The sequence below is a fragment of the Aulonocara sp. 'chitande type north' Nkhata Bay genome, linkage group LG4 (genome assembly GCF_057382095.1).
Source record: "Aulonocara sp. 'chitande type north' Nkhata Bay isolate Kocher_YH1m ecotype deep benthic linkage group LG4, A_spYH_male_GT1.1, whole genome shotgun sequence".
Taxonomy (NCBI): Eukaryota; Metazoa; Chordata; class Actinopteri; order Cichliformes; family Cichlidae; genus Aulonocara; species Aulonocara sp. 'chitande type north' Nkhata Bay.
This window is the reverse complement of record NC_141347.1, coordinates 20,706,821-20,813,034: the sequence shown is the minus strand read 5'-3', so window position 1 is coordinate 20,813,034 and position 106,214 is coordinate 20,706,821. Positions and strand designations below refer to the sequence as shown.

At 41.3% G+C, this 106,214-nt stretch overlaps 5 protein-coding genes across 12 annotated transcripts; 2 read left to right on the top strand and 3 right to left on the bottom strand.

Moving 5' to 3' along the window:
* The first annotated feature begins 2,642 nt into the window (after positions 1-2,642).
* On the top strand, positions 2,643-4,677 carry LOC147332472 (uncharacterized). 2 transcript variants are annotated; one of them, XM_086290601.1, is made up of 4 exons: positions 2,643-2,750; positions 2,848-3,171; positions 3,604-3,740; positions 3,959-4,677. In XM_086290601.1, exons 1-4 carry the CDS (start codon positions 2,672-2,674, stop codon positions 4,043-4,045), a joined length of 627 nt encoding a protein of 208 aa, XP_086146727.1. In that variant the 5' UTR covers positions 2,643-2,671; the 3' UTR covers positions 4,046-4,677. The 2 variants fall into 2 exon arrangements, with proteins under 2 accessions (XP_086146727.1, XP_086146728.1); XM_086290602.1 differs by having other exon boundaries at positions 2,643-2,735; positions 3,959-4,676.
* An 8,604-nt stretch (positions 4,678-13,281) lies between these two features.
* LOC147332468 (neuronal-specific septin-3-like) lies at positions 13,282-94,465 on the top strand. 6 transcript variants are annotated; one of them, XM_086289043.1, is made up of 12 exons: positions 13,282-13,578; positions 24,725-24,787; positions 45,547-46,263; positions 83,419-83,628; positions 88,093-88,221; positions 88,334-88,415; positions 88,704-88,841; positions 90,177-90,294; positions 90,797-90,892; positions 90,997-91,093; positions 91,755-91,806; positions 93,121-94,465. In XM_086289043.1, the coding sequence occupies exons 1-12, from the start codon at positions 13,557-13,559 to the stop codon at positions 93,260-93,262; spliced, it is 1,866 nt and encodes a 621-aa protein (XP_086145169.1). In that variant the 5' UTR covers positions 13,282-13,556; the 3' UTR covers positions 93,263-94,465. The 6 variants fall into 6 exon arrangements, with proteins under 6 accessions (XP_086145169.1, XP_086145172.1, XP_086145170.1 ...); XM_086289046.1 differs by lacking the exons at positions 13,282-13,578; positions 24,725-24,787 and adding an exon at positions 29,257-29,379; XM_086289044.1 differs by lacking the exons at positions 13,282-13,578; positions 24,725-24,787 and adding an exon at positions 35,926-36,230.
* LOC147332471 (uncharacterized) lies at positions 51,786-56,312 on the bottom strand. Its single transcript, XM_086289048.1, has 2 exons — positions 55,794-56,312; positions 51,786-54,885 (listed from the first exon to the last, which is right to left on the bottom strand). Exon 2 carries the CDS (start codon positions 54,882-54,884, stop codon positions 53,403-53,405), a length of 1,482 nt encoding a protein of 493 aa, XP_086145174.1. The 5' UTR covers position 54,885; positions 55,794-56,312; the 3' UTR covers positions 51,786-53,402.
* On the bottom strand, positions 56,587-61,785 carry LOC147332470 (uncharacterized). 2 transcript variants are annotated; one of them, XM_086289049.1, is made up of 2 exons: positions 61,723-61,785; positions 56,587-60,848 (listed from the first exon to the last, which is right to left on the bottom strand). In XM_086289049.1, exon 2 carries the CDS (start codon positions 60,845-60,847, stop codon positions 59,405-59,407), a length of 1,443 nt encoding a protein of 480 aa, XP_086145175.1. In that variant the 5' UTR covers position 60,848; positions 61,723-61,785; the 3' UTR covers positions 56,587-59,404. The 2 variants fall into 2 exon arrangements, with proteins under 2 accessions (XP_086145175.1, XP_086145176.1); XM_086289050.1 differs by lacking the exon at positions 61,723-61,785 and adding an exon at positions 61,032-61,606.
* On the bottom strand, positions 62,382-69,879 carry LOC147332469 (uncharacterized). The gene is made up of 3 exons (XM_086289051.1): positions 69,844-69,879; positions 65,971-66,128; positions 62,382-65,079 (listed from the first exon to the last, which is right to left on the bottom strand). Exon 3 carries the CDS (start codon positions 65,073-65,075, stop codon positions 64,383-64,385), a length of 693 nt encoding a protein of 230 aa, XP_086145177.1. The 5' UTR covers positions 65,076-65,079; positions 65,971-66,128; positions 69,844-69,879; the 3' UTR covers positions 62,382-64,382.
* Positions 94,466-106,214: the final 11,749 nt, after the last annotated feature.

Sequence of the window (106,214 nt, the reverse complement as noted above, 5' to 3'; positions counted from 1 at the left end):
ACTTTCTACATTGTAGATACATACTGAAGGCATAAAGTTTATGCATAAGTTCAGTAAGGAAACACAAGGACTCATTTTAGGACAGATCGAGATTGGGCCTTTTGGGGTAGTGGCTCAAAAAAGAAAAGAAAAGGAAGGAAAAGAAAAGAAAAGAAAAACTTAGCTTGGTTTTTATGATTTAGAGGTAACTTTAAAAAAACACAAAACAGCCAAAGATGTTCCTGTTCAGATGGACATTTGATTTAATTATGTATCTGACCCTGTGTTGTTCACGAATCTGTTTCATTGTTGAGATGTATTTCTTTTTTCTTTTAGAGTCAGTCCCTGTCTTTTAAAGTTGCTTGCTTTTCTAATAAAACATGAAATTCTTGTTATTTTTGTTTAAAATCGTTTATCAGGAATTCAAACAAAGACGCAGGGGAAACCTGACCAAAGCAGACTTGAGGGACAAAAATAATTGCAGTGGCGTTTTTACCATTAACTCATTCTTTATGATACCCATGAAGTCATCCGTGGATATGAATGTGTGCAGTTCTTAAATCTCCCTGCTTATTAAACAAAAGAAACATTTGTGGATTTCTATCTGGGTGGAAGTTTTTTGCAGAGGTTTTAACAGGGTTGTCTCCATGGCTCGTAAAAGTTCAGCTTTCAGACTCGTTTTAATCACTTGTTCTTGCTTTTGCACTCACGAAGACATAATCACATGTGGATTTGGAGAGACTTTGTCTGTATCTGGAGCCTGAGTAGCAGAAGAAAAGCATTCCCAGTAAATACATCTGGGAATACACCCATGAAAGTAACCTCAGTGAACACGTGCCAGCAACCCGTGAGAACAGTCAATCTTACCTGTCATACCACCCTGTGATAATCGGCCTTAAACTGACAAAAAGAAAAAGACTTGAAAACCACTGTTTGGACAGCAGCTTTGGTAATATTTTGATAATATTATTATGTAATATTAGCAATAAATTCTTACTTTTTATGAATACAGAAGTCTTAATTAAAGTCTTGTAGAGCTTTTGAGTCTTTTGCACTAACTGTGACACTCCCCTTTAGGCTGTGAAGTCAGAGCCAGCAGCTACTTGTCTCCCATCAAGGACCAGAGGTTGATCCACAATGTGCACGTGCAAAGCAAGCAGAAAAAAACCTGCTTGCATCTCAGCTTGAAAAGCTTAAGCCTTTGTTGACGGGACACCCTGTGGATCTCAGTAGGGTCAAAGACAAGCCTGCTTCCTGTGACTATAGCAACTGCAGCCACAAGATGGTAGTAAAGTAAAGGCTGATTGCAAGCAGGCAGGGAGTTTATGACAGACTGATGAAAGAGGATGCTTCCACCAGGCAAGCACTAGTGAAATCTGAAGCACACATTAATTGTTTTTCCTGGAGTGGATTTCCCAATGAATTCATCTCAAGGTCAGACTGTGCAATGCTCAGAGAAACTGCAAAGAAAGCAAGCACTAACAGTAGCATGACCTGTGTTAAATGGTTGCCAGGGTCTCTTCTATGTAAAATGAACGTGACAGCATGGCTCAGGTTTGCAAAGTTGCATCTTTAACAAAGCATGTTGTTGAAGGGGTGATGACTTGGGTTTGGTTGTTCTGAGTCAACCATGAACTCTTCTGTATACTAAAGTATTCTAGAGTCAAATGTGAGGCCATGTGTCTGACTGTTAAGGCTCGTCTGAAATGATATCATGCAGTAGGAAGAATGTAAAGCAGAATGACTTAAAAAGAAAACAGTGCTACTGGAATGAGCCAGTAAGAGTTCAGACCTCAAGCTTATCAAAATGCTTAGTGGGAAATTCAGACTGCTGTACATAAACAAATGTCTACAAACCTCAGTGAACTGAAGCTACACTGCAAAAAACAGTGGGCCAAAATCCCTCCACAACAATGTGCAATACTGATACAGTCATACAGGAAACAATTAATTCAAGTTAGTGTTTTAAAAGGTGGCTTGATGAGCTGCTGAATTGTGCAGTGAGCTTAGTTCCTGCTAAGTACTCAGAGGGCTGTGAAAACTTCGCAAGATAAACATCAGTCTGCAGTAGTCTGTGGTTAACACCAAATATCTGTTTTTCTGCTGCTAGGGGGCGATGTAAGTGTTCTAAAAATGGCCCTCCAGCCTCTGTTGACAATATCCTGGCCTACTTTGACACGATTTGTGCACACTGCATAAACATACATAGTCTATATCACCCAGAGACAATACTTAAGAAATGTTTGATGTAGAACAGTTTCGTTTTCATTCAGATCACACACATTTATAGTGACCCGAGGAGCTGAGGAATTTTATCATTAAATAAAAGCTCTTTATTTTTGCAGAAAAGCATATTAATGTATTTGTTTGTCAGGTGTCTTTGTCCTGTTGCATCTTTCCCCCCTTTGAGCAACTGCAAGCTCCTAAAACATATGAAGCAGTGACAATACCCCGCCTGAAAACCAGAGAAGTTTAAAATGCTAAATTGGTTTGACCTCAGATTAAAGGTGGCTTTAATGCTCTGCCAGTGATAATGAATGCACGGTGCTTATATTTTCAATGTCACTCACTGTTACCACTACGTCACGTGTTGCTTTCAAGAAGTGTGTCAGGCGCTGTGGTAAAAACATGCACACATTTCCTGTTGAATAGTTAGACTTTGACTGAGCCTTCAGTGACACTGACTGTCAGCATGTCTGCTGTCTGCCTCTTCATTCTCATCCTTTGCTTCTATGGCACAGCTAGGACTGCTGCAGGTAAGGCTGAGACAGGTGTGTTACAGTAAATGATGTAAGGAGGAAGAGTTCATTCATGCTGATCAAACTGTATTGTGAGATATGATTGTAAGTATTGTCTTTTTTTATGCAGATGGTTATGAGGTGATACGGAGAAAAGTTGGACAGCAAGTCACCATCCAGTGCAAAAGTGCTTCCAATCAGGAGATGCTGTATTTGAAGAGAGGCCTCAATGAGGAGGAGGACATTTTTTATTTGGCAGATTTAAAAAAACCTACTATTAACCAAAAATTTACTGACAGACTTCAGTTTCATGGGCAAGTCCCCAATGTGGATATTCTCCTCAAAAACTTGACCCTGGATGATACAGGACCGTACTGGTGCGTGTACAAAATGAGTGGCAACTATGAGCTCAAAACTTCAAGAGGCAATGGGTCTGTGCTGCTGGTGGTGACAGGTGAGTCTGAACAATTTATTTATGCTTCTGCAAAACTTACTGAGCTGAAAGTTTTCCACTGGACATTTATGTTATACAAAAACCATGTAAGAGTTCAACATGTGCTTTACAACAAAATCCACCAAAGTATTGTAGAGGAAGATGTAGAACTAATCACTCATGTGATCAATCAATATCAGACTGTTTATATTTATTGTTATTTATATTAGAGGCAGAAAGTGTTTCATTTCATTTTTAAACAGACTGGTGTTACAGAAATGGAGCGTTTCTGCTTTTGTGTGGCTCTAAATTTGATTTCTCTGAATTATTTTTTTTTTTAATTTGTGATGTCAGAATGAAAAAATACAGATGGAGGGAAAAATCCTAATGAAACAGAAATATTTACAACTTTACACTAAAAACAATTTAATAACATATGAATATAATTTCTAGAAAGCGGACCAGCACCAAGTCCACGGCCTGTGTGCACTGGGCAGTCCCAGGGTGACCTGGTCCTGGTCTCTGTGGTCATCTGTGCTGCTGTGCTCATTGTCGTCCTCACGGTCTTCCTCATATGGATCATCATCAAGGTATGTGCTTTGATGTGACAGCATCTGTGTTTGTGTGTAAATGTTAAAACATCATTAGTCGTATAATCATACAATTCCTCTTTAGAAATTGTATTGTTACAAAGATGAAGAGAGACTGAAATCTCAGCAACAACAAGCTTCACAAAATTCAGCGAATAATAATCAAATCGCTTAACGTGACCTGCAAATAACAGTCGGCATTGTCTTTTCCCTCCCAGACCAAGCCCTTGCGCAGCACAGTGAAAAAAAGACAAGTCCCGGTCAACGATGTTTACGAGGATATGCGCGGCACAATCAGGCGCTGAAGAGTCGACGCCAAACTCCGTGAACTCTCGGCACCACTGTGGTGTAAGCTCGGTCTGTTCTCACGCTTCATGCCCTGTGTGGGTGTCTGTTAAAGAGCAACAGTGAGGTAAAATGGTGCAACACAAAAACACTTGCTCTGTAGATTATTTGTAATCTTTATAAGAGGATTGTCAACATTGAGGCTTGTCAGTGGTATTTTGGGATGTACCCAGACGGAGGCGGAGAGGTTGTTTTTTTTGTTTGTAACTGTAAATATGTTAATCGTTGTTGTCAGTTTTTCAAAAACTTTGCTTTTTTTACTAAACGTTTTTTAAAAATATATATATATAATTTAATGCAATATGTGATGTCTTTGGGGTGTACAGTCGCTGCAGTGTGAGGCAGGGTGGGTGGGACATTCACTTGGGGTGGGGTGGACTGAATGAATTGAATTTATATGTGTTTGTGTACATGTGTTGATTTTTCCAGTATCTGAAGAGGGAAATAAGCCAGAAAACAGTTAGTGTAAATGAAGACACGAATGTCTTGTAAAATACTGTGTATTTTCATCTTAATAAACTATCTGCCATCCATATGAATCTAGTTAGTTTTTATTTATTTATTTTTAGTAAGACGTGGCACTGAGATTACTACAGCAGTACAAACTCACAGCATAATACAACAGTGTTACCACGTGTTAATACAGCACCAGATATGTTGGTGTGCAATGTCTACATGTCTTCATACATTAGCGTGATTTTAACAACAGGACTAGTCAAAAAACTAGTCAAACTAATGCAATGCTAGGACGATAAAAAACTGTTATAATTTTAAAAATGTTTCCATCATATCCCAAAGAAGTAACACTTTAGCTCTTAAAGCTTGTGTTCATTTCCACTGTAAAAGATTTATAATACAACCAACGTCATTTTTCTAAATGGTTGTTAATTTAAAAATTAAAAAAATTAAATAACTAAAAAATTACCAAGGGTTGCTATAAATGTTAAAGTAATTTCCTAACTTACAGGCAGCTGGATGTCAGTAACTTACTGTAAAAAGTATTTTCAGTAACATACTGTATTTTTCATTTACAGTAATTAAAAAAAAATCAGATGTTGTGAAACCCTCTCTACCACAACCCTGAGAGGAAAAAAATCTAATCAAAATACCACATGAAAACTTTTTTTCTCCCTGCTTCCTTTATAGTCACAGACTGCAAGGCAGAGGGCAACAAAACAAGTCAGAGGACAGGGCACTTACAAATGTCTCAGATACATGTAAATGAATAACAATAATACTTTATACCAACCTTTTAGTATTTTAAAAGAAATCTTCTCTCTCATTGGCCATTTTTTCTCAGACAGGTTACCACGGTGAATGGAATCACAGTAGTGAGCAGGTACTTTCCCACACTCCTTTGGCATTTACAGTAATTTACTGTTTACACATATTACAGTATCTTACTGTGCAGTGGTGTGAAGAAGTGTTTGCCCCCTTCTTGATTTACTTTTTTTGGGGAAGTATTTGTCATACTTTTCAGATCATCAAACACATTTACATATTAGAAAAAGATAATGCGAGTAAACACAACGCAGTTTCTAAATGAAAGTGTTTATTATGAAGGGGGGGGCAAACCTACATGGCCCAGTGTGAATAAGTCATTGCCCTCTCCTAACCTGATAACTGGTTGTTCCAGCCTGAACAGCAACAGCTTTAATCAAGCATTTGCGATAACTGGCAATGAGCCTTTTACAGCTCTGTGGAGGAATTTTGCCCCACTCAGCCACAGTGGAGGGTTTCCACTTGAGATGCTGTGGTGTTGCCACAGCATCTCAGTCAGATTCAGGCCAGGACTTTCACTAAGCCACTCCAAAGTCTTCATTTAGTTTTGTAAGCCATCCAGGGACTTTTTCGTGTGTTTTGGATCATTGTCCTGCTGCAGAAGCGAAGTGCGCTTTAATTCGAGGTCATCAACAGATGCTGGACATTCTCCTCCAGGATGTTTTGGTAGACGGCAGAATTCATGGTTTTCCAGGTCCTGAGGCAGAAAAACAGCCCCAGCTCATCACACTACCACCACCGTATTTTACCGTCAGTATGATGTTGATGATGTTCCTTTTTGAAAATGCTGTTTTAGTTTTACGCCAGATGTAATGGGAAACACACCTCCCAAAAACTTTTGTGTCGTCAGAGTATTTTTCCAAAAAAGTTCTGGAAATTATAAAAATGTTTTCTGACAAAACTGAGATGAGCCTTTATGTTCCTTTTGCTCAGCAGTGGTTTAGTCTTGGAAATCTGTCATGCAGGCCATTTTTTCCCCAGCGTCTCTCTTTTTGTGGATTCATGAAAACTGACCTTAACTGAGACAAGTGAGGCCTGCAGTTCTTTGAATGTTGGTTTGGGATCTGTTGAGATATCTTGGATGAGTCATTGCTGCACTCTTGGGGTCATTTTGGTCTGCCGGGGAAGCTTCTTCACTGGTCCATGTTTTTGCCAGTTGTGGATAATGGCTCTCACTGTGGTTCACTGGAGTCCCACAGCTTTAGAAATGGCTTTATAACCTATTCCAGACTGAGAGATCTCAGTTACTTTGTTTCTCATTTGTTCCTGAATTTCCTTGGATTGCGGCATGACGTCTGGATTTTGAGGATCTTTTGGTCTTCTCTACTTTGTAAGGCAGGTCCTAGTTAAGTGATTTCTTGATTGAGAACAGGTGTGGCAGTAATCAGGCCTGGGTTCGGCTAGAGAAATTAAACTCATCTTTCCAAGCCATGTAAGTTTGGATTTTTTCCCCCCCTTACTAATAAACACCTTCCTTTAGAAAGTGCATTTTGTGTTTGCTTGTGTTAACAAACTGAAATATTTAAGTGTGATAAACATACAAAAAAAAAGAAAATCGGGAAGTGGGCAAACACTTTTTCACACCACTGCAGGCATCACGGTCTAATGCAAAACGGAGCTCAGTTTATGCTCAGACTTGAAGTGTGCAATGAAGTGGTATAAGAATGCAGGATAACGTGGGCACCTGAAGAAATTACTAGACGTTAACTACATCATCCTTAGGTAAATCTTTAAAATCTCTAAAATTGCCTTCACAGCGCTCAACTTGCCATACAGGTTTGAATAATTTCATAACTATTTTACAACTGTCCTATGGCTTGAATTTAAACCCGTCTTCAGTCACTGACATCCCAAATCAAATCAAACGTGGTTTTTTTCCAACTTTTTTCTTATTTTAATGCCTCTCCCACTATTCATTTATTATTCGAGGATAAATCAGTATTCAGAGTATTAAATCCTAGAAAATTAAAGTTAACCTCAAACCAAATAAAGAAAAAACAGCCATTTGTAAACTTCAGCATGATAATTTATTGCCAGCATTGAGTCAAGCCAGTGCATGTGTTCTCTTAAGCAAGCGGTGGATTTTCAAGCACTGTAACTGAAGTGGCACTTTAAACAAAATAAGTCAAGACAAGTTTTACTTAAGCACAGGGATGAGATGTGCCGTATGAGTCAACAATAACCTAAGAAAAACAAAAGAAAGCATCTCATCTGGCACTATTGTGCAAGCGCTATAAGTTGGATGTAGTTGTGTAGCATGACTGTGGTCACAAAACGAGTCTGCCTCTGAAGCATGAAAGGGCAGCCAAAGCCTGCAAGTGTGAATTTGGGTTTAAGTGATTGTGGGTTAAATGTCAATGTATGCTCGTGGAAGCTGTTGTGTGCGTGCGTGCGTGTGTGTGTTTACAGGCAGACCACTTTCAAGAAGTCCAGCGAGGTGTGGAAAACATGCTTTTTGAGGTGAGCATGAGACGGAAACTGAGACTGCTCGAAGAAAAAAAAGTTAGAGCCAAGAACCCGAGAGCACCCTCCACCACAGTTTCATATGGCCTTTACAAAAAAAATAAAAAATAAAAAATACAATCTTCCGTCTTGTTCACTAGTGTGGATGAATTCAGGCAGATTTGCACAAGTACAAAAAATTTGTTATTGAGCAACTGCGGCGGTTTTTGTACCTGTCATAACCTGTAACAGGAAACAGCATGTGTTCTAAACCTGAAGTCCTAAAATACTGAAAACATCAGTAACAGATAATAATCTGCTGCAGTGTTACACTGCCAGTGGGTGTTTACAAAAAAACAAAAACGGCTTGAAGCTCCATCTGCAGACAGTCTGCTTTAACATAACCTCCTTCCCACTTCCCTTTCAGGTTTCAGAGTCTGAGCTGTTGATCAGACGCTGAGGAATAAAAGAACTGTAGACACGTAACTCGTTACTCACTTCTCGTGCTTTTTGTTTTTTCCTTCAGCATTTTGTCAGAAGCTGTTTTCTGTAATTAGGGTAATAGTGGAAACCGGTGACATTCACTCGGTGTTTTTTTTTAAGATGTGTAGGCAGGTGTTGAAGGGTGAATGGTTTGGATTTGCACTGTGTGGCTGAAAATAGCACTCGGATCGGTGTTTTCCATGTTTTCAAGTTAACGCTCTCTCATTTGTGCATCAGCTGTGAACCCACAGATCCAGCCTCGATAACACTCACCTGGAACTCAAGTTCAGTAGCAGGATGTGGCTTTGGCCTAACACCAGAGGAGGCCCAGCCAGTTTTGTAAATATCAACATAAATATGATCTTTTTTTAAAAAAAATTCAATGTGTATAATCATAATTTTATACTCACTGTTATTAGTTTTCCTCTGATTCTGAATAAGAAAAACAATTTACTCATTATTAAGCAGCTACACATCCAGCAGTGTGGGTTTTACACTATCCTGATTGTGCTGATGCAGCATGTGCGTGTTCAATCGTATAACCAGGAAAGCTGGGGCAAAGTGTCTGCTGCAGATGCTCGACTCGATTCTGCTCGGCAGGAAAGCTGCAAAGCTTGTCACCGTGACATTTGATTCTTCTTTGTGTCGGTGTATACTGTGGTGGAGATGTTTTCTTAGTAATTAGCACACAGTGGCTGCCATATAATGTGACGCGTGTGATTTAACCGTAACACATCAGTGTTTACCAGTCGTTTTGGGTTATTATGGTGGAAAGTAATAAAGCACAATGCATTTTTAATGCTTTTTTAAAATATTTGAAATTTGTATTGAATTCACATGTGATACAACTGTTTATTAATTATTTTGTAATACATTTATTTCAATTTTGAATAAAAGAAAACAATTTAAGATGGAGACAGCAAAAAATATAGAAGAGGAAGAAGAAGATGCTGTGGTTTCAAAACCACATTCTGCAAGTGTTATAAAAGCAGCAGTCTATGTGCATTGTTATCATCCGGACCTGTCAGCCACGGAAAACACTGCATTATAAAGAACTACCTCATTTGTTCTCCTCAGCTCTGAAATGCTTACAGGGTGTTGTTAAAGGAAGAGATGATGTAACACACCAGAATTCAAAAACAATGTCTGTGTCAAAGTTTCATGTCATTTTATTAACATCTTACATTTGGTTATTATTTACGTTTTACGCTGCATCCTAGCTGTGCTGCTGAGATAACTTGGCAGTGATGAAGCAGCCAAAAGCAGCCAAAGCAGGTAGACTGGAGCAGCTTTAAGCTGATTTATTGGTGAAACTGAAGCTTGCTGTGGGGCAAATAGAAGCAGAGAGCAAGGCTGAGATCACAGACAAACAAAAAAAAATGGTCTAAACATAGTGTTGTAGACTGGTGTGTGTGTGTGTGTGTGTGTGTGTGTGTGTGTGTGTGTGTGTGTGTGTGTGTGTGTGTGTGTGTGTGTGTGTGTGTGTGTGTGTGTAACCACACCATGTCATGTGTATATTGCATAAGGATTGAAGATCAAGGCTAACAGTTCGGTTTAATATTTCACAGGTTAGTCAGCTACAAACTGTATTCTTAGAAGCTGCTTAATCAATGGTTTGATATGTTCAGTCTCACGACTCAAAGAGCACAACGTCCTGCACTAAAAGCAAAGTTAAAGGCCAAAGCAGGAGTCTAAGATCCCACTGAACAGTGGAGTTCACTTTCTTCCTGAAGGCCCATCGAGTTTGCTCCATCTGGTACACAGAGCTTCTGAATTAGCACTTATGGAACATTATCCCTTAACTGCCGAAGTCCGGATGAGGTTTGTGGCCGCTGAAAACAAACAAAGGGGTCATGTCTCCTAATGTGAGCCAAGACATCAGCGCACACAGAGTGAACTGCTTTAAATTAAAGAACTTAAAAACTGACCTGGTTATCTTCTTATTTACTGTAAGCTGTTTTCCTACATTGCAGATTTATTCTTATTCAAACCTTCAGTGGCAGCTTAAACCCAGGTGATTGAGGCTCAGGGTTCTCCAAGGTTATTATCTGCATAGATACTGACGACAAAAAAAGAAAAGAAAAAAAGAAAGCCTCCGAGACCTGACATAACAGAGCTGCATCAACCTTTTGAAGTGAAGAAAAAAACAGAAACACTTGATCATGAGTGTGCATCACCCATACATTTATTTGGTTTCAGAGATGACTCATTTGACTTGTTTGTGCCACTTCTCTGGAAAACCTACATTTTAAAGATAGTTGTGAGCGGTGAAAAACACAGCAGTTTAACTTATTAGATTTATTTTTGTGTTTTGCTGGTTTGGCCTTACTCGGTCTAGTGTGACTGGCAGTTTTTTATTTTAGGATAACACCACTCTAGTTCCTCATTTCTAACGCTGTAGTTATTAAAGGTGCTTGCTAAAAACATGTAACCACACTATAATTTACAGTAAAACTCAAAATGCAGGATAGGGCCCCATCTGTTCAGAGTACGCACTTATTCTTGTGATGGATAATATATCTAGTTCAGTCTTATTTTTTTTCTGGGTCACACAGCTTGCACGTTCACCCACTTGTCACCGTCAGCACAGTGCAAAGCATCAGCAAGGCGTGTTTCCGCAGTGAGCAAAGGTGCTCTTAAACAAGCTCTGAAAAACACCTTGTTTTTTTCTTTTTTTTAAACAAAAATATTATCAAAGGACAGTTTTGGTAAAGGTGGAAGCTGCTGAGCCAACAAGTCAGTTACAAGAAGTACAAGATTAGCTAACATGTGACATAAGTCATGCTCGTTTTGACAGTTAAAGCACTTTTGGTATTATGCCCACAGGCGGACTTTTTTCAACTAGTTTCATCTGGAGTACCTTAAAAATTCATGGTGTATAACTACTATTTAAACCATTTGTCCACTTTTAATAACCACAACATTTAACACTAAGTCAATGTGACCACTTTAACTTACTCTTCATGGTTAGCTAACAGTTTTTTTTTTATTTATCCACACTTTTACTATTTTATTCATAATTTTATTTAGCAATTTAGCTACTATAGTATTCATCCATACTGTTAGGTACAATTTCAACTGTTAGACATCCTCTAAACAAACATACTTTTACAAACATTATTTTATTCGTTTTTCGTTTTGATCATTACTTTATAAGGTACAGTGTGTAAAGTCCCACCACTAGAGGTCAGTAGATCCAGCTGAGTTCTGTTTTCCCACCTCTCCCGAATTTAAGTGCGTAATCCTAGCTGTGGTGGCTGGTGTAGGACAGACGTGTTTTAATTGTCTAGATTTTTGGAAATTATATTTGCAAATTAGAATTTTTAGGAGCTAAAAACATTTTTTTGCTTAAAAAACAAACAAACAAATCTTTCTAATGGCTGTAGCTGTAGTGTTATGACTGTGCTTTAATCCCCCCAAAAGGATCAAAAACACGACATTTAGACCATTGGATTGAATTAGCGGTCAAGCAGAAGACGGGGGACTTTGAGGTCACTTTTAAAATCCTTCTCTCCGTAACTGTGCCACTATTTACTCTTGTTTTATCTGTCACGTTGTCTCCTTCCTTCGCATTTTCACTTATTTGGTGATCAAGGAGGCATGAATTAAAATTTGCCTCCACAGGACACGAACGCCTGCAACTTTTTTTCACCTCCACCTTTGCTGAATTGTGTCCTCGGCCGGTCTCCAGGCACGTTAGGCAGATGAGTGATGTCCATCTCGGCTGCTGTGTTCAAGATGGCAGAGAAACTTAGTGGCTTCCACACATGAACTCTGTGTATTTTTAATGAATTGAGTTTATGAGAATGTATTAGCTTGTTGGACTACAAGTTACACACTAATCACGGTAGACTTATGAGTGCAATATCTTTTTCTATCAGATTAAAATTAAGTCATTATAGTCTGCTGCAAGGTGGCTGCTAGGCAACACAATAGCATCATGATGCATAATGCATAGTTCACCTTTTGTGAACATAATGAGATGTTGTTGTGAAACTCAAACAAGTGGGTGCTTTCATAAGATGCGTATGTGCGTAAATGCTAAAAACAGGTCATTTCAACCCATTGCAAGAGGTTACCACACAACACGATGCTGCCATAATATCTGATCTAGATAAAAACCTTCAGTTGCCAACTGGGTACCTGTGTGCCAAGTCTGGTTGCTTAACGCTTTATTGTGTAAAGGCAGTGGTTAGACAAAGAAATAAGCAAACACACAGATGGACAGAGATTTTGTGTCCTCTAGCATGCCGGATATGAAAGGCCACGTCCTTTAAAATAAATAAATAAATAACGTTAAGCTGTACATAAGAGCAGACTCCTGAGCGGAAAAGGAGGAGGAGGAGCCAGCAGCAGCCACAAGAGGTCTCTGCAGCTCAGACGTGCGGGTCTTTGAGGCAGGATGTGAAGTCAGGCCCCACGAACACGAAGCAGGTTGCTGCAGTTTGACATTTGGAATTTAGAGAGGCTAAAGGTCACGGGCGCAGCTGAGAACTTGAATTGATGTGGGCTCCACTGCTCGCGTGTCTCTACCCAGCCGTAAGATTTATACTACAAACAAAAGCCCCCCCTCCGCCTCCACCTCCACGCACCACCCGGCCACATCCTTACACTAAACACACACACAAAGCTGCCCACACAGTACCTGAGGTGGTGTGTGTGTGTTTGTATGTGTGTGAGAGAGAGAGATGCCAGCAACTGATAAATTATCACACACAGAGAAAATGAGAGATAGGGGGTATTGTAAGATTTTTCATTATCGTGTCATATTGCGCAATAGTCCAAACCTGCGCACTGGTGAATTTTCGGATCACCAAGCTTCCCAGTTCACCAGTTAACTGTGCTTCAAATAATTCTTCTCCACACCTCCCCAAATATCGCGCTCAGTTATTCCACCTCTGAGCTTTGATAGGTGAAAGCCCTCACTGTTACAGTAAACCACTCCCGCTCATGGATTGGGCGTGCGTTAGGAGCGCAGGTGTGATTGTATCCACTTCCAGAAGAGTGTCTTCCCAAGGAGTTAGAGTTAGACATAAAGGCGGAATAAATTTAGTATTAGCTGCACCACGAAGGCTCTATTGCAGTTGTTTAGTATACCGTCTATCAGTGGCGAACAAGAGACGCACAAAGAGAAACAACCTGCAAAAGTTACGGATGCAAAAGTGAACTTTACACATTCTGAGAAACCAGAGCGGATAATCAAGCTTAGATTGTCAAAGTGAAGAACCCCCTTAACCACCAGGAGAGGAAACATCTCACAGAATCATGAAGAAATCTTCATTCACAGGTAAGTCTAGCTCTTAAATGTGGTGACAGCTTTCAGGAACTCGTTATCTCGTGAGATAGCACCAAATCCTTTTATAGCCTGATTGCAGGGAGGAGGCTGTGCCTTATAAACTGTGCATGCTTAGGTGCCAGTGTGACTGTAGAATGGGGGGAAAAAAGAGGGAGACAAGGTAAACATTAAACAGCTCTAACAATTAATAACCCACGTTTTTTTCTAAAAGTTTTCCTTTTGAATTCCCCCTTTGCAAGAAGAAAGAAAGAGGGGGGCCCACACATGGATCTGTGGGTGTGGCTGTAAAGCATTTCTTGCATGTTTGTGCTCTCAGACTTTACCCTTCAAAAATAGGCTACGACGTCATGACAGAAAGGTGGTGCACAGACCCTGGCCCAGTTTTTTGTTTTTTCAAATGTGAGTTTCTTTCATGCTTAGACGAACAAGATGAAAGCTGCTCTGTGTGTCACCAAAGCAGGTCATATTTCATTCACAGTGAAATACTACAAAACCCTACAGTCAGATTATACGTCAGTTGGCTTGTTAATCTGCTTGATTGATAGTTTTACGGTGTAGCTCCTTCACTCCTCCCAACTAATGCCTGAAGAGTGATCTGATTTGTGCATCAGACAAGTTCAGTGGTTCAGTTTACTTTGGGACTGGCTGGACCTGATTATGGTTGTTGTGACACTGTGGAGGCAAAGACTTGAAGCGAGGATGCTTCTTTAAAGGACAATGCCCCCTGTCGCAAGGAAAGTACACCATAAGTGCATGTGACCTTCCTCTATGCTCTCTTTTTTACCTTCCTTTGTTGCAGCTTTCCTCTTAATTCCCCCCTCTTTCTTCTTAAGGCACTGCCTACTATCGCCCACATCTTCTACATTCCCTCACCCCCTCCTTCCACCAAGACACACACACACACATGAATCCTGTCTCTCTTAGCAGTGGCTCAGTCCAATGTACACAACCCTATCCCGCGGAATGCCAGCTTTCCCGGCTCCTCTTCCCCGAGCCTTTGTGCGATGGAGCATCCGATGGTTTTCCATCGGAGCCAAGCACATGTTGGGTCATGCCGCCTCTCCTCCTCCTCTTCCTCTGTGTGTGTGCGTGTTCTCTCTCTTCTTGTCTCTCTTTCTTTGTCTGCCATGTGACGTGCACGGAGCTGTCACATTCTTTGTCAGAGCTTCCACTCGTAGAGCGGTCTAATAACAAAGTGTGTTTGTAAGTCTGACATGTGTGGAAGGCCTTCCTTACAAATGCGCAGCAGTGTTTAGACAAGCAGGTGACTGAGAGAGGAAGGTGGACTCGTGTGTCAGCTTATGTGTGCGTGTATTTCGCACACAAATACCCTTGTAGACACACAAACAAGTACAACGTGTATCTGGCTCATCTGAAGACTGACATTAACAGTGTAGAAATGTGTGTGTGTTTCTGTGTATGTGTTCCGTCATGTAACCCCGCACAGATGAACCCCGCTCCTGGAGCCAATCCCTGGCTTGTACACCACTCCCTCAATTTGTCTGGATCAATGAGTAACCTGCATGAATAACAGCTCACTTCAGCACACAAACACACACACACACACACTTCAAATTCCACTCCTCTCACCTGTGTGACAAAGCCCTCACTCCCCGCTGCATTACAGCTTTTAGCCTGTTTACACTGGAGAGTCAGCCGGGCTTTGATTCAGAGCCTAAAGCTATTGTTTGATGGCAACTTGAAAGTCGAGCTATAAACTGTGTTGAGACATATTCGCCCTGTCATCTAGCAGAGCGTGCCGCCGATGGTCTAACCCTCAATTTGGAAGCCTGTGGATAATGGAGAGATAAGGTATTGGGATATGTGGACATGCATGTACAGTACCCTGCGTGGTAAAGTGCTCTTACCACGCTGAGTACTGTAGGTACAGTGTAGGAAACAGCAGGTCCATCAAGTACTCAGTGTTCACTGATTTTGCAACTTGATGCATATGTACTAGTAGTATCAAGTTTTCATATATCACCGTTGTGTCAGCATGTGCCTTCCCTCGCCTGATCCTGGGTCCAGTTTTACACTAACCCCAACCATGGACTGTATATAAAAGTTGAATGTGAAGGCTCACTTTGAAGCCTCAGTTCTGTCATTATGGCCACCTCCATCTTCATGTTTTCCAGAAGCAGAAGTGACAAAATGATTATATCTATGCTTTGCTGAGACTTGCTGATTAGTCAGCTGTGAAAATTCTCACCAAAATCAGAGCGTAGACTTCCTCTTATTAAAAGCAAATTTGATTTAAAATCCTCTGAAAGGGGCGATTAGCACTCATTAGCCCCTCACAGGTAGAAAGGTTTGGCTCTAGTTGGGGGCTTTTCTGTGTGGTTGTTCTCCCTAAGTGGTTTGGTTTCCTCCCACAGCCTAAAAATGTTGTTAATTTAGCTGGTGGTTCTAAATTGACCATAGGTGCCAAAGTGTGAATGAATATTTGTGTGCGTGTGCACGTGTGCGCGTGTGTGTGTGTTAGCCCTGCGATAGACTGGCATCCTGTCCAGCAGTGCGTCTCGCCCTATGACAGCTCATAACCTCCAGCCCACCATGTGACCCCGAATTGAATAAACAGGAGACGATGGATGGATGATCCAAAAGGCAACAGCACCATAAACACTGTGGGTTATGCAAATTAGCCAAAAGTGGAAGCATTAGCGCTAGAGACTTGTAGCTTTTTATCTTTAGTTTTATGCGAATTTGAGCTGCTGCACATTTTGCACTTCATGTGGCTTTATATTTCGGCCTTGGAGGTTCTCACGAGTTAATACTCCTACTCTGGACCACAACCTGACCATAACCACAAATACAAAGGGTGGTGACTACAGGAAACACACTTTATCTTTGTCATAGATAAAGGCTTATTAAACAAGGGTGCGGACCTGTGGCATCTCTAACCTGTGTAACTCTGTGGAGGTTTAGCAACCTTGAGACTGATAAACATGTATGTGGCAAATAGGCCACAGCACTGTGTTATTAATAAAGACTTCCGTGTGAAATCATAGACCTATACTTACTATGTCTTGTCTCTGCGCTGTGTATGGTCCTCCCCTTTCAGGTGCATAGAGCCTGCTCTGAAGTGTCCACTCTGCTTTGTGTTTATCATCTGCAGCCAAGAATGCAGCTCTGTGATGCTGTGCTGCTGCTGGGGGTGTCAACTGATACAACAGACCGCCTGTACTGTAGGCCCGAGGCCAGGAGCGAGCCTGTAAAAAGATAATGGCAGGCTCGGAGACATTCTGATGCGTGGAGTAACATGTGCGCCGACATCTAGAGACGGGTATTAGGGTGATAAAGTACAGACACTCGCGTACATTTGTTTAGATTTCAGATTTTTACTGCACTGTTATCTGGCTAACATGCAGACCTGAAGAAAAACAAAACCCATAAGGGGGAGTGGGGAAAGCATGCTGTTCAGTAGCCCATGCAACAGATAGCAGCTCCTCTGCTTGGCAGGAACAGCCCTGTCCTGTCGTGACATGAATAAATATTTTATTGCAAGTAGCAATCAGTTTAAGTGTTAGTGACTCATATCTGTTCGGAGAGCCTATTAGGGTGGCAATGCCCTCGTGAATTAGCCAGATAATGCATGTTAAATGCATGCGAGCTCTGCTGTCGGTACAAAGTCTTGCTCTTATTGAAAATCAGTTTCCGGGACAACCGCTCTGTATAACATGGCTGCAAGAGGATTTCATCTGCTTTTTAGTTTCTATTTCAGTTTATCAGCTTTGTTTTAGTCGATGAAGCTCTTTTCTTTTTTAACGTGACCTGTTGCTTGCACACACACCTGAGCAAGCACATGCGCTGGCCACATGATGCTTAAGGCTTCAGCGTTAAGGTGGAGTGGCTGTGTTTGTTTAGTTCCTGAAGAACTTAAGTCCCTCATACAAATTAGAAAATCCCAGAAAACATGCGGACGCTGAGGCCCTTAAAACTTTCCTCCTTCTCCCCGTCATTCTCACATTTCTGAAGAATCCCGTCTGTGCAGCCAGTCACTCGCTGAGCTGTTCGCCTGTGACACGTATTTCCTGGGGGAGGCTGTAGCTCATAAAGCTCTACAGGCTATTTGACTAACTCCGTGGCTTTTAACAGCCTTGGAAAAAGGAAGGCTGATGCTTATCTACCACACTGGTATTATTTTATGGACTGCATGAGTTTGCTGTCTAGAGCACGTTTTGATATGATTTAATGCCGACTTGTGTGTGTGGCATTGTGAGGAGTACAGAGAGGCTTTTGTGTGTTGGGCAACACGGTGTTGCTTTTCAATGAATGGAGTGAGTGAAGAAGAAGGTTGGGAAAAAGTGTTGCCTTGGGCGCCATCAGAACAGCGGCCATTCATATGGGTTCCAGTTTAGGGTCACGGATAATCCTTTCCCCAAAATGATAAAAGTGTCTGCGCGTGCGTGTTGAGTCTGCCGATGTGTGGGCAGACCTGCAGCCGGGTAAAGGTCTTACCTGGGCTGTAAAAACAATCTTGAAAAATGGACGTGGAGCCATTCAGTCAGCTTTGCTTTCTTTTCTTTAGCTCTTCCGCTCGCTCACTTCAGCCCTCTTTCATCCACTCCCAGCTCTTTCACAGGCAGAGTTGTGAAACACTGTTTGCAGCATCGTAATGAGGGTCATAAAACACAGTGGAACAGATGGCTGAGCAGAGAGACACAGGGGGAGGAAGGAGGGCTTAGTGAGCTTAACCTTCTTTGACATCATAATTTAAATTAAAAAAAGAAAAAATGATGTTCATTCATGTAGTGTCAACTTCTCCAGTGGATCCTCCAGTAATGGATGCAGGTCTGCAAACACACCACAGTGAAAATCTTTATTTGCTGTGTACACAGTTCAGGGCAGTGCAGGTACACTGGTATTCTTGTGTCTGTCAGACTCAGTCATTGTAATCATAAACCGGTAGTAAATGAAGCAATGAACATGATACGCCTGCATATACAGCGTAATTCACTCGCTGGATCCTTTATTAGGTTCAGCTGATTGTTAATGCACATATCAAACGAGGGAGTCATGTGGCAGAAACTCGATGCTTTTAGTCTTGTAGGATTTGGCAACACAAACTTCAAACTGAGCATCAGAATAGGAAAGAAATGTGATTTAAGTGACTCTAAATGTGGTACAGTTGTTGGTGCCAGATGAGCTGGTCTGAGTCTTTTAGAAACTGCTGATCTACTGGGATTTCCCCACACTGCCATTTTTTTAGATTTGGTCCAAGAAAGAGAAAATATCCAGTGAGCAGCAGTTCTCTGGGTGAAAAATGACTTGTTGAGGTCAGAGGTCACAGGAGAATGGCCAGACTGCTTAAACTGCTTCGAGCTGACAGGAAGACAACAGTAACTCAAATAAATCCTTGTTACAATCGAGGTATGCAGAAAAGCATCTCTGAATGCACAACAAAACTTTGAAGCAGATGTGATACAGCAGCGGAAGACCACACCGAGTGCCGCTCCTGTCAGCTAACAAGAAACGGAGACTCAGAATTTAGCATAAACAACGTGAAAGCGCGGATCCACCCTGCCTTGTATCAATGCTTCCGCCTGCCAGTGGTGTAATTGTGTGGAGAATATTTGCTTGGCACACTTTGGGTTCCTTAGTATAGTACCATCTGAGCATTGTTTAAACACCGCAGGCCACCCGAGTATTGCTGTTGCTCACTATGCCTATGCCTTTATGACCACAGTGTTTCCATCTACTTTAAGCAGGATAACGCACCATGTAACAAAGCTCTAATCATCTCAAACTGCCTTCTTAAACACGACAATGAGTTCACCGTACTAAATATCTGAGGAATGTTTGGAGGACCTAGTTGGATCTGTGCCACGAAGGATTAAGGCAGCTCGGTAAAAAAGGGTAAAACAGGGTACAACCCAGTACTAACAAGGTGTACCTAATAAAGTGGCTGGCGAGTGTATAAGGGAGCATTAAGCAGACATGAATCTGGTTGCACATTTCAAAATCGCCTCAACTTTCTCTATAAGTGCTTTTATTTTGGAACTCTGATATTTTGTAAAATCATAATCAGACAGTGTCCGTGTTTGGTTTATATGAGTGCAAATATCAATAGGTGAAAATCTGGTATCATGTCACAGAACTAATTTATAATTTCCTGTTCCAAGCAACAGTGATAATTAATTGTTCAGGAACTGCTCTGCAGCTGTTTTTAGTAAAGTGACTAAAGACATGTCTTGCATCAGACTGTTGATAAATCAAACCACTAAAGGAAACAGTGAAGTCAAAGAAGCACGGGATGGGGGGGGGGAGATCCGTCCCCTCCTCTGTCCTCCTGCACAAATATCAATACAGCCTCCTCCGCACAGCCTCCTTAAGCAAACACTAAAATCTCAGGTCCCGGCATTAATTATAGCCTACGTTTAGTAAATCCCTCTACCCGGTCTCTGTGCAGGCCGTCCTTCGTGTGTGACCGCATGCGATCACTCTTGTGTCTCAAGTATGTTGAAGTGCTGCACCCTCTCCTCTGTTATTTACTCTTCTCCACTCATTTGACACCATTAACCAATCAGATGAAACATTTGTCCAAGCATAGCCGTGCACTTTATTAGTCATGCTTAAAAAAACGCCACCTGGCACGAACGCACACACGGCTTCGCTAAACACTGCGTTTTGACATCAGTCACTTTACTGCGAACTCACAAGCACAGACAGATTTGTCAATGTGCAAACATTGTGCAAACATTCATATGTATGCGCTGTGCGTGCGCTGACCTCCTTTGCGCACAGTATCATTTGCAAATATGACATCAGATGATTAAAACTCACCTTCAAAGGTGAAAAAAGATGCATGTGAATGTATACGTTTCTGTTTGCTGCCTCAGACAAGACTGTGCAGGAGGACAAACAGATTCGGCACACAGACACTTTTGTGCTAGTGTAGAAGTAAACTTGGCAGGTGTCCCTCTTTTTCTTTGTATTGCTGTATGTCTGTCAGTACTTTGCCCTCACTTTAAACTACGCTGAATTATATCACCTTTATGCCAAATGCCAGCGTTTCAAAGCGACTTCGTGCTGCTTTTTTTGCGGCTTCTGTGCCGCTTTACTTTGTTGCGATGATATGCATTGCTCGCCCCATTTGAAGGAGAGGTTCAGTTGCAAGGGTGTGCATGTGCATCCAAGAATAAATAAGTACAGACATGTTTTTTAGCTCCGAGGCTTGATAGACTTGACTCCACAAACCTGAAGCTCTGTGCACACACTAGCATAGCAGGCCAATTGGGTCATGACATGAAAAGTTGCTGATTAATGATTCACACTCACAGCAAATGGTCAGCCCGAGTTCCTGTTTGGTGATTTAAAGAGTAAGACTTCCTCCCTAAATCAACATTGAATGCGCAAGTAGCGCTTCTTACATCGACCGTAGCTCAATATTGAGTGTAAAACAGGTTAAATCAATTCTGAAATGCTTATAATAATCTATGCTAAACCTGGGCTTTTTCTGGTCTGACTGGGGGTGCGGGGAATCAAACTGGGACACTGGGAGCAGGTAAAAGTTCAAAATTGAATTCTTAAATAAAAGGCAAAGGAGCAGAGAGTCGGCGAGGCTGAATCCAACCATGAGAAAACCAAAGGTACAAACAACAAACAAACAAACAAAACTTACTGAGACCTGGGACAAGTGTGCACAGAAAAACATGAGAAAACTGCTTAACTACAAGACAATCTAACAACTAAAAGTCTGTTGGTGCACGTCTTTAGACTGTGGGAGGAAGCCTGAGTATCCGGGAGAACATGCAATTCCACACAGAAAGGTCCTGACCTTCTTGCTATGAGGAAACAGTGCTCCCCACCGCACCAGCGTGCTGTCTGTAGCCTAATGATTTGTTCTAAATGATACAATTCTGCTGTAATGTATCTGCAGACGGCAACATTTTTGCCAACAAAGCAGTCATATTGTTTTCATTATGCTGACGATGCTGGGCTGCATCATCACTTCCTGCATTTACTCTCCTCATTGTGAGGAATGACTTCAAACGCTCCATCGCACCTTCTCGCCTTCTGCTACATGTGCACACTCGCGTATTACAAAAGCTTTACTCATGTATTCCAGTCATATACCCGCCACACTCACTACCTCTCCCTCGGGCCAGCTGTCTTTGTGTTCATCAGTGACAGCAGAGGAGGGAAAACCGCTATGTTGGCTGGCAGCGTTAGAAGAAAACGAAGCCCATGTTGTGCACCAATTTGTGGAAGGAAGTACTTCTAAGAATTAAAAACAGGATGGGACGACTGAATCATCATCCACCGGATGAACTACCTCATCTGATCTGCGTTAAGCGAGTCGACGCAGGCGACGTCTAGAAGCTTAAAGGAAGTGGAGACGAGAGTGTGGTTGATCAGACAAAGATGCAGCATCTTGTTTCCATGCCACTGCATGACCCAGGAGGACAACACTTTTTTATCATGCTATTCTCTCTGTAACCAAAGCTATTCTTTATTATGCTTTATTTTGTGTCAAGTAAATCCTGTATTGTTTGCATGAAGCAAATGAGAAGCCACAACCAAAGCTTTGAACATGGTTAACACAAGTCCGCAGTCACTGGGACTCTATTTAAACCTATGAGCGCTCTGAGATTAAATCTGACTACACATGAAATGAAGTTAGAGATGATGTGGTTTTAGTGAGTGAAGCAAACACTGGTGGATGATCGTGATTAAAGAAACGCTCAGTGACCTGATCTCAGTGCGTTTGACATGCTGAAGATAAAAAAACAGAAGGCAGGAAGACCCACAAAGAAATAGCAGCTGAATATAGCTGCAATAAACATGACAGTGGAGGAAATGCATGTTTTCTTATGTATCTTAGTTTAGGCAGTCATTGCCTGCAACGGATTCTTAAGCTTATCTGTAATTGCTAAAGTAATCTTGAGCAATGTGTTTCAGAGGAAGGGTTTTTTTTTGGTTGTGTTTGTTTGTTATGTCACCTAACTCTGACCTGTGAATCATTCAACATGAAAAGGTACCTGAAGATGCCAAAGATGATACAGTTTTAGAAGCACAAGTTAATGTCTTTCATAAAGAGCTATTAGCTGAAAACTGGGGATGGGTCTGAAAGGTGTGTAGTTTGTCTTTAAAATAATTAAATATTGAGGAAGTTGGATGAGTGGAGGACAAAAGAAGAAGTAGGTGGAGGCTCTGTCATTATTTAAGTCACAACTGATGGAATTATGAGTGCAAAAAAGTACCATGACATTTTGATCCAGCATGCATCACCATCTGCAAAGTACGGCTTCATTTTTAAACATAACAATGACTCCAAACACACAATAGAACGCTATCAGTCATAAACGGGTCCAGACCTCAACATTAGAGTTACACTTTCACTATAAAAACTCATTTCCTGTATTTCCATGCATGGTTGCACACATTTCAATAAGTACCTGCACCTACTTCTTATTTTCCTTCCTGAATATCAGGACCTTAGTACTGTGTAAAGGACAAAAAGCTTTACATTTGAGCCCCTAAAGCTTTGGACTGTGTATAAAAATGGCCATAACTCATCTGTGATTAATGCAACAATTGTTTTTAATGCCTTAAATAAAAGCTGAGAGTCTGCATATCTGTTATTCACTCATAAGGTCCATTTGATGTTACTGCAATGCAAACACATTTTGGTAGACAGCAGTCAAAGATGGCTGCTGTATTCACTTATGAGATCTTTTAGAAAACTCCATTGCCGTTTATTTAACCAAAACTTTCAGTCTGAAAATGTTACACATGATTTTAAGTGATGAATAAAACTATTTTTAAATATTAATCTCACATATAATTCATTTACTCTCTACATCATTCTTCCTTTGACTGGCTGAAGTCACGTGTTAGTCATGTACGTTAAAGAAAATATTCACCCCTGTTCCTGTAGTGGAGCTGAATCACCTGTTTGAACAGAAAACAGCTGTATCCTTTTTAGCTCAGTACGCCACCAGCCATTGCTGGGGATTCAGCAGCACTGAACGCGCGCACACACACACACACGCAAACACACACACCGGAGTCGATCAATGAGAGATTATCTTCAACGTTCCACCAGAGTAACACAGCGGACCGTCTGCCAAGAGGAAGCAACATTCCTCTGATTCTTAAAACAACCACCGTCATGTAGAACAAGACTGTTGACACTGAGATCTCTCTTAGATAAACATGAATGGGGATGAATAACCTTTTATTTTCCAGAAAATAAGCATACGGGACCCCGGGGAGAACACTTAACGGGATCAGGAGACCATAACTTCAGCTGCACTTTTCAGATCTTTCCACACTTTCATCAGCACTGATTTATACTTTCAGCTGCTGTTCTAATTTAACCATTGAGGTTTGCTTTCTTTACGCCCTTTCCCCCCTCTCTGGCTTTACTAAATTTAAACAAACTGCTTCCACCCACCTGCCAAAGCATCATACATTCACTCCATCAGCACAATTTTAGTCTATTCATGCGCAAACAAAACATGCAACAGGCCGCATGTAGTAGAATTGTCACACTGTGCCGTTACTCTCTTCTCTGTCATGCACTTTCTCCTAACTGCAGCTTTGGTCTTCTGGGTTTACTTCATCCACACAATTATAAAACCAGAAACAAACGACAAACTAATTTACAAAAAAAAAAAAGAGCCTGGCTTTTTCTCTCTGTGGTCGGACAATAATAGCAGTCTTTCAAACTGTTGGTTTACTTTGTTTTTCCAAATAGCAACTGTAGATTATTTTGGCCTCATGAAGAATGTGAAGTAATGCTTTTCCATTTGGTGCCCGTCTTTTCAAAACGCCACTGGCAGCAGGTGTTCCTCGTGGGGAAAAGTGAATCCGCTCGAATGTGTCATTTTGGATTTGGCCATTAAAAGGAAACACTGGCAAACGCGAGCTAAACTGCAGACTTTCCCTGATAATTTGCCGTTTTTGAAGAATAGGGGCAAACTGCATAACCAGACCTGCCACTGAGAATGCTTATTATTTCACAGCGTAACCCTAAACTGTGGTTTTGTGCAGACTTTATTGTATGTTTGCTCGTACTCCATAACTGTGGCCGAGAATTGTGAGTAATGCAATATTTCTTTCCTAATGCTGACTACATTCCAGATGAGGAGATTTCACTCATTTTCCCTTCTTTCCTTGTCACAATCCACAGCACGAGCCTCCAGTGCTCGAGCGAGGAGAACCGAGAGAGAGGCCTCCGGCATCACCAGCCCCAGTAAGTAGACTCCACCACTCCAGTGTCCGCACATTCAAAACATCCAAGCTTCTAAACTAAACAACATAAGGTAAAGATTCCCACAGGGTACCTTGCATTTCTCGTAGGTATACTTGCACACAGCGTTTGCAGAATTTGCTGTTGGTCTGTGGATTTAGCCTCTCTTCGGGTAATCCCAGAGATGTGATCTCTGTGGCATCTGTTGCAACATCGTTTATTCTTCTCATCACTGAGTCATAAAAAGACTAGCTGCATGTTCAGAGCTGTGAAAGGACTGTGTGGACTGATCACACCCCTCCCTGCTGCTAATGAGTCAGGGACAAGACAAAATCTAAACATTGAGAGCCTAAAAAGTTTTGCATAATTTGGTACATTCATCTCCAAGAATCGATTGTAATCTGTCTCTTGTGGGCGGAGGTAGACGCAAAAAATGTTTTTTTTCCCACTTCGATAAATTGCTCTCTATTACTTTGAAGTGTTATGTAAGCCGACGTCAATGACCATCAGCTGAGGAAGGTGCGAACACTGCGTGTTTCCTGCAGAGATAACGGCTAATAGTCAGTAAATAGCAGATCACACATACAAGGGTAAGAAACTCTAGCAAAAAACATTTAAAGGATTGTCATTTAATTATTATTTTAGATCTTATTTCATACTTAAACAAAATAAGTTATCTTGGCTCTGACCACTCCCACTGTACTGCATAATTTTAAAGGTTAGAGGTTATTTAAAAAATACAGGTTATAAAAAATAAGCCCTAAAAAACAGTTTATTTGCTTCAATGCCAGCAGTGTTTTTGCAGTGTTGTTTAAATGGTAGTTTTCAGATTTAAAATAAAAATCTTGCACAAATAAAATGTGTAATATTTCACAGAAAGAAAAAACACATCCACACATACTGACCGTCTCTTTCACGGCTGTTTATGAAACCATCAACTAATCACGTGATCAACACCACATCTCAAACTGGGGGGATTACATCACGCTGCAAACTGTGGCTTAGAAGATGAGATAAGGTACTTGTTTATCTTGATACCTCTAACTGTTCAAAAGAAACTCGTCAGTCTGCAGTCGCACAAACTGAATTCTCCCACCAGTCTTTGCGTCAGCAGCACTTTTGTGAAAGGATTTTTCTGTGTAGCAGACAGCAAGGGATAAAACAAAAGGGGAATAATGACTCTTCAGACAGTATCTGAAAAATTGTTCTGTTGAATTATACAGCATCATTCAAGAAAAACCAAATGACCAGAAATCCAAACGATCCCCGTTGAGCAAGCACTTGGAGAGTGTGGGAAGGAAGAACTCCATTTTAGCAGGAAGAACCCTCCAGGAAAACCAGGCTCAGGGAGGGGCCGCCATCTAATGCAATCGGTTAAGAGATATAGAGAAAGAGAAGAGAGAAAAAGGAAGCGCAGAGAGAGTCAAGTGAGGACAGCAACATGAGGGTAATCAATGATTTTAGGCTTTGCTCTTTTTAAGCAGTAGTACTTGTTTTTTCCGCTGTTCACTCTCAGTTTTAAAAGGACGGTGTTTCGTTTAACATGACAGCGAAGCACGTCACTGAGGGAACAAAGAAAAGCACCAACGACCATCATCTTTCTTCCCCATTTTGATGCTCAGTTTGAACATCAGCACGTCATCTTGACCATGCCCACACAGAGTGACGTGATGCCATATGATTGGCTGATTAGATGTTTCCATACCCACATGCTGTACTTACAAACAGTGCTTGAGGCTCCAGAAGAGGCCCTGCTTGTCAGCAGACCCCCCCCCAACGCTGATGCAGCTGCCACAGGGTGTGTGTGTGCAGGTATGTGTGTGTGTGCGTGCAGGAGTTTGTGTAGGCATTCACAGGGAGATGCTCCGTACAAAACATCTGCCAACGGAGCAGATTTACGAGCCAGCAGGCGTGTGTTTGGGAGGATGCTTTACTGTAAACTCAACTAGAGCACACACACACATACACACAGGTCTGCCCAACACTGTTGCCATTGTCTGTCTGTGTGTGGTTAATTCCCCTCTATTAGTCAGCAGATCCTATTTTATTGGACATGCACACAGAGACATTACAGAGATATAGCCCTCCAGAAGGATAATCACATGCACTTAACCCAGATAGGATTTAATTCTAACACTTCATTTTTTTTATGGCAAAAGCAACACATTGAGTGACATTTACTCTCATCTTAAACTTAATGGGACAGTTCACCCAAATATCAAATCTGCACATTTCCTGTCTTTTCAAAGTGCCACAAAATACATTTCCAAAGCAAACTGTAATGTGAGCAGGTTCAGGTTGTAGGAACTATTTTCTTTCTAATCTATTAACATTGCAAAGAAGCATGCAGCAAGCTAACTTTACAGTTGAGCTTAGAGGGGGCCACTAATGTTTACATCCTGTAGCCTTTTATGAGCACCAGCCTCTCACCACAGTTAGATGTGTGTTTCCTGATGTACTGTACTGTGCAAAAATGTTTTGTCAAATGGGAAGTATGTGCAGTGATTTATTGAAATGTGCGAACATACATGTAAATAGAGTATATAAGGCCAAAACAGAGTTTGTAAAATTCTAATGAGCTTGAAAGACAACCTTTATTCTCAACCCCTCCAGGAGTGTTTTCATCTAATTTCTTGAAGCAGTCTTCAGGAATAGTTTTCCAGGTTTCCTGAAGGAAGTTCTTCCTTGGATGTTGGCTCACTTTCTTTCTGTTCTCTGTCAAGATGTTCCCCCACTCGTCCTGTTTCCTCACTTTTTTTAAGGACACACTGCACATCGTGCTAACATATGCCAACTTTTTGACTGCACAAATACAGTCGGTGCCTATCAGCCTGTTATCTTTGGCAGTTTTGTATATTCAGCTAACGAAATTAAGTGCCTCAAGATACTGTTTAAGATGGTTTGTTTCCAATTGTCTGTTTTGTATTGACAACAACAGGTGCCTTTTTTATCCTTGAATTATTCACATGTCAGTGTTAAGTAGTCTAACAAACAAGAAAAACATTCTTCTAAAAATAGTCAGGCAGAGCCAAGTTCTAAATAAAAAGCTTGAAAGATCTCTAGAAAGCTACTTTTAAAAGGTTTGAAAAAATCTGTCTCCTTAGAAGCAAAGTTTAAAGAAATAAAGGGTGAGCCAAGACTGCTGCACAGTACCTTACTCAGTCAAGTGTACAAAATCAGTCTGGATGGATAAATAGCCTTACAATCATCTTATTAATATACAAGAACTGTCAAAAGGAGCGGATTTCGCTTAAATGACTTGATAGATTCTCTCATCGGCAAACCAGCAACAGCAGGAGTAGGTGAACATCGTCAATCTCTAATATATAGTATCTGTGTCTGAAAGTAGGCCTGAATTTTGATCTGCTCAGCCATTGTTTAGATTGTCTATCAGCATCTAATTAGTCGTTTAATTATTTTGGCAACAAATACTAATCATGTCTGAGCCTCCTGCTAGAATTGTGCGCTCTATCCTCTTTGCTTACATCGGCTTCCAGCTAATCAGAGTTCCAGATTTTATCCATTCGGGGCCTAATGAGGCTGGTTTTAACTGAAGGATTAAAAGTGATTTGAGTTGAGACAAACAAAGGACACACAAGCACTCCGAAGCCTCCTATGAAGGCACAAATACTGGGTCACTGGGGACGTTACGTATTGCACAAGACAGCTGACTGGCATGTCTAAGTGTGTTTGAGCTCTCTATCAGAGCTCAGACGCTTGCCATGTGACCCCTGACCTCTGCGGCGCAGCGTGAGGGATATGCCAACAGTCGCAGGTCATTTTAGTTTCCTGAGCACACATTTCAGCACGACGGCTGCTGTTCCACTACACCAGCAAAGCACAAGCGCTTCTTCTGCGTTACCTATATAGGCTCGTTACTGGGAAGCTTTAATTGGGAAGTTTTAATTAAGTTCCCCCTTCTTGCTTCCAGCTCTTATTGTTTTCGCGCTTCAGTGTTATTTCTATCAGCCTTTCACATCGTACGCAACGGCAGAACTGTTTCATCGTGGGGAAGTCCAGACGTGGCTGAGGCAGGACAGTCCTACCAGCTCGACGAGATCGCAGTTGGTATCAAATGAATCAGGGCCGGAGCGCACGCACGCACACGCGAGGAGAGCATTATAAGCAGGCTGACAGAGGAGTTTTCAAGTCCAGCGGTTTATTTTTGTCTGTAAGGAGCTTGTCCGTGTCACATGGTGGAGCTAATGGTTTCTATTTTCAAGACACAATGCTGCTTCAGTCTCTTGGTCTGCTCTGAAGAAGGAGAGGGAGAGAGAGAGGGAGCAACATATGATCAGCACATGGGGATGTCGTAATTCTGAATTCATTAGCAAGACACACTGAAGGAATCAGTGTTGAGGGAGGAGGGGAAAGGGAGAGAGAGCCCGAAAGGAAAGAGAGAGTAAGAAGAGGAGGAAGAGGAACAGAGGGAGAAAGGGAAGGAGTGAGGGAGCAAGAGGGGGGGGGGAAAGGGAAGGCTAAAAAAAGGCAGAGAGAGAGGGAGAGGGTGAGAGAGGGAGAGTGGAGTCAAAGAGCAGACACTACATGTGGCTGTGGAGGGAGTGATCCGGTTATGGAGGGGGACAAATTCTCAGGTAAGCCCAAACTCTCGGGGAGCTTAGATGAGTCCGTGCCATCCGTTCTTTAGCGCAGTTTAAGGCTCTTCGTCGGCTCTTTTGCTGGGTTATTTTCTCCATGAGCCAGAGTCTATTTTTCCCCTCCATGGTATTTTCCACTCTCTCATTCTGGGCTGTTTGCTGACTGGATGTTTTCTTTGGGGTTTGGAAGCTGGGACCAGGAGCTCTGCAGGGTTTGTGGAGCAGCTTAGCGGACCCGATTTTGGTTTATCTGTCTTTTATCTGTCCTGTTTCCTTTCATGTATTTCTGTCTCTCTGCACTCACCTCACCATCTGTATCACCAAACCTCTGTTAGATGTTTTTGTCTTTACAGGCTGTTGGTCAGGATTTGGACTGGTTTGCTTCGTTTTCATTTGTTGCAAGAGTGCTGCAACTTTTTTAGAGAGTTACTTTTTTGTGCTAAAGTGACAAAGAACAGAACTTATTTCTTAGATATTTCTCTCCATCCCCTGCATTCTTCTTTAGTGTGAAAACAGGAAGGAGCTCTGTTTGAACAGTACTACTCTTGTCCCTTGTGGCTTTGATCCCTCTTTGGCCATCGGTCAGTCCCTCTTTCAGTTGACAGCGACGTTCCAAATTTGCACCTCTGCCATGTCTTTCTTTGCTGGATGCGGCAAACAATACACATTAGTGAACTGATAACCGTTTTTCTGTGCACAGGTGCTGGTATGTGAGCTGGACATTATGCTAAAGTCATCAGTGAGGGAACCCTGTCTGCTTCTCGCCGGTATTTTTATAGGTGTTAGTGTGAGAGCTGTAAAAAAGCTCAAGAGACGTAGGGTGGAAACGTTCAAGTGGTGGCAGCAGCATGTTTATATGAGTGTGTGTGGGACTGTCTATGTTAATGAGCATACATGTGGTTGGTGCGGTAGTGTGTGTGTGTGTGTGTGTGTGTGTGTGTGTGTGTGTGAACGAGCACAGCTTGTAGCACCTACAGGGTCTGTTGAATCGAATTGAAGTAATCTCAGATTATTGACAAGTGTTTGGTGGAAGTGTAAAGTAGTGGTACACCTATCGCACTTCTCCCGCCCCGTGAACAGCTCCTCTCGTTTCTCTTTTAGTAAGCATTGTATCGCGCTGGACTCATTTTTCTGTTGCCTGCTGTTTCACGCTTATGTATTCAGTTCCTTTTAACCTTCCGAAAAGCCCTTTTACAGTGTGTTCCTCATTCACACACCGATGCATGGTGGCAGAATTTCCATTCAAGTTCCCCCACCCCCCGGCCACTGGGAGCATTTGGGCACATGGGAAACACAAATATCCAAGGCAGTGGCATTCAGGCACCACCCTTGCCTAAACCACGGAGTATTTCCAGGAGTGAGAGCGTGTCTGAAGTGGACAGTTTCCTGCCGCGTGCCACATATAAGAAAGGACTTCTGAAAGAGTCTCGACCTGATTCTCTTGAAATTGTCCAAAGCTCATGTCTGGAATTACTAGACAACCTACACGTCCTCCTGAGGCACAGTTGCCTCTGAAAAGCAGCTGTGGCCTTTCTGTGTGGACTATCGCAGCCTTAATCTTAGCTCAGATAGGCTGCGACCCTTTTTGTTGTTATATGTATCATGTGTACCCCACTTAATGAATCCGCTCTGTTTCCCCACCCCTCTGGTGCTGATGCTGATTTTCAAGGCTCCCTTTGTCTCCTGTGATCCTCCCCCCTCATGAATCAACGACCGTGATGTCCTCAACAGAAACTTTCCATGAACCTCAGAGCTGATGTTTCACATCATTTCCAGTCACAGTGAAGTCAGCTGATGAGGTTTGATAAACATCTGCATGACACAGCCATAGTCAACGCCGCTCTGAAGTCTCAGGGTCATGACTTTCACAGTGACTACAAGCTTTTGTGATCAATGCGGTAACTCACTGAAAGACGCCAGGCAGGCTGTTTGTGGCAGGAGCGCTCTGATTGATGTGTAATTTACACACTCACCACCAGGTGGAGGCGCTGAGTTACACGACGGTCACTGGAGTCTCAGAGACTTGTTGTGCTGTTCTGCATCTTCAGGCTGCTGCGCAGTAACTGGTTTTAAGGAAACAACAGAGTTGATTTTGGTGAAAACAAAACATGCCTGCAGGGGAAAAACTAGGGCCGTGATGACAGTGCTGGCTTGTTGACCTATTAAACAGTGCTGTTACCGACCCAGTGGTGACACGGCGCAGAAGGCGTAGGTGGGAGAAAGAAAGACGAGCGTAATGAGAGTCATCTCCATTGAAGGACAGCTGCTCTCTGTATTTACCGAGCCATCACCCCACCAGCCCCATGTGCAGTCACATATACAGGCTGTGCACACTGCAGAGAAAACCACAGAGTTGTTTTTTAGAGTGGGGGGTCCCCTCGCATGTGTGCGTGTATTTTCCAACAGGTGCTGCTTTTGATTAAAGGTCGGGGAGCCTGGCCGGGTGCTGATGTTTAACATTTTGGTTAAGGGGCAGCTGCCATCACTACAGCTGTGCTTTTACTTTACATGAAGTCACTTCGCCATCTCTGGGGCCACAGGCTCCGTGTGCACATGTGCACGTGTGCATCTGTGTGTTTTAATGTGGCAACCTTTACAGATTCTTACTGTGTGTGTGTGTGTGTGTGTGTGCACCGTCACACATTCTCACTCTGATGCCTTCCCATGCCATTCATTCCCACTTTTAGCTAAAAGCACTCTTCCAGTGGGGTTTACTGCTTTTTTCCTAACACTGCTGACAGATATCTTCCTGCTTTCTAGTTTCCAATAAAGCCGTGGGGGGTTCACTGTCACTCCACATCTCCCTTTTCCCCTCTCTCTCTCTTTACATATTTATATATATTTTCCCCTCGCTGCCTGAGAGGGAGAGAGAACAAGCACACCTTTCCCCACCTTTCTCCCCCTCTCTCAAGCCCCGAGCCAGGTACAGCTGCTTATTATGGGGGTTGCCATGTAAACAGAGTTGCAGTAACTAGACAGAAGCATCCAAAAAATACAGACAAATGAGCACACGCGATCAATGCAAGCAAGGCACCGACTTTACCTCTTCCAGATGGCTTGTTTGATGCAGTCTGACTCATGGGCGACTTGTCTGCATTGAGGCCGACAAAGCTTTTCTGTTGTTATACAGTGAACTCAGCAGGAAGCCAGAGCTTCCTCTGTATCTGGTACTGGAAATGTTTGAAATAACAACTGACACAAGCTGAAAGAAACACTGATCATTATTCACGCATCGAAGCTGGTACGAGGGGTTTAGGAACGGCTTTGAAAACATGCCATCTGTAGAAAAAAAGTTAACAAAGCTGCAGTCATCAATGATGTTAAGGTGCATTCTTGAATCCTCCTGATGAGTGTGGCTTTGCTTACTATTGAAATTGTTATTGGAGTTTTATCTCAGATTTGAACTTTCAGGGCATCTTTACCACTCACCAGACTACAGAGGAGCGTATCTCAGTCTGCTGTTGCCCTGGCATCGCCCCAGCAACTGCCTCGCCAAGCTGGCATCTGTTTATAGAAGCAATCGTCTTCTCCTCCCACTGGGCTCCACTCATTTTTCAGCTCCTCGAAGGACAGGACCCTCTTTAGCGTGGTGGTGGTCTGGGTTTCTTTAAGCGACAGACTCTTTGTCTTCTTGCTGCAGTGCAACATTTCATTAACAGCTCGCTATTCAAATGTATTACAGTTCAAAAATGTACAGAAGGCCCGAAGGCCCAGTTCCTAATTATTGCTGTTTTTTTAGGAGTTGTTTTTTTTTTTTTTACAACAAATACGCAGCTCTGCCAAGACTAACTTGATGATTTAATTATTCTGTGGAAAATAATGCACATGTTTATGACTGATTAATGAAAAACATCATCTTTGCTCATAACACAATGCCACGTTTACTAGAAAGAAGAGGCGCTGTGGCTGAATTGACACCACAGGAGGCCCCAAAGCTTGCACCGATATCTGGAAACAACATGTCCTTGTAAAAACTTCCAGTCACACACACACACACCCACACACACTCACGCATACACACATTTGGGCTACCACATACCATATCCAAGGCATATGTTGTGCAAAAAAGCAGATAAAAATGATTCTCAGTGCTCTGCATGTGCTGAGCGCGAGTGCACGATTGCTATGATGTGAATGAAGTTCTCTAAAGGGCGAAAAGCATTCCCCTCTTCACCCAGTGTGACAGTTGTTACAGCAGATTGGATTAGAGCTGTCTGGGCTTGCTGGGGCTTGCAAGGATATGTGGTGGAAGGAAGTGTGCATTGCTGTGTGTGTGTGTGTGTATGTCTTTCTAGCTTTGTGTGAACATTTGTTTTTCTTCACTTTTTGCTTAAAACCATTGTGATAACCACTTGATTTCAGGGTTTTGTGTAGAATCGGGGTGTAGCTCACAGTGAGGTTTGGGTATGGGGTTGTTAAAAGTCAAGGTGAGGGGTAAGTGTCCTCACACTTATACAAAGCTGCTACGGCGACAGGCCTGGGCGCTGTGCTGAGTGTGCATGCATGTTCGTGGTTTTGCATGCATCAGCTGTGCGCGTATTAGTCATCTGTGTGTGCGTGCATGTGTGTGTGTGCACAGAAAGGCTCAGTGTGTATTTTTATGCCAGGTTGAGTAGAAATCCACTACACACATGCTGGGCAGGATTAGCTGTGTGGGTGGAGGGTGTGTCCCGAGCAGGATTCTCCTCGTGTCTCCATCTTTATTTGTTCCCAGATTATGTTACCGGGTGCTATAGTGACTGGTATAGTGACACGTTTTATTTATAAGTACAACGCTGACCTCTGCTGGAGGAAGTGATACACAATTGAGACATTGTAGGGTTCATATCTCCAGGAAAACACACTTCAAGTAAACATATTTAGGTGTATTTATAGGCTAAGTGTGTGGGGCGGTAGTAAGACGAGAACAACCCCTATGAAACTTGTGAGTAAGGCAGTGATTCTGATTCTGTTCATCTGGGCAAAAACCAAAAATTAAAAATTGAAGCTTTTGAAAACATGTCCCACAATTTTCAAGTTCTCTGTATTAACCAAAATTATTCGCTGACATTTTTCCGGTTACATAATTGTTTTCATGGTTCACTGGGGGAGGGGGGGGGGGGACGTGGAGATTAACCACAGACTGCAGGTTTTGGTACAGTAAAGCGCCGTATTTATTTTCACAATCAGCGTGTTTAGTGTGTGTTTGGCCACTCGTGCACATCTGTGTTTATGGCGAGGTAAACATCAACAGAAAATGCAAACTTTGATTCTAGTGTAAGCAACCAATTGGCTTTCCAGATAAATCACACGCCGGGCAGAAACTGCTGGGGGGGTTGAGGGGGCCTCTTAACGTCTCCTGCCCCTTTACGCTCTGAAAAAATTTACTGCCGTTTAGATCCTAATCATTTTTGCTTCAGCTGTTGTCTCTAAGGGCTGCCTCTTTACTTTACAAGCACAACATCCGTGCAGATTGGAAAGAGTTATGAGCCTTATGAGAAAAGATCCTCTCAGCACACACACACACACACATAACTATAATACTTTTGGTGTTTATTGTCTTCACTAATGAATGGTTGCGAGGCCAGCAGCAGTGTTTTCTCACCGCAGGCCTGTGGCTGAGCAGTTGCCTGAGGGTGTGATAGCATTGTGGAGTAACTCTAGTTTACACAAAAGGTAACTGCGTTCGCAGCGAGCTGTCAGTTTAGGCGGCAGCGCTTTACTAGAAAAACATTTCCAAGACACTCTAGTAAACTAACTGCGACTGTGCGCAGTCATTCTTAACATGCATTCATCCACATGCCCCTAAATGCCACATCCGCTCGCTTCTTCTCCCCCTGGTCCCGTGCATGCACAGAGCAACACACACGATCACACTGACCAGCGCCCCTGCCCACCCGTCCCACAGAGAGCCTCATTCACATGGTCATTAAGTCATTAGGGTACTTATTTATTGATGTCTGCCTCCAGAGTGACTGAGCATGTCAGACGACCTACAAACTGCCTGCGTGGGCCCGTCCTGACCATATTAGTCCATTGTGTGGTTGTGTCTTCGCTCTTGGGTCGTTCATGTGTCGTCTGCAAGCTTTCGCTCCAGGACTGGACGTAGAGCTCATCTTTCCTATACACTGAGCGAGCTACGTGTTTGCAGGATGCTGCTCTAATGGCTTCCAACCCTTTCAGAGCCTCCAAAGGCCCTTCATTGTGCTGCCCGGAGCGTGTGAGTCATGTGATCGGGCCTGTAGGAAGTGCGTTTTGAACGTTGGTGTGTGAATAATTCGACTTGCCCGGTCGAAAATGAGAGGGTTCGCAGAGAAGAGGCAAGCCAGAGAGAGGAGGGCTGCAGAAGGGGAGGGAGATAGGGAAGGAAGAGGAGGAGGAGGGGGGAGGGAGGGAAGGCAGTGAGCTGCAGAGAGAGAGAGAGGGAGGGAGAGAGCGGGAGGGTGGGGGGTTGTCATTGGTTGCTCATTCCAAACTCTGGAAGTTGAGAAGGAGGAGAAGAGAAAAATAAGTTGCTGCTTTAAGAAAGAGAGGAGAGATAGGACAGGCAGAGCGTTTTGGATCTGTGACCTGCCTGGTGTGTGTGTGTGTGTGTGTGTGTGTGTGCATATATATGTGTGTGTTTTTCTTTTCTTTTTTTTTCTCCTTCCCCACCTCTCCCTTACTCGGGCTCCTAATTTGGGATTTGTTTAAAAGCGGGACTGCGCCGTAGGAAGACTTTTCCTTGCTAGGGAAAGGGAACCCTGCTCCCTCTCTCTCTCTCTCTCTCTCTCGCATTTATTACACACACGCACAAACACACTTGACGCCCAAAATGTCTGATTCCACTGTCAACGCTCACTTGGAAGGGATCATATCAGACTTTGAAGGTCAGTTTGTTTCTCTCATGTGCTCTGCTGATTCTTCTTCTTCTTCTTCTCCTTGTCACTGTGGAGTGAGGCTCTCTGTAACCCTGCCATGAGGACACTATAGATCATTTCCACATGTTTGATTGGAGCCCAGCGCATCTGGAAAAATGGAGGGTGTTGTGAGGGCTTTGTTGACGTCTGCGGTGAGCTGTGGTGTTTTTTTAGGGGAGGGGGGAGTGAAATTTGTGAAAGTGTTGCTGCTTTTTAAACTGCTCTTAAACTTTTGTCGCGAGTAATGTTGAGCGAGTGTTTTATTCTGAAGTGTGAGAGAGAAATTTGTGCTTTTAAAGTAACTGATTTTTTTTTCTCTTGCTTCACTTTACAACAAACCCGTGTGACAGAAAAGGCAAAAAATGAAACTATATTTTAAGCGCTCAGGAAGCAGGAATTGACCGTACGGCTGCGAGGTGAACACCTGGACCACCTCCCCCCTCTTCCTTTTCATCTCTCTGCCCCTGGCACACAGATTCCCCCTGTCATCTCTCCCCTCCCACTCGTCCTCTGGCTGTGCTTCCCCTTTCCCTCTCTCAGCAGCTTGTCCATTCACAGCTCCCTCTCCTCTTCCCCTTTTCGCCTAACCGGTGGTGGTTACAAGAGGGATGGGTGAGGCAGGCCGACATCTCTCCCCCACGAAACCGTTTGCCAGTCTCACTAGATGCCTCCTGTCTCACAGCCATCAGGAACGCATCCACACTTGTCCAGAGCTGCGTCTCTGTCAACACGAGTTTGCTCGTGGTATGTCCTGGGAATCTCTCTGCCTCGCTCTCTTCCTGTCTTTAGGTCTTTAAACCACCGGCTTACACAGTGCAACCGAGCGGAAAGATAAGTGGCGTTCAGAAAACAAGAGGTGTGCTCCAACCATGTAGCTCGAAGTCATGCTTTCAGACGGTCCTCGCTCATGTGTAACACCAGTATAATGGCCTACTGTTGGGGTTGTCAGTGGTGCATGTGTGTGTGTTGTCCGTGGTTGGGCTAACTGTGTGGTAATACCTTTGTGTCACCACCATGCCCCGTGATGTATTGCTCTGTGTGGCTCATTGAGCACAGCATGGCACCGATGCAGCACGGGAGTCCTGTGGGAGCCGATATGTATCAGGGTTGGAAAAAAAATAACTACAAGTTCTCCTCTTACTGTAAGTGATAAGATTTCATTATAATGAGCTCATTTGTTGGTACATTTTTTAACATTGTACTTCACTTGAGAACAGCTTTTGGGCAGTCTGCAATCAAAGGGGTTTTGATTTGAAATTTGCTGTAAGAGGAACTTTTAAAATCATAAGCAAGGAAACTTTAGACACAGGCATCTCCCCCTTAAAGGTTAGATGATGCTTTTGTCACAAACTCTCCTTAAAGCCAGACTCTGTGACTTTAGAGAGAAAAAGTAACACACTTCTCTGACTGAAAAGATGAATTTTAAAAGCAACACAACACACCCTTTATTCCCTGAGGGGAGTTTAGCTGCCTCAACTTTACTTGGACCAGTGAGATCGAGTCAGCTAGTTTTATTTTAGCATAGTATATTACACCCCGCTTGTATCTTGTAGCCACAGTTTTAGCCTCCCCTGTCTCAGGTTTTACATCATTTTATGATACAAAGACCAGCAGTGGTAGTTTATTACTGTGTAATAAGAGTCTGTTGCCTTTTCTGTAATCTAAAGTGGCACGTGGTGAATGGTGTGCTGCAAGAACTTTTCACTGTAAGCCTCCAAAACAGGCCTGCATCCAAGCTTTTGGTCTTTTCCGGTTAAAAGACACAAGGCTGGGAATGTTTAGGATTTAGGTCAGTTGGGGGTGATTTTAACCACCACAGATCACACCTACAAAGATTGGAAGAAGTTTGGAAAGCTTGCATTTTTCATAGTGATTTCACATCTCTGATTGGGTTTGGACCCATCTTTCCTGGGTTCAGACCTTAAATGCATCCATTGCACTGACTGGTACTGTGACATGAATCAGGAATTTCTCGGTTAAAAGACAGTCAGCCAGTTTAACAGCCAAGTAGTGAGCCAATCGACATGACTAACGCTGTTGTTGAGCTGTTCAAAAGTGTTGCAAGAGGTTTGGGGGAAATCAAACATGCTTTTCTACAGAAAACAGAGTTGAGACGACGTCAAGACTGAACATGGGAACAAAGTGTAATGAGCGCTGTAATAATAGGTTAACTTTACTTTATCTTATGTCAAATATGCTAATTATTAATATGCTGACAAACCCCAGTGCTCTGAGATACCATCTTCGGATTATGTTCTTTGCTTGGATGGGATGGAAAAAGAGTTTGCGCTGTGTAATCCGGACAGTAACAAGAACGTTATATGTATCAGTGTGTGTATCTGCCATGTCACTGGTGCTGGACAGTGAGTGTGATTCAGCCTGCCACGCCCTCGGCTGATGACACCATTGAGAGGCTGAAACAGACAGAGGAGAGGATTTACTCGCCCCTGAGGCTGGTGACCTCAGCTGTGACCTCAGCCTCCCTAACTGACATAGATCATTGACCGGGCCACTGGGCTCCTCTTCTGCGAGCAGATGGAGCACATGCACACAAACAGACACACTTTCAATTCAGGGTCATCGCAAGAGATCTGTGCTGTCTTTTCTCTTGGGAAAAGTTGGCTATTTTTCTGTCTCATAGCCAGATATACCGTGATTTAGCGATTTCTGTCTACTACTCTTGTCTCTCTGCATCTCCAAACTGCATGTTAAGGGCATTTGCTTGTCCAATGAGAGGAAATTCCACAGGAGTACATTTCTGCGGTGGGTGAAAATGTCGGGGTAGGCCGGAGAGGAGGAGTGGATCAGAGCACAGCCGGGTTTCTTTTTTTTGTGCATGGGGCCCAGCCTGCATGGCACTTTTTTTTTGTTTTGACAGTCGGTGATAAGACAAAGGAAAATCTTATCTCGAGCTAAGAAAGCAGGCTTTTATAAACAACTGAAAGAAAAGCCTATAGATATATAGTATGCCTGGTATGTAATACAAAAAAAAGGTTAACATTTACAGAATTCATGGGCTTCGTAGTCTCTGTTTCATCGTCTGTGCGGCAGTTTTAACAATCTGTTTCTAAATGAGGCGGCCCACCTTGTTCTGTGGGATAATTCTCGTTAATGGTGACAGAAAGAAATCCGACGAGGAATCATAGCAGGAACTTAAATGCCTGTCAAAATGAAAACAGTCATTATACAGTAAGCCAACTGCCAATTACATGTGGCTTTGGATTTTTTCAGGAACCGTGTTAGTTGGTGCTCTGTAGCCAGCAAAGCGTTGAAACTGTGCTACAAAGAAACAGATACTGTATGCTGGGCTAGTACGATATTGATTGCAAGCATTAAAGCTCAGTAGACACACTAAACAGAGAGTGTGTGAGAGGAAGGAAGTAACTTTCTGACAAAAGGCTGATGAGCCACCCTCAGGAGTCCCCATCCTTATCAGCACTATCAGGCTGCTCTGTATTCACCAGCTCCAACAGGTTTCCTGCTAATGACGCCAACTGCAGGGGTGCTGCTGGAAGCCACAGAGGGTCACTCTGCAGAGTGAACACAGCAGGTCTTTGTTAAGTTTTAAAACTAATCCTAGTTTTTTGTCCCTCCCAGTTGGACATGACGAGTAAAAAAGCTGCACCTATTCCAACCCCGGGCAAGATCCGAGAGTTATGAACACACTCCATGCTACAGCTAAAAACAGCTAGTCTTCGATGAAAGATTTTCTTTGACTAAAATGTTTTTTTTTCCTGTAAGGGAATGAATAATGTCTTTGACTGAGATTCGTTAAGGACCAAATGATCCTATGCCAGCTCTTTCAAAGAAACATTTTGACCTGCAGGCCACCCTGTCTTTAAGAGAGGAGTGCAAAACTCAAGTGCTCGAAAACAGTGCTGTAAATAAAAAATGGGCATGGACAGCAGAATTCACTGTAACTCGTTTGTGTAGGCGTTTGGCTTTGCAGAGTGAAGGGTTATTTATATGCAACCTACAGACATGTGCTTACATACAGCTGTTAATAAAACAAAAGAAAAACAACAGCATGCAATGCTGATTGGTTAAAAAATGTGCAGAAGGATGCTATATGTCCCTCAATGTTATCTGCATCTTAGACATTGGGGGCAGGTGGATGAGCATTACTGTTCAGCAGCTGGCTTGTGTCCAGCTGATTCATCCTTCCTACCACTCCCTGCGAGGGGATGGAGGTACTTGTTGGTTCTGGGGCAACAACCATAGGTTTTTCCATACTCTTGGTTTACGTATCTATGTATTTTATGCAGTTTTTCTTACCAGGGTGGTTGGGGATTCATGATTATTTGTCCTGTTATTACATGCATTACTTGGCTGAAAGATGAGCAAAAACACAAGCAAGACTATCCTACACTGTCTTTTCTTATATATATGCTGCCTCTGGTGACAGTAAAAACTACAAGATGTACATAAATGATGGTCTGTAAAACTGTGTAGGACCGATGCACGGCCATGCTGCCCCTTAATGTCACCCAGCGTTTGGCATTTTGAAGCATTTACTTTAACACTTTTGTAGTTTCCATCTTGTTCTTTTGGAGCCAACAGTGACCAAATTTGGATGAGATGGGGGACTGTGAAATTTGGCAACTGTGGCTCAGATGATAGAGCAGGCTGTCTACCAATTGAAAGGTCGTTCCCAAACTCCTTCAGTTCACATTACCAAAGTTGAATGTGTGTTTTATTGGGTGAATGAGACTTGCGGTACAAATCAAGGCTTTGATGATCACCTGCATAGAAAGACTATAAAATCCTGGTTCATATACCATTTACGTTGTGCCACTTGAAGAATTGGTTAACAAGCTGGGTGTGTGTCTGTACGGGGATATCACATCGATACATACATGCCCAAGTGGCGTAGTGGTTATCATGTTTGCCTGTTACGCCAAAGATCCCTGGTGAAAGACTGAGAGGAGATAGAAACCCAGCCTCGGGGAGGTGGAAGTTAGTGTACTCTTAGTGCCGGTCTCAGGGCCTCCCATGGTGGGAAGGTTGCATCAGGCCGGACATCCGGCGCAAAATCTGTGCCAAATCAAACATGAAGGTTTATCTGCTGTGGCTTCCCCTTGGGAAATAAGAGAGCAGTATCTAGTGTGAAGTAACAGGCTGCTAAAATATCTCTAAAGTTGAATCTAATGTTGTAAATTCTTCTTTAAAGTTGTAAAACTATAGACCTCAGACCTGGCTGCAGCATTCGTATCCACTCATTGTCAGCGTAACAGCACTCCGGTTTGACATTACTGAGCAGCTCCATTAACACAATGGGATGTGCCTGACTAGTTGAATATGTTTAAAGTTAGTTAAATATCTCACATGCTACATTTGCATGGAGCCAAGTATTGCTATTGTAGTTGGTTTAAACACCTCAGTAGGACTAGAAAGGTCCAAGCCAAGTAAAATTTCAGGGGAATAAGTGTAACTGATCACATGAAAATTGTAACAGGTAAACAGTTTAACCTGATTTGTCTTTCTTTGGCTGTGTTCTTTCTGCATATGGCAACCTCTGCAAGCTGAAAATTTGGTCTTTGATAACACTGCTTAAGTAGAATAAATACCTGCAACTTCTTCTTGGAACAGGTGATAGATTTCCACCTTCAGGGAGATGATCGTGAAGAAGATAAGATAAGGAAGGTGACCTTATCTTGTGATGGAAGATGACTGCAGGCCATACTCATCACTTTTTTACGTGCTTTTCTACTTGAATGCGTTGGCACATGAGCGTGTTCAGCTCAAATCCCAATAAGCTGACCCAATCAGAACAATGTCAGGGAGAATGAAAAATATATATAACTGGATTCTTTTTGATGACCTCAGCTGTGTTTCCTGTGACTTCACAAAAAAAGTCTTCAGTTGAAATAAAGTAAATATTGTTTTTGCATTAGCAGGATCTTAATTCGGCAGGAAACAAGGACAGGGACTGCGGGAAGCTGCTGAGAATTGCTAGCAGACCAAACCACCAACTCTTCTGCAGCAACTGTATGATAAAGTAGACAGTACATGCACAGATACAAGGATTATAACTTACCCTCAAGCATGCTGGTACTTTGTCATGTGACTGTCTGTTTGGAGGTATGCTGGTGCTCTAATTAGGTTTTGTCAGCTTGCTCACTGTCAACCTCCAGATGACCAAACTACCTCTCGCTGACCTGTCCAGCTCATCCGCTGTCACGCTCAGAGATGCGTATCGAATGTGGTCCTCATTCGGTACATGCTATGCTAGAGGAGAAGCGTCATGTGATTTTTCTGGCAGCTTAACTATGTTTCAGTGCACTACATGGATCCAGCCCATGTCTGACCGAGTGTCGGGTGGAAAACATCACGCTTGGCTCAGTGTCTTCCTTATTTGGCAGTTAAGGTTGTGAGAAGGGTTTCCAAGATTAATAGGACTCAGAAACCTGCTTTAAATTCAGCTCAAATGAGAGGTAAAAAGAAGGGGTTGCATTTTGTTCCCTGTTGGGGCTTATCAGTCAATATCTTTGCTTCGTTGGAAGGTATGTGATCAATGCTATCGCCTCAGAGCAGCAGCAGCTTGAAGCCATCACGCATAGGAATACAGCTAAAAACGTCACACGCGCTCAACGCCGTTCATGTGTAAACATGCAGGCACATAAGGAGTCACTGAGACATGCAGAAGTAATGGTGCCATCGTCTTCACACCAAAAAAAGGGATTAATCCCCACTGACCGTCAAAACAACAAAAAAACCCAGTTGTGTTTGCTTTACTTTAAACACACACGCACGCGCACATGCATGCACATCCAGTGAGAGATAACGCAGAGTAACTCAGCTGACAAGGCCACTGTCTCCACAGTGTCTGTGAGGACGTCACTGCGTTGGCTTTGTGTCACCACAGAGCGCACTTTCAGCGCCGTTTCAGGCAAACGGGTCATTACTGTTTATCAAACCAGCAGCCAGATGCAGTTTTAAGTCATCTTTGGCGTCTATTTTGTGCTTACTTTTACTCCTCGGCCTCTATAAACAGAGCGAGTCATGTCCACTAATTTAGCCGCTTCGTTAATGGTTCCCCTCCTTTCCATTTCTGACAAGAAATTCCCACCGCATTCGATTAATTTAACTTCAGTGTGACTAGTGTGCCATCTGTGTGCTTGTACTTAAAGAAGAACATCAGGCATTGCTACCCTTGCTTCTGAGAACATTTCAAAGGCCAGTTTTCTCATTATTTCTACACAAAGAGCTTGTTGTCAGACACAGATGAAATGATCGCAGCGATGTATATTTCATGCTTTAGCAACTCAAAAGGTCATTACCGTTGCAGACGACCAGCTAACCCAGCACCTCGTGGTGGGCAGTGTTATTTGTTAGTTTCTTCTCGGTACACGCTGTGATATCAGACACAGAAACCTGCAGAAACATATCGAGGATGTGGAAACACTGAGTTGGGGGAAAGAGAGGATTCTCCCATGCTGGTACTTGGCTCGTCAGCTTTGAAACACGCCAGATGCCTGATCGGGCTCGGGTGTTTATCTGGGACAGGGGCTGTGTTGGTCCAGATTTTAGTGGCTGCTCTTGTCTCTGGGCCGAGCTGAGGTGAGCCAGGTGTCACCATCGACATCTGACATGCAGCTCACTGCAGTGAGGAAAAAAATGCAATTTATCAACCAGTAACAACACAGCTGCTGGTGAAATACTGACTCATTCAAAAGATATGGAAGGGGCTTACTAGTTTGTCAATATACACATTTGGATTTTTCAGAGCAACTTTTGCTCTGTAGCCTTCCTCATCTTTGTTTTCAGGAGCCAGAATTGACTATATTTAGAAAAGAGACTGATGTGCTAAGTCATTGCATAGCTACCAAACTGCCTGTATAGTCACATATTTTATTTGTACAACATTTTTATTTACTTATTTTTATTTTATTCTTATGATTTTCTAATATATGTCTTATTGACTTTTTCTTTCTGACCCTTTTGTTGCTGTAACGTGTCTATACCATTAAAATGCTAAAATTCCACTCACCAAAGCAGGATCCAAGTTTCTTTGGCATCTTTTCTTGAACTAACAAAACTTCAAAACATATTACTTGCTAAATTCAAAGTAGTCCAAAGGTTCCGAGGCTTAGTTTGGTGTAGAATAAATGGTAATATAACATAAAGTAGATATAAGAAAATATTTCTATATTTCATTGTTAGTTTATTAGTGAGAGTTTTGTTTTAAATAGATCCTTTAATAAAATCTATGGAAGCTTATTTTGACTACTGGGGAAAAATACAAGTAAATCAAAATTTCAGGTTATTATATCAGTATTTCGACTTACTAATTCAAACTTCTAAGAAAATCATTGTAAATTGGGAAAAGTTTTATTATGTAAAATAAAAAAATAAATGCAAATTCCAATCTGAATTTTGAGATAATAGCAAAAGGAAATTTTCCCTATGGCAAAAATAAAATAAAAAATAAATAAATTACAAAATCTTGATACTTCCGGTAGAACATACGTCAACGCTTCAGAATTAAGTGTCACGTGATCAATCTGGGCTCTGACGACGTCATCCTGATACGCTGTTCTGGCTACAGGTGCGCGAGGCTCGCAAGAGATGTGTAGGTAGCCGGTTAAACTGAACTCTTTCCTTTCAGTGGCTGGGTGTGAGTGGAAAGCTCGGCAATCCTATTAAAACGTGCTTGGTGGGGAAAAAGAAGTATCTTTATCGAGTGAATTAAACGCCATGTTATCGCGCTATATGAAGCGTGTCAAGTCGAGTAAGATGAGTTTCTTCTGGATTTTCTTTATTTCATTTCAGTGGTTTGTTAGCTAACCAACTCGTTAGCTGATATCCTTAACATTGCGCGCTGCATTTCGTTTAATAACTTATATGTTTCCGATAAAATTGATTATTTTCTCTATAGGTTATTGTTCAGCATGTGTTTTTGCTATTATTGTTTAAACCTTTGTTAAAGTGGTAAACCTGAGGACTTCCAGGCCTCTAGAGCCTCTGGTTTTTCTGCAGTTTCCCCAGAACTTTTCAGCTTCAAAGAAAAATGTAATGAGTATTTGAAATAAAATTTATGGTCTAAAACTAGGCCATTAAGTACCAGAAATGGATGTAGGCTCTATAGAGTCCTGCTACAGGGTTGGAGAGGAAGTGATGAGCATTATTGTGTCCTCTGGCTCTCATGTTTTCTTCTTTATTTGTGCTTTTACTTTCTTTTTGCTCCATATGATAACACTGTAATGGTGCAACAGTGATTTAAGTCCATATCTGTCAGCTCAGGCTGTTGTTTCTTATGTAACCATGTTTGTTGTTTGTCTTTCAGCGCTGAAACGCTCGTTTGAGGTGGAGGAAGCGGATACATCCACACACCCATCGCCCCTGACTCGCCGGACCACCAACCCCCTCCGCTCATCCACCTCCTCCACATCCAGCCAGCGGAGCTACGACTTGAGCTCCCGCAACTCTGATTACTCCTCCACCAGATCTTCACCCTCTGAGTCCTCCAGTCTACGCTCCCCGAAGACCGGCATGAGGCGCATTGAGTTGTCAGGGGGTCGTAATGCTGATACAGCCTCTTCCCGCCGTGCCGAGATGTCCATTGAAGTCTCCTCCAAGCAGATAGATAGCTCGCCCAGTGCTGGCATCACCCGCTTTGGGCTCAAACGGCCGGAGGTCAGCCTGAGCAACAGGAGCACCTCCCTGGAGAGCTCCTCCAATTCCTTCTCAAGCACCAGTAGCAGGCGAGGGGAGCTGAACATGACGAGGACCCACGAGCCACCCGCCCCTCCCCGGAGGATCGACTCCCAGATGGCCTCAACCCCGGTGTCTAGGATCCCCGAGCCTCCCCAGAGAAGGGCGGAACCCCCGTCGCCCAACCTTAGCCCAGTTGATGTGGCCTTCAAGAGGCCAGAGGTTCCTGTGGAGAACAACGGCCACCAGCCGCCTGCACCCGTCACCCCCCTGCCTTCACCTGCAGAGCACCGGGTGGAGAGGGTGCAGTCGCCTGTCACAGAGGCGTCCGCAAGCCGACCAGCAGACAGTGAGTACCTGCTCAGTTGGGCTTGTTTTCCAAACTAACCCCTGTGTATGATTTATAGAAGTAAACTCCTCAGTGAGATCAAACAGTTTGTTTCTGATTTCTTTGTTTGTTTGAAAGCGCCACCATATCTGATTTTCACTTGTTTCTTCCGCTTGACTGTTTCTTCTTAATTTTATCTTGCAACACACTCATAGTCATGTTAAGAGGAGGCATACAGCTCACAGTCCTTGTGAGCTTGTCATTATAGACTATCTAAATGTAGGTCAGCGAGGGTGATGATGAGAATCCCAGAGCTTCTCCCAGGACAGCGGTTACAAGAAAAGACTCAGGCAAGCGGTTGAATATGTTGGCTCTCCCTGAACTTAAGTTAAAAACTTATAGCACTCACAGTCTGGTTGAAGCCTTTGTAAGTTCAGACAAGCAGGCAGTTGTAGTTAATTTGGTCTGTTATTTTTATAAGATGCATGTGACGCGGGAGGAAGTCTGGTAGCCGCTGTTTTTTGACCTTTGCGTGCGGTTTGTGATTTCTTCTCCTTTTTTTTTTCTTCTGTGTATTCTCTGGATTTTTGTGACATAAACTCAGTAGGATATTTGCGCAAGTGAATTTATCCCTGTCTAGACCACTCAGAGGCTTTACTTTTCACCCACAGCTGACTAACCTCTCAGATGTGGTACAGGGATGATGCCAAGCCCAAACTCGAGCGTCAGATGTTTTTCTAGTAACTTGTGCCTTTAAGTATTGGTTTTACTGAGGGAGAAACAGTCACTTTTTGGACTAACCACTCAACCTGACCAGTTCAAGTGTTTGATGTTGATCATAACATGATTTGATGGAGGACTTTTTAATTTGCTTGACCATTTTTGAGCAATCGATCAGGGGAAAGTGATGACAGAGGTTGGTTAGGCAGCTCATCCAGCATGTTGGTTCATACCCAAAGATGACACATTACTGCCTTTGAACTTTTTCTTATGTTCTTTTTCTTTCATCACATTATCAGGGAGAATTTAGCGCTACAGTAACACTTTCCCAAAAACTGAATGTGGATTTCCATGAGGCACTTTCTGGATATGCCTCATCATTAATGGATTAATTAAACCTAATGTTTAAGGTTAACCTATGACCTTTTCTTTACTGCCACTCTCAAGTCGAACTGCTCCCCCCCCCGATATGTTTGTTTAACCCTGTGCTTTAATAATAAATGTCAGCCTTTGGAAGTGTCTGTTTTCAGTTTTTGAACTGTCATTGTATGCTTTGTTTTTTTGTTTTTTTTGTTTTGTTTTTGTAATATTCTTCTTGGCTCTTGGTTTAAATGGAAGAAAGCATGTGTATTTGTGCAGGACGTTTTTTGTTTTTCAGTTTATCGCTTATTTTGGTTGTTTGCTTTCCTATCTTGTCTAACTAAAACAGCGCATCGCTATACTGGTATGTGTGTGTGCGCCTTTGCTATCTGGAGAAAGCTGTGCTCATAGGTTGCTGTCACTGCTTAAGTAGCATGCAGGCGTAGGCGGCTGGGAGGTGGTACATTCCAAATCTGGAGGTCATAAAACATTTTACATAAAAATAGAAAGCCTCCAATTTCCACTTTTTTACATGGTGTCTCGCCTGTTTTTGACTCTGTCCACTGTTTTTCCCTTGCAGGCAGCTAGAGATTTATTTTGGTTGTCCTTCTACCTAAAGATATAAAAGACCTTTAAAACTTTTGTTTCTTAGATACCAGCATTGTTGTATCATTCAGCACATGTGCATTCTAATTATGTAAAATAAGCAAGGAAACGGGAGAGGATTAGATCTCAGCTTCTGCCACATTTGGCTCAGATTACACACTTCCTGCTCAGCCATGCATGTGGTGGGAGGCCCTGCAAGAAGCTTGGGAAGCTTCCAGCAGTGAGCAGATAGGAGGCGGAGAAATAGTCTAGAGTTTGTGGACAAGAAGGAAAGAGAGAGCCAAATGCATGGAGATGTGAAGCGTGGATAGAGACGATGTGCTTCCTGTAGTTTGTCTGCAGGGAGAAAACAATATGAGAAAAGCCCACTTTTGGCATCCCGTCATTTGGAAATAAATCTAAACAGTTAGACCACACTGGTTCAACATCGTGCCCAAAACCAGATTTTAATTACCATTTTCTCAACAACTCCACACAGCTTTGATGCAGGCCAAGCATTTGTTTTTGTTGGTAAATATTTTGACTTATTTTGGAAGGGGAAAAGGGGAATGTTTTCAGTTTGTTTACTTCTGTTGCCGCCTATGTCAGGTCTGCATCCAGTTGGGTGTCAGTGTTTTTTCTGAGACCCATTAGATTATTACTTAAAGCCTCTTCTGATTTATATGAAGTGGGACGTACTCACCTTCGGGTGTCAGCTCATGTATGTACATGCCATGAGTGCATACATTCATCCTTGTGTGGATGACGAGGGTTAAGAATGCCTCACGCCCAGGGGAGAGTGACTGATGGACATGCTGATAGGTGATAAGAAGTTTTGTGGTGGCTGTTCGAGAGCACAGGAGGTAGTAATGACATGCTTTGTGTCGGCTGATTTGTCGCCTGTAACGATGAGCAGCTGTATTCAGTCTCAAGCAGGATGTGATCTCATGTTTACCCACAGAGAGACACACACATGCACACTCATTGTGTACACAGCTCAGTTTCCTGTTCCTGGCCTTGACCTTGATTTGTTTTGTCATGGATGCTGCGATACATGTTGCAGAGTCAGTCAAATAGGCTTTGTTTTGCATAAACTTACTGCAATTTTTTTTTCATATTATTTCCAGATTTAGATTCAGTTTGTGGGTTGGGATGTCTGTTTGCATGCAGTTTCTCCTGCAAGTTTTATTTGCAAAGGGCGTTATGAAAAATATCTGGGAAATTAGTCAGCTGCTCTCACCGTGCATATTAATGAATGATAGCGAGGATTGCCACAACAACAGTAGGCACCTTTTCAGAGAACCAGCTGCTATGGAAAACTTGACAGGAAGTGGGTTTGCTAACACATTTGCAGGACTTAAAATTTGAAATAGTAATCTAAAGAAACTCTGTATGTAGTGGAAGTGTGTTCAGCATGTATGCTTTGCTCCCTGATTCACAAACAGCTCAATGTAAAGGGGCAGTTCAGAAGGTTTCTTTTTTATTGTCAATGCAGGCATCTTTACATGGACAAAGGGATGATCACAGTTCAAGGCAAGGCAATACAGAGTCTGTCCTATAAATTTGTATCTGCTGCTTATATAGCGCAAAAGAAAATACAGTGAGTATGTGTTTCATGTGGAAGGACTGTGTAAGAAAAAAGAAATACACATAAATGCAATAGAATTCAAACTGTGGATGCAAAACAATGCACCCCTCAGTAATGTGTTTTTGAGGGGGATACTGATTCTAAGTTTAAATATCACATTTATCTGCTGATGATGATGCCTGCAGCCATAAACAAACCACAGAAGTATCTTTACACCGATCTGTTAGAGGTTTTGCGACATAAATTGATATTTAACAATTTAAAACCTGTTGGAGCTCTATGATTAACTAACTATTGCATGCAAAATCATTTTCTATATGGCTCAAAGCCAGTTTCTCCTTACTTTACTGCAATTTCTTGCTGTTGACATACAGCACACAGCTGCGTAGACCTTATATAGGATGTTGATTTATTGGTCTGTTTCTCAGAGAAAACAACAATGGAAGACCAAGGCTTGAAATCCCTTTAAACCTGCTGCTTTGTGATTGTCATACATTAGTTTAGCCACTGTGATGCATACAAACAACAAAATAATATCACCACTGGTATTTCCTGTCTTTTTGCTTTAAAAAATGATAAATAGCATTATTTAAAAATTATAAGTGGTTAAGTAACAATGTTAATCAGTGCATATTACATTTGGTGTATTTTAAATTTTACACCATTCACTTTTATTTATTTATTTTTTTTGTGCCTCCGGTCTTCTTTGGATGCCTCACTCTGACAGCAGCGAGTTTGTACAAGTGTCTTTTAAAATGCATTAACTTAATGAGAAGAATTTTCACATCAGATTATGCATAAATACTAGAAAGTTTGAAAGGAGAAAAAGCACAAGAAAAGTTTGAAGATATTCTGTTATCTACTCTTATATAATCTACTGTTTTAGGTTATGTCTGCTGTGTCTTGCTTCCTGCCATTGATTTACTTGCATTTCCTGCTACATTTTTTGGCTTTTCTCAGGCCATCCTCTGCTTTTTAAAGGCAACCTCAGTCCAGCTCATTCACACTACCACAGGTCATTTTAAATTAAACTTAAGTAGTCAAAAACTTCGTAGTACAGGTGTTTAAAAATAAGTTAATAACCTGTGGTTCACAAAGCCATTTTTAGGCCAGAATTAAGTATGTCATACCTTGGCATGATGGCAAGTGAATGCAATTCAGCATTAAAAAAACAGGGCAAGTTATTGTTTTATTTGGCTGGATGCATTCGTTTGTTATGATTGACATTTAGATCTTCCCCCAAAAAATCTAAAATAGAAACATTGTAGAAATATAGATATCTCCATGTCCTGGCTGCACGTCACACATTCATTGTGTAGCATTGAGCTTAACAGCTTGCACTTCAGCAAGCAGCTTGAAAAAAGCTGTTTTGGATGCATGTTTTAAGGCACTAATATTGTGTCGACCTAAATAAAATATAAAATACATAAAACATTGGTTGTAAGAAAATTATCCAGAAAACAACCAATCTCAAGTAATAAGAGCTAATTTATATAAAAACTGATTACCACGCTTAAGTTAAACAAAACTGATTGTCCTGTTATGTCGCTGTCTTATGTTTTGCTTAAGGGATGACACCAGTTCTTAACTGGCCTGAAGACAATTTCTATTTTCATGAAATACTCCGTTTAAAAAAGGCGTTTTAACTGTTGTTTAATGAGCTGTTGAGCCACTGGGAGCCATAGCTACGACACGTTCCATAATACTTACTGCCTGCCTTACAGCTAATGATTTACATGTTGTAAATGGTGAATATCAAAGGTGTTTTGTTGATTACACCTCTCTAATGCAATCTTTCCATGTGCTATCTTTCCTGAAGAGGTGTGTGTTTATGTAGGTGTGGAGCCAAACACGGAACTTGCAGCATCATGCTGAAATGCATCCCATGCCGTGCACCTGCTCCCTTATTATTAATGAGGTCTCTTGGATTGTGAAGTATTTAACATAATTTCTTCTGCTACTTGCTTGAAACGAAAAAAAAAAATTCCATTATGTTTCGGTTAACAAAGGAACACAGGAAGGGAACAAAAAACCTGTTGATGCAGTGAGCTCTATTTGCTGATTTTAAGGTTGCTTAAAGATTAACATAGTAATTGAGTGTGAGCTTCATGCACTGGGGCGTGAATTTAGGACAGTAATGACACATTAGGCAGTTTTTGCTTTATTATGTGTTTAGTTTTATGTAATGTGATTGAAAGGATGTACAAAGAGGAAGTATGAAAGTGAATCCACAGCAGCTTTATTTTTGGATATTGGGTGGGTTTTTTGTTGTTTTGTGTGTGTGTGTGTGTGTGTGTGTGTGTGTGTGTGTGTCTGTGTTGTATATATTTTATATAAACACCTATGCGTTTTGAATTTGCATACTTTCATTTACAAAAATGAAACCTGTTAATGTTGTTAGCAAAACTAAATTAACGAATGTGCATGGATTAGGTGTCATTAATCGATTACTGATTCTTCCTAATCCGAATCACCTCAAGTCATAGCAGAAATTGATGCTCTTCTGCTTTCTTCTTACAAAATGGTGGAAGTAGCTGATCAAATGTGTCAGCTTTCAGACTTTTAGAGACGGAACAAATAAGTGTCTGTTTGTCATTAAAACTTGGCTCTGGTCTCTTCACTAGAGAGTTCTTTGTACTACTATTTTTGCAAAGCTGAGCCTGCAACACTTTTAATGATGAGTCATTATCTTATGATCTTTTGGGTCTTGTGTTGGCCCTCTGAGTGCTATCCTCTTTTCACCGCATTAAAACAGTATTTATCTCTTTCCCCCAAAGCATAAAGGCCTTTTGATAGTTCTGCCTGGGACTTGGCTAGAAACGACGACTTGTGCATGTCACAAGGGATGGAAAGGATTTATCCCTGACCCCCAAAAACGTCTTGTGATTAGAAAAAAGAGAAACACCTGTCTCTGTAATTATGCACATCTAACTTTTAGAAAAAAACTTAGGTTTAACAAACACAATTTTTGAGTCTTTTTCACAGGATGTTCTTCATTAAACTTTAGACCCACTTACAGCTTAACACACATGACATTTATTCATTCAGGCAATTCATATTTTGCAATCTTGTGCAAACAGCTGAGACAGAGGTGCGGCTTGTTTGACTAGATATGCTGGAGCATTGAAAAGCCTTTGCAGGGCAGCACTTTATCATGAACGATAAGGCTGTTACAGAAGACTTTGTACAGTTTTTTAAAATGCATTTACACACTAGGACCTTTAATCCCAGCAGGTGATATCCAGGCCAGTCTATTCTCCGTATAGGCGAGGTCTGCAGGATTTTAGCTTGAACCCTTAAGAGTCAAATCTTAGTGCCACATTGCTGTAAAGGGGTCATCAACATAAGCATGCCATACACAGTTGAAATCAGTCTTTACAAAAAGCATGGCCATTATGTCCGTTTTCCATTAGGTAAAAAAACAAAAAATCAGTCACATTAATCTCGTTACATACATATAAAAAATTCCCCATAGAAATCTTAACTCTGATCCCATGGATTTCTTCCTTTTTCCATAAATGGACATTTAACACTGCTCTGTGATTATGGGCTGATGAATACATTGTTTCTGATTGACTCAAACCCAGTTCATCACTGCTTTACAAAAACGTCTGACCACATGAAGTACAGCACATTAGTACCAGTATCTCTGCAATGAGCTCTTACAGGCTCATGTCTGTTTTCAGCAGAAGACAGCATAGAGATGAAGGACCTGAAATACCTTTACATCTACTACTATATGATTGTTTTTACTAAAAATCTACCTTTAAATATACAGTATGGACATCACTAGTCTGGTATCTTATTTTGCCTTTTTTTATTTAATAAAAATCATTCAGCTATTATTTGAAAGGGCGTATGTACAGGTTAATTTAATATATCTATCTTACATTTTTTTTCAATATCTTTATTCCCCCCAGGGTGAGGTTCTTGCTTTCTCAATTTCATCCTGCATAATGAAGCGTGCTTGCACTCCTGGGGCGATTGTCATACCTGACTCGTACTCGTACACATCATAAAACATGTCCTGAAAATCAGTGTTTTCTTTGAATTTTGTTGCCCACTGCCACTGCCACCATTCATGGTTTTTTGTGGCTTTATTTTCAGAGCTATAGAAGCCTACCCACGCCTTTTTAAATTCAGACTTCCAGTTATGGAAAGACTCATTCACTATTAAGCGAGCACAAGCCTTGCCGTCTTTTGCAAAGAGTTGCAGGTTAGCATCATAACCTGGTATTTTCGCAGCTTTGGGGTTTTTAAACTCACTGCCTCTGTCTATCTCATCTCCTAATGATTTCCAGAAGCAACATACAGTCCTGACCTCATGCAGTCGTGCTTGAAGGCCTTCATTCAGGGGTACTGATGTATCATAAATGCCCGACTCTCTGTTCCCAATAGATTTATAAGTGAGAGCGTCCTCTTCCTGATCATTCTTGTAAATTGCCACCATCACACCTTCTTTAAGAAGATGTCTAGGAACATCGCTCCAAATAATTCTGGCATTTCCCTTTTTTCCAGTTGTCACCTTCAGTCTTATCTCATCTCTATGATCCACTTGAATTTGTGCAAACATTCCAACAGGATTATTATGCCTGCTCTCTGGGATATTGATCACAAAATCGGTTTGTGTGTTCCTTCTTGGTGCTGGCTGAGGTCTGTTGTTGCGTTTGTGAGTGGAATATTTCTCCTGGATCACAATAAACAAAAACAGCCCAAGACAAGCAAGCTCACCCCATGTGTTTCTTATCTGCCATAGTTGGGAATCATCAGCACTGCTTCCAAAGCGGTCTCTGAGATACGTCAGTGAGCTCATGTCATTTTCTTCCACAGAAAACTCTCTGATCTCCGTCAGCAGATTGGTAGTCACCTGATATGTATGCTCTGGATTATACCTCGTGCCCTGATTTTCAGATTGCTCATAATGCTGTGTGATATACACTTGATCGATCCTTTGTGAAGTTTGGCGTCCCACGTTCTGCTCTCTGACCCTGAATATGATCCTATCCCTGTTTCTCGCTGGGTACTCCGCCCGTGGGTGGATGACATAATATGGCATTGGCAGCGATGTTTGTTGATTGATGTTGCCAACAGTGTAGTATCGGTATCCCCTCGGCAGTGGGTCTAACACCCTCTCGTAGTTTCCGTAATGATGTGAGCCGAAGTCTCCACTATTTGGCTCAAAGGTCAGCAGGATGATGTTGTTGTTGTCTATGTCAATTTCATTAGCAAACCAGTGGAGCAACAGGAGGCTGTGTTTGGGCACCGTTTGTCCAAAGTCGATTGACTTTAGATCACTGATTGAATTCAGTGCCCGTTTTCCAGCTAACACAGAGGTTAGGGTCAGGAGGAGAGCCACACAGCAGCTCGTGATTCTTCCTGTCTTCAACATCCTGTAGAGAGATTTAAGAGTTGGTGGTTTCATTATTCATCTAGACTCTACATCCTCACCTTACACTTGTTCATATTTTGATGATCTTTTTCCTGGTGGTCTTTAAACATTAGACATGTTCATATAAACAGTGAAACAGGTTTTGCCAGTTATCTTTCCTTTGGCTAATCCCATAATGCAGTGTTGCCTTAAGTTAACATGAGGATCGTGTCTCAGTGTGTTTTTCATGAGCCAGATCATTTGGTTAAACAACAGGAGTGCGCTTTCCTGGCTCGTCATTGAGTACAAATTCTGTTTTTGTTTTTGCTTTTTCTTTAAAATTAAGCCAGAAAGTTTTGAACCAAGCTTTATATGTGGGCTCATGAACTACTGGAATTATTGAATTTAACTGCATGAGTAAACCTGAAAATTTTTTTTTTTTTTTACAAACATGAATTTGAAAACATTAACACCAATGTCTGTATTATTTTTAATACTGAACATACTTGGCTGTTTGCTACAATTCTAATGACAGTGTTCCTCATGCAATGTTTATGATAACTGCCTTTGTCAAATGAATAAATGATCCACAACACAAGCTGCTACAAAGTGCTCTGTAGACTATCAGTGTAATAAAGACCATTAGAACCAGTGAATTGCATAACGTCCTGCTTCAAATAGAGAAAATGATTCTGTGGGTCAATAAAGCTGTAGAAAGTGAGGTAAATATTAATTGTGTGGTTGTCTTTTATGATAAAGGATATATTAGAAGTACATAATGCTACAAAAGACTGTCAATGTTCAATTTTTGTACCTTGCTACATACAATACTAAAATAACGTGAGAAGCAGAGAAGCCTTCACAAATAAAATCTAGAGTTAATCAGTCACAAATTCATTCAAAATCCCACCAAAAAGTAAGAGGACTTACCTGCGTTAGTCTGTTGCTGTCATGTGTCTGAGCTCTTTGTTTGTGTAGGAGCAGAGGTAACTCCCTTTAGGTTGCTGTTTCCGTGTAAATGAAACCAAAGCAGCCAGCAAGGCTGGTACTAACAGGAAGTTGTCTGCATGAAACCACCTCCTGTAATAGCGAGCAACAGAATACTGTTTCAGCATTTTAGCTGGGTTTACAGCCACGCTTCTAGATACAAACACTGATTATTTGTCATTTTTAAGAGCAGGTTTAGGATGAAGTGTGTGACTGTTGGGAGAGCGACTGAGACAAATTTGGTTAAATATTAGTCAGTATTGCCTGAAGCCTTATCAAGTCTATCAGGTCTTTGTAAGTACTTTTCTATGCATGTGTCACAACTCTTGACCGCCTAGAGTGGATTGAAATACTTGCACGTCAGTGTCTTAATTTTTATTCACTTTTTTTAATATATGTATGTGTATGTGGAATACTAGCCTCAAACACTTGACTTCTTTTTTTTTTTTTTTTTTTTTTTTTTCTTTTTTGGTCGTTTGCCATCATTAGGCAACAGAAAGAGTCACTTAGTGAATAACAAATAGCAGGTAACCATGTTGTGAAACATGGAAGACGTGCAACGAACATTCCCAGAAGGATTTAAAGCAAGTGAATCATACATTGTTTTTAGGTCAGTAGGTCACCAGGACACTGTTTTGTCTTTTTTTTTAATTTTTATTTTATTTTTTTTAATTTGTTTAGTTTATGTTTGAGAGAATATAATATATCTAATACAAACATAATGACACTTCTGCTTCAAGGCAGGTATGGGTTAATACACTTAGCTCAGTAATTATATTACATTTACAATGTTGTCTTTACTTGCGTTGCAAAAGTTCTTCAGTTATCTGCATATTGAATGGATAGAGCGGATAAAAGAAATGGATGTGAATTCATTTCGTGTGCTTGAGAAGCAAAATGGAACAGACATGCATTTCATACACCACAGGGTAAACTGCACCCATGTCAGAAACAATCGCATTATGCTATTAACACATCATCAGCTCTTTGCAAGCATCTGAACAGATGACATGATAACACACAGCTAGCCAAGAACACATCGTGATCATAAAGTTGACTCTATGCTGACCCCAGCCCAGCAGCCAGAGCCTGGTCATATAGCGTAGGCACTGATGAGCCTTACATTCTACGCATCTGCTTGTTTGTGTTTCTAAAGTTGGTTATGACACATCACAAAATAACCATTGCACACTTGAAAAAATGGTTTAATGAACACACACTTTTCAAGATGACAGAAGAAATACAAAAAACATCTATAAAATGCATGTCTTATTCAAGATTCATCGATCAGAGCAATTGTCCATTTTTCTTACAAATCTGTGGCGAGCAACTACATCATACACAGTAAGCACAATTTTATGTAGTTCAAATGCTAAAAAGATATTTAGAAATCCCAAACATTTCATTACAAGCATTCTATGCAAGATTTAGAAAGCAAATCCATACAGCACAAAGTAAAATTAAACAGATGGCTGCAAAGCGTACAATGTAACAACTCCTGCTGGATTTTTGTTTCCATGTTTAATTAAACATCCTGCTGGTGGTCGGGGCCTTTTCTTGGTGAACAGTAAGGCGACTATAGCTTGGTTCAGTTGATATCTAGAGCATGTTGTGCCTCTTTGTGTTATTTACTGGTTTGAAGGCAAGGCAGTGTGCTAATGTGTTTAAATATCAGCGTTTACTCAACAGTCATTCAAAGTATTTTACGAAATTGGATTAAAATAACTTTATTTTTGAAGAAAATATATGTATTAAAAATGAATTGATGAATGAACAGAAAAGTATGATTAAAATTTAAAAATGTTAAAAAAATATATAACACCGATTTAAAAACATATGTAAATATAGTGTAAAACAGGTAAACAATGATAGTAAATATCATTGAACACCTTTTTAATGAGAGCAGTTTATGTGATGTGACATTGATGAAATCCTGATTGGAAAATTTCATAGTAGAAATTTGTTTTCAAGCAGTTACTTAATCGTAATACGTAATCTTGCCAATAAATGGAAGATTTGAAATAGGCCAATAATTACTAATGGCCTCACTATCTGAATTTGTCCTTTTTGAAAAATACAGTCTTCACTGATGCAGAAGAAATACCAGGAAAAAACGTTCAGGAGCTAAGGTGCTGAAAAAAGTAAAAACAAGACAGCAAGTAAGAATAATGATGTAACAGGATTCTGTAGTCGGTAACAGTCAATTCTAACAGAGAAGCTCGATTTAAACTATGTGCTGATGTTGATTTTAGTTAAATTAGTCCTTGCACACATATGTTGGAGAAGCCCTGATTCCAAAGGTGCTATCTCATGGTTGTGTTGTTTCCTTGTGTTGCAGCCTGCAATAGGTTATTTAGGTTAGAGTTGTAGCTTTTCAGAGGCCTGTACTATGAAGCAAGTTCTACACACCCAGGGTATCTTTCTGTTATTTGGATTTACTTACTCTAACATCAGCAATTGAATAAACAGTTACACGAAGCTAGTTATCAACTCATTAACTCCAGGGTTTCCACTGCATGTTCACATAAAACGGTTGGTCAGATGCTGCCAACACCAATCTAAAAGGGGTGTTTCACGGGTCATATGACTCGTCCTCCACACAAAATGATCCCTACGAGTGTTGCTATCACAGACCTTATCAGATGATGATAAATGTTGATCAAAATTATGCAAAGAACATAAACTGTAAAATGCAACACTGTTGCAAAAAGGATGAGAGAAACTCATTAATCTTGTGACTTAGTGCATTGAGTGGTAAAGTAAACATTTTAATTCACATTAATTATTTTATGGCTGAGTGCATGCTCTGTGCTGTTGATTATTTCTAAGGTGATGGATGCACATTACAGCTGTTTACACTAGATGCATTTGAACATTAAAACTTACTGTCCCACAGGCTAATAAAGGAGATGTTGAAATGACTTCAGTTTGTCTGCAGATCAAAGTGACTTTGATTTGTTGAATAGGTATTCTTGGTGTTTTTCTTTTTGTGTCCCAGTGGCTGTATTATAAGATTTAGCAGCATTTAAAGTGAAGTATAAAAACATTTATACAATTTTATTAATTTTTTTTTTCAATGTTACTATGTTTACAGATTTTTAATCACCATTTAATAATGTCTGGTTTAGGTTGCGTAGGGATCATTTTGTGTATATGATCCATGAAATGCTCCTTTGAGATCAATCAGATGCTAAGACCACCCTTTTCATGTGAAAGAAGCTGGGAGTTAACTTGGCAAGTTGATAAACAGCTTCGTATGACTATGTATCCTGATCACCATTGAATCCAGGTAATTGAAAGATACTCTGGGTTTGCTTCATAGTATAGGGCCAGGCCTCTTGACAACAATAAACAACAACCATATGTTTGTAATGTCCCATAGCTGGTAATCATGATTGTTTCTTCAAAAGTGGTCTCTAGAAACCTTTCTGATCACTCTTAAGAGGCTGGTAATGACCTGAAATTAAAATCTGCTGCTAACACTTGTCTCTACTTTCTTTCTTTGGCTTTTTAAAAAAACATTATTCAATCAGTATTTAAAGGAGTAAATTTCTTCATTCAGCCCAGGGTGAGGTTCTTGCTTTCTCGATTTCATCCTGCAGTATGAAGCGTGCTTGCACTCCCGGGGCAATTGTCATGTCTGACTCGTACTCGTATACATTATAATTGTCCTGAGAATTGTTTTCTTTGAATTTTGTTGCCCATTGCCACTGCCACCATTCATAGTTTTTTGTGGCGTTATTTTCAGAGCTATAGAAGCCTACCCATGCGTTTTTAAATTCAGACTTCCAGTTATGGAAAGACTTTGTCACTGTTAAGCGAGCACAAGCCTTGCCGTCATTTGCAAAGAGTTGCAGGTTAGCATTGTATCCTGTTATATTCACAGCTTTGGGATTTTTAAACTCACTGCCTCTGTCTATCTCCTTTCCTACTGAAATCCAGAAGAAAAATCGAGTCCTGACCTCATGCAGTCGTACCTGAAGGCCTTCATTCAGGGGTACTGATGTGTCATAACTGCTTGACGCTATGTTCTCAATACATTTAGAAGTCAGGGCTTTCTCTTCCTGATTATTCTGGTAAAGTGCCACCATCACATTTCGTTTAAGAAGGTCACTATGAACATTGCTCCAAATAATTCTGGCGTTTCCACTTTTGCCTGTTGTCACCTTCAGTTTTATCCCATTTCTATGATCCACTTGATCTTTTGCAGACATCCCAGAAGTGACATTTTGCCTGCTCTCCAAATCAGGTTGTGTGTTCCTTCTTGGTGCTGGCTGACGTCTGCTGTTGTGTTTGTGAGAGGAATACTTTTCTGGGATCACAATAAACAAAAACAGTCCAAGACAAGCAAGCTCATCCCAGATATCCATAATTTCCCATAGCTGGGAATCATCAGCACTGCTTCCAAAGTGGTCTCTGAGAGACCTCATTGAGTTGATGTTATTGCGGTCCAAGGAAAACTTTCTGATCGCTCTTAGGAGGCAGACGGTGACTGGATATGTATGTTGTGGATCATAATCTGTCCCTTGATCTTCATATGTCTCATAATGCTGTGTGATATAGACTTGGTCTATTATCCGTGCTGCATTCTGCTGCCTGACTCTAATTATAATGCGAACCCTGTTACTGTCCTCAATGTCTGACTCCGCGACATAATCTGGAAGTCCCAGTGATGCATCTTGGTAGCTATTACCAACAGTGTAGTATCGGTATCCCCTCGGCAGTGGGTCTAACAGCTCTTCATCGTTGCGATAATAATGTGAACCATAAGCACCACTGTTTGGGTCAAAGGTCAGCAGGATATCATCATTGTTGTTAATGTCAATTTCATTGGCAAACCAGTGGAGCAAGCGGAGGCTGTACTCAGGCACAGACTGGCCAAAGCCTACCGTCTTCAGGTCACTGATTGAATTGAGCGCTCGTCTTACAGCTGACACAGAGGAGAGGGTCAGGAGGAGAACCACACAGCAGCTGATTTGTCCTGATATCTTCAACATCCTGTAGAGATTTAAGAAGTTACTGGTTTCATTATTCATCTCTGCATCTTTACCTTACATTTGTTCATATTTTCCCAGTGGTCTTTAAACATTAGACATGTGTCCATATGAACCCTGCAGTAAGCTTTGCTAGTTATTGTGTGAGTGTGTCCGGGTGTGTGCGAGTGTGTCCTGGTGTGTGTACGTTTTGAGCTTTCCTGGTCCTTAAGTACAAGTTTGTCTGCTTCTAATTAAGCCAGAACGTTTTGTCCTGATGTTTGTTTGTGGGCTCATGAGCTGCTAAAATACAATTGCATGAGTAAACCTGAATATTTCCAAAAGCATTATCAAATTAATGTCTGTATTGACAGTTTTTGGGGTTTTTTAACACAGAATATACTTACCGATATAGCTGTGTGCTACAATTCTAATGATGCTGCTGCTCATGCAGTGTTTATTATGATTGCTGCCTTTTCAGGAAGTAAAACAATCCACAACACAAAATATCGCAAAGTCCTCTGTAGACTCTGTGTAATAGAGACCAATAGTAACAATCCATCACATAAAAGCCTGCTTCAAATATTGAAATGCATTCAGTGGGTCAATAAAGCCATAGAACGAGGTGAATGTATGTTTGTGAATGTATGTTGTGTGGTTTTCTTCTTCTGTGTGAAAGGGTGCATTAGAAGTGTGTAATCCTCAAAGAGACAGTCGACTCTCAGTATTTATTGTAACTTACTCCATATAAATTCCTCGTACAATGCTGTTAGCTGCACTGTCGTGTAAATAATTTTCCATTCAGAATAAATTCTAAGCAGAGAAGCCTTTACAATAAAACCTAGAGTTAATCAGTCTCCAAATGATACAAATTAGCAGCAGAAAGTAAGAGAGCTTACCTGCCTTAGCCTGCTTCTGCCAGTGTCTGAGCTCTCTGTGTAGAAGCAGACATAACTCACTTTAGGTTTCTGTTTCCCTGAAAATGAAACTAAAGCAGCCGGAAAGGCTAGCACTAAGGGGAAGTTTCATAATACAGCTGTTTGCATGAAACCTCGTCCTCATGGAGAAAAACAGAACAGTATTTTAGCATTTTAGTTGGGTACACAGCCAAGTGACACTTTTATATGCAATTGCCACAGCTCTCGACCTTCCTTTTTTTGTTTCTTTGTTTTGTTTTTAAAGCAGATTATTGGCCTCAAACACTTTTTTCCTTTTTTTTTTTTTTTTAAATCTTTTGCTATTATCAGAAAGTGTAGAAATCTACGTAGTGCATTGCAAACCTCATATCAGCTATGTTGTAAAACATAGAAGAGCCAGATGAAATTGAATCAAGTGAATCTTGTTTGTTATAGCCCAGTACCTAACCAGGCCACACAGTTAATTTACTTTTTAAGCAAGACTAAAATATCAAATACAAAGTTTGAGTCAACACAGTTGTAACACATCACATAAAATGACTGTCCCCAATTAAAAATACAGTTTAATGAGCACAACATTTTAAAAATGCAATACAATACCAAAACAGTAACACAACACGTCTCTGACATTCATCTGTCAGAGTAATTGTCCGTTCTCCTCCCTGGATGAATCTGCTGGGAGTAACTACTGTTGATTAGACATGATTAGATATTTGACAAATACAAATGCACAATTTTGAAGTCCACACACAAAATGTTGATTTTTGTGACTTGCTGTCAAAGTGATTTATTACAAGCATGCTATAACCAGCCTGTCTTTTAAATCTAACACAAAATAAACTCATAGTCCAGGTTAAAACAAAAATGAAAAAAAGATAATGACATGGTTGCAAATTGTACAGCAGAAACTATTAGTCATGTAGTCAAACTCGGATAACTGCCCTGTTGTCCCGGTCAAGACAAAGATGCTCCAGGTTCTCTGGTCCTGAGCACAATTTCAGTTACTGATTAAACTATACTCTGTTGTTAGGGCTGTGTGATATGACCAAAATCTCATATCCCGATATTAAGACATCTATCGTCCGATAACGATATAAATCACAAAAATGTAACAATTTCTGTAAATTCTGTGAATCTCGGGCAGCTCGACTTGAGTGAAGTGTTTCCAGCTGGGCGTCGTGTACCTGGAGTCGAGTGTTTTAACTGATGCATGAAACTATACATTTTTAGACATAGGTTGTAACGGCCGCCGTTTTCTTTGTGAGTAATTATTACACAGCGTGCTGCGGGGAAAAGCTTGTTCTAACGTTTGAGTCTAAGGTTTATTTTTTAGCACCTGGCGGCTCTTTTTTGCTTCTCATCCGTAAATACTCTGCATCTTTCACGTGATTCAGTTTATTTTGAAAAGTCTCAACAGGATCTTGAGCTTTATTGTGAAAGCTTTATGTGGAAAATAAACAAGCAGACACGCGATGGTTTTTCCGTTGTTGTTGCTAACGACAACGCATAAAAACAAGCGCTTGTCTGTCTGTAGTGTGGTTAAATATAAGAGAAAGAAAGAACTTTAAGAAATGAATATAGTCACTACAGTGGTCGTGTCCAAATTCATGGGCTGCATCCTCCTGAGGACTCAGAAGGTCGGGTAGGCCGGAAGTAAACGGCTGGGGAAATTGGACGGTCTAGCTTTCTGATTAGCGTCACCGCTGTCTCGGTGGAGTTTAATAAACTCTGCCGTCTGCTCCTTGCTATCTAAAATATAACAGGACACTGGCGTAAATTCTCGACCGTCTCACACTTCTGTTTAATCAGTTTTCTGTTTGATGTTTATTCAGCTGTGTAAAAACCAAGGAGGAACCCACCCGGGGATTAATAAAGTTTTATTTTATCTAATCTAATCTAATAACTTTAATCTCAGCCAAACCGATTTACTCACAAACAAACAAAACACTGAAAAAAGCCCAACAATAACATTTTTAGGTTGTCTAAGTGACATATATTACGTTTAACCTGAGTAGCGAAAGTCCACGGTGATCTGAAAATGATGTGCCGGGAGTTGTGCCGTTCTCGGCGGCTTCAGTGACCCTCGAGCTCCCGACTAGCTATCAAGCTGGTGGGTAGCAGATGTCTTCGAAAATGTCGAGGCACTTTTGCAAATATGCGATATCTTGATAAACCGAGCAGATATTTGATGTTTACACAGCTACTTTCTCTCCTGAAAATATGTTAAAAGTTTATTTTGTGACCCAGAAAGATTAGTATGAGTAATTTTAAAACTTGGTAGCGGCCGCCATTGTTGGAAACTGGAGTTTGGCTGGGCCGCGCTATGAATTCTGGGATATGGTAGTTCACGAAGGACACACCCGACCCATCCTTCAAATTCGGGGAAAAGGAGGACGCATTTGTCGGCTGCATTCGGAGGGGTCTACGAATTTGAACAGCCTTCGGCACGTCGCTGTGACATAATCGGTCTACAAATGCGGCCTCAGGAGGATGCAGCCCATGAATTTGGACACGACCAGTGACCATCAAAATAATGAAAACATATTGCCGTAAACAGTTTACTTTGCGACACCACGAAACAAACGATAGCGTAAAATGCAACGATAGACGTTTTTATATCGTCATCCGATATATATCGTTATCTATCTGTTGTATTTATTTGCTGTTGACAAAAAGGAAATGAACAAAATGAAGACTAAAACAACCAAAGCGAGCAACCAATCATTCCAACCATTAGGTTGTCCATTTCTTCTTGTTGCAGCCTCTCTGTTTCCAGTGTCCCATGACTGGGACGCGTTTACACGATGTATCGGTGAGTTGTCCATACGAGCCCTTCTGATCTCTCTTAGGAGGTTAGTAGAGATCAGGTACGTTTGTTCTGGATCGTACTCTGACCTTTGGTAGTCAAATGTCTGATAATGCTGTGTAATATAGACTTGGTCTACTGTCTGTGACTGCTCCCTGACTCTAATTATGATTCGGGCCCTGTTTCTCCTATGAGATGGAAGCTGGAGTGATGTCTGTTGATTGACATTGCCAAGAGTGTAGTATCTGTACCCCCTTGGCAATTCATCTAGCAACCCCTCAAAGTTGCCGTAATGATGTGAGCCATAATCACAGTGTGGGTCAAAGTTCAGTCGTATGACACCATTTGTATCAATTTCAATTTTGTTGGCAAACCAGCGGAGCAATTCTTGGCTCTCCATAGGTACCGCTTGGCCAAATCTGACTGACTGTAGCTCACTGATTGAATTGAGCATTCGTTTTACAGCTGAAACTGATGTAAAGATCAGAAGAGCCACACAGCAACAGATGATCTTTCCTGACATCTTCATCAGCCTGTAGAGAGATTTAAGTAGTTAGTGAATCCATGCATTTTTCATCCTTACAAGGTTTTTTTTTTTTTTGTCTTTTTGTGTGACCTGTGATACATATAATAGTTATGATTACATATTTTTATCACCATGCTACCATTTAAGAAAGGACTTTAATTTTTCTTTCCTAGTCTGTGATTAAGTGTTAATCATTTGGTCGTACAAACACTGAAACGGGTTTCATTTACTTTTCCTGGTGAATGGTATTAGCCATTCAACCCAGAGAACAACAAATGTTACAAAGTTACAAAATCATTTCTAAAAATGTCTCTTTATTTCTTAAATAAAGAGATTTTGTTTTTAACTTAAATTCAGAAATTCTCTTGTTTTCCCAAACAGTCTTAACTTCCTGAACAGGACCTGAGAGGAGGTAATGATAGGGGAGTGTCACACTAGTAACTCTTCATTTATAATCAAAACTTGTTTGACTTGTCCACTGATGCCTCCTGTCAGCTGCAGATAAACAAGAGGGCGGGATCACTGAACGGTCTGCTTAGAGTAATTAAACAAAGCAGATTTTGTTTGAGAGATTCTGAAAATGTTTTCATGTTGTATTAGATAAAGCCAGTTGCTAATCTTAATGAATTGTATTTCACTTTTTATTGGCCATGGCACTGGTTTCATGACACTCCCAATAACTGTGTCAGGAAGTTACACAAATTAAAATTCAAAGCTTTAATACTAATCCTGCAGACTTGCAGATCATATTGAATGGAAGTATGTATGCTTGTAATTAGTCCAAATCCACTTTGTTGTGTATGGAATATTTTGTCACCTGTGGAATAGATTCTGCATTAGAGATGTGGGTAAATTCCTCACCAGTCGAGTAAGGAATTTAGAAAATGAGGGAACTTACCTGTGTCGGTATGCTTCTCTCAGTCTGATCTATTTGTTGTGTGAGAGCAGTTTTAACTTCTTTTAGGTTTCGCTTTCCTTGTAAATAAATCCAGAGGGAGGAGCTTTGACAGTTGTGAAGAGGAAGTTGAAAAACAACTGTGTTCATTTGACTTCCTTCTGTTTTTAAAGACAAAAAAACATTTCAGTATCTGGTAGTTTGGCAGTCACGTATCTGTTAACAGCTGATTATTGGCCATTTATGAGCAGGCTTGTAATGGAAGCTTTGAATATGGGCGTGTCTGCCTTATGGCAGGGTGTCGAACTGTGACACTGCAGTAGTCTCTCCTGTACCAAATGATCACATATGAATTTCACACAATGTGCACATGTTTTTGAATTTGGAGTTTTCTTGAATGATTGTTGTTTTCTTAATTTAAATTTTTATTGTTTAAAGGTGATCTGTAGTCATTATATAAAAACTTGAGATTATTTCTGTGTCCAAAAATATGTATGTGTCACAGCTCATGACTTTACTAGAGTAGATTGAAATATTTGCACATAATCTGCTTTTTGTTTGAGACTGGATGTTTTTGTTTGTTTTAATGCAGGTTATTGGCCTCTCACACTTTTTGGTCTTTTGCCATTATCAGGACGTGTAGAAATTTACTATTACTTTTTTATTTTATTATTACTTTACTATTATATCAGCTACGTTTTGAAACTTGGAAGACACGGATGGATTTGAATCAAGTGAATCGTATATTTATTTTAGGCCAGTAAGTCACCAGGGCATGCAGTTAGTTTACATTGTGAACAATGCACATATATCTAATATGTGCATATCTAATACAACTTTTGAATCAAGACGGTTACAACACATCATTGAAAATGACCATCTCACGCTTGAAAATACAGTTTAATGAGCACAAAAGTTTCAAGATTACAGAGAAAATTCAAAAGCATCAGTCAAATACACTCTTAATCAACATGTCTGTCATTTCTCCATCAGCATTATTGTCCTTGAGCCTCACTGGATGAATCTGCTGGGAGTCACTACTGTTAGATTAGACATGAGTAGATATTGTACAGATGATGCACAGTAAGAACCATTTTGAGTAGCTAATATACAAAATATTGATTTGGCCTTTCACTGAAAGCATGCTGTGGGTCTATCCATTTAAAATTTTCAAACTTAGCACAAAATTAACTCATATTAGAGAGTAAAAATAACAAGTGAAAAGTGGAAAGTTTTATAACACTTTTACAAAATTTCTCATCAGTCATCTAGTGGTACAGATGTTGCAACTGGCTAATTGTTTTTTCCCAAAACAAGTGAAGACCATGTTCAAAATAAAGATCCAGATGGTTTTCTGGTCCAACAGTTACAGTTAGTTTGAGTCTATCTTGGAACAAGTTTTCTCTTCACATTGTTTACTCATTTTTTATTTGCTGCTGCGAACAAAAGAGAAAACAACAGCAACTACCAAAAAAACTGCAAACAACAAACGACATAAGAAACCTAGACAGTCTTGAATGTTGCTCCATAAATCATTTCTTCTTGATGCCAACTGGACTTGGTTACAGTAGGATTGTACTGGCCCAGCATACCCCACAATGTGGAACAACAGTCCGAGAGAAGCAAGGTGACCCCACATGTTTCTGATGCGTTCTAACTGCAAATCATTAGCCCTGCGTCCAAAGCGATCCCTAAGATACCTTAATGATATCATGTCATCACTGTCCATAGAAAACTCTCTGATCTCTCTTAAGAGGTTGGTAGTGATCTCGTACGTCTGATGTCGATCATAATCTGACCTTTGATGGTTAAATTGGTTATAATGCTGCGTGATATAGACACGCTCTACTTGTCGCACTCCATATGCCTCCCTGACTCTAATAACGACTCGAACTCTGTTTCCATGTCCTGACTGGGCTCGGACATGAGGTGGAAGTGGGACTGATGTTGATGCATTGATGTTACCGATGGTGTAGTATGTGGATCCCAGCGATAGTTCAAACAGCCTCCCACTTAGGGCTGCTCAATTAATCGAATTTTAATCACGATTACGATCTGGGCTTTCAACGATCATTACGAAATGACTGAGCCGATTATTAGCCCCTCCCTCATGCTTTACTCTCGCGCTGCTCCATGTGGCAAATCAAGCGCACTGCTCTGCATTTCGAACACGCGTCACAACAATTAAGAGGACCCGAGGGAAGCTCGGAAAGCTAAGCAGAAGTTATTTGGAGAGGAGTGGACTGCCGTTGGTTGAAAAGAGAGGTAAAAAAAAACAAAACTTAAGTGGTGTGGAAACATTATGGCTTCGCGGAGTCAGACGTGGATCAAGTAGACACAGTGTGTAAACTTTGCTATGGTGTCGTAGCTGCACCACAGAGCAACACTGCAAAGTTCACATTTTTCATTTATTTCTTATATTGCAAACATTTGCACTGTTATCAGTATTTGCACACTATTTTATATTATTTTTAAAAGTCATTATTCAATACATTGTTATTGTTAAACCTTTAAAGCCGGTCAGAGCAGCATGCTCGTTTTGTGTAACTATTTTTAAATCCCTGTAGAACCTGAACGCTAAGCTAGCACAATAAAAAATTTTTCCATATGAAACCAGAGGAGTTGTACTTACATCTTATGCCATCAGCTTGTCCTCGGTCACGGTTTCCTTCCACATATAGCTTTGCAAAAATTGCATAAAAAGCGCTTGCAGGAACAAAAACATAATATTCCAGAAACACGCTTTGCCGATCCGATCAGCTGTTCTTAACACTTCCCACATTGAAAAAGACGTCAACGTGAACTATCGCAAGTGACGTCATTTTTGCGGAAAATGTAGTTTTTTACTTGTAGGCCTTAGAACTCGAATTGCACTGCTGGAAATAGTTTATTTTGATGCACATGCACATTCTTTGCAAATTTGCATCATAGGATTGTTTTTTTTGTTTTTCCTGCAGTATATAAAAATTGCTGTATCTCCAAAAATAAAACTATGAAGACACTCAAAATAAATTTCCTGTTGTTGTAAACTATTTTTTGCAACTTTTTTGTATTTAAAGTTTTGAGGGATAAACCTCTTAAATTTCTCCAAGTAGAAATATATGTAAAAACAAAAACGATTTTCAATTTTTTTGTAGTTTATTGCACTTTTTTGCAATTAATGTAGTTACTATGGACTTAATGCATACACATTTTTAAAATATGGGCTATAACAGTTGTATTGATGTATAGCAACTTGAAATGCTCCCACAAATGGCACTACAACATGTAAAAAAAAAAATAATATAAGCTCTGGTGGACTTGGTTCTATGGTAGGTCTTAAAGGGTTAAATAAATATCGTCAAATAATCGTGATCTCAATTTCAGTGAAAATAATCGTGATTATCATTTTTGCCATAATCGAGCAGCCCTACTCCCACTGTTGCCATAATAGTGGGAGTAGATATTGTTTTATGGCAGTTTTAGAGTCAAAGACTTGTAACGAAAACATGCCTTAACATTTGTATTTGTCCAAACAGTGATCCTAATGAATTAATTTAGAATTTAATTTTTTTCAGTCTGGCACTGGTCCCATGAAAATCACCTAAACTAACTAGATTTTAAACTAATTAAACAAAACAAATTGAAAATTGTTGCTGCAGACTTAAGTGCAATTTTGCAGGAGTGTTTGTATTTGCAAGAAAAACTTATGGGAAGACAGACGGAGTGAAATGTAATCCACTTCATAGTGAAATCTAATACAAAAAATGGTCAACTTCATTGTATTCGTAAATATTTTGTCACCTGATAAACGCTGCATTAGTGATTGTAAATTTGTCAGCAGTCATGTGAGCAAAAGTAAGCGAAAATGTAGCCGCTAGAAAACAAGACGCTCACCTGTGTAAATCTGCTGCTTTCGATGGGTGGTCTGTATGTTTGTGTGAGGCTGTAGTAACTCCCTTTAGATTTCACTTTCCTTAGAAACGAAACCAGGAAAACAAGCTTTGCCGGTTGTTTTGCTGTTAGAGGAAATCTGACAGTCTGCCTGTTAAAAAAGACTTCTTCACTGTAATAGAGCAAAACCAGCTTGCATTTCAGTGTGGGGTTTTTTTTTTTTTTTTGTTCTGTTTTGTTTCTTTTTGTGGTAATTTGGTTCTGTTAAAATACAAAAGCTGATTATTGGTCATTTAATCCAAAGTCTGAATATGGGTGTGTCTGCCCGACTGCAGAGGTGAGGGACTGAAATTGCAGTCGAGTCTCTCGTGTTGTAGTTGAGTGAATTTTAAATAGTGTACACGTGTTTTTAATGGCTATGTTTTCATTTATAATTTGTTTACTTTAGTTTTCATTGTTTAAAGATGTTCTGTAGTTCCTGTCACCATATAAAAACTTTACGATTATGTACAAAGATGTTTGCACCACAACTCAAATTTTAAGTTTCATCATGTTAAAATAACTAAATATACACTTGCCAAATTTTTAGATATGCAAGTTTTGCACTGCAAAGCTGAGGCTGGAGACTGACCCATGCTGTTTTGAAGCTCGTGGAGCTGCTTCTACTGCTGCAACTCTACCAGCTACCAGCAGATGCTGCTGTCACACAGGTAGTTGGCCTTGCACCTGGAAGGTAGCGCCTGGAGCTGGAAAACATTTGTCAAAGATACGTTGAAGTCCACTGTATTATACATTAAGAAGCACAATACACAAACACAGAGCTGAGTGGCTCAGTGTCGGCATACACACACATCGGGTGGAGGAGGGTGAAGGAGCTGTTTTCAGAACCCTGAGAGGGCCTCATTCAGCTGTTTACTACAAATCCTCCTCAGTGAGGAAGTACTTCCTCTTCCCAGAGAATTGGATTCATGTGACATCTTCAACCCCCCCCCCCCCCCCCCCCCCCCCCCACACACACACACACACCCCCACACTGTTTCTATTACTTCAGAGGACACTGACCTACATTAATTTCCGGTAGATTTGCCCTAAAGTTGGCCCCTAAATGTTATTTACATTGCGAGTGTTTACTCTTCATCTCCAAATGGAAATCCAAGCGTCACAGTGTGACGGTGCACAATAGATTTTTAGGTTAAGTAAACTCACAAATGTTTACACATAAAGACATGCTCAAGTTTCTCCTTTTATCCTGTACGGAGGCTTAAGTATTCCTTCTGGGTTAGGTAGAAACACACACACACACAGGAAACATTTAGTTTCTCCGTGGCCACCACCCACATCTTTCACATGAGCAGCATGAGTGTTGCAGAAATGAATAAGGTCCTTGCTGTTGATCTAATTTTTCTGTACTTGCTTTTTTGTTTTTTAGAAACCTCAGCATGCATGTCAGCTAACGAACCTTTATTTATTTATTTTTGGTAGTGTCATTTATCAGCCTAAGATGGTTCATAGCAGAACTGTACACACACCCTGTGCACTGCAGTTTACTGAATACTGATTTAAGATGTGTTGCAGCCCTCTGTATTAGTCGTACACTACACTATTTTCCTGTGGAGGAAAAAGACAACCTGTGATGCCTTTAATGTAATGCGCCCAGTCAATCTATGGTTCTTCTGTATCTCTGTGTTATGAAAGTCCAACTGCAAGGAATACTGTCAGGGGTCAGCCAGGCAGCTTCATGCTCTGCCTGCCAGTACATGACACCATCTTGGCTCAGCATGGCCCACAAACTTCAGCCCCTGACATCGGCTTTCTGTCTCCTTCTCCTCAAAATTAAGATTTTTTTTTTCTTCTTTCATTTAAGAAGGCCGTGTCCCCAGCAGCACAGCAGCTCTGTAATAAAGAAGTCTGCCAAGTTATGTCAGATCAAACAAATGATGGTTGGCCCACGCTGCATGCATGCACGGTTCACTCAGGAGTCAGTGTTTTTAAGAAGAAAATCTGAAAGAGGGAATTTGTATCTCATAAAAAGTCTATTTTAGGCTTAAAAAAACACAAGTTAATAGTGAGACCTTTGGAGAGCAGCTCCTGAGTGGCAGTGATGTTCAGAAGAGGAGTTTGTGTTTCGAGTTCAGAGTGGCACAGTTTTATGCACACAGCTGTTTACGTGACTTCAGGATGATGCTTTAGTCTTCCTAAATGTGGATTTTAATTTGTCTTAAGTCATGACCATTGCCCCTTTTTATTTAAACTATCTGTGGCTTGCTTCATCACTGGCATTGCTGCAATGCATATTAGGAGTGAAAAGCTCTGTTATGTCTTCCTATTGTATTATCTGCATAATCCACAGAAGAAGATTTTAAAGATGATTGTGTCGTGTTGGTGAAATAAAGTGCAGCTGAGTAATAAACCAGCTCCTAAACCCATTATTAAGTGCTGTCAGAATTATCTACATTTCCAGTGTCTCCACTTTAAACATCAGGTTTTTATTGGGGAGATAAAGGTGAGCTTCAGAAAGAGTGAGTTGAAAAGAACGAAAAAGGTCAAAGAGCGAAAAGCTGTAAGAGAGACGGGGCCCCGAGTTTGGGGGAAATTGCAGGGTTCTCCACCCTGTAAAACTAACGACAACAAGGGTTTATTTTACGTCCATATTTGGTAAAAACCTGGTTTTTATCACAGTTACAAGTCCAGCTATGTTTGTGTGTCGGATTTAATGAATCGTGTGTTGGTATTGTGCAGGACTCAGGTCCATATTGATGTTTCAGTTTCGTTAGATGGACATTGTTTAAAAGCCCTGGTTTATTTTGGCCTCTGAGTTTGAGTAATGACACGTCTCTCCAACATATTACGCCTGGTTTTTTTCAGGAACCTGACTGTTCGTTTCAAGGAATGCAGGTGTTGCCCAGAGAGAGTGTGTGTGTGTGTGTGTGTGTGTGTGTGTGTCTGTTCATGTGGCTGTAAGGTTAAACTCAAGTTGCTGCACTGGTGTGTAATTACACTTCCTGTGAGCCTGAAAACAGCTGTTCCCTTCCTCTTTAATCTGGCATGAATATACACACTTCCAAAGAGTAGTAATCAGCCAAAGTGACTGGTTTGTTCTCAGGTACTGGAAGATAAGGGATCAGGTGTTTTTAACATCTCATTTTGCCATTCTTTAGATTTCGTCTTTTCGTCTTTTGTTTATATTTTCACTGGAAAATAGTAATAGTTGTTGGTGTTTGCACTGTCATAATCAAATCTTTATTTTGAACATATAAGTAACAAGTGTCAATACGTATTAGGGAATAAAAGACAAACACAATCATTAAAAGCCATCATATTCAAGAGGAAAACAAGAACAAGATGTTGACCATATCCTGGTCAGCCATTCCTACCCCCATCTAACTCATCTTATACATCTGTTTACAGTATACAATCTAATATATGCTATAAATAAATATACCTGCCTAATACATGGATTCATGTTATATTATTTTATTGCTTTTCATACTTTGTCATACTATGTATACATGTGGCTTTTATTGTTACTGTAACAGCATTAAAGTGTTTGTACATCATCCCTGTAATGTTTTTTACTGTTGAAATGTCTGAGGATATCTTATCCAGGCTCTTGACTGTTGCCAAGCATTTCAGTTTAGTTGCTGTGGGATTATTCAGTACTTACAAAAGCTGCTTTAAAAAAACAACAATTTCCTGTGAATTTTTAAAAAAAAGGATAAATGTCATCATATCCCCTGCTCTGTCTGCTTGATTTCTTTGGCTTTATCTAAAACATTTTTACTCTTTTGTTTTTTCTTTTAAATGATTTGCTGTAAAAGCCAATATGATATAAAATTTGCAAAGAGGGGGAAAAGAAATCAGTGAGTCTTGATTTATGGAGGGTACTGATTTGTTAAAGGGACTGAGTGTTAGTAGTTTGACGTAAAGATGAGGAGATAAGGAGTCCAGACAAAGTAATTAGTTTTTTGTTTTTTAATGTGGGACTTGAGGAGAAGCTGGCCTAAAGCCTGCAGAGCTGCAGGCACACGCACACACAGCTCTTCTGTTGTTTCTTTATCGCAGCCACTGACGCTCTGTCTTTGTCCGTTCTCTGCTAACATTTACTTTTTATCGCATTGGAAGTTGTGGGGGTGTTTTTTCCCTTTTATTTGTCAGAGGGAGGGTCGGGGTTATTTGAAGGAAGTGGGCGTGTGGTGTTGCCTTGCGTGCAGAGTCACATGACAGGCATGGGTGGGAGGGGCAGGCAGGGAGCTTCCAGAGCCACAGCAGAGTTTGGCCTCTCACTGGAGCGCTGCACTTCGACAGGGGACAGCTCATACACAAACACTTCACACACGGTGAGTGCTTTGCATACTGGCAGGGTGTGTGTGTGTGTGTGTGTGTGTGTGTGTGTGTGTGTGTGTGTGTTAAAAATCAGTTGGAAGTGGAGGAAGGAAGTTTTGTCCTTTGTTCTCGATTTGTGTGTTTGTCTTCTTAGCAGAAAGAAAACAGTTTGTTTTTGAGTCCAGCTGTTCAAACATGTAATGTTACTGATGTGTTTTAACCAAGCTTAAATATGCACGTGGCTATTAATTTGTTTGTTGTAAAGAAGCATGGCTGTGTATTTCACAGACAGTGCTCAGGATCTCAGGTTGGGATATTTTTCTCATTTTTGTGTGAGCATGCTTTCACGGATAATTACCATTGTTCAGATTTTGCATTTCCTGTCTTTCATCTCCTAAATGTTGTGCATGTCTGCTGTGTGGCACGCTTTGTAATTGATCTCTCTGTGTAATACACACACACAGACTCACACACATGTCTGTTTATGTATCCAGGGGGATGTTCCATCATGTTCAACCCCATTTTTTTCTGTTTAAACTCCCAGTTTTATTTTTGTTTCCTTCCTCCTGACGTTGTCCACACACTGGACTGCTGTTGCTGACAATGACATATTACCAGGCTAAATACGTATGCAGAGTGGACAGTTAGCACCTCACACGTGGTTCGTAGGCTTTGATGTGCTTTTGGAAAGTACAGTGAAGGAATCCTTTTAGGAAAGTAGAACAGGCTAGCCTTGGATTAGTGTTTCTTTATGAGCTCTGTACAGATCAGGTTTCTCTTTCACTACTTTTTCTGCTCTTGTTTAAGCACTGACAAAGTGATAGTGCGAGTTCTTGGCTATGGGGTCATGTGGCAGCAGCTGATGACAACGCTGGGCCTCAGAATTTATCATCCAGGCTTTGTTATCCAAAGTTGACCTGGAGAATACAAGGAATTCCTCTCAGCAGCTAATATCAAACCGGTGGAAACACCAACCGCCCCTCACCTTTTCAGAAAGTCACCCGCCTCTGGTTTGCCTCAGAAACACACACATATGCGCGCACACACACGCAGAGCTGCTGAAAGGAGCTCTGTTGTGGCCCCTGTGCAGAACAGACTGTGGCCTTTCACCACTGTTTAATGGGAAGCTGAAAAGGTCATCGTTACCTTCTGCATCTTGCGTGTCTTTGTCTGTCTGTGCACATCGGGAGTCAAGAAGTTAGATCAGTAAGATTGTGTATCTATTTTGGAATTTAGCATCATGAGTTTGAAATGCAAAACATTTCATGAATGTAACCGGAGCTCTGTAAAATCGATAACATTTCAACTCTGTTGGATTCCCCGGGAGCAGATTCTCTGAATAACTGGTTTGCGTTTTCTAGTACATGTATGTGCGTTAGATGTTCACCACAAGAGAAGAGTGGAAAAAGGGAAACTGTCGTATTTTTGTTGTAACTTGTTGCATATAAATTTTGAGATGATTCAGTCGTCTGCAAGTGTTGATGTTGATAGATTAGCAATGAAGATGTTAAAAGAAGACAATTCTAAACTTACATAACACAATAAGCTCATGTTCCCTTTATAGGGAACGCTTTTAAGGTCTAATGTAACAAGTGTTTGGCTGTCTACACCTACAGTGACCTAGAAGTGTCATGCTGCCACACACGATAAATATACGACTTTAAAATCTTCAAAGGTGAGGAGATGATGGTGATTCACTTGAAATTAACTGAAGTAACATGTAAATATGAACTACTTTGAGTAAGGAGTCACATTTCAAGTTAAACTGACACTGTGACGTCACTTATTGTCCACTACACCCTTAAGCTTTGTATGTGGGTCAAACACAGTCCATAAATACTGCTGCTGAGACTTGGAGAGGACCCAGGTGACAGGCTTCAGCTCGCACACAGGCTGTAGACTGTGTCAGAGGAGTGCTGCTGACAGCATTTTTGATGGAATAGTGAGTTTGTGTTTTCTAAGGATTTGAACACCTTGAGCCTTCTGTCTCAATAGTGAAGGACAGCTGCCCTCTAAGTCCACCTTAAGTCAACTGAGCATTAAAGTAACATTGGTTACCGGTAGTTTGTAGATAATTTGGTATTTATAATTATGTCTGTGCAATGTTAAAAAAGCAGAACTTTTTCAACTGAGTTTGCTGTACTTTTTTTTTTGTTTTTTTTTGTTTAAATAACACTTCTTCTAACTGTTGTTTCTAAGGTGAGGCGTGTGCACGAACAGAGGTCAGATTCCTCAACCCCCTGCCCCTCTAGACCCACACTCACTGTCAGCTAACCATTTCACTGATACACTTTGACCCATTCACTGAGATTACATTGGTTCAGTCCACATGCTCTATTACTGTCAGCAAGTAGCCAATAGGTAATGGATAACTAATGTATTATTTAGCCTAGCCACAAAGACGCTCACAAAACTGACAACTTCCTGATTCATTTTGCTTTCGTGTAAACTCAGAGGGTAAAGTTTAGCAGTTGCTTTAGGGTGGAATATTTTTTTGTAAGGCATGATCTGCTGCAGTGGAATGTATTTCCTTAACTGTAGATGTTTAGTTGAAACTAAATCAGCCTGAGCCTTGAATTGAGTCAATAAGTCTTCTTGCTTGCACTTGGGTGTCCGCACGGTAAATTGAGGCATGCATGCATTTAATAATGTATAGGTGAAACCTTACCTGATGCGCTCAGTGATTTGATTTTTTTTTTTTCCTTTTTTCCTTCTTTTTTCTTTTGGAGCTGCTTGGTGTAAGAATTAGCTGAAGAGCCTAGAAAGACAACAGCTCTCTTGTGCACCACCACAGCTTAGAGGCCGAACACATTCCTCTGGAAGTCTAGACAAACCTGTGGGCTTCTGCTGTCATTACAGTAATTTACATTTCTCTGCTGTCTGCAAAGTAACCCTAGCTGCTGATGCTGCATGCTGCAAATACAAAGTTGTATGTTGTTAAGAGACTGATTATCATTGGTTTTAAGCATCTGCATCATTTCCAGGCAAATAGTGGCAGGTGACATAATCTCTCAGGCACATTTCTCCTGAGAGCTGAACGATGAGTCTGGGAATTCGGCTTTGTTGCAAAAACACTCAGGCTGTTGTGTTATTAAAGTCAGTGTTTGCACTGCCACCAAACCAATTTCCCCTTTTTATTAAAAGGCTTCACTGTCAGAGGGTGGGTAACTGGGTTTGTGTGTTTGTGTGTGTTGTAAACCCATGTGGTCTGGGGGTATCGAATTGATTCAATGCTGGAGGGCTACCGGAACCCCAGTTCAATGTAATTGAATACATTTTTATCGCTTCTACACAAGTTTCTCAGCTGTGTTTGCACCATCTCTTGTGGGAAATCAACCATAAAAAAGGCAGCTTGAGAATCAGTCGTTTTTATCACATTGAATAAAATAAAATTTGAAGCAGCCCGCACGCTCCTCAAGAGGCATCTGGGTTACCATCAAAACAAATCTAGCGGCGTTAAGATGAGACACGACTGCAAACCGCCTTCATCCTGTATGGGAATGTAAATGGAAGACAAACGCAGCAGATGTTTTTAACCAGCCCATAAATAGATTGTTAAAAAGAACAAAGATCTCAAAACCCATTTAGTGGATTAGTAAACCAATGTGTCTTTGACATACAGCTCCAAACAAGCACTTAGATTAACCTGAACTTGTGCATTTTATCGCTTGATGGGATTAATGCCTAGTGGTGGATACTAAATTATTGAGCTGTCATTGCTATGAAACAAATTAAGCCTGCTGTTACGTGGAGCTTGGACACAAACTCTTTCAATTTACCTTTTCAATCAAATATAATTAAGGTTATCTGTAGGAATTCACCAGCTTTGTGTTGGTGTTGATACAATGGATTAAATTAATATATGCGTGGCTGTTCCCTAAATTTTCCTGGATGCAATCAATCTGGATGAAACTTACTGTATAAACTGCCTACAGTTGGGAGTGAAGGGAGGGAGATGGAGCACAACTGAGGAGGAGAGTGGGGATGAATAATTAAATTAAATGCAAAGTGGTGTATAAACACAAGCAAGCAGGAGGTGTGGAGATCTTTCCAAGGATGGGATTTGGAAGCTGTTTCCAGGAATCCACAACATGTGGTCAAAATGCTAATTGATTATTAGAATAAGCCGCCTCAGATGTTTCAGCAGCCAAATCATGGCTAGTTTAACAAAGCAGTTTTCTGCTGTGCTAATGGGATCAGTTAGCCATTTTATCATTATAAACCCACATTGGGTAATACAGTGTAACACAGGGGCGATGCTGGCTGAGAGTTTGTTTTATTAAAAATCATAAATCATTTTGTGATGAATGGACCCATTAGACAGCAAGTGTCATTTACTACATTCTTGATCCGTTTCATGTAACGTTGGATAAAAACAAATCTAATTTCCTTTGAAAAACAGGAGTTTTTGTGACTGTAGGTTTTGAGCAATTGTTTGGATCTTATCATCCGTAGCTTAGTGTTTGTTTAAAGCCTGGCATTTAATCATTCGGTGCAATGCTTTAGTAGAGAAAGCATTTGTGTACGTTATGGCTCATTAAAATAGTAGAAAAACTGTGGAACTGCCTGCATGTTGTATAAAACAGTTGTAAAAGTGAAGCGATGAAGGGAAAGATTTTGTACAATCAGTTTTACAGATGCCCTGAGTGAGTCAGTGTTGCAGATAACAAACACTCCAAGTTTCCATCCTTTTCTCTCTCTGGATTCCTCTAAATTCTACAGAGTTTATTCAAAGGGTCAAACCACAGGTTTGTCATGAGGGGACTAACCTCAGTGCAGCTCTTTCCAACCTAAACTGGGAACATGATCTCTGACCTGCTCACCACCCTGTTGAGATCAACACCCTGGACAGCTAAGCCATGGCTCAGTGGTTCTGGCCACACTGCATCTAAACATAGGCGACAGAGTCACATTTTTCTTCATACTCCTTTGTAGTTTTAGTGCCTTTTGAAAAGACCATCCAGTGAACAGGGAGATGTTTAGCTGGATTCGAATGTATTTGCATCTCAGTTTGGAGGCCTGTGTGTAGTTAGTGAGGAATGCCCCAGGCCCAAAACTGGAATAAATCACAATCTCTGCAATCCACACTTTTTTTTCCTCCCCTCCTTCTCCCCCTCTGCATGCCTTTCTTTGTCCTCCTCTCACTGACCTTATCTTGTTTACCTCCCCCCTACTCAACGACAGCCATCTTCCTTTTTGCTTCTCCTCTGTATCTCATGCCTATCTGCACACGTCTGCCTTTTTTTTTTTTTTTTTTTTCTCTCCACACTTCGGTCTTCTTCTTTTCCTTGTGTCTTGCTGTTTTTCTCTGAAATGCTTTGCTGCAGAGATGAGACTTCTGGCTATATTTACAAAAAAGCAAAGCAATCTGATGCCGCTGGAAGCAATAAAAGAGAAAACCTCTGTAGTGCCTGTAATTGAAAACAGCATCACAGTGAGTCACTCTGCTTTCCAATAGCTAAAATAAATTTTGTTTGTCCATGATGCAGGGGGAGCAGTAGAGCTAAGGAATGGCATGGCAAATGTGCAAGTCATCCAGGGGTGATTTATTACCACTAAGCAAGCAACAATGGAAACTGACATTTTTAAATGACCCTTAATTGTCACTGAAAAACAAATCTGATTCATCCAAACTGTGCTTGTGCTGTTTGATCAGCAACATAAGCAAACCTATTCCACAACTGTCATCGCATTTTCTCTCAAATGTAACTTTTGCATGCCCATTTCCCATCAGACTTGAAACTAGTGGGGGGGAAACATAAAATGCTGAGTTGAGAAGCGGCCCAATATAATTATTCTTAAAAGGCTGTGGCCGGTTGAAGCCATCTGAGAGGCTCATTTAATCCACCTCCAAAGGATTTACACCATCAGTTTGCATGACAACATATTAAAATACCTGAGGTTCCCACAATATGTCATTCCTTACATCCCTATTTGACTCAACAGTAATTTTTTCAGTCAGCCCATTGTGTTTGATAGGTTTGAGGTAATGTCCAACAGCTGTTAAGCCATCAGGGCCAGACATTTCCAGGTGGAGGTAAAAAAAAAAATGTTAACATTTATAAGGCCATTACTGGCTAAAAACCATGACAGAGGGTGAATAAATGGTCAGTGTATCCAGATGCTTTGACACACTTTCTGCACCACTGATACGATGCTTCACTCACCACATCGTAGGGTTTGTAGTTTACCAAAGTTGGCTAAAGGTCTAAAGAGGTGTCCTACCCATGAATGAAGTGATTCATTTTGATTGTAGAGAAGAGTTTGGTTTCCCACGGTAGTGGTTCAAGACTCCTTTTGTGTGGTGTTGTGATGTTTGCCAAGTTGTTTATGGTGTTAAATTCTTCTTTGACTTGAGAAAATCAGTAAATTGGTTTCATGAAGGACAGTTAATCTTTTGAAGAGCCTTTGTGCTCCTGGCTGGGAAACCAGTTAGTTACCACCAACAACTCTTTCTGTCAGTCTCTCATTCACTCTGTATCTTAGCTTTTATAATTCCCACCCACAGTGGAAGATGAGCAAATAGTAACTGAACATTAAACAGAACAGACATGCTGCAGAGGTGCTGAGCATTGTTCTGAAATGAGGCTCATTTCAGGAAGTCCTCAGACCAAATACTGTAATTGATTGTTTCCACAAAGGTTACACAGAACCAAAAACCTCCATAAAACCTACTTTTTCTTCCTGTTTTAAACCCACACTGATCACAAAATGAGAAGTGTGCATACCAAACTGGAGAAAAGTGTTTAAGCTCAGAGGCTGGGAATGAGGACTGTGCTGGGACCGCAGAAGTAAGATCTACAGTTGCAATAAAAAGAACAAATTTCTTTTATCCCGTTTTATGCCCTTCGAAAATGGGTCGATGCTCAGCTCATGGTTGTGCACGAGTCCTGACAGTAAAGCCTTTGGATTAGATTAAACAGGTATCCAAGTAACTGACAATCCACCATCTATTAAATGTTTCAGCTCGAACAAAAGATTAAGCTTGTACAGATGATCTTCTCATCATTATATTTTAGTGCTTTGCAGGTGTAGATGCTGTTGGATGATATGTTAAGTATTCCATCTTGTTCATTTCATGTCTCTTTCCTTTGATGCTTTCCCTGGTATCATGCCTTTGAAGCTCTGTTGTTGGAGCCCTGGTTGCCACAGTGTCCTAACTCCTGCAAACATCTCTGTTTACAGCACAAAGCTGTCGCAGGAAAAAATCAGCAAGGGATTTCAGAGGGAAAATACATGGTGTAGAGAAGAAGAGGATGGAGGTTTTGTATTATCCAGCACATTTAATAACAAAGCTAAAAGCCAAATGAGTAGCAGAAAGGAGGAGGGGCTCAAACAGGAGAGATACAAGAAAACTAAGAGTTGGTGTGCAATAGGCAACACCGATGAGGGAGGATCAGTGTGAGCAGGGAGGAAAGGGTGAGGCTGAGGGGAAAAAGACATGAGCGAAACAGGGGAGGTGTAGAGGGGAGGTGGAGGGCAGTGAGTCGCTGTAAGTTGCTGACTGACTTTTGGAACAGGATGAGGAAGTGGTGAAGAGGCCAGGAGAGCTGCTTCCATAGGTGGGTCTCTATGACACATGGATGCACACACAATGGAGCATATTATAAAAGCAAGACTTAACGTGTTAACATGAGCTAGTTTTGAGTTTCTACAGCACTGCCATTCCTCAGATTTTTCTTCTTCTTCCATTAATCAGTGCAGTGCCAGTTTGAAGTGTGTTGACTTTTCTACCAGCCTGTTGATTTATTTCCCAGAGTGATACGGGTGAACTGGCCTGCTGTCTGGACTACTTTCTCCTTGTAACAGGTCGAGTATTCGCTGGAATCCAAAAGCTGTTAAACTCTTGGCAGGCAGTCCAGGGGCTGATATTTGCATGTGTACGTACAGATCAGCTGTGCGCTCAAACAGAGGAAACTCTGAGTGTGTGAAGTCAAGGCAACCGGCATGTTTAAAGGCACAAAGTCAAGCATGTACTCAGGGCTTTTGTGTGTGTTAGCCAGGTTAGCTGTGGGTGGATCAGGTTTCAACCTCACCAGTCTCACTCTTTTCCACTCTCACATTAGCAGGACAGTAACACTGCACTGTAGAGAGCAAGGGAAAGGGAGGCCTTGCGAGGGGTAGCATGGTACATGGACTGTGTATCTAATGACACACGGACATAAACACTGCCGTCGTGTAAATTTGTCCCATACACAGCTCGAGAGGTACGGTGACTTTGGCATGCGCAGACCTCAGTGAACACATTAAAAGTTTAATATTTCTCTTGTGATTAGACAAACATCTGCAGGCATTTCACAGAAGGACATGAAGTTAATCATTACAAAAACAAAGTGAAGAGATGTCGTTCTGCCAATTTTAAACTACTCTAATTCCACAGAGCGAATTTTCTGATAGTTTTACTTTTGGGTTGATAAACTGTTCTGGCATGAGACTAACCAGGACCTTGAAAGTCAGGAGGTGCTTTTAGTTGTTTTTCTGTCTGTCTTCTAGACAGTCCGCCACATTTGTTCCAGACTGAAATAAACAACAACCATTAGATGGATTATCAGAAACTTTTGTGCAGACATTCACTAGAAGATGGATCCCAGAGCTTTCCTCTAGATATAACAATAACTAATAGCACTTTGTAAACAGTTACAAAGGGCATCACAGGTTGAATAAAACCAAACATTAAAGATGCAATGATGTGCATGGCCACTTGCACAATTAATCAAGTTTCCCCCTATTAGGCAAACACACAGGCCATTTCAGCTATAACTTGGTTTTTTGTGCCATCAACCATCCAAGCTGTTGTTTAACTGGGTGTTCACACGAGTTTTCCCAGTCAGGGATGCATTTTTCTGACACTGCAGGAATCCCCTATCATCTTGTTCAAATGTGTATGTGTGTTATTAACAGATTTTACTGTAGTTTAATTCTACTGATAGCTTTTCTTCTGAACTGCCAGCACCTGAAGAGCTGCTTAGCTGAACTGGTTTGTTCTATAACAGGAAGTTGTCAATCATTACATATTTCAGCACTATGACAGTTTGGTGCAGTACATTACTTCCTCCTATGGATTTCCAAGGAACCAAGAATCTTGAAATTCTTGTAAAAAGTCCTCATTTTGTTTTTTTTTGTTTTTTTAAACCTCTCTATCATTTTACTTGCAGTACCTGTTTTCACAGATGCGTCATTTATCTGTTATTGCTTCTTCCATATTATACTTGTGAGTAACTCAAGCCTTCTCTGTTTCTGTTTGTGTTACATCAGGACCTGAAGTGTTTTCCAGCTACAGCAGCAATACCATGTCTGAGGCGGTGGTGCCTGATGCTATGGTGTCCCCAGCAGTGGGTGGACTGTATGGGGAGAAGGCTGGCGGCCCCATGTTGGACTTCAGCTATGTGGGTATCGATGCCATTCTGGAGCAGATGAGGAGGAAAGCCATGAAGCAGGGTTTTGAGCTCAACATTATGGTTGTGGGTAAGCAGAGCCTGTTTGCACTCACTAAAATTCCCAGATTTGGTTCGCACAGTTGTTGTCGGTCACATAGCATTGCAGTGATCAAATCTTTGGCTGCTTATGCACTCACACATTAAAAGAAATGCATGTGAAGCATTAGAAATAATTCCAGGAGTTGCCTTTGAGTAAGACTTTTGAGCTGGTGCTTCACTGTGGATAACTACTGCTAGCAAATGTTCAGGTTGAAATAATATTTCCCATCTTTACTCAAAAGTGTGGCCTTCTGCAAATAAATGGTTGCATTGATGGTTGTATACACTTAAGTCTCACAATAACCTCAGTTATGTATAACTAGAGCTGAGACTGAGTCATGATGCTTTTCTTTCTAATCAAGTTTAAATATAAGCCTGAAGCTTTTTTCTTTTATTTTGTTTTTTTTAATTGGGCATACTCATCACTGTGATCAGACACCTTTAAAATAGGAGCTAATTACACACCTCAGGATCAAACAGGCCACCATCGAGCCCACCCAATCTCACTGCTTTACGTCTCCTGCATGTCGTCTCCACACATGGTCTGTCTCATCCTCAAATAAAAAAAAATGTGCTTGAAAGCAGCCCCAGGCCTGAGTGGGTAAACACAACTAAACAAAACTGGTTTCCATGGTTTTTTGGGTGTCTTTTTTTTTTTAAATATCAAGGTGAAATTATTTAACTGTATCACAATGTAGGAACAATTGATGGTTTTTGAGAACTGGATAATTGGTTTGGCATCTTTATAACTGATGGTTTTTTACCTGCATAGAGGACTTTATGCTCCCCTCCAAAAATTGTAGCAAAAGTGAAACGAAAATCAACAAAAAAAACGCATTTTCACTGGATTTTCATTATTTTAATTCTCATCTGTTAAACAAATGGAGTGATAATGGACTGATTATAAAACATCAGTCATGCTTAGGCCCAGGTGCAGTAGCTACAATCTAACAGTTTAAAACTAACAGAGCAGGTGGATTTACTTCCTTGTCTATAAAGGAAGAGGACACCCAGGGGGAAACCCCTACATCCAAACAGGATAGCGAGACGATAGAAAGAGAACAAATTTTTTGGTAAGATAATGAATTGTGATAACTTTGAGTGTCATTTTTAAAAAATTTCCTTCCAGCTTGTTTGCTTTTTCTTGTGAAAATGTTTGCTGCCAGACACAATTTAACAGTTTAAAAAGCATCTGTACGACTTTGACCTCATACAGAAAGCACTTGTGGGATTTTGGCACCACCTCACTGTTTTGTGATGGTTGTTAGCGGTAGGATGATGGATGCAGACACTTTGGAGAAAGCAGCTGTTGGAGCAAGTTTGGACACGGCTCACAGTGGCATTAGTACTGCCAAAGCACTGTAGCAGATAAAATGCTAATTTCCACGTGGACTTTTGAGTCCTTTAACTTCCAGCTGTTGAGCTTCATATTTGTTCTGTGAATCCGTGTTTGCGTGGAGTGTGTGCTGCTGTGCATGCGAGTGCATATCCATAAATCAAAGTTCTGAATGTTGACTTAACCTGAGGTTGAACTTTGAATGGTCATTTCCCAGTGGGCCCCTCCAAACAGCTCTTCATTAACCCGTGGTGATGTTAGCATGAGGTCCAAGGGTCACAGGGGGTCTCATCCATATAGACAGACAGCTGATAAATTAAGTCTGTTTCAATTTGCCCGGATGGGGGAGCATTTTATCCTCTTACTGTAGCAAAACAAGAGCATCGGTGTTGTTATCTGATCAGAAAGTGTCTTGAACTGGTAGTTATAAGATTACCCATATGGAAAAGATATATATAAATATTATAAAGTTTGTATCTGTCTTGTGTGAAACTTGTATGAAAAGCATATAAGTGTGAAAACAGATATAAGATCCCTTGAAAAATTATATAATGAAACTTGTATGTTTTGGATACTTACTAAAACAATGTATGAAAGTAATGCGAAAGTGGCCACTTTCATGAGTAAATCATGTAAGCCTTATATGATTTACTCATGAAAGTGGCCACTTTCATGAGTAATCACATATAAGTTTTTACTATTTCTTTTCCGTATGGGTAAAGGAGTTACATTTGTGTATTTCTGGGTGTGGCTGTTGCAGTCATGCTATTTCCCCTGCTGTTATTTTGAGTGGCTCATAAGTGCCATATGTCGTATTAGCATTTTAGGGCTATTAAAAAAAAGCTTTAGTGTTTCATATGCTGCTGCCTCCACAGGATACCAAAGTAAAACTAACCTCCATCCAAAACAGCATCACCATTCACAGTTAATTTACTAGTGAACACTCCCTTTGCTCATTTTATTTTATTTTTTTCAGTTCAGTCTCTGCTTGTCATCTAGCCCCAGCCTTTCCTGTGCCATTTTTCCCAGAGGTTGATGTTGCGGTTGTGGTGGCCCACAATGTCATTAAGCTGCTTCCCAAGAAGAATTCCCGCAGTCAAACATACTCCAAATTAGAGCTGGGCGATATGAGATTTTTTCATATCACGATATGTTTTTTTCATTTCAGGCGATAACGATATCTATCACGATATAAGCCAAATAACTTGTAAGAATTTGTAAGATTTAAATGTGCTGTTGCTCACAAGTAAAATGTGAAATAATCAGCAGCTTGTTTTTATTTAAATATTTATTTCCCATAATAAGTTCAACAGGGTAGATGTACTTAAGGAACATGAGACTTTTTCAGATAAATAAAGGCAAATATTGCAAACTACACAAAAGGCAGCCGCTAAAGTGTTTAAGTTTCAAAATGGAACAAACAAAACAGACTACTAAATTGTCAATTCCACTTAGAAACAAAATATTAATTCTAAAAATAAATCTTAGTTTGTTTTACAGAAGAACAGACAAAACTGACTAACTTTTGTCAATATCAAATAAACTGAGAACCAAAAGGAAATTCTCAATCTCTCCTTGTTGTATAGCTGAGCTTTTCAAACAGTTTTAACAGTTACTTTAGTCTGACAAAAGCCGAATGACGAATTAGCGCTTCCAGTCAGAGACTGAGGCTACGTCCACACGTACACGGGTATCTTTGAAAACTGAGATTTTCCGTTTCCGTTTTAAAAAATAATCCCGTCCACACATAAAGGCAGAAATGAAGGAAAACGCTGCTATGAACATGCCAAAGCAGCAGGTGGCGCTAGATTCCTAACCGTGCAGAAATGTTGGCCAATCAGAAGTCTAGAAGCCTCGGTGGGAAAAAGTAAACAAAGCTGGGGCATAGAAGCAGAACCGAGTCGTATGTGTGGACGGACAGTAACTGTGTGTATATGTAAGCATTTAAACACTGCAGAGAGTAGAATTAACAGTAACAGTATTGTAGAAATTCATTTCACCGAAACAATAACGTGGCGCACAGTGTGACGCATGCACCAGTTTATTGTATTTCCAGACTTGTTTTCGGCACAATTTACAGTGCACGCTACTCTGTTTTTTGTCAGACTTGAAATAGCCGAAATACCTTCACACTACGGAACTTCTATGGCTCTTCCGTTCGACAATCTCTCCGGCATTGGAACCATCATCTGTTTTCTCTTCGGTCACACTCGGTTGATTTTTCTAGTCGGCACACTCATTTCCTCCATTACCCGCTGGCTGCTTCCCAAACAAACACACGTGCGGCTTGGCACTTGTGCTGTACGTAACAAGTCACGCGACGTGACGCTGCGGCTGTGATTGGTTCAGCTCTGCGCTACTTAATTTGGATTGGCTGACCTTTTTTTTTTTTTTTTTTTTTAAGAGGACAAGAGCGGCGAGGTCTATCGCGATAGCTTAATTTCTCTATCGAGTAAAAGTTATATCGCGATACATATCGTTATCGTTCTATCGCCCAGCTCTACTCCAAATAAACAGTCATGGATTTCAGCTTTAGACACTAGATCTCGTTCTGCTAGGAAACTCTAACCAGAACCTGCAGCAGGTGGACAAATCAGCCAAACTCATCGAGGCTGCAGAGCAAAACGGGGACTACTATCACAAGCTGCAATTACAACGGAGGGACTGGATCTCATCCCACATCCACGGGATGAGACTTGTTGAGAGAGGCAGCTGAGAGAAAGGAGCTGGAGAAATTAGACAGGGGAAACGCCCAAACTCTTGTGCACATGCAATCGTTGGAGACTTGTATAGCAGATGACAAAAGACAACCATAGGCATAGCAGTTGTGGCTGTTGCTTGTCCTGTCCTGCTGTTGGCTCATTGCAGCTGCCCCTTTTTCTCATCACTTACTGCATATGAAGTAAACTGGTGTGCTTTGTTGGCAGTGTTTGAGCAGACAGGTGTCACAGCTTCTGAAATTGTTGGAGTGAAGCAGGGTCATTTTATAGAATCTTGTTTGGCTTTATTATGGCACCATTGTGTAAACCGTTGGCTCCCCACTGTGTAAGCAGTCACTGTCGAAGTGTTTTTTTTTCTCATTGCCTGTCATTTTTTTGTTTATTTTTTTGCTTACAGGACAAAGCGGCCTGGGAAAGTCTACTCTGATGAACACGCTGTTCAAGTCTAAAGTCAGCCGTAAGTCTGTGCTGGCTACAGCCCAGGAGAAGATTCCCAAAACAGTGGAAATCAAGTCCATCAGTCACGGTACAACTCATGACAACTGGCTTATGCCCATCTGCATTCTCACTGCTTGTCTGTGTTACAGCAGTTTGCTGCTGTGCTGGCTCACAGTGTTCTTATGTGCTTTTGTTTGCAGACATCGAGGAGAAGGGTGTAAGAATGAAGCTGACAGTCATTGACACACCAGGCTTTGGAGACCAGATCAACAATGAGAACTGGTAGGCTACAACTTAACGTTGCTGCAACAACCATATAAGCATTATAAGAGTTCATAATGACAAGAGTTTCTAACCAGATGTCCTCCCCTTTATTCTTGCTTTTCCTGCTTTCTTACTTTACCTGATCTCTATCATTGTCCTTCCTCCTCTTCTTTGTCTCCCTGAGCCCCTCCTCTTCCTCCTTTTACTGATCTGTCCCTTGTCTTCCTTTTCCACCCCCTTACCCTTCTTTCCCCTCCCTCTTCTCTCCTTCTCCCTCTTCAATTATCTTTCTCCACCATGGCATAGCTGGCAGCCCATCATGAAGTTCATTAATGATCAGTACGAGGCGTACCTGCAGGAGGAAATCAATATCAACAGGAAGAAAAGGATCCCAGACTCCAGAGTCCACTGCTGCATATACTTCATCCCCCCAACTGGACATTGGTAATGACACACCACAGTCGTAGTTTTAAATCTCAAAAAGACACATCTAAAAAAACATCAGTGCTGATTCCTGTCACACAAGCTGTTCTTTATGCTCTGTAGTTTTCTTGTAAACAGACATTGTGTTTTCTAAAAGTCTGACTTGGTGACAATACGAAACAATTACATCAACTGGAATTTAAATAACTGCTGTTGTTACAGACAGCAACGCTGTGCTTTGCCTGTGCATGTCAGCATATATTGGTATAGGCTGTCTTTGTTCTTAACTTTTTAAATGTGAAGCAGATCTCTCTGCCTTGTTACCCCCTCTTATTGAACACACACAAGGACTCTCTATCCGGCCCACACACTCTGGAGACATGGGCTGCTCTCGCCAGGCCCCGAAGCAGCTCAGTATCCTAAGTTTTTCCCTGGACCTCTCACAGGCCCACACATCTGGCTCTCATCGAACCGTCCGGTTTACTCTCCCTCTCAGCGCTCTCTTGGTTCAGACCTGCACCGATCGGAGCTCAGGGGGTCTGGGTATACTAGCAGAAGGAATTAGGCGTTCGGTGAACACATGATAATTCACCATGCAGCTCATAGTTTCTTTTATATTCCTATTTTTTCATTGGTGTAACTCGAGTCGAGTGCAGCGACTGGTCTTGGGAAAATGTTGAAGCAGCTGTGGACTGTCATCCCCTTTGGAGCACGCACACAAAGACACAACTGATAACAGAGCAAATGCTGCACCTCTATTAATTTTTGTCTCATGGCATGTCTTTACTCAGGCAGGGGCCTGGTGTGAATGCCCCACCCCCCCCCCCCCCCCCGTCTCCAGCAAGCAGCGTTTCATGTTGATCCAACACTGCAGATGTCACATGGCCCGGACAGCAGCTGCTCCAGGCTTGCCTTAAAAAGCCTAATGGGGGAGAGGCAGGAAGGACGCAAGAGACAGAGACTCTGTGTGTGTCTGGGTGCATGCAATCAATTCTGCACTTTTGTCTTTCTCAGCGTGCTCTTTCTCGAGTGCACAAGCCTTGTTGTTGACAACGAGCAGCCTGTGTGAAAGAGTCGTTAGCCAGGCCAGAATCCGCTGCTCTAACCACATGCAGATGCTTTCTCAAACTGCGGGAAAGGCCTTAGCTGCTTCCCCTAACTGTATCAAGCAGATGTTCACATACTCTGTGTAATGATGGGTGCATGATAAGAAGTTGGAACTGTAAATGTTCCTCCATCTGGGACGTTTCTTAGGAACATCTGCCCTCTGGTGCGAGAGCTTTGCGTTACAATTTCCTGTGCTTTTGTTCTTAAATCTAATGTCTTCCTCCCGGTTCTCTCATGTTGTCTCCTCAGTCTTCGGCCTCTTGATGTCGAATTCATGAGACGTCTGAGTAAAGTGGTCAACATCGTCCCAGTCATTGCCAAGGCAGATACACTCACGCTGGAGGAGAGAGACTTCTTCAAAAAGAAGGTAACATCTATTAGATTTTAGTGGCATTGCAACTTCTCTGAAGTATCCCTATATTCTTTTACCCTTTTGCTCTCTGCTTGCCTTTACTTTTTTTTAAACAGCTGACCCCTTTATGAGGTTTTTATTGGCTTTGTTTTCAAGGATCTCAGGATTTCCCTTTCCCTCATTAACACACTCTGTGTGCACACAGGTTTAGGCGTACATCCTGTGAGGGTTTTGCGTTTTGTTTGTTGCAGTTAGCGACTAAGCCCAAACTTTTGGCATAGATTAGCGTTAATGCAACCTTAATCTGCATCCTGTGCATATTTAGGTACAATTGTTTGATCTCTCAGAAGGATACATCAAGAACAGCCGCCTAATTAGTCCAGAGATTAAGAGACTTGTGGTGGGTTAAAGATTTGGGGTGTGTGTGTGTGTGTGTGTGTGTGTGTGTGTGTGTGTGTGTGTGTGTGTGTGTGTGTGTGTGTGTGTGTGTGTGTGTATCTGAACATGCTCTAACCAGATCAGGGAAGAGCTGCGAGCCAATGGGATTGACGTATACCCACAGAAGGAATTTGATGAGGATGCAGAGGACCGAATGATCAATGAAAAGATCAGGGTAAGGGCAGCAGCATCACCAAGCAGGACTTTGGGCTCTATCTGAAATCCATTCTGTAAGGATTTCTAACTCTAATAGCCGTTTACTTTTAACCTTTTGAACAGGAGATGATCCCATTTGCTGTGGTGGGAAGTGATCAGGAGTACCAGGTCAACGGCAGGAGGTTGCTGGGGAGGAAGACCAAGTGGGGAACCATTGAAGGTACAACTCTCGTTTGTATTTATATTAATGATGCACTTTTAGCAAAAAAGAAAAGGGGGGAAAAAAGAAGGGAGGGTTTCTGGGAGTCAGCTGGTCACAGAGTGTCAACAATGCTCCATTCAGCTCTCCAGACAGCAGTCGTGTGCCATGTAGCTGACTCAGGCCTCCACCAGACAGTCGCTATGAAGACGCCTGATTGTTTACTTGGTGTCCCAACCTCTCTCATTCCCATACAAAGAGTATGTCTGCTGAATCCTCACATTGGATATGCACTGAGCAGAGAAAATGTGTAAGTTTAGTCATTTTTAATTCCAGTTTATGTTAGCTACTCCAGACAGGAGGCCCCACCCCTTTATCAAGTGCCTCATAAAGGAAGTTTAATTTCCTGCAGAGTGTGCCTGTGCTGACACACACAGGCACACATCATTGGGAAATTCTGATGCAGTTAATCTCCTCAGAAAATACTCAAAGTGGATGAAAGCTGCAGCAGGTGAGGGCAAGATGGCCTGCTGCATGGAGCCATCACACTAGGATCACTGACTCCACCTGCTGGACTCTTAAAGAATCTCAGCACCAGCTATTCATGAAGCTTCTGCAGCCTGTTAGCACCTGTTTTAACTCCCGTTTGATCATTTCTAACTCAAAGCTTCTCTCTCTGCAGTTGAGAACATAGCCCACTGTGAGTTTGCCTATTTACGGGATCTCCTCATCAGGTGAGTGCATGTTGTCTACTAGTCTGCAAGTCCACAGGTTTATGCCAGATGAGGATCTGGCACAGATTCATCATAAATAAAGGGATTTTTGTAATTTTAGACACAGAGAGGGAGACTCAATCTGCATGTGGTTGATCAGTCTCATGAATCACATGTGTCACATGTATGTAGTAGCAATAGGAATGAATATGTAAGTGTTTTTAATAGAGCTGCCAGTGTTAATGCGTTAACACGGATTTATCCATCATCCCACAATTAACCCATCTGGAGCGCAAAATGACGCAAAATCCCTGAAATGTCTCTGTCAACGCAATTCGGGCAGTTTGTCCAAAGTTTGTCCATTCTGCGCTCCTGATTGGTTAATGGCGTAAAAAAATTTTAATCGCAGTGATCGTGATGATGCGTTAACATTGACAAGAGGCGTCCTGCTTCAGTGAATCCACCTGTTTTATAGTGATCACAGTCCCAGTGCAGTAAAAGCAGAAATGCAAATTTGCAGAGGGAAAAACTGATATGAGACATGTTTACAGGCACAAAGTGCAAAAAAAAACCATGAGCTGTTGTCTGTAAAGACAGCTGGAGTGATTCAAGTCAGACACACACAACAGTTAAAGACACGGTTTGAGCGGTTTCTGTCTGACACTGCAAGTGTGCTGGTAGTTCACAGGTACATGCTGGATCAAGGTGGATTCAAAACCGTTTGAGGTTATTGTAAGGCAAAATAAAGGACACAAAGGAGCAGGAGGATGTGTCCAGTCAGCATGTTAAAGTAAATGTAGTTTTTATTTTCAAACTCGAGATAAAGTGACCATAGTTTCCTGTCGTGCGCTCGAACATTGCAGTTCTTAGGATGAGTGAAACGTAGAGAATTGGTTTCACTGTCTCTATATACCATGTAGAAATGGTCTGTAGTTGTGTTTTTCGGTGTTTTAGGTAGTGTGTTTGTGTTCAAGAATGAGACTGCTTCAGTTTGTTAATATAAATTTTGACCAGCTCATCATCTGAAACTGCAAATCCAGATTCAGTTTATATAGAACAGAATAAAATTGCCCTTGAATACATCGAGAAACACCATTGGAAACTTCAGTTTTTCAAGTTTTTGAGATCCTCGTTCATTTAAACAACTTCTCAGTGTGTGAACGAGCCTCTTTAAAAATCCATATATACAAAGGTGTGTGTTTTTTACAGCAGTAATTATCTGTCCACACTTTGTACCCTAAATTTTAAGGTGGTTGAGTAGAAAATGTAAAAACTGTGATGGTTTGAGATGGACGGACACTTCTGTGATGCCACAGTGTGTGTTTTTGTTTGTAGGACCCACATGCAGAACATTAAGGACATCACCAGCAGCATCCACTATGAAATGTATCGCGTGAGGCGCCTCAACGAGAATAACACGATGGTGGCTCATGCCAACGGTATCCCAGAACATCATCTCACCGCCCACGAGATGTAGACGCCGCCTGCCGCCATCACAGCGTAACTCGTTTGTTCTGAGACTCTGATGTTCAGCAACAGTCCTTCAACTTCACTCCAACCCACTCCACTCCAAACCTCCTGCCCCACCTCACAGGGTGCGAAAAACTCAAACGCCTGCCAGAGGGACTTCATTATCGGTGACTTTTGGTGGCTGAATGGACGGTTTATGTCAGTTTATTGCTTCATGAATAAATCCCCTCAGTATCGCTGACCGAGAGAGGGATTTTTACCTGCTTACAGTTAATATTTGTGGTGCCAAAATTTCAGCTTCCACCAAACCGAACGAACTGACACTGAAGTGCCTTAAAACGTAACATATTAAACTCGTCCACTTTTCTTTTTGCAGATTTTGGTGTTTTGTTTTTAGCAGCGCCTGTAGGAATGTGGGCCACAGTTTTGTTTTTTCCTCTAAGCACACACTTATAGCGACGTGTGAAAAGTGATGATACTTGCACTTGATCACTGCATAAAGCATGTTGGAGAAGGGCCAGGCAGCGCTTTGCCAACATGTAACACACAGTAATGTAAAGTGTGAGCAGTGCAGCTTCACTCAGCTCTCTCCCCCTTAGTTAACCCCTCCCCCCCCACTCCCAAAAAAGGGTTATCAGAGAGCACCTCATACGCTTGACTTAACTTTTCTGTCGCAGCTCGTGTTTCTCTTTAAAAGTTGTTTTTAATTCCCACTTATAAATGTCATTGTTTATGAATAGAAATATCTTAAGAGTGATTTAAGATGATAAAGTATTTATGCACGATATAAAATGTGAACGCCGTCAGTTGTAGTCCATATATTCAGATTAGTAACACACACACTTCCCCTGCTTTGGGCCCGTCATGGCGCCTTATTTATTGGAGGGTTTTTGTGCTTTTTCATAGCATGTTGGCCAAAACTGGAAAGAGAGCACGGTTGTTGGTGCCAGGCTGACTACATTTCGACGTTATCCAGTCCCCTTAAATTCTTCTTTTTTTTTAATCTAGTCTTCCACTGACCAGCCCACTTTGTTTTTCCTCCCATCATGTACCGAGGATCTTTCTTTCATCCACATATTACTTCCTAAGCTCTCACTGTCATGCTCTGTCCTGTATATTCGTCTGTGTTCTGATACATTTTTGTACTTGTATTATTGATAACAAATTTTCTTTTATCTTATTTGAAAGAAATAAAGATTGAAGTTGTAAATATTGTTTTTTTTCTTATATTTTTACAATGCCTAGAAGAAGTCCAGTCAGCGAAAGAAGTCACTCCTTAACGTTTAAATGTATACACTGATGACATTTTAGATAATTTTCTCCCACAATGGCTTTTCCATAGCATTTAATTGCAGGTGTAATTCACTTACTGGAGCACTTTAATTGCCGTGTCATTAAACTTCTTCTTGATTAGCCCCTGAAATCAATATGGCTGCCTACTAGGTCAGTGCAAAGCTGATTAGTGCTAATTACTTGAACGCATGAGTGCATCTTTTCTTCCTCGGCACGACATTGGAGAAGGCGAGACCTTCGGGATCAGTGAGGGTATGTGCAGACGTCAGCGCCCTGAGGTATTGAAGCAGCAAGAGAATGTAAATGCGGCAAACAGACTCGTGTCAAGTAAAATATTTACTTTGATTCCTTTTGAAGGACTTGACGCCAGTGGAATCGGCCCAGAGGGAACTTCAGTGACTCTCAGGTCTAAACTGAAGCTTCATTTGCAGCTCATCAGCTGTGACAGCTTGGAATATGCCTGTGTCATCAGTTGATGAACCTAGACCTTCGGTCCCATGGAAGACACTATTTCCTTAGTTAAAGCCAAGAGGTGACTTTTTTTTGGCCAGCCGCTGTGGTTCAAAGACAGATGGGTGCTGATCTAAGAGTGCTGGGTGAAGGCTCCAGGAAGAAGTAGTGCAGTGGCCACAGAGAGGCTACAAGAAAAATGTGAAGAGCTCAAGCAAAATACAGACAATCTGTTTAAGTTAACAGACTTATCAATACTATAACTCTTGTTATAGTATCAGATCCCCAGCCATCAGATGTGGCTGGGGATCTGATGGATTTTAATTCAGTATTTGATTGAACAACAGGTCTTTGGTGGTCTTCAGTATGCTGAGAGCAAGTAGAGAATAAATGTAATAACAGATTTAACACTTTTTGTTTTGGTTTTTTTGTTGTAAATGTCCAGTTTTAGGATCACATATTGATGCTTATAGAACAATGAAAAAGTTTGCAGCCAACAGGGGGGAAAAAAATCAAGGAATCTAAACACAGCGCAAAAAATAAGGAAATTTGTGTCTTTGTTCTAACAATGCTTCCTGGCAATAAATCTTACACTCTGGGAAAGCCTGTTTATTTCCCCGTAAGTGTTGCCACATTTATAAGGAAAATGCATTTGTGGGTTACACCCATGGAAAAATCTGCCAAATCTTCTCTTGCCAAACAGCTTATTCTGCTACTAACTCTTGTTTGGTGTAGTTTATTGCATGTGAGGATCGAAGTCTGACAAAACAAGACATCTTGGAAATTTAACAAGTTATTCAGTTAACAGAGATGCCTCAGTAACATGTGGAAGAACCATACATGCCCACAGCAGCCTCCTACCTCTGCCTCATGCCGGTCAGCAGCTTGGTCATACACTGCTGTGGGATGGCTTCTTCAACCAGGATGGCATGAGCGGTACAGTCCTAGACTGTGGAGATTTGAAGCCTTTAATGATAACTCGTTCTTCCAGTAAGGAAGTTGCAGCATCTCTCCATCACACTGCCTACACCAAAAACTGTTACCTATCTGTGCACAGTTGGCAATCTTCACACTTAGGCTACGTTCACACTGCAGGTGTTAATGCTCAATTCCGATTTTTTGATCAAATCCGATTTTTGTGTCTGCTTGTTCACACTACAAATAAAATGCGACAGCAAACGCGCTCTAGTGTGAACGCTCAAAGCGGCCCGCATGCGCAAAAGAAGACGTCACACACAACACGCTCTGTACACCCAGAGCAAACCATATTGTTTGACTGATGGGCCTTAATATAAAGACTTCGGACTTTAGAATTAAACTAATCAGATTATACAGTACATAAAATATACGTGAAAGTAAAATGTTCACGTTTCCCCAACGTTGTCTTCCCAACAGTTTCACTAACATCTACACTTATTGGCCAGGAAGCGTTCGCGATGTCTTCTCCAGAACTGATAATTGGCGTCTGTCTTGTGTCAGTGACGTAAAAGACGGATTTAATGCGACATGACCGTTCAAACAGCAGTCGCTTTCTAAAACATCGGATATGTATCGGAATCAGTACCACATACGAAAGTGACCCAGATCGGATTTGAAAATATCGAATTTGTGCCGTTCACACTGTCATACCATGATCGGATATGGGTCGCATAGGGTCCAAAAAATCGGATTTGATGCGCTTTTGCCTGCAGTGTGAACGTAGCCTTAAACTCCATGATCCAACTGCAGCAGAATCTGGACTTACTGCTGAGCATAACGTTCCTCCACATGTTCACGTTCCAGTGTACATGTTGCCGACACCAGTGCAAACGGGCCTGACGGTGAAGAGCAGTCGTGGCAGGCCTGTGAGGCCAGAGATTGTCTAGACTAGATGATTGTCGGCACCTGAAGCTCAGAACAACACTCAGTCGCAGAAGCTGTTTTCCGCCACAAATGCATTTTCCTTGCAAATGAGGCACCACCATTCAAGAGGAAATAGAGGCTTTCCAGTGGTATAAGATTTATTGCCAAGAAGCATCATTACAACAAAAGAATAACTGATCAAACAGTTTTTATTTCTTACTCATCCTCAGCAGGGAAACAAAGACTTTAGATTGTAGTAAAACGCTTTAGACCCTCCTTGCACCCACAGAGGTCTGAGAGGTTACTGTAATCTGATTACTTTTCAGGTAACAAGTAAAGTAAGGGATTACTATTGCAAAAGCGATAATTCGATTACCGTTACTTTCCCGTAGGAACGCGGCGTTACTGCGTTACTAAAACCGTGATTTTTTTTTTTTTGCGAGAATGTCTCATGACAGTGACGTAAGCAAGTGCGACGTTAGTGACAACAGCTGTGTGCAGATCAACAATGGATCACATATCGAGTGCGGGAGAGAGTATGAGCGTGCAGCGTTTAAAGCGTGGAAGTACTGACCTTACTTTGAGTTTGATTCCATAAAAAGTGACAAAAACATTAGTGTCCATTGTGCGTGGGAAGAAAACTTTTTACAGCGAAAAACCCCTTAAACTTCCAAGAAAACACCGAGTGCGCAACGACGTAACGGGAAACGAGAAACTCGCGGATTCTTCAACTGACCGCGGCACACCTGCACCAGGGTAAACCTCCGCCTACCGGAGTGCTGCTTTACAGGTGAAAATAGAGCAACAGGACCGCTGAGTCTTTGACTTTATTTATATTCTGCTGTGTTTTACTTGCATCTATTTGAAAGAGTGAGTGTAAACACAAAAAATATTTTATGTGCTGGAATGTGTAGGAAATAGGTTTAAATGTTAAACTAATTTATTCAACTCAGAGAATGTTGCATATAATTTAATTTTTGCTTGATGCATAAAGTTAAAAGATTAAAAATAATAAAAAAAACTTTAAAAAAAGATACTTTTCCATTTGATTACATTTTGTATGATGGATTATGCAGAAAAAGTAGAACTGGGCTGAAAGAGCTATCGCTTTATCACCTCTTCAGGTTGTAAATCGTGTTTTTAAAAAGTAACTAAGTAACTAATTACTTATGAAAATAAGTAATCAGTAAAGTAACGGGATTACTTGGGGAAGTAATCAGTAATTAGCAGGTTAGTTTCACAGCATCGGGGTAATTGACCTGGGTTGGAAGTTTGCCACCTTCATAGCAGAGAAAACCCAGGCCCTGAAGTTACCTGGATAAGCTAAAATCTGTTTTGTGGTGCAGGCATCAGGTTGTGTTTTCCTTTTGTGAGTAGTTTGTGTTCTAAAAGAAACCCACTGCATCAGGAAAAACTCCAAAGGTGGCTTTGAGTGCTCTATCAAGCATTACACCGTATACGTGACTTGTCAACATGATGACATCTGAAGATTTCAGGTAAATGTAACAAAATGAAGGCTGAAGTTTCAAAAGGTTGTTGTTTGGGAACTCCTTGGCCTTTAATCCCATTCAGAGGCATAATAACTCTGGCTTCTACATGCATCATAAACACATATTGTGAGTGCACATTTTCAACATATAAGTGGCAACAATGTTTCAATCCTCCACAAATCCAGTCAAAATACTCACCCATCAGACCCACATCATAATCTGGAGAATGGTGTGCTTGGCAAAGTCACTGATAGTACTGCTTAAATCCCAGCAGCGTTCTCACCCTGCTCTCTTCTCTCATTCTTCCTTATGAGCAATGCGTTTCTTGCAAAACATCATTTAAAATTGCCGCCGCGCCAGCTAACTGCTTTAAAAGATGCTCACTGAACAACAAATTGTTGCATAGGAGACTTTTTTGTACAAATGGCAGGAAACGCAAATCAGGAAATTCAGGAAAGATGCCTGTTTTAATCAAATGTTTAATACAATCAGAATCAAAATGACTGAGCAAATAATTGCACGTCTAAAACTGAATAAGGAAAGTGTATATTATATAAATAAAGTCAGGCTTTGGTTCTGGGCGCCTTAGCATGATAGAAGCATTCTCTGTGATGTGCAGTCCTACCTTCTTGGTCCGGGCGCGTTGCCCCAACTACCCCATTGGATGTTACGCTTTCATCCCATTCCCAGTCTTCAGTCACATGAATCTCTGCGAATCTTCTAAAATGTGATCTCGCTAATGCTAAGATTTACTAGGTAGCTGAATAACCGGGAAGGATAAACACGACCGTGCTCTCTGTGCATGTGAGAAAAGACAAAGCCAACCAGAGGAGACGTCTGAGATGTCTCTGTCATGCCTTAAAGTCCAATTCTCCCCCGATGCTGAGCGCTTCAAAATGGCGACTCGCTCCTTTTTACCCTTCAAGATGGCGGCAGTATTCAGATGGCGCACGCCTGCAACGCCCACATCCCGCAGCCACCTAGTAAGCTTGACCCTTCGCCCCCATCTCAAGTTGAGACCTCCCCCCTCCTGACTACATTCTCAAACTGCCTGTCTCCACGTCTCCCGGGAACCAGACGGGAGAGAAGCAGCTGCATCTCCGCTGGCCCGGGCTCATCCTCTTCCCTGCGAGCCACCCAGCAGTCGTCTTGTTGGCACCCACCCAGCGCCTCGCCACCTGTCTTAATGACATTCATTAATGAGCTGCGTGCTTTATGGATACTAATGAAGTTGGCGCCTCAATGAGAGAAAGAAACAGTTTGTTTTTGTGCGGATCGCCATGATATGTCTGCTCGAACTCGCGTTACGTTTTACACACAGAGTATATCACCCTGACTGCAGATTGCGTCGTTCCAGCTGTTTTAATCCTCGCTGACAACTTTACAGCTTTTGCCAGATTGCGGTGTGGATGCACGCGCAACCTCACGATATTTCTAGGTACAGGCTGCTAGCCTCACACGATGGAGGGGGCATTAACAGATATGGGCATGCTCAGCGGTCAGACAGTGCTGATGGATGGCACCTATAAGAGCAGAACAGGCCCTCTGGTCAGGAAGCATCCTGACAAATGCTCGTGTGAATGCATGAATATGCAGGAGGCGGCTGCAGCGGTGTGTCAATGTATTTAGATATGAGTTGTCCTTGTCACACATGTACTGTTGAAACAGGAGATGAGCTTTGTGTGTCTTTCTTGGCTTTATTTATTCAACTACATTAAACTGCACCTCACGAGCTCATCTGCATGAAGCCAATGTGGCTCCAATTAACACCTGTTTGTAAGATGAATATAACTATCTAGCTGTTTCCCCCCCCCCCCCCCCCTTTTGATTTATTAATTAGCTAACTTGATTGCAAAATCTGCCGAGATGTTTGTCACACGTGCACGCGTGCATGCGGCTGATCGTGCTGTGCATACATTTGTTTAGCGTGTGTTTACATGTCCACCTCGCTCATTCTTAGTGGCGTGAGTTGTTGTTGTTTGCCCCCCCATTTGTCTCCTCCTTTTCCTCCATCTGCTGTTTCCCGTCTCCTTTGTTGGCGGACGCCTCACCTTCTCCTCCTCCATCCGTCCCTTCCTCCCTCCTTGCTCCTCTCGCCAATGTCAGTTTCCACCCTTTTCTCCTGGCTCCGTGCCAGGCGCTCAGACATGCGTGGGGGAGGGGCTGCGACCGTATGCAAATGAGTCGACTTTATGCAAATCGGCCCCGTCGTTAATTAAAAGTCAGCTGCAAATTCAATTAGCCGACTGAACAGAGAGGGAGGTTTGCAAGTATCCATGGGATGACGGTTGGAAAGAAAAATTCCCAAAACGACGCGAGGGTTTGAAAAACAAAGAAATCGCAGCTGAGGGGGGTTTGGGGGAAGATGGGATGCAAACAAACAAAACAAAACAAAGAAGGGGCTAAATATCAAATACTGTTTGAATACACTCTTCAGCTGGAGCATGTGGTCGCAGTAATTGGTTGCAAGACAAAAATGTAGGCGCGTGCTGCTCCTGGTTGACATACGCAATGCTATAAAACACTTCAGACAGAAGGGAGAGAGAGATCCAGACAGAGAAGGTGAGACAGAGAGAAGAGCATCGTTGGTAGCTCCTGCCTCTGGCTCATTACTGTAAGTAATTAAACCAGTCGCAGATGTGTGTCAGCGATTATGCTGCTGTTATGGAAATGACTGCGAGAAAGCATGGGAATAGGCGTACATGCATGCTCGTCACCGTGCACGCTTACGCATTTTCGTACATTGTTTGTCTGGAGATTTGTCGAATTTGGTCTTTTGTGCATTGTGCTGCCTTTTACCCAGCATATTGTAGACACAACAGCAGGTTGTATTAAGAGGTGTAATCACTCTCTAACCCTAACCCTGGCAAAGTGAGCCATTCAGAGCCCCAGATTTAACCCGACTCTTTGTTAATCAAAAGCAATGGTGTATTAACAGTGTTCATGAAAGGGCAGATGTTGATGTGTGATGGCATTACATGGCAACACAACTGGCGTTATGGTGGCATCACAATGGTAGGTACAGTTGTGGTCAGATGTTTACCGACACCCATCGAAAATGTCGGGGTAATTTGGGGCTTTTAATGATTTCTTAATGCAACATGCATCTTTATTACTTTAAAAAACAAGAATATGGTGCACAAGTTTGGGGCTGTTTTGGATTTTCTCTGGCTTAAATATATATACATACACTCACTTCAATGTTTTTATAAGGGGTGGAATTCGTCATTTCTCTCTGCAAGCATAAAAAACGCTTTTTTGACAGCACTCATTGGTTATCAACAATCAGTTAAAACAATTCAACATAAGTACAAGTCATTTAGTTGTGTCACCACTTTGGCACGCACCTCAGCAAGCTTACACCCTCAGATGAGAGGAAATTGATTTGGATGTTCAGGAACAACCCAGGAACCACCGAGGCCCAAGCCTACAATGAACTGCCGAACAACAACATTACTGTCCACAGCAAGGGGGCAGCTTGACCTAATCATGGACTGAGAGGGTGTTGACCAAGAAAGGAGCCCATGTCCCAAAATCTGAGCCTCAAAGCTTGACTGAAATTTGCAGCTGCACACACAAACAAGCCAAATGCCTTCAGGAGAAACGTTTAATGAGACAAACTTTGAGTTATTTGGCCACAATGACAAGACGCGTGTTTGGAGGAGTAAAAGTGAGGCTTTTGCACCTAAGAAAACTTTACCACCTGTAAAGCATGCCTGTGGTAGCGTCATGCCATGGGACTGTTTTGCTGCTAAATCAAATCAGTAGCTAAATGGTTGAAACTTGGGCACAGTTGGCTGTTCCAATGTGACAGAGATCCCAAACACACATCAAAACTGGTTTTGGAATAGATAAAACAAGCCTTCCTGAAGCTCCAACCTCAACCCTACTGAAAATTTAAAAGCCGAGCTCGTGCCAGGAAACCAACTAATTTAAATTAAGTCTAGCAATTCTGCCAAGACGATTGGCCAAATATCCAATCAAAATTATGCCAGAAAATTACTGATGGCTACCAAAAGCATCTGGTCAAAGTACAGCTTGTTGAGAGAAGCACTGGGGGTGTGTGTGACCTGTCTGTAAACCTTAGACCCTGTGTGAATTGGAGGAAATCCAAAATAAATTCAAACTTGTGCACCCAATTCTTGTTTTTTAAAGTCATAAAGAAGCATGCTGTACACTCATTCCACTCTGGATAAAGAGGAACATAAAGAAAGCATGTGAGATTCAAGCTCATGACTATATGCATAAACCTCTGATCACAGCTGCATGTTTAGTCGGAAGACAGAACACCTTTAATGAGATACAAATGCGCCGCTGCAACCCACACTTTCAGTGGCATCTCTGTAATTGCAATATGTTGTGTTTGTCTATATTTTTAACTTAGACTGCATAAATGCTGGTAATTCGAGAAAATTCCTTACTACTTTATCTATGAAGTGTATGTGGGATGATGAATATGGAGGATGGGTGTGTTCTGCTCCCTGGGGGTGAGTGCCAAGGCACTCTGCCAAGCATTTGCCAGCAGGGATGATGGATGGAAGTAAGTTTGTGATGAACGGAGCAGAAGAGAAAAATGGATGTGAGGCGAGAGTGTAGGAAGACACTGAAATGGATTCAGTTAAATGAAGAATGGTAGATGTGTGTGTCTTACTGGGGAATTTCCTCCATGTTAAACAAGAAGACAGACGCTGTAGTGAAGCCAGGAACTTGATATTTCCCATAATTGTCTCGATGGATAGTTCCTGTTCGGGTTTGTCCTCAAGAGGTCTCCCGATCAATACTCATGTCTTGATGAGTTTATTACTTTGTCTGTTTTCCCATCGAAGTCAGGTTTTGCTGTTGCTTACAATATGCCAGTATCTCTGTCTGCTTTTTTAGTCCAATAAAGGCTTATGTCTCTTTACAGTTATTTTCAGTAGCCATTAAAAGGATGCTCATTTCTAAACATCTATCCAAAATCTGTCCGAAATGTAAAAAATGAACCTGGATGGATGTCTTATCCATAAAATCAAAGGTTGTCATTTACAAAAACACATGTTTAGCCATTGAAAAAATCACAAAAAAATACCAACAGACTTCGTCTACACACTTATTTACGGGAGAGGAGGATGGCAGCAAAAAGGAAGAACCTGGATATAAGAAAGTATTTTTAAAGTCAAGTTCACTCAAAAAATGTGTCCGTCAAAATAACGTTACTATGCTAGGCTTTGGCCCACATCAGTCTAAAATTGTATGTAACCATGAATAATGTGTTTTGGAAACTAACTGCACAACAGGCAGCACTATTAATTATCTCAGTCTCAGAGTAACATTTCTAATTTTGATTGAAACAGTCAGCCTCGAGCAAGCCAGGATATTAGTTTACAGAGGAAGTTAAAATTATATGTCTAATGTTAAAATGTTGGTGACACAATAATTTCATCCTAATGGTACTGACATATTCATAGGGTTCATTTTTGAGACAAAATGTCATGAGGTAGTCATGATTTTGCAAATATTCCACCTTGTAGTGCAGTTTGCACAAATTGTTTTAAAAATGCACTCAGCCTACAAACATTACTGATGAGTCAAGATCTGCACAAAGTGACAGAAACACTGAAGCAGCTACACATTTTATTCTTATTGTCATGTATGTCCTATTTGTCAGGTGACAGAAGAACCAACACAAAGCTCAGAGAGCAATGGTGATACAAGATCACAGGAGAGATTGGATGATGACCTGGTGGTTCATTACTGTATTTGAAGCACATGCGTGACTGCATGTATGTGGAATGTCTCACTGTTATTCATCAGGTGACAGAGGCAGCTCTGCCATGTCTTCACCTCTTCACCTCTGTCCGAGGTGAAGAGGTGAGGTCACAGGTGACTGACTGATGGTTTGGTGCTATAGGTTAACTAGTATTTATTATCACGACAATTGTTAGGCTGCTGATGTAAATTGATTCATTAGTGTATATTTGACAAAGAATCTGAATTGACATGTCTCACTTTTTATATGGCACGAATCCATGTGTTATTTTATCAGGTGGCAATATGTCCTAGTGCAGTCAGAGGGGAAGAGCCAGGGCCAAAGGTGAGGCACATCAAGCACAGAATAATAATTTTAATCTGAGGATAAAACGCATGTACAGTGGCTATAGAATAAAATCTACACACCCATGTTCAAATGCCAGGTTTTTGTCATGTTAAAAAAAATGACAGCAAGTCATGTTGCTGTAACAGTAGTTCATGTTTAGAATAAAAAGTCCCAGCTCACTGATTTGATCGGGGCAATGGTGCCTAAAATGTTGCATAATTTTGCTGAGAGATCTTTGACTTTGTGGTAATCTTAGATGAGTAGTTTTATGGACAAAAACCAGCAGGTCATTCAGTGTTCCCTTTGTGCCAATGTATCAGAGATGTTGGTGTAGTATAACTGAAGTAATGTTGTTAAGTCCTTAAAGTCATATTCATTTATTGTCATGACTCTATTTGAAGCAATTTTTATTTTTGTATGATACCTGATTTATATGGAATATGGCTGAAGTAAACTAAAGTCTAAAATACTTAGTCAGTCATTTGTTTAATAGTAATTTAACATTATATAATTCACATATAAAACTATGAATTGTAATTTTAAATGGTTTAAAAGCATGTAGAATAGCATATGTAGGCAAGTATATTTCCCACCTTTTTTTTTATCAAGAAGCAAAGACAAAAAGGAGAGAAAAAAAAGAAACAGAGCAGGGTTTGGTGGTTGAATCATCCGCCGCCACCAATGCCAAAACCAAATCTACGCCCTTGGCTAGAAAGTAATTCTCAAATGTGTTTTTAACCTATTTTAATAGGTTTTAAAAAAGATGAAATGAATGTGTCCCTCAGATGTTAAATCCCACACATGCATACTGTCCCACATTTAGTTACTTAGTGTCAAAGTTATCTGGTCAATCTAGTCACAGCGGCTACAGTGAAAATCAACTGGTAGGTGCAACTGTTTGATTTTCAGACACAAGCTTGTTAAGCTTTAACCTTACTGTATATTTCATGAGACAGACCAGTCTTTGGTCATCATGGTAAATGTTAGCTTGAATGGTAGAGAAGAGAATACGTGGGGAAAAGGAATCACTGGATCTACAGTTGTTGTCATGAGTTTACATCCACTCATCATGACTGTTGTGGTAATTTAGGTTTTTTCCCAGGGTGGAACAATTGTAAAGTATAACTATCTTTAGCAACTTTTAAAAAACATGAATCGGGTTCACTAATTTGGATTTTCTCTAATCCACAGAAGGTCAAAGGTGTATACACACAGTCTCGAATATATGCACAATTCGGTTAAACGTCTCTTAGCAAGTTGCACTTGCCATTAACAATCTTCTGGGATAAATCTCCACATTTGAGCAGCCTTGTTAGCAGAATTGGTGAAGTTTGTTTAAATTGGTACAGAGCTGGCTTTTAAGCACAACCCACAGGTTTTCGATAAAATTGAGGTCAGGACTTTGGGAAGGCTGAAGTTTGTGTTAGCCTGCTTTATCCATTCAAAAGCCAATTTTGGTTTGTGTTTGGGATCATTGCCCTGGTGGAACACGCCACTGTCCAGGTTTCAACCATCTAGCGCAGGGGTGCCCAATCCCAGTCCTCGAGAGCTACCGTCCTGCAGCTTTTAGACGCATCCTTCTTCTGACACACCTGAATCAACTGAATGGCTTGTTATCAGGCCTTTGCCAAACTTGATGGCATGCTGAAGAGGTAATCACACCATTTGATTCAGCTGTGTTGGAGTAGGGATGCATCTAAAAGCTGCAGGATAGTAGATCTCGAGGACTGGGATTGGGCACCCCTGATCTAGCGCTTCGTGGTGAAATTGAAGATTTTGGAGTTAGTCCTCTTTTATTATTCCGTCCA

Coding starts and splice junctions, on each gene's coding strand:
- LOC147332472 (XM_086290601.1), top strand. CDS start 2,672: ATGTCTGCTGTCTGCCTCTTCATTCTCATCCTTTGCTTCTATGGCACA. Junction 3,172..3,603: donor TGTGCTGCTGGTGGTGACAG/GTGAGTCTGAAC, acceptor TATAATTTCTAG/AAAGCGGACCAGCACCAAGT. Junction 3,741..3,958: donor TCATATGGATCATCATCAAG/GTATGTGCTTTG, acceptor TTTCCCTCCCAG/ACCAAGCCCTTGCGCAGCAC.
- LOC147332468 (XM_086289042.1), top strand. CDS start 37,285: ATGTATTGCTCTGTGTGGCTCATTGAGCACAGCATGGCACCGATGCAG. Junction 83,629..88,092: donor GCTCAACATTATGGTTGTGG/GTAAGCAGAGCC, acceptor TTTTGCTTACAG/GACAAAGCGGCCTGGGAAAG. Junction 91,807..93,120: donor TTACGGGATCTCCTCATCAG/GTGAGTGCATGT, acceptor TTTTGTTTGTAG/GACCCACATGCAGAACATTA.
- LOC147332471 (XM_086289048.1), bottom strand. CDS start 54,884: ATGTTGAAGACAGGAAGAATCACGAGCTGCTGTGTGGCTCTCCTCCTG.
- LOC147332470 (XM_086289049.1), bottom strand. CDS start 60,847: ATGTTGAAGATATCAGGACAAATCAGCTGCTGTGTGGTTCTCCTCCTG.
- LOC147332469 (XM_086289051.1), bottom strand. CDS start 65,075: ATGAAGATGTCAGGAAAGATCATCTGTTGCTGTGTGGCTCTTCTGATC.